The sequence below is a fragment of the Mauremys mutica genome, unplaced genomic scaffold (genome assembly GCF_020497125.1).
Source record: "Mauremys mutica isolate MM-2020 ecotype Southern unplaced genomic scaffold, ASM2049712v1 Super-Scaffold_100201, whole genome shotgun sequence".
NCBI classification, from domain to species: domain Eukaryota; kingdom Metazoa; phylum Chordata; order Testudines; family Geoemydidae; genus Mauremys; species Mauremys mutica.
The window spans coordinates 23,605-157,719 of record NW_025423287.1 but is presented as its reverse complement, the minus strand read 5'-3'; the positions used below and the strand labels follow the sequence as shown (position 1 = coordinate 157,719).

The 134,115-nt window shown below is 51.8% G+C and overlaps 20 non-coding genes and 1 pseudogene across 20 annotated transcripts; 10 read left to right on the top strand and 11 right to left on the bottom strand.

Moving 5' to 3' along the window:
• The first annotated feature begins 1,470 nt into the window (after positions 1-1,470).
• Positions 1,471-1,552, top strand: TRNAS-GCU. The gene has a single exon. It is a non-coding gene; the product is annotated as a tRNA-Ser (tRNA).
• A 1,227-nt stretch (positions 1,553-2,779) lies between these two features.
• TRNAT-UGU lies at positions 2,780-2,853 on the top strand. The gene has a single exon. It is a non-coding gene; the product is annotated as a tRNA-Thr (tRNA).
• Positions 2,854-4,935: 2,082 nt separating this feature from the next.
• On the bottom strand, positions 4,936-5,008 carry TRNAK-UUU. The gene has a single exon. It is a non-coding gene; the product is annotated as a tRNA-Lys (tRNA).
• Positions 5,009-7,298: 2,290 nt separating this feature from the next.
• Positions 7,299-7,370, top strand: TRNAG-UCC. The gene has a single exon. It is a non-coding gene; the product is annotated as a tRNA-Gly (tRNA).
• Positions 7,371-14,563: 7,193 nt separating this feature from the next.
• Positions 14,564-14,636, bottom strand: TRNAM-CAU. Its single transcript has one exon. It is a non-coding gene; the product is annotated as a tRNA-Met (tRNA).
• Positions 14,637-18,514: 3,878 nt separating this feature from the next.
• On the bottom strand, positions 18,515-18,586 carry TRNAE-UUC. The gene has a single exon. It is a non-coding gene; the product is annotated as a tRNA-Glu (tRNA).
• A 6,726-nt stretch (positions 18,587-25,312) lies between these two features.
• Positions 25,313-25,385, bottom strand: TRNAK-UUU. Its single transcript has one exon. It is a non-coding gene; the product is annotated as a tRNA-Lys (tRNA).
• A 2,896-nt stretch (positions 25,386-28,281) lies between these two features.
• On the bottom strand, positions 28,282-28,354 carry TRNAT-CGU. Its single transcript has one exon. It is a non-coding gene; the product is annotated as a tRNA-Thr (tRNA).
• Positions 28,355-30,697: 2,343 nt separating this feature from the next.
• TRNAS-UGA lies at positions 30,698-30,779 on the top strand. The gene has a single exon. It is a non-coding gene; the product is annotated as a tRNA-Ser (tRNA).
• A 5,385-nt stretch (positions 30,780-36,164) lies between these two features.
• Positions 36,165-36,237, top strand: TRNAK-CUU. The gene has a single exon. It is a non-coding gene; the product is annotated as a tRNA-Lys (tRNA).
• A 7,138-nt stretch (positions 36,238-43,375) lies between these two features.
• Positions 43,376-43,474, top strand: LOC123360001 (annotated as a pseudogene).
• A 2,550-nt stretch (positions 43,475-46,024) lies between these two features.
• LOC123359999 lies at positions 46,025-46,209 on the top strand. Its single transcript, XR_006575947.1, has one exon. It is a non-coding gene; the product is annotated as a U2 spliceosomal RNA (small nuclear RNA).
• A 13,070-nt stretch (positions 46,210-59,279) lies between these two features.
• TRNAK-CUU lies at positions 59,280-59,352 on the bottom strand. Its single transcript has one exon. It is a non-coding gene; the product is annotated as a tRNA-Lys (tRNA).
• Positions 59,353-60,774: 1,422 nt separating this feature from the next.
• On the bottom strand, positions 60,775-60,847 carry TRNAF-GAA. The gene has a single exon. It is a non-coding gene; the product is annotated as a tRNA-Phe (tRNA).
• A 1,218-nt stretch (positions 60,848-62,065) lies between these two features.
• On the bottom strand, positions 62,066-62,147 carry TRNAS-UGA. The gene has a single exon. It is a non-coding gene; the product is annotated as a tRNA-Ser (tRNA).
• Positions 62,148-68,732: 6,585 nt separating this feature from the next.
• TRNAK-UUU lies at positions 68,733-68,805 on the bottom strand. Its single transcript has one exon. It is a non-coding gene; the product is annotated as a tRNA-Lys (tRNA).
• A 2,692-nt stretch (positions 68,806-71,497) lies between these two features.
• Positions 71,498-71,569, top strand: TRNAG-UCC. Its single transcript has one exon. It is a non-coding gene; the product is annotated as a tRNA-Gly (tRNA).
• Positions 71,570-89,848: 18,279 nt separating this feature from the next.
• On the bottom strand, positions 89,849-89,921 carry TRNAK-CUU. Its single transcript has one exon. It is a non-coding gene; the product is annotated as a tRNA-Lys (tRNA).
• A 1,074-nt stretch (positions 89,922-90,995) lies between these two features.
• On the bottom strand, positions 90,996-91,067 carry TRNAQ-CUG. Its single transcript has one exon. It is a non-coding gene; the product is annotated as a tRNA-Gln (tRNA).
• A 1,235-nt stretch (positions 91,068-92,302) lies between these two features.
• On the top strand, positions 92,303-92,373 carry TRNAS-CGA. The gene has a single exon. It is a non-coding gene; the product is annotated as a tRNA-Ser (tRNA).
• A 6,538-nt stretch (positions 92,374-98,911) lies between these two features.
• TRNAM-CAU lies at positions 98,912-98,983 on the top strand. Its single transcript has one exon. It is a non-coding gene; the product is annotated as a tRNA-Met (tRNA).
• Positions 98,984-134,115: the final 35,132 nt, after the last annotated feature.

The window sequence follows — 134,115 nt, the reverse complement described above, 5'->3', positions numbered from 1 at the left end:
GTCACCAGGGCTGGCATTAGACTTGTTGGTCCCTGGGGCTGAAGCCAAAAGTCTGAGCCCCACCACCCAGGGCTGAATCCCTCAAGCTCTGGTTTTGCCCTCCCCCAACTGGGGCAGGGCTCAGGCTTTGTCTCCCCTGCCTCTGCTCAGTGTGGAGGGGCTTGGTCCTTCTTTCCAGGGCCATGTAGTAAGGTTTTTTTTGGCAGAAGGGGGTTGCAGTGAAAGGAAGTTTGAGAAACTCTGGCATAGAGCCTCTGAGTATGTCTAGACTTGGCTCCCTGTGGGTGATCAGAGACGTAAAGTACAGCCATGGAGACACCACACACCAGCCTAGCCTAGCAGGCAAGAATCAAACCTCCACAAAAAGACACCTATTGCTGTTGCTTTCTAACCCATCTCCCTAAGCCCTCAGCCTCCACCACTTAACAAAGGGGCTTTTCTACACGATGGTTCTGGTCTCACTGAAGGGTCATTTCCAGTTGTTTGCTCAGACCAGCATTAGGGAAAATGGAGCCCTGGGCAAAGCTTGTACTTTGGCACTTCCCCGTTGCCCCTGGATGATCCCCACTCCCCCTTTACTGCTAGCTCCTGCACTCCCAACCCTTGCGCCTCCTTCACCCCTAACTCCTGCCCCCTCCTGTGCCACCAGCCATTGCCCCTCTCCTGCAGCCCCTTCACATGGCTCCAGTGCTGGGGGCCCCGCACTTGTTCTCCCTTTCCCTGGGCTTTGGCATCACTAGCCACTGATTAGTGAGTAGGGTTCAGTGGTCCCCAAAATGTGGGGCATGACTCCTAGGGGGACACAGAGGAACATTCATGGGGGCACCTTAGGGCCTCAGCCAGCCCCCATGGAGGGAGCAGCACTCAGCCCCACTCTGCCCCAGCTCTTCCCCAACCCCACCCTCAGCCTGGGGCTCTGACTCCCTGCTCGGCCTCGACCCCCTTACCCCTGTCTGCACCCCTCTTCCCAGCAAGCAACAGCCCCACTCCCAGCCTCGGTTCTTGACTGCAGCTTCCGAGGGGCCACAGCCATGGCTAAGAGGGCACAGAGTGAAATGTTTGGGGACCACTGGTTTAGGGTGATGTTCTCAATCACTTCTACGAAGTCCAATAAAAGCTATTCCTCACCCACCCACCCCTCCATCAGGACGGACTAGGTATGTTTTGCTGCCCTTCACTCATGCAGGAAGGATAATAACATTTCATTCCACTCAATCCTAAAGTGATTTGTAACCCGCCACCAGCCAAAACTGGTCATTTTGGGAAAGCGGCCCCATCATGCTGCATAGCTAGGCAGAGTAGGTGTCTATGGAAAAACGGTCTGTTCCTGAAGTCTTTCCCCCAGTTCCTCACTAGATGTGAGGGGGGAGCTCATTCAGCCCCTGCTTCCACTTTGTATTTAAAAACTCCTTATTGTCCCTAGCTCTGCTGGCCTTAGATTTCTCCTCCTGTCCTTTTTCTAACAGCTCAGATGAGGTGGCCGAGTGGTTAAGGTGATGGACTGCTAATCCATTGTGCTCTGCATGCATGGGTTTGAATCCCATCCTTATCGGATGCATTTAGTTTTCACCCCTCCTTTGTAGACAACCATCTCTCCCTTTGGTACAATGACAGATCAAACAATGTTGCTTCTTGCAAAAAAAACCTTCTCAGAAACTCAGAACTCCCTTGCTTTAAATAAAATGTCTAAATCCCAGTTTTCTTAAAAAAAGAAATTCTCTAGTGCTGTATTTCTTAGTTTTTATCTCAAAAGGGAACATCCTCATCATCTCCCCCAAACACCCTGGGACCTGCCCAAATTATTAAAATACTCCCATCCTTATATGAGAGTGGTGAATATGGGGCTTCCAGGTGCTGCTCTGAGCACAGCGTGCCACACCTGGGCTTACATTGCAATGGAGACGTACCCTTAGAGTCCATCTCTCCTGGGATAAAGATGGCCCACACCTGACTCTCTGCCAATCCCCACTGGGCCCTGACAAGTGTTGTTCGTGTTTGTATTCTATAAAGCAGAGGAGCAGATGAAGTTTTGCTCCCAAGGTGTGTGTGTGATTCTTTGGACAGGTCTACACTACAAAATTAGGTTGGTGTAATTACATTACTTAGGCTGGCAATGCAGTTCTATCAAGCTAATCCCGGTATAGATAGTGGCTCAGCTGTCAGAACTTTCTGGAGCTATGAAAGGGGAGGGGCCTAGCCTCTGTAGCAGGAATGCAGGGCAGGCGAGTTCACGACAGGCATGGTGGGATACTGGTGGAGGCCAGTTATGGTGATATAATGACCAGCAGCATTTACACTGACATTTGTCACTTTAAGTTTGCTGCAAAAAGCTCTAGGCCTCTCGTCGAGGTGGTTTTATTTTGTCACCAAAACAGGGCAATTTTGTCGCCAGATGTGGTATTGCAGTGTGTGCACCAGCCAAAAACTGCTGACCGAGGGAGCGTTGTGTGTTTTTCACACATCTGAGCAATATAATGATGCTGAAGTAACCTTGTAGTGCAGACCTGGCCAAAGATTCTCTCTCTCTCTCTCTCTCCCTCTCTCTCTCACACACACACACACACACACACACACACACACACACACACACACACACACACACACACACACACACACACACACACACACACACACACACACACACCCACACACCCCTTGCAAGGAAAACCTCACCTGCTCTTCTGCTTTGCAGAATCCAAACACAAGCAAAGCTTTTCAGGCCCCAGTGGGGATGGCAGGGAGTCAGGTGTGGGCAGACACAGTGTTGTTGCCAGAGGCAGGCACCATGGCTTAGCTGGCTAAAGCACCTGTCTTGTAAATAGGAGATCTTGGGTTCAATTCCCAGTGGTGCCTTATTGACTAACTCTTGGACAACCTGGTATTGGCTACTGTGGGAGGACAAAACACAGAGCTCTTTGGTCCAGCCCAGTATAGTTGTTTAAATTATACTCACAGGCACTGATAACAGACTTACTGAAAGTTTGGGAGTTAAGAGCTGATAGGTCAGTGGTCCAGCCTGTCACAGATGATCCTGCTTCCTCTGGGACAGGGGCAGATCTGGGCTCTCACACTGAATGGCTCATTGTGGCTGCCAGAACCTGTGGGCAGCTCATTTAGTTTACATGGACGGTTGAGTCCTGCTTTGTGCACCGTGTGTGAGAATGAAAATCCTAAACCGCCCTTTGAAATAACGAATGCAGCAGGACGTGTTATTGTCCCTGCCCCAGAGCAGACAGACCAATGGAGAAATGCCGTTGAGTCCAGGGTAATACTCCACTGCCAATTTACCTTGTTTGCTTGCTAAACTCCCTCCCAACCTTGAGGGCTCCCAGAGCCCGGTATTGAGCCTGAGCCGAGATGTCTACGCTGCAAATTTACCACCCCATGGCCCCAGCCTGGGAGCCTGCACTGGCACGGGACAGCGCTGGGTGTTTCATTGCAGTGTGGACATAGCCTAGCATTATGTCTACACTGCCATTAACACACCCAAGTCACTATTCTCAAACCCTGGGTCAGTTGATTCAGGCTTGTGAGGCTTGTGCTGCAGGGTTATAAAATAACAGCGTAGACACTTGGGCTTGAGCCCAGCCTCCGAGACCCCACGAGGGGTGAGGGTCTCTGAGCCTGGGCTCCAGTCTGAGCCCAGATGTCTACGCTGTAGTTTTTAGCTCCACAACCTGAACCCCAGGAGCCCAAATCAGACCATCCAGGCCAGCGGGATTTTGTCACAGTATAGATGCCCTCTCAGGATATGTCTACACTGCAATGTAAGCCTAGGGTTAGTAGAAGTCAGGTCAGCAGACCCAACACATAAACATAAACCATGAGGGAAAGACCCACCCCCAGATAAGCTGGACAGTGTCCTTCTCCCTACGGTTCATAAGTCCAGCAACCAAAAGTCCTTTAACATGAGCCATCCCCTCTCTGCACCCCACTCACAGCTGTTGTCCTTAGTCAGTGCAAGCCCAGAGGTGCCTCTGTAGAGTTCACCTGCCATCCTGGGTGGAAAAGGGGGGAAAATAAGAAGGCCCCGTACTCACTATGGTGTTTAGGGACTCACTCATCCCTCCACAGCCACCCTGTCCTAACGTTGGTCTAACACCTAAATTTTAGCATTGGGACCCAGACCCCAGCCCCCTTGGCTTTGGAACCCCTGTCCCCTGCCTAGCAAGTGCTATTGAATTGAGGGTGAGTCCCTCAATCGGGGTCTGCCAAGCACAGTTGTGCTGCCCTCGATTCACACAAGAAGGATAACAACCCTTTATTTCTTCTGCCCCAATAACATGGAGACTGGGAATCCAACACCAGCCCCAAGTGATCATTTCGGCCAGCAACCCAACCTATTTCCAACACACTGTAAAATCCACATGCAGACTCCTACACGAAACCTTGCAAGAAAATCTTCCTGAGGGGGTCTGAAGCACCTGCTGCTGGAGGGAAGGAGGGAGCCGTGGATTGGGATTGAGGAGCAGCGTGAGGAGGAGGGGCCTGTGGGTTGGGACAGAGGAGAAGGGTGAAGAGGAGCAGGCTCTGGTTGGGAGTGGGGAGCAGTGAGCACAGGAGGGACTGAGGGTTGGGTCTGACGGGCACTGGGAACAGAGGGGACATGGGTTTAGGCTGAAGAGCATCTTCATTTGGGGATCCAGCAGGACTGGGGAAGGCAGCAGGTGATTCTAATTCCTTAGGGATATTCTGTGTGTGTGTGTGTGTGTGTGTGTGTGTGTGTGTGCGTGCGCGTGTGCAGGGGAGGAACATGCTCTATGCCCAGAGGCCTTTATTCCTCCAGGCTGCAAGGACAGAGGGGCTGTCAGGAAGTTGCCCCTTCAAACCCACACACAAAAAGGCCCTTCTGAGGAAAGGGAAAATCCTGAAGAGAAAAAGTAACATCAAAGAGGACATGGGAAAGACAGTGTAAGATCTTGGGGAGTAGTTTATCACCTGACCAGGGACTTGAACCCTGGACCCTCAGATTAAAAGTCTGATGCTCTGCCCACTGAGCTAGCCAGGCTCGCAAAGGAAAACAACAAGATGGTGCAGAGGAGAAACTAGTCAAGAAAACAAGAGCGGGAAACAATATGGGAAACCTGCTGCTCTCTCTGGCCTGGTAAACTCTACGGGTTTATATCAAATTTAGCAGCGTTAAATCGCATTAACCCTGCACCCATCCACACAACGAAGCCCTTTATATCGATATAAAGGGCTCTTAATACCGGTATCTGTACTCCTCCTCGACGAGGGGAGTAGCGCTGAAATCGGCATTGCCATGTCGGATTAGGGTTAATGTGGCCACAATTCGACGGTATTGGCCTCCGGGTGCTATCCCACAGTGCACCATTGTGACCGCTCTGGACAGCAATCTGAACTCGGATGCACTGGCCAGGTAAACAGAAAAAGCCCCATGAACTTTTGAATTTCATTTCCTGTTTGCCCAGCGTGGAGCGCCGATCAACACAGGTGACCATGCAGTCCCAGAATCAAAAAAGAGCTCCAGCACTGACTGTAGGGGAGATACTGAAGCTGATCTCTGTATGGGGAGATGAATCTGTTCTATCAGAACTCCGTTCCAAAAGACGAAATGCCAAAACATTTGAAAAAAATCTCCCAGGCTATGATGGACAGAGGCCACAACAGGGACTCAACACAGTGCTGAAACTTAAGGAGCTGAGACAAGCGTACCAGAAAGCCAAAGAACGAAATGGACACTCACGGAGGGAGGGGCGGCTGATGACTGTAGCTATCCCACAGTTCCCGCACTCTCCGAAAACCTTTTGAATTCTTGGCTGAGTTCCCAAAGCCTGAAGGGTCAAAAACATTGTCACGGGTGGTTCAGGGTATATGTCATTGCCCCCCCTCCCCCGTGAAAGCAAAGGGAAAAAAATCATTTCTCGCCTTTTTTCAATGTCACCGTATGTCTACTGGATGCTGCTGGCACATGTTGTGCTGCAGCGCTACACAGCAGCATCCCCTTCCCTTCCAGACGGCAGACGGTACAGTAGGACTGGTATGCGTCATCGTCGTCCCGTGAGTGCTCCTGGCTGGCCTTGGTGAGGTCGCCCAGGGGCGCCTCGGCAAAAATGTGAATGACTCCCAGGTCATTCTCTTCTTTAAGCTTTGTCTAATGGAGATTCAGTCCTGCCTGGAATATCATACAAGCTGGAGGCTGCCCTCCCCTCCTGCCTTTGAGCTCTACTTGCAGAGGCAATAAAGTCAGTGTTGTTTCAAATTCCTGCATTCCTTATTACTTCATCACACAAATGGGGGGATAACTGCCACGGTAGCCCAGGAGGAGTGGGGGAGGAGGGAAGCAATGGGTGTGGTTGTTGCAGGGGCACCCCCTAGAATGGCATACAGCCCATCATTTCTGCGGGATGTCTGGGGCTCTGACCTGGAACGACTGTTTGTCTCTCTGGTTCTTTACTAGGCTTGCCTGATAGTCTAGACAGGACTGACTCTCCCTTTAGACAAAACGTAAAGAAGGGAATGACCGGGGAAGTCATTCCCATTTTTGTCCATGCGTCCCTGGCCGACCTCACCGAGGCCGGCCAGGAGCACCCATGACAGCAGCAGACAGTACATTATGACTGGTCACTGTCATTGTCAACTTGCAAAGCAGCAGACAGGATGGTATGGCTAGTAACTATTTTGCTAACTTGCAAAAGGCAAGGGGATGCTGCTGTGTAGCGCTGCAGTACCGCGTCTGTCAGCACCATCCAGTAGACATACGGTGACAGTGAAAAAAGGCTGAACGGGCTCCATGGTTGCCGTGCTATGGCGTCTGCCCGGTCAATCCAGGGAAAAGGGCGCGAAATGATTGTCTGCCGTTTCTTTCACGGAGGGAGGATTGAGTGACGACATTTACCCAGAATCACCCATGACACTGTTTTTGCCCCATCAGGCATTGGGATCTCAACCCGGAATTCCAATGGGCGGGGGAGACTGCGGAAACTATGGGATAGCTATGGGATAGCTACCCACAATGCAACGCTCTGGAAATCGACGCTAGCCTCGTACATGGACGCACACCACTTTATTAATGTGCTTAGTGTGGCCGTGTGCACTTGACTTTATACAATCTGTTTCCAAAAAACAGTTTCAGTAAAATCGGAATAATCCCGTAGTGTAGACATACCCTGTGATTAACAACTTTGGTGGCTAATTGAAAGGCTGATGTTTCAAACCCAAGTAAAGATGGAGGTGTTTTTTTAGTGATGAGAATCCAGTACATTTTAACAGGCAGGAAAGTGCCTCAATGCTGCTCTAGCCTCATTGGGCAAGCATAAGTAGCACTTTTGCCAGACGCATTGGTGGTATAGTGGTGAGCATAGCTGCCTTCCAAGCAGTTGACCTGGGTTCGATTCCCAGCCAATGCAGGGATGTGACATTTTCTCTACTGGGAATTGGTTTTATTTCAGTCACGTTGTATCAGTTTATCAATGAAATGAGAGAATCGATGTCCTGCAGGTCATTCAACACACAATGGAGGAAGAAAGGGGTGGGACTGTACAATGAGCTGTTGGAGTTATCTGGTATTACAATGTTTGGTTTATTTAAAAAAAAAAATCTTTACTTCCCTCTCCCTTTTAGACTCAGAGCCCTTACGGTCAGAAGGGACCAATGTGATCATCTAGTCCGACCTGCTGCACCTTGCAGGCCAAAAGACCCCACCCACCCACTCCTGTAATAGACCCGGGAGGGGAGGCAGCTCTGTGCTCTGCCCCTACCCCAGGCAGCACATGGAGGCCCTCTGCTCCCCTCCCCCCATGGGTGTGCAGAGATGTGCCAGCAGCACTAAGGTGGCTCCCTGCCCACTCTGCCTCCGTCCCTCCGTGCCGCTCCCAGAAGTGGTTGGCACGTCCCAGCATCCCCTGGGGAAGGGGGACTGTCTCCATTCACTGCCTCTGCCCCGAGTACCAACTCCGCAGTGCCCATTGGCCAGGAACTGCAGCCAATGGGAGCTCTGGGGGCGGCGCCTGCAGGCAGCGGCACACGGAGACCCCCTGGCCCCGCCCACCTAGGACCTGCTGCCGGAGGGTTGTGTGTACCAGTCACTTTGGGAGCTGCAGTGCCCAGGGTAAGCGCCACCCCGCCTGTACCCCAACCCCCTCCCCCAGCACAGAGCCTGCACCCCGCACCCAAATTTCCTCCCAGAGCTTTGCTTGTCTTCCTTTCACCCAGAACTGTCCTTCTTCTCCTGGGCTGCAAGTAGCCATCCCTGGGAAGCCAAGAGGCAGGCACAGGATTCTACCTCCCAGCAGCCAACCGCACCTCCCCAGGCTTTGCAGAACGACTGGTGGTGCTCTACTAACCCCACTTAGCCGCATTGAGGCGCTTAGCTTCTGCCCTGCCTTCCTCAGCTCGACTTTCCTCTTTTGCCCCATTGCTGCCTCACTTCCTCCTTTGGCAAGTCACACAGAGGAGGCCAGCAGGAAGAGCCGGCCACCATAGGCCAACCTCCCAGGGCAGAGGAGACCAAGCCACAAGGCTTCAAAAGGTGACTGGCCAAGGTCCTCTAGCTTTCCCCTGCTGATGCCAAGGCTTTTTCCCAGCTCATTTCACCACCCGTTATCTTGCAGGGGTTGAGTTTATCGCAGGTGTTACCCAAAATTGGGCCAGCTAATAAGCTAATGACCCACCAGAGTTTGGCAGAAAGCAGCACGTTTATTATACTGACAGCTAAGCTCAAAAGAAGAAGCGGGGGGCGGCGCGGGTGTCACACTCACACTTGCATACTCACGCTCCCAGGACAGGCACAGCACTGGAGATGTCAGGATTCTCCAAGGTAAGTGTCCCACAGCGCAGCTATGGACAGTGTGATGAAGGTAAGTCTTCCTGAGGCACAATGAAATACAATGCAGAGAACCACTGGCCAGGCAGTCCGGGCAAAGGGCATTCACTGGAGGTACAAGCTTGTGAGTGCTCTCCTGAGCACAGGGCCCCTTCCCTTTTTAAGGACCTGCTCCTCATGGCCTGCGACTAGAGATGACTTGGCTGCATCTGGTTGGTCACACTCCACCTTGGGCAGTGTCCATGCTCTGGGTGTGTGAGAGCTGCCTAATTAGCGTCCCAGACACCTTGTCTACCTGGGAGCTCTTCTGCTCTTCAACCAGCCCCTTCACCCCACGAGCATTCCAGGGGGGAGCGGGAGGGGAAAAGCCACTTCACAGGCATTCAGAGAGGGAGAGGAGACAAAAGTGGGAGCAGGGGAAGTATAACAGACCTTCTGAGCATAGAAATCACTGCTGCTCCTACAACAGCAGGGACAGGCCAGTAGCAGCTCGGAAAATGAAGCCATTGTGTTTCTGCCTGGTTTCGAACCAGGGACCTTTTGTGCGTTAGTCAAACGTGATAACCACTATGCTACAGAAACTCTGTCAGAAGCCTTTGCCCCTCCCTTCATAAGACCATAAGAACGGCCATACTGGGTCAGACCAAAGGTCCATCCAACCCCGCATCCTATCTGCCAACAGTGGCCAATGCCAGGTGCCCCAGAGGGACTGAACAGGTAATGATCAAATGATTTCTCTCCTACCATCCATCTCCACCCTCTAACAAACAGAGGCTAGGGACACCATTCCTTACCCATCCTGGCTAATAGCCATTCATGGACTTAACCTCCATTCATTTATCTGCAAAAAGAAAGAGGAGTACTTGTGGCACCTTAGAGACTAACAAATTTATTTGAGCATAAGCTTTGCTGGGCTAAAACCCACTTCATCGGATGCATGCAGTGGAAATACAGCAGGAAGATATATATATATATATATATATACAGAGAACATGAAAAAAAATGGGTGTTGCCATACAAACTATAACGAGAGTGAGCAGTTAAGGTGAGCTATTATCAGCAGGAGAAAAAAACCTTTTGTAGTGATAATCAGGACGGCACATTTCCAACAGTTGACAAGAAGGTGTGAGTAACAGTAGGGGGACAAATAAACATGAGGAAATAGTTTGACTTTGTGTAATGACCCATCCACTCCCAGTCTTTATTCAAGCCTAATTTAATGGTGTCCACTTTGCAAATTAATTCCACTTCAGCAGTCTCTCATGAGAGTCTGTTTTTGAAGGTTATTTGTTGTAATATTGCGACTTTTAGGTCTGTAAATGCGTGACCAGGAGATTGAAGTGTTCTCCGACTGGTTTTTGAATGTTATAATTCTTGACATGTGATTTGTGTCCATTTATTGTTTTACATAGAGACTGTCTGGTTTGGCCAATATACATGGTGGAGGGGCATTGCTGGCACATAATAACATATATCACATTGGTAGATGTGCAGGTGAATGAGCCTCTGATAGTGTGGCTGATGTGATTAGGTCCTATGATGGTGTCCCCTGAATAGATATGTGGACAGAGTTGGCAATGGGCTTTGTTGCAAGGATAGGTTCCTGGGTTAGTGTTTCTGTTGTTTGGTTGCTGGTAAGTATTTGCTTCAGGTTGGGGGGCTGTCTGTAAGCAAGGACAGGCCTGTGTCCCAAGATCTGTGAGAGTGAGGCATTGTCCTTCAGGATAGGTTGTAGATGCGCTGGAGAGGTTTTTGTTGGGGGGCTGAAGGTGACGGCTAGTGGGGTTCTGTTACTTTCTTTGTTGGGCCTGTCCTGTAGTAGGTGACTTCTGGGTACTCTTCTGGCTCTGTCAATCTGTTTCTTCACTTCAGCAGGTGGGTAGTGTACTTGTAAGAATGCTCGATAGAGATCTTGTAGGTGTTTGTCTCTTTCTGAGGGGTTGGAGCATATGTAGTTGTATTTTAGAGCTTGACTGTAGACAATGGATTGTGTGATGTGGTCTGGATGAAAGCTGGAGGCATGTAGGTAAGCATAGCAGTCAATATGTTTCTGGTATAGGGTGGTGTTTATGTGACCATCGCTTATTAGCACAGTAGTGTCCAGGAAGTGGATCTCTTGTGTGGAGTGGTCCAGGTTTATGTTGATGGTGGGATGGAAATTGTTGAAATCATGGTGGAATTCCTCAAGGGTTTTCTTTTCCATGGGTCCAGATGATGAAGATGTCATCAGTGTAGCGCAAGTAGAGTAGGGGCATTAGAGGATGAAAGCTGAGGAAGCATTGTTCTAAGTCAGCCATAAAAATGTGGGCATACTGTGGGGCCATGCGGGTACCCATAGCAGTGCCGCTGACATGAAGGTATACATTGTCCCCAAATGTGAAATAGTTGTGGGTGAGGACAAAGTCACAAAGTTCAGCCACCAAGTTTGCCGTGACATTATTGGGGATACTGTTCCTGACGGCTTGTAGTCCATCTTTGTGTGGAACATTGGTGTAGAGGCCTTCCACATCCATAGTGGCCAGGATGGTGTTTTCTGGAAGATCACCAATGGATTGTAGTTTCCTCAGGAAGTCAGTGGTGTCTCGAAGATAGCTGGGAGTGCTGGTAGTGTAGGGCCTGAGGAGGGAGTCTACACAGCCAGACAATCCTGCTGTCAGTGTGCCATTGCCTGAAATGATGGGACATCCAGGATTTCTACGTTTATGGATCTTGGATAGCAGATAGAATACCCCTGCTGCTTTTTTGGCCTGCTGCTTCTCTGTCTGGGAGGTTTTTGTCAGCCCTGGCACACAAAAAGGGCATCATTGCGAGCGCCCATGAAGGCGAGATGAATTTTTGCCTGCCTTGCTCAGCTTGACTTGCTTCCTCTCCCCATTCCTGCCTTAGATCCTGGGTCGCCTGGTGGCTGAAGATGGTCCATTGTCTCGAGCGGTGCCAGAGCCTGACACAGTGCCCCGGGCAGCCTTTGCTCTGCACATGCCGGCCGTGCACATTTGCAAATACTTTAAAGCTCCTGTCAGTAAGTTCTGGGGACAGTTGCTCACCTTCAGAGGAAGCTCCCTAAAATTGGCCTGTCTCACCCAGTGGTACATTGACCTCTGTTCAGACTGAGCCGAAGGGGGGGCCTCGCTGCTGTGGCTGCCACTGCTGTGAGGGTGGCCACTGTTGCGGATGAAGCCATCCTGGAAGCACCTTCCACCTAGCCACCCACTGAAAATCCTGTAGGATGTAAGGTGGGAATAGAAGAACACGGGGGGGCGGGGCCTTCCTAATCTCCTCCCCCTTCCGCCACTATCGGCCATCCCATACCCGGTGCTGCACCCAGTGGGGTAAAAAAAATACGGCCATATCGGAAGAGTCAGTTGGGTTCTTTATGGTTGTCCCGTCATTCCCCTCGGGCCTGACCTGCCCTCCAGCTCAGCCACCCACTGAAAATTGAAAAACAAAAAAGTAGAGCCGTACAAGGCTTCAAAGCCCACCAGGCCCAACCACCATTTCTAATACAGCAGAAAAGCCGCACTTCTCCTGACTAGGTAGGGACATCCTATGGCCCCACAAGAAGTGGAAGGCCATCGTGTTCGGTCTCAGCAGCATTCGTGGAGCAGGGGGAAACACATGGCTGAGGTTAATGACAAGGTCCCCTTATGCCACCGGCTGAGCCATTCCTCACAGGCCAGCAACCATTTCTCCCGGTTCGCGTTCCCCACCTCGTCCCCAACCGAAGGCTAGAAGGCCCAGCCATCAACCTGCAAACTCTTGTAGCCCTCCTCTTCCGCCCTGACTGATAGGGGGGAGCATTGAGCCTCCCTCCCTTAGGCCCTTCAGCATCCCTGGGGAAAGACAACACCGCCCAAGTGACTTTGGGCCAGTAGGTCAACCAATAGGGCTGCCTCCTAGGCCAGGCTGCAGCCCAGCTTCAGGACTCAGAGGAAATGGAGCTCGCATCCCTCCCTACAGGACTCCAGGCACGGCCAGGCTTCTGGATCAAACATCCCCTCTTGTGCTCAAGTCACAACAGCTAGCGGGTAAAAGACAGGCTTTCATGGCCTTTGAGAGAGCAAGACAGAGCCTTGGAAGACCCAGCAGGGTTTGTGGCACAGGAATTGTCCTCAGATCCCACCGAGACTTCAGCTCAGATTGCAGGATTCAAAGTCCCGAGTGCTGCCCTTACACCATGGGACCAATAGGGAACCCCGAGACCTCTGCTGAGCTCTGGTGTGGATGACCCTGTGCGGGCAGCCCTGCCTTTCCTCACCAAGTTGGCCTGCAGCAGTTTGCTGCAGCTCCCAGAGGCCTTTCTTAAACCAGACTGAGAGGCCAGTGGGCATGTGAGGAAGTTGCCCCTTCAGTCCCAGGCAGTACATGGCCCTTCCTAGTGAAAAGCCAAGTCCTGGGGAAAAAGGTCATGTCAAATAACATCTTGGAGAGATGCCTTTTTTCCTTTTGTGGGGAACTGTTCCCTTTTTACCTGACCAGGAACTTGAACCCTGGACCTTCAGATTAAAAGTCTGATGTTCTACCACCTGAGCTAGCCAGGCTTACACATAAATGAAGCAAATTTCATGCAGAAGAGAAACTAGTCATGAAAATGAGGGCAGGAAACAATACAGAAAACCTGCTATTCTCGCTCTCTTAGCAGTCCTAGCCCCAGCCTGCTCCTCCATCCGGCGCCCTGAGGCCTTATTCTTTTTTCAGTTAAATATCAAATCCCTGAGAAAACACAGTTCTACAAAGCAAAACGAAATCACAAACAGAAATGTCATTGGATATACAGAAATAAAAAAGGGAAATGCAGTTCCCATCACTTTATCGTGTCGGGGCCATTCCTGTATCGAGAGCACCCGCTAAGGTCCCTGTGTGCTTACGAGAAACCTGGAGGAACTCAAACCACAGCCTGAACATGAAACTCAACTGCTCCCAGGTGCTGCAGTAAAACCCTTTCCCAGCTGTGACGTTGCACTCCATAGGATTTTATGAAAATATGCTAATGAGTGTGAATATAAAGTGACTGGACTATGCTTCAAGCAAAAGGTCTCTTGTAAGGTATCATTACAAAGCTTATAATCTACTGTGTGTGTTCATCCTATTTGTATGAACCGATCATTCCTGTATCTGAAACTAGAAATATGAACTATAACTCTGAGGTCCTGTTGTAATGATGCAAAGTGTGGGCCATTAATAGTGGTTTGGACTCTTGATGGCTCCTATTAACCAGGACAATTGACTGGAGATGGCTCTGTCCTGCACCATCTGTGAGTCAGGCCAGGAAGCATGAAGGCTTGGGGGTCTCACAGGACATGTGACCATGTCACCTGGTACAGGAATCCATCTTAAACCTGGGGCTCTTCCCCAGGAGAGAGACAAAAGATTCCTGCCTTGTACCAAAGCTGTATAAGGGGGTGGAACAGAAGAAAGGTGGCTGCAGTCATGAGACATCCCCTAGCTACCACCTGAGCTGGAACACAGACTATACGAGGTGAAAAGATTGGGCCCAGACATAAAATAAGTCTAGTCTGCAAAAGAAGTTTATTGAAAGATCTCTGAGGGTGAGATTTGATCTGTATTGGGTTTCATACTGTATTAGGCTTGGACTTGCATGTTTTTGTTTTATTTTGCTCTGTGAAAAATACAAGGTCCATAGAGAAGGAAAAGAAAATGCCCTAGAAAAGTCTGTGTGTGTGTGTGTGAGATGGGTGGGAGGGTGTCTAGAAACCACTCTCCTCTAGTTTCTTTTCTCTGATTTCCTGTAGAAAATCTGAAGCAGGGAGCAAAAACCATTGCCTTCTCTGAGGCTTGAACTCAGGACCTTCAGATTATGAGACTGACACGCTGCCAACTGTGCTAAGAAGGCTTGGAAAAGTTTTAGGCTCAGTGTATATAGGACCCTCCTACAGCAGTGATTGGGGCAGGGAAGGAGCCAGAGATGTGCTGGAAGAAGCAGGGAGCTCTGGTGACCAGAGACTTTTCATGGCAACTTTCACAGCAGCAAAGAAATCAATTCATGCTGCCAGTGAACAATCTACTGGAACTAATGGCAGCACAGGGGGGATGTTTCCAAGCTATTCACCTACTTCCACATTTTAGAACTTACTCTCCTTTTCCTAGTAGGGCACTTTCCATGCAAATTAAGCAAAGCAAGTTGGGGAAACTACACAGGTAATAAAAACCAGGGCGCCAGATAAGGGTTGAACTCATAATCCCAGCAGTAGCCCCCTCTGCGCTAACCAGTTGCACCAGTGCAGGTGCTTCTCAGGCCTTGGCTACACTTGCAAATTTGCAGTGCTGCAGCAGGGTGTGAAAACACACCCTCTCCAGCACTGCAAATTACGGCGCTGCAAAGCGCCAGTGTGGTCAAAGCCCCAGCACTGGGAGCATGGCTCCCAGTGCTGTACGTTATTCCCCACAGGGAGGTGGAGTACGGACAGCGATGGGAGAGCTTTCTCCCAGCGCTGGCGCTTTGACTACACTTAGCGCTTCAAAGCGCTGCCGCGGCAGCGCTTTGAAGTGCAAGTGTAGCCAAAGCCTTAGGCAAAGCTGGGAAGCAGGAAGTTATCAGTCTCTGTGATTCACACCTTTGCCTGGTAATTGAAAGGCTGATGCATCAAACCTAACTCAAGATGCGGCTTTTCAGCCATGAGACTCCAGGACATTTTGACAGAAAGAAAATCTCCTCTGTTTTGGTTTAGCCCCATTTGACTCCTTCTGCCCGTCTTCTCCCCCTCCCTCCAGTCTCTTTCCTTCCCCACTGGGGCCGTGCAGAGAGGAGCCCCAGTCAGTCTCTGTCACAGAGTCTGTATCCCATCAAGGGAGGAAGGGGTTGCTCCAAAACATTGATAATGGGAGGGGTGGGCATGGTTAGGGGGAGAAATGATGGAGAATTAACAGTGGGGCCCAGAGAGATTCCCCCAGATTGGGGAGATCCCCTGCTGCCCCCATCAGCCAGCTGTGGGAAGAACAATTTGGGATTGCTTGGGGAAGCAACCTTTAAAATCACAAGTGTAACATGCTAGTTACATTTTAATAAGACCAAAGCCTCCTCAATCCCAGGGTCACAATCACTGGAATGATTTTGCCTTGATATTTTACCAGCCACAGACACAAAGCAAGTCAAATTACAGTTTCCGTTCGGAGTCAGTGCACACACAAGAATCCGGAGGCTTGTAATTCCTTAGGTTCTGCTGCCATTTCATTTCTGTCCTGTTCCAAGATTTATCATTGTGCAAAGCAACGTTAGGCCCTTGGGAGTGTCCCCCTCAGTGCTGCCTGCCACCCTTGGGCAATTTAAAAGGGCCCGGGGACCCCCGCCACCACCACCAGCAGCACAAGGGGACTAAGGCAGTTTCCTGCCCACCCTCACTCCATGTGGCACACCACTCCCGGAAACGGCTGGCACGTCCCTGGTGTGGGGGAGGTCTCCGTGCGCTGCCCCGCCCTGAGTGCCAACTCTGCCAACTGCGGCAATGGGAGCTGTAAGGGTGAAGTCTGCGGGCAGCCATGCACAGAGACACCCCTGGCCCTCCCGCTTAGGGGCTGCTGCCAGAGGAGGGTGCAGGTTGCTTTTGGGAGATTCCCGAGGTAAATGCTGCACCCCTCACCCTCCCCTGCACCCCCAACCCCAACCCAGACCCCACACCTGCACCCAAACTCCCTCCAAGAGCTTGCCCCCTGCACACCCTCCTGCAGCACAATCTCCTGACTGAGCCCAGACCCTGCACCCAAACTCTTTCCCAGACTCCAAACCCTCTCCCTCCCACACCCAAACTCCCTCCCAGAGCCTTAGGCAGGTGTGTGTGGGGGGGTGGGGCAGGACTTGGTCCCATTCTGGGCACCACCAAAAATTATCCAAACCTGCCGCCCCTGTCCAGCCCAACCTTCTGCTGATGCACCTCAGCCCACACCCCTGCAGGGTTTGAAGCTTCCATTGCTTAAATTCCAGGACACTGAGGGATTTCAGCTCCCCTTTGCCCAGAGGGAACCTTCACCCCACTCCCAACCAGGTTCTTGTCCATGGGATCACTGTAGGGAGGCTGGGTCCCTCGGTGTCTTTTCTCTCTCTGTGACAGGCCAGGGTTCAATAACTGGGGCATCTGAGCACCCAGGACCTTCTGTGGGGCTGCCATTCCCCTTCCCCTTCTGTGGTCTCGTCTGTCATTGACTCCAGCCTCTTTTCTATCCATCGTCAGCACCATCCCAAGCCAGCTGCACTCGCCTCAAAAAGACAGTGTCCCCTGGTGGGTGTAAATCACTGACCTCTCTCCTCTCTGAGCACTGACTGCCCCTCTGTTTCCTGGCCTCTCAGTCTGTGCAGATGGGACCTTTCCCTCCAGTGCTGGAGGATTCACCCTTCTCATCTACCCTTGTCCCAAGCAGCACAGCGGGTGGGAATCTTAAATGTACCAAGGTGACTTAGGAGCAGAACACCCACCCACCTACCCACCTTCCATGCAATTGGCACTTGCCCCTTACTGAGCAGGATTGAAACTGGTGCAGGGAGACTGGTGGGCCACATCCCAGCTGGACATGAGCAAAGCACCAGGGTGAAAAAGTGGACTTGGTGATGCTGGGGATTGAACCTAGGACCTCATACATGCAAAGCATGTGTTCTACCACTGAGCTACATGCCCACATGGGTTAGTTGAACTATGGATTACACTCAGAGCCCTCCTGTTTCCACTGCATCCAGTGACCTATAAGCCACACGAGAAGCCCATTCCCCTCTCTGAGGGCCAGTCCTGCTCTCCTGCAGGTTAATTGTTCATAGGGGTCACTTTGCAGCAAGGCCAGATTCTATGTGTGGGGCAGAGAGAGTTTGTGCCCTGGTCTCAGGGTGCAGAGATACACATTCACTGCGGTGCAATTGGGTCACTGTTTCCATGGCTGAAGAGCAAAGAATCACTCCCAGTTTCCCTTCTATCGGCAGCAGGATTAGCCTGTGTCATTGATTAATGAGGTGGATCTTGTGGTAGATTGTTATTCATTCCCCACCTTGACAATTCACACAGTCCCTTTCCTACTCAAATCCCCAGCACCTCGGTGATCCTGGTAGCAGGGGTTGGGTCCTGAGACTTTCAGGGTCCTTTTTCCCCTCCACCTGGAGTGAACTCAGCTTTCCCCGCATCCCAGACAATCCATGAAATAACAACAGGGGCATAAATGAAGCGGGGAGGGAACATCTCACGGCCAGGGCTGGATGTGCCCAGGGCCCCCTGCTTGTCCATTGTTTCCATGGAATTTGGCCCCCAGCTTTGCACAAGGGACAGAGAAAGATCTTGCTGTTCCTGTGTCTGTGCAAGGAAAATTGTGCTTCCCTAGGAAAGAGAGGCGGGAAATGGACCCATGAGGGGACAATATCCTCAGGATTAAGACCTAAGGACTCAGGCTGAGAACTGATAGAACTGCACTAATCTGGGATTTACAAATTGTCTTCCATGGCTCAGGGCCAGATCCAGCGTTTTTGCCACCCCAAGCAGAAAAAAAATAAAAAAGCTGAAATCAGCAGCAGCTCTACCTCTGCCGCTTTTGGTGGCAAGTCCTTCCCTCTGACAGGGACTGAGAGGGCCGAATTGCTGCTGAAGCCTCCCCTTTCCATTGGCTGCCCCAGGCACCTGCTTGCTGCACTGGTGCCTGGAGCCAGCCCTGCCATGGAGACACTGGGAAGATGGGGGAATCAGGAAAATAACATGGATTTATTTACATTGCAACTGAAGATTTTTTGGTTTAGAATCACTTTTCCCTGACTGGGGATTGAACCCAGGCCTTGGCAGTGAAAGTGCCAAATCCTAACCACTAGACCACCAGGGAGCTGATGATAGTGGTTTTCTTCTCACTTATGCTACACGTTCTTAGGCTACTTTCTAGCCACTTTCTGAAACTGTTCCATTGTCCACTCCCTGAGGGGCTAGGAGCAGAGTGCAGGAACCCCTGTGCTCAGGGTCACAACCTCAGCCCAGCCCAAGTCACTGAAACAAACTCAAATGATGCTTCCTCCAGCAGGATCACAGAGACACACAAAGAAAACCCACCAGGAACAATCCTCCTCTGCCTTCATTTACCCCATTGCAACCCTCTCAGCAGCCGACTCTTGCAGGAAGGACACTGAGCTGATAGGAGCTCTGGCATAGAGACCATGGGAGGGGTGTTGCTCCCCCTGGGTGTGAGCTGATCACATTCTGACTCCGTGTAACGGGGCTCTGAGCTTTGCCATCTTGTGAGTTCTGAGTGCTGAGCCCCCAGACCCTTCTGCTGGGAGCATGGGGATTGCACAACAGCTGCAAGCCCTTTTCCCGTCTCCTTGTCCTCCTCGGCGTCCCCAGACCTTCCCCACAAATGGTTCTATCAGGCGCTGGAGGGATCTAAGGACCTGCAGGTTTCCCTCACCCACCTCTTAAGGCAAACAGTGATTCCCTTCTCTGACACTCCTGGGCCTGGGCTTCTTTTGAGTTTTTCCCCAGGGGGCCTGATTCCCTGTGAAAATGTGTGTGGGGCGTGTGGGGAACTCAGACTCAGACTCTCCCCCACTAGATGAGTCCAACAGCACCTCCCCTTGGTGGGAGAATCCTAAATTACACCCTCTCACCCTGGTTACTCTGACCAGCTGATGGCAACAGCATGCTAAATCAACCCCAGCTTTCTGGTCTAAAAAGCAGCATCTAACCAGCCTTGTGACAGCTCTGGTTTGCTCACTGGAGACATAACAAACCAGGAAAGAAGGCAAATGTCAGACAGGGAACCTCAGCTCACAAATAAACACCCTCAGGCTCCTTCTACACTGCGACTATTCGAATCTCCACCATATCATTCCAATAGCAGGGGTCAGGATTTTTCTGGGGCACTGAAATGTTTCAGGGGATTGGTGTGTGAGCTCAGCCTTGCATTCCATCCCTGATGTTTCATGGACTAGCAGCAGAAAGAAAGAGCTGAGCCAATATCTCCTTGGCAGGGATGCAGGTGGCTACGTCCCCTCTGTCTGACCATTGCCATTGCAGGAGAGAAGGGTTCACTAGAATCGAATACCCTGGCTCAGACAAGAGACTCAGGGAGGTTTTGCTGTTCATGGATCTGTGCAAAGGAAATTGTGTCTCTGTGTGAAATTGAGGCGGGAAATGAAACGTCCACATGGTGGCCCAATGCCCTAAGCAATGTGGGTGATGGACTCTGGCTGAGAAATGATTTAACAGGAATTTGTATCAATGTATTGCCCTGATTAAAATCTATGGCTGTAAGGTGCCTTAGTACTTGAACCTGCATGGAGACACCCGAGTGGGTGTCAAGTCCATTACCTTAACGAGGGGTAGTTGAATATTTTGTCAAGATCCAAATTTCTTGGTCAAGGTCTAGTCAATGTCTAGATGCCAGAGAAAATAATACACTGATGATAATAAGAAGAATATAGAAAGATTTTGCCGTCACTATAGGCATAACTATGATGATTGTTTCATGTTTCACTCTTTATATCTGACACCACCACCTTTCCCTTTAGTCTTGTAGTTTACCAAGGGTAAAACTAAACATCTCTTCATATACAAGGGAGTGTTTGTGTTCATTCCTGTGAGCTACACAGGGGCTTGATGTAGCTGCTTTCAATCCTCCAGCTCCGCCGGGATAAGTAGCATTTCAGGCTGCCACTGAACAGAAGAAGGGAGATCATTTTTTGATAGATTATGCCTCCTCTTAAAGGTGTTTGTCTGGCTGGCAGCCCTGGTGCCCAGGTCTCTCCTGCGGGAAGAAAGTTTCTGTGCAAAATACTAAAACTTTTAACAGAGAGGAGGGAAAGGCGATGGCCACATGATGGGGCCAGTATGTACCACTATATGGTTCTTTTATGTGGGATGGCTCTGAACACTGACTGATCTCCACTCCCTTGTGTTTGAAGAGCTGTTTAGTTTTGCACTTGGGAACCTGTAAGGCTGAAGCAATGTTATGGATGGTGACACTACGATTGAAGGGTTATTTAATGTTGTAGAAATTGTTAAAAACACTGAGCTTAAACTGGAACTGCCTGTTGTTAAAGGCTGGTTTCCCCACGTCAGTTCCATAAGCTCTGCTAGAAACACCCTGGGTTCTCTCCTGCCTCGGTGGGAACTGGAGGGAATCGTCCCCTGCTGCCCTTGGCTCCAGGCTGGTTTTTCTGGGGAGGGGGTGTGGAATTGATTTGTTTGCTGTTGAGAAGGGAGCCAGGCCAGTTCTCAGGGAACGAGAACTCCCAGCATCTTCCCAGCCCAGCCCAGGCTGCTGCCCTGTCCCAGCCTCTGTTCCCCTGGGGGCCCTGCATGTTTGACTCGAGAGCAGGCCGGGAGCAGCAGCTGAGGCAGAGGACAGCCTGGGCCGGGCAGATGCTAGGAGCAGAGCACCAGAGGCCTCTACTGGCTCCCTCCTCATCAGCAAACAATCAGTCCCCACCCGCACCCCGGGAAAGCAGCCTGGAGCCAAGGGCAGTGCCCAGTGGGGGTTTCTCATTTTCCTCCTCCTGGGGTGAGCAGGGACCTGGGGGTGTTTCTAGCAGGGCAGTTGGAACAGAATTGGGGAACCAGCTTTTAATAACAGGCAGCTCAAATTCAGACTAATTTTGTTACAATTTTCTTTATAATGTAAAATAATTCAAAAGTAAACAGGCAGGAATTAGTGTAACTCTTTTCTCCTGCTCATAGAAAGAAATGGCTTTTTGGCTTTTCATGATACAGGAGTCAGGTTTGTTCACTGTTCAGAAGCCTGTTGTGTTTCATTTCTTAGGCTCCGCTGCCATTGTGTGGCCATTTCCTTCCCCTCCTTTCTGTCCAAAGCCCAGAGCCCAGTTCCTCCAGGGATAGAAGGACATCTTTCTTCTTTCCTTCCTCAACAGCCCCCTTCCTTGGAGAGCCCATTGCTTGGATCTGGGTGGGGAACAGCCGTTTCTGAGGATTAATTTCACACCATATTTAGTATTGATATATAGATTTTACAGCCAGACTAGATCGCTAGGTACCTCTGCTCTGGCCTGAGTTATAACGGAGTCCAGTGAATTTTACCCAGTGACTCCTACATCCACCCCAAGATATTCTGGCTGAAAGAGGAGGGTTCATTCAGAAAGTCATCGTGTTTGGATGTAAAGGTGTGAAATGATGGGGAAATTGGCCCCTCTTTCAAGTTTAAATGTTGTAACTTCTACATCTAGACTGTGGGGGCCAACGTGAGCCAATGTAACTGCCAAACGTGCACCTTTGTATGCAACTGCTGAGTCAGTTGTGAACCTTCCCATCATTATCATTATCCCTTTGAAAGAATGATGGTGATGGACACTTGGATCTGTATCCCAGTGTGCCCTGGACGTCTACAGGCTGCATTAGCCAATCCAACCATTCGGCACTTGCAGATGGGCACCTCTGTATTGTGCCTGAGTCTTGTACAGCTGTGAAAGGCTGGCATATGCTGATATTTTCCCATCTTTTTAACCAGCACTAATACCAGGCCAGGCCAGGACTGGGAAGAGAGAGAGAGCAGCAGGTTTCCCCTATTGTTTCCTGCTCACTTTTTCTTGACTAGCTTCACCTCTGCACCAATTGGCACTTTTCCTATGTGAGCCTGGCTAGCTCAGTTGGCAGAGCATCAGACTTTTAACCTGAGGATCTAGGGTTCAAGTCTCTGGTCAGGTGATAAACTTCTGGCTATAATTGTAAAAATCTCACTTTCTGGAGTCTTCTTTGGTGTTACTCTTTCTCTTCAGGTTTTTGCCTTTCCTAAGAAGGGCCCTTGTGTGGGGGGATTGAAGGAACAACTCCTTGACATCCCCTCTCCTTGCAGCCTGGAGGAATAAAGGCCTGTGGGCATATAGCATGTTCCTTCCCTGCACACACACACACAGAATATCCCTAAGGAATTAGAATCACCTGCTGCCTTCCCCTGTCCTGCTGGATCCTCAAATGAAGATGCTTTTCAGCCCGAACCCATGTCCCCTCTTTTCCCAGTGCCCCTCAATCCCAACCCTCAGTCCCTCCTATGCTCACTGCTCCTCACTCTCAACCAGAGCCTGCTCCTCTTCACCCTTCTCCTCTGTCCCAACCCACAGCACCCTCCTATTCCCAGTGCCCCTCAATCCCCACCCACAGGCCCCTCCTATTCCCAGTGCCCCTCAATCCCAACCCACAGGCCCCTCCTCCTCATGCTGCTCCTCAATCCCAACCCACAGCTCCCTCCTTCCCTCCAGCAGCAGGTGCTTCAGACCCCCCCAGGAAGATTTTCTTGCAAGGTTTCATGTGTGAGTCTGGATTTTACAGTATGTTGGAAATAGGTTGGGTTGTTTGCCGAAATGATCACGTTTGGCTGGAGTTGGATTCCCAGTCTCCTTGTTATTGGGGCAGGAGAAACAAAGGGTTGTTATCCTTGATGTGTGAATCAAGGACTCAACCCTGGGTGTAAACTAAATGAGCTGCCCACAGATTCTGGAAGCCACAATGAGCATTTGGTGCGATAGCTCAGACCTGTCCCTGTCCCAGAGGGAGGGGGTCACCTGCAAGGGGCTTGGACCACTGACCTATCAGCTCTTAACTCCCAAACTTTCAGTAACTCTATTATCAGTGCCAGTGAGTGTCATTTAAACCATAAGAAAAACCACACTGGGCTAGACTAAAGGTCCATCTAGCTCTGTATTTTATCTTCTGACACTAGCTAATACCAGGTGCTCTAAAAGCATCTCAACAAGGCATCACTGGGAGTTGAACCCAGCATCTCCTGTTTACAAAACAGGTACTTTAACCAGCTAAACCATGGTGCCTGCCTGTGGCTAAACTACAGTGTCTGCTCACACCTGATTCCCTGCATCCCCACCTGGGCCCCACAAAGCAGAGCAGCAGGTGAGGTTTTTCTTGCAAGCTGTGTGTGTGTGTGAATCTTTGGCCAGGTCTGCACTACAAAGTTATTTCAGCAGAATTATATTGCTCAGGTGTGTGAAAAACACACAACACTCCCTCGGTTGGCACTGCAATGCCACATCTGGTGACAAAACTGCCCTGTTTTGGTGACCAAATAAAACCACTTCAATGAGCTTTTTGCAGCAAACTTAAAGTGACAGAGTGTCAGTGTAGACGCTGCTGTTCAGTATATCACCATAACTGGCCTCCACCAGTATCCCACTATACCCTCTGTGAACTCGCCTGCCCTGCATTCCTGCTACAGAGCCATGGGCCCCTCCCCTTTCATCACTCTGGGAAGTTCTGAGCCTGCTGCTCTGCTCCAGCAGCCAGGAGCAAATCACTGCCATGGATGCTGCTCTCTCCCGCACTGCGAACACACAGCAGGGTAGCGGGAACTTCCTTACATTGGGGGAGGCACCGGCATCCAAACTGTGACACGCCCAGGACACCCCTTCCCTCGAGGAGGCTCTTACCGTCTAAACAGGGACTTCTGTTTTCTAGTAAAATCATTAAAGGGAAGGAGAAAACTCGAAAGAGGTTCCTCCTGGCACTCACGTGCCTGAACCCGAATACTCTCTCAGTCCTCAAAGAGAGACCTGGAGAAGGAGACTTGCTGAAGCAAAGCCACAGGGGTCTCTGAGGTTTCCCTGGCCCCTCGCCCCTGTCCTGCCTGCCTGATGTCAGCATCTCTCTGTGAGGTCACCACCTCCCCACCACCTTTGACCAATAGTCTGAGGTCCTGTAAAAGCCTTTGTGATGTCACTGCCACACCCCTCCCTTGCTGTGCTAATGTCCTGCCCCTGCCCAGGCACTTTGCAGGTTTGAGCTACTCCCTGTGGATCACCCCACTCAAGGAGCGTTCGTTCTAGGCAGCAAGCTGGCTAGACAGGAAAACATCAGACGCTGCTCCCAATGCTACACTCAGTTTTTCAGAAATTAGTCGCCTTTATGTCCAGAAGAGACCATTAGAGCATCTAATCTGACCCCCTGCATATCACAGGCCTCCTGTATGACACAAGAGCTACTTTTGGGGGAAAACACATTCGAGAAAGGCATCTAGTCTTCATTAAATGACATCAAGAGATGGAGAATCCACCACTTTCCCTAGAAGACATTTTTCTCCAGCCCTCAGAACATTTGTTGGCTCTTTGCAATTGAACAAGCTCAACCTGTTTAGCTTATCAAAAGAAGATTGAAAGGTGATTTCACTGAAGTGTTGAAGGGCCTTAATGGAGAGAAAAGACTGGGTATGAAAGGGCTCTTTAATCAAGCAGAGAAAGGCATAACAAGACCCAATGGCTGGAAGGTGAAAAGAGACAAATTCATATTACAACTAAGGCACAAATATTCAACAGTGAGGATGATTCACGACAGGAACAAGCTCCCAAGGAAAGTGGTGGATTCTAATTCTAATTCCTTATGAATATTCTGTGTGTTTGTGTGTGCAGGGGAGGAACATGCTATATGCCCAGAGGACTTTAATCCTCCAGCCTGCAAGGACAGAGGGGATGTCAAGGAGTTGCTCCTTCAATCCCCCCCACAGAAAGGCCCTTCTTAGGAAAGGCAAAATCTTGGAGAAAAAGAGCAACACTGAACAAGACGCCAGAGAGACAGATAATTATGATCAGAGTGAGAAGTTTTTTACCTGGCCAGGGATTTGAACCCTGGACCCTCAGATTAAAAGTCTGATGCTCTGCCAACTGAGCTAGTCAGGCTCACATGTGAAAAGTACAAGTTGGTGCAGAGGTGAAGCTAGTCAAGAAAAAGTGAGACGGCCACAATAGGGGAAACCTGCTGCTCTCTCTCTCTTCCCAGCCCTGGCCTGGCTGGGTATTAGTGCTGGTTAAAAAGACGGGAAAATATCGGCATCTACCAGCCTTTCATAGCTGTACAAGACTCAGGCACAATACAGAGGTGCCCATCTGCAAGTGCCAAATGGTTGGATTGGCTAATGCAGCCTGCAGACGTCTAGGGCACTCTGGGATATAGAGCCAAGTGTCCATCACCATCATTCTTTCAAAGGGATAATGATAATGGTAGCAAGGTTCACAACTGACTCAGCAGTTGCATACAACTGCCAAAGGTGCACGTAACTGCCAAAGGTGCACGTTTGGCAGTTACGTTGGCTCAAGTTGGCCACCCCGGTCTAGATGTAGAAGTTACAACATTTAAACTTGAAAGAGGGGCCAATTTCCCCATCATTTCCCACCTTTACATCCAAACACGATGAAGGTAGCAGATAGAGCCAGAGCAGGTTGTCTATGGGACCAAGTATATGCAGAGTATCCTCGACAGAGGTTTGTTCAACCTGTTCTTAAAAACCTCTGAGGACAGAGACACCACAGACGCCTTTGGGAGCCTATTCCAGAGCTTAACTGCACTCAGAGTCTGACATTGGTGAAGTAGGAGGCTGAGAAAAACAACACTGGCTGTCAGAAAAAAACAGCCCTCCCTGGTGCTTTAAGCAGTGGGTTCTGGTGTTTTAACAGCCATGGTCTGGGTTCAATTCCCCCTAAAAACCAGAAGTTTTTCAATGAAAATCTCCATTCATTTTGCATTTGAAATGGAAAGGAAAAGAGGGCTTCTTGTCCTTATCAACAAGGCAAAGAATGGCTTTTTTCTCAGTAAATATTTTTAAAAGGCGCTGACTCGACCTGAAGATCTCATTTCATTTGTATTTACAATGGAATGATTCTCTCCAGGACAGACAGAAATTCTTCAGCTTGACTCGGATTCCACGGGAATACGAGAAGCGATTGTGTCTAACACCTGCCTTTTTTCGGACAACAGTGATGTCTAGGTTTTCCATGGACATTTCCCTTCCAGCACCTCAGGCTCCATCCAGCAATACAAGAAACTGAAATGCACAGAAAGTTTCTCACCATAGGATTCACTGACCAGGCCGGGGGAAAAGTTTTGCCAGAACACTTGGTTATAATATCCCTCCCTGACCTTAAATGGAAAGCAAGGGGCTAACTCTCAGAGCACATAACCACAGCTTATGAGTCTCACATTCTACACTGTCAATGTACCCTTCTCCCTCCCCCTCTATATTGACCAGCCAAGCCTGCCCTCCTCAAGCCAGGCCAAGACTCTTCTGGGTCAGGAGCTTGGAATTTACCCAGCGAGGGGCTCTACATGCACCACTTTTGAAGATGTTTGAATTCCCTCCAACTTCTCTCATACAAATGCTAAACAGTTGGTGGTGTAAGGTTACAGGAGAGGTTGAAATTAGGCTATTTCGTCAGATAGAAGACAGTGATTGTGTCAGGAGTGGGATGTGAATGGAGCCTAGAGCAACAAATGACAGGGTTAGGGGGCTTATTCCTTCACCCTCTTACTTCCCTGGTCCTTCTCGCATGAAAAGAGAGCAACAGTACCAGAAGTCCAAAGGCGCAAACAATTCGATGTTTATTGGAGTGAACGTCCAGCAAGCAATGATTCCAGTTTCCTTCCTTAGTGTCCGCCTTCTCAGCTCTGACACCACAGAGCCTTGTCTGTGTCCCTGTTTCTGTTCCCATCCCCTGTTCCCATTTCCCCCTGTAGCAAAACATGATCCCAATTCCCCCATCCCCAGTCCCTGTTCCCATTTCCTCCCCCCCGCCTTCCTAATTGACTGCAGACCTGAGTTTTGTTTAGCTATTCCTTAACCAATCATTTTGCTGAAATTTAACCAATCCTAATATACTGTAACATGGTTATTTAACCAATTATATTCCACCACCTTCATTGGTTTATGCCCAACAAAATGAATTATACAGCAGACAGAAACAATCACAGAACCAGACAGAGACCATGCAAATAAACATACAAAACAATACCGAAGGGAGGATTTCACAACTACATCTATACAGACATAAGGGGTTTCCAGCTGTGTCTATTGATAAGTGAGTTCTTGCCAGACAGGATGCTACCAAACTAAGTTTCCCTTTCTCTGGAGGTGATAGGAATATCAGGACAGGATTGTATTCCTAACAGCCCAATACCACCTTATTTCAATGTGACTAGTTGGGAATGTGAGGATGTGACCATACACTTCCCAGCTTATGGCTGCCTTTGCTGCTTAGCCGAAGAACCAGGCCTCAGACTGTCACAGTGAGAGAAGGCCATTACACAGACAGACTGATTTTTTATTCTTTCTTTTATATCTTTATAACTAGCTAAGTGATAAAAATACACCTAAATTCTTAAAGTACAGGCCTGAATCTCTGTATCCTAACAGTCCTCGGGGTCAGGCAGCCTCTGGGTAAGGGGGTGGGGACTCAGATCCTTCCACTGGCCAATTCCACCAGGGTCGTGTATAATGCAGGGAAGTTCCCTACAATAGCCAGACCAGATGCACCCTTTACACTTGTGCTCTGTTCTCATTGCTTCTCTGTCTCTCTTCCCCTCATCTCTGCTGCTCCCCCTCTGGGCTTTCTCAGCACCTGGCCCCACAGCACTTCCTGGCAGCCAGAGACTGCGTGTTCTAGGCCTGCTCTGTGGATGTGGTCTCTCTCCTGATTGCTAAGGAAAGGAACCTTTCCAGGAAATGGCCACAGCTTCTGGGAATCCCTGTGTGGCTGTGAACAGAGTTTGGCTCCTGGCACACAAGGCAACTTAAAAGCTGGGTGACTAGACAGGGGCTTGAACCCTGGGCCCTCAGATTACGAGCCTGATGCTCTACCCACTGAGCTACCTGGGCTTGTCAGGAAACATATTCACCACAAGAGTGAGCAGGCAGGCAAACGAGAGGCAAAAAAAGTCCCTGGAACCCCTCCTCTTTTTCTGCACAGCCACTGCCTGGCAGCAGGATTCCTCCTCCTCCTCAGGGAGACTAAATCTCTGCACCTAGACAGCCAGTCCGTCCGCTGCACCCCAATCCCCCATGCCTGAGCCTCCCTGCCAAAGCCCTGCACCTGGCTCCAGAGAATTAAGTCTCACGTCTCGCTGAGAACTCGACTTCTTGTGCCCAGAGAGTCTCAGCCCCCCTCAGTAGATGACCTGAGAAACACAGTGTCCGGCTTTTCCAAAGAAGAGCTTAGACCCCCTCATCATGTGGCCTAAAGGATAAGGCATCTCCCTGTGGATCAGATGATTCAGGATTTGAGTCCCCTCATGGTTGTGCTCACTTCGTGCTGCAAGTCCTGCTCCCTTCACAGCTGGAACCTCTTCTTGGCCACTCAGGCCAATGCCCTGGCTTCAGCTAGAGCCCCAGGAAGGAGTTGGGCATCACAAATGCTGGGGCATGAGCCCCAGGTGCTTCCAGTGTCACCTTTGCCATTCCTGACTTGCCAAAGAACATTGGCAGCTGCCCAGGCTAGCGTGTGGAGCAGTTTCCCTCTTCCAAATGTGCCCCTGTCTCTGGCTCTAGGAGGTGTGAGTCACCCAGCAGGAGGGGAAAGATTTGCTCTTGCACAGCTGGAGACAGGGAAGTTGAGCGCTGTGAGCTCCAGGACTTTACCACAAGCCAACACAAGGTCACACTGAGATTTGAACTCAGATTGCAGGATTCAGAGTCCTGAGTGCTGCCCGTTACACCATGGGACAAGCTCGTGCTGCTTTTTCTGCACATTGGTGACCCCCATGGGACTGGCTCATGTAAGGGACTGTTGACCCCTTACTAAAACTTAGTGGGGTTTTTGGTTGGCTAGTTCCCAGTCCCAATAGAAGGGGGAAGGGCCAATGGGAAATCAGGACCCTGAGACTGACAGTCCCCAGGGGCAATAGGGAGAGGCCAAAGCTCCAAGTTAGCCGCACTGACAGGCCAGGCAGTGTAATGAGGGAGTCACCAGGCCAGGGGATCCCATCCTTCGTGGGAGCTGGAACTGCCTGGGCCAGAGTGGGGCGGAGCTACGGAGACACCAGGAGCCCGAGAAGAGCCGGGGAGCAGAGCTGCACAGGTGTAGTGCCAGAAACTGCTCCCTGTAGGACTTTGCTACCTGCAGCAGTTACTGAGACCTGAGGTTGTTCTTATTTGCTGCCTTGTCCTAATTGGCTAAAACTTGACAGTGGTTTCTCTAGCAAAGGCCAGTCCCTGGCCCCTTGGTCCAGACATCCTCATTCACACCAGGCTGGGGTGACCAGATGTCAAAGATGAAATATCGGGACGTGGAAGGCGGAGTCAAAAAAAAAAGCCGGAGGCTCCCTCCCACCGCCAGGCGGCAGTGGCACAGCCCCATCTCCACCCAACTCTCAGCTCTGACCCCCGATACACTCCCACCTCCCCCATCCCCTCGCTCCTGGGCCCAGCCTGGGCTCCGAGCTCTGCAGCCGAGCCGCGCTCCAGGTCCCTCCTGCAGCTCCCGGGCAAGGGGCGAACCAGGCAGCCGGGCCCAGGCCCTCCCGGCAGGAGCGTGTCTGCCCCACGTGTGTCTCCGCCCCCCACCCACATGGGTCCTGCCCGCTCTGCACTGCCCCCAGCCCCACTGCGCTGCCCCCAGGCTCCAGGGCTGGAGCAGCCTCCGCGCTGCGCTCCCGGCCATGGCCATGGCCCGTGTGCACACCTGGGAGGGAGGAGGATGCCGCCTGCTTGGGGAAGAGGCAGGGCCAGGGCGGGGATTTGGGGAGGGATCCAATCGGGCAGTGAGGGGGTGGGGCTGGGGGCAGGGCCAGGGCGGGGATTTCGGGAGGGATCCAATGGGGGAAGGAGGGGGCGGAGTCAGGGGGGCGAGTGTCCCTACGGGCTCTGCCTGTGTGCTGGAGCAGAGGGCAAAATTGTTTGTTTGTCCAGTGTCCCGACCAAACATCGGTCGGGATGCGGGACAAACAAGCAAATATTGAGACAGTCCTGATAAAATCGGGACGTCTGGTCACCCTACATCAGGCTTCAAGTCTCATTTCCCCTTCCCGCTCTGTGGGAGGGGAGACTTTTAAACGCGCTCTCTGTGCGACTGCACATGGCTAAGCAAAGAGAACAAACCCCCAATCCCCCCTGTGCTTTGGGAGCCAGGTTTGCAGTGGGAATTCTGTAGTTCAGATGACTTCACGCCTGGGCATTGGGATTCTTTACCAGTTTCTCTGGCATTGGGGCAATTTTGTGCTCACAGCTGTGATGGCCGAGTGGTTAAGGGGTTGGAGTTGAAATCCAATAGGGTTCCCCTGCGCAGGTTCAAATCCTACTCACAGCGAGGCCTGTGTTTTAGCCAGTTCCTCACCCGGGCAATACCTCTGTACAACCCCCCGAGACACTCTCAATTCTCTCCCCACCAAAAGTAAATTCTCTTCTGCTCCTTTCATAGAGATGCCTGGGACACCACCTCACACTGTGTCCCTGAGGGGTCAGGCAAACTCTCAGCGCCTGAAGCCTCTGCCACTCACCTAGTGCCCCATGGATCAGCCATAGCCCTGGTTCTGCTCCTCTCTCTAGAGTGTGAAAGGATCTGAGTCAGCGACTCCATGGGAGCTACGGGGCTGCAGAACCAAGAGAGAAAAAATAGGTGCTCAGCACCCACTGGCAGCCAGCTCCCCCCGCCCCACAACAGGCCTTGCTGACAAGCTCCTCCTCTTCCCCTTCAGCCCCTCCCACTTGCCAGTGATCAGCTGTTCAGTGGGGTGCAGAAGGCACTGGGCGGGGGAGGGGGAGGAGCAGAGATGGAAAGAGGTGGGGGAGGGAGAGGAATGGGGCAGGAAGGTGCAGGGCGGGAAGAGATGGGACAGGGGTGGAGTGGAGGCAGGGCCTGGGGAGGAAAGGGGGGGAGTTGTTCGGGGATGGCCCTGAAGGGAAGCACCGACTATCACAGTGACAATACAACTGACCAGCCTTGCGGGGGAGACTGAGGGAGATCTGCACTCACCAGGTCTCTTCTCTCCCCCACGGTGAGCCAGACACTGCTCTCTCCTGGCTCTCCAAGGAGCCATTTCCTCACAGGAAGTGCATTGAGTGCCCCTGTGGTGCTGGGGGGGTGGTGCTGCTGCTGCCTGTGGGGCTGGCAGGGGGGCTGATGTCTGCACAGACTCTCAGCTGCCAGGCCGGAGGGGGCACTTGGGACCTTACCAGACCGGCTCAGTGAAGACGGGGGGTTGACAGAGCAATACAGACGCTCTCCAGAGCACGGAGCAGCATCCGCCCATGCAGCCAGGCAATGAGCATTTCCCACAGCCTGGAGTCAAGGGGGAGGCGGCAGCTGCTGTTCCAGCTCCTCGGGGACAGGCCCTGTCAGCCAACAGCCACTTCTTACTCCCCACAGCTAAGTGTGCCGGGTTCCTCCGGTGGGGGTGTGGAGCAGCCATTCATTTTCCTGTCCTTTTTCTGTGCAACTGCTGACAAAAACATCCCAGACAGAGAACCAACAGGCCAAAATATTACCATGTATCTGCCAAAGTATTTCAGTTGGGCGAGTGTTAGACTGAAGATCTAAAGGTCCCTGGTTCAATCCCGGGCTTTGGCAGGGCCTGTCATCTCTCTTTGTGCAGGGGTGGCTTGTTCTCTGGGAACACAGCAGTATCTGCACCCAAGGAGAGTCCCTGAGCTTGGGCTCTGCAAGAGGAAAACATAGAAGGGGCTTCTGCTCCTAGTTGGCCCACCTGACCTTTAACAAGGAGAGATGGGAGCTGTCTTTCCCAACATGGCAGGGAGAGAGCAAGGCAGGGTGACTGTCAGGAATGGTGCCAGAGGGCTGCTGGGCGGCAGTGACAGGCAGGGACTGGGGATGGAAGCTCCTCTGTGCAGCTGAGCAAGGGCAGTACCAGGGAAGGGGCATCTGTAAAAGTGACCCAGCAACACCTCTCCTCCTCTGGGCACCTAGAGCAGAGGTGGCTGGTGCTGACAGCTCCAAGGGAAGGCCTAAAAGCCACAGAGCAACTGAGGTCAGGACTAGAGGAGGCAGGACCATGCCTATGTGTGGCCTTCAGACAGGCACAAAAACACCCAGCCAGGCTGCTCCCTGCCATGCCAACCACCCACTGAAGGTCACCAGCATGTGGGGTGGCTGCTGATGCTCTGTGGCCAACATCAGAAGATGGTAGGAAAGCAGGGCCAGCCCCCATGGTGGGGCCTCTGACCGTTCCCATTCACGGTGCTCACTTTTGCAATGGGGCAGGAGATTTTACCCCAAGAAGCTTTTCCCCAGCTGGCGAGAAGCAGAGAAACACCCAGGCTCCCAAGGTGCTATGTAGCAACCCCCTCAAGCACAGGGACAGGTGCACACTTGGAAGAGGGAAACTGCTCCACACGCTAGCCCGGGCAGCCGTCCACTTTCTTTGGCAAGTCAGGAAGGGCAAAGGCGAGACTAGAAGCACCTGGGGCTCATGTCCCAGCCTTTGTGACGCCCACCCCCCAACTCCTTCCCAGGGCTCTAGCTGAAGCCAGAGCATTGGCCGGAGCCGCCAAGAAGAGGTTCCAGACCTGAAGGGAGCAGGACTTTAAGCACAACAGTAAAACTGCAGAAACACAACCACGAAGGGACTCAAACCCTCAGTTTTTTGATCCACACTCAGACACCTTATCCATTAGGCCACCTGGTAACATGATAAAAGCTCCTCCAAGAACTTCTTTGGAAAAGGCGGACATTGTGTTTCTCAGGTCATCTGCTGAGGGGGCCGAGACTCTCTGGGCACAAGAAGTCGAGTTCCCAGTGACACGTGAGAATCATAGAATCATAGAATCTCAGGGTTGGAAGGGACCTCAGGAGGTTATCTAGTCCAACCCCCTGCTCAAAGCAGGACCAAACCCAACTAAATCATCCCAGCCAGGGCTTTGTCAAGCCTGACCTTAAAAACCTCTAAGGAAGGAGATTCCACTACCTCCCTAGGTAACCCATTCCAGTTCTTCACCACCCTACTAGTGAAAAAGTTTTTCCTAATATCCAGCCTAAACCTCCCCCTCTGAAACTTGAGACCATTACTCCTTGTTCTGTCATCTTCTACCACTGAGAACAGTCTAGGTCCATCCTCTTTGGAACCCCCTTTCAGGTAGTTGAAAGCAGCTATCAAATCCCCCCTCATTCTCCTCTTCTGCAGGCTAAACAATCCCAGTTCCCTCAGCCTCTCCTCATAAATCATGTATCAGAGGGGTAGCCGTGTTAGTCTGGTTCTGTAGAAGCAGCAAAGAATCCTGTGGCACCTTATAGACTAACAGACGTTTTGCAGCATGAGCTTTCGTGGGTGAATACCCACTTCTTCAGATGCAAGTGGTGGAAATTTCCTGGGGCAGGTATATATAAGCAAGCAAGAAGCAAGCTAGAGATAACGAGGTTAGATCAATCAGGGTGGATGAGGCCCTGTTCTAGCAGTTGAGGTGTGAAAACCAAGGGAGGAGAAACTGGTTCTGTAATTGGCAAGCCATTCACAGTCTTTGTTTAATCCTGAGCTGATGGTGTCAAATTTGCAGATGAACTGGAGCTCAGCAGTTTCTCTTTGAAGTCTGGTCCTAAAGTTTTTTTGCTGTAGGATGGCCACCTTAAGATCTGCTATTGTGTGGCCAGGGAGGTTGAAGTGTTCTCCTACAGGTTTTTGTATATTGCCATTCCTAATGTCTGATTTGTGTCCATTTATCCTTTTCCTTAGAGATTGTCCAGTTTGGCCGATGTACATAGCAGAGGGGCATTGCTGGCATATGATGGCATATATTACATTGGTGGAAGTGCAGGTGAATGAACCGGTGATGTTGTGGCTGATCTGGTTTGGTCCTGTGATGGTGTTGCTGGTGTAGATATGTGGGCAGAGTTGGCATCGAGGTTTGTTGCATGGATTGGTTCCTGAGCTAGAGTTACTATGGTGCGGTGTGCAGTTGCTGGTGAGAATATGCTTCAGGTTGGCAGGTTGTCTGTGGGCGAGAACTGGTCTGCCACCCAAGGCCTGTGAAAGTGTGGGATCATTGTCCAGGATGGGTTGTAGATCCCTGATGATGCGTTGTAGGGGTTTTAGCTGGGGACTGTATGTGATGGCCAGTGGAGTCCTGTTGGTTTCTTTCTTGGGTTTGTCTTCCAGTAGGAGGCTTCTGGGTACACGTCTGGCTCTGTTGATCTGTTTCCTTATTTCCTCGTGTGGGTACTGTAGTCTTGAGAATGCTTGGTGGAGATTTTCTAGGTGTTGGTCTCTGTCTGCAGGGTTAGAGCAGATACGGTTGTACCTCAGTGCTTGGCTGTAGACAATGGATCTTGTGGTGTGTCCGGGATGGAAGCTGGAGGCATGAAGGTAGGCATAGCGGTCAGTAGGTTTTCGGTATAGGGTGGTGTTGATGTGACCATCACTTATTTGCACCGTGGTGTCTAGGAAGTGGACCTCCCGTGTAGATTGGTCCAGGCTGAGGTTGATGGAGGGGTGGAAGCTGTTGAAATCGTGGTGGAATTTTTCCAGAGTCTCCTTCCCATGGGTCCAGATGATGAAGATGTCATCGATGTAGCGTAGGTAGAGAAGGGGCGTGAGTGGACGGGAGCTGAGGAAGCGTTGTTCCAGGTCGGCCATAAAAATATTGGCATATTGTGGGGCCATACGGGTGCCCATAGCGGTGCCACTGATCTGGAGATATATATTGTCAGCAAATTTGAAATAGTTGTGTGTGAGGATAAAGCCACAGAGCTCAGCAACCAGGTGTGCTGTGGCATCATCAGGGATACTGTTCCTGACAGCTTGTATTCCATCAGTATGTGGGATGTTTGTGTAGAGAGCCTCTACATCCATGGTGGCCAGGATGGTGTTTTCTGGAAGGTCACCAATGCATTGTAGTTTCCTCAGGAAATCAGTGGTGTCACGGAGATAGCTGGGAGTGCTGGTAGCATAGGGTCTGAGTAGAGAGTCTACATATCCAGACAGTCCTTCAGTGAGAGTTCCAATGCCCAAGATGATGGGGCGTTCAGGATTTCCGGGTTTGTGGATCTTGGGTAGTAGATAGAATAACCCTGGTCGGGGTTCTAAGGGTATGTTGATTAGTTCTGGTGTTAGTGTAGGGAGTGTCCTGAGTAGATGGTGCAGTTTCTTAGTGTATTCCTCAGTGGGATCTGAGGGAAGTAGCCTGTAAAATTTAGTATTGGAGAGTTGTCTGGCGGCCTCCTTTTGGTAGTCAGACCTGTTCATGATGACAACAGCACCTCCTTTATCAGCCTCTTTGATTATAATGTCAGGATGGTTTCTGAGGCTGTGGATGGCATTGCGTTCTGCACGACTTAGGTTGTGAGGCAAACGATGTTGTTTTTCCACAATTTCTGCCTGTGCACGTCGGCGGAAGCATTCAATGTATAGGTCCAGACTGTCATTTCGACCCTCAGGAGGAGTCCATAAATCATGTGCTCCAGCCCCCTAATCATTTTTGTTGCCCTAACAGACTTAACTCTATGGGGCCAGGTGCAGGGTTTTGGCAGGGAGGCTCAGGCATGGGGGACTGGGGTGCAGCGGACGGACCGGCTGTCTAGCTGTGGAGATTTAGTCGCACTGAGGCACAGGAGGGAGGAGGAGGAGGAATCCTGCTGACAGGCAGTGGCTGTGCAGAAAAAGAGGAGGGGTTCTGGGGACTTTTTGTGCCTCACTTTTGCCTGCCTGCTCGCTCGTGTGGTGAACGGTGAAGAGAGTCACACCAAGCCCAGGTAGCTCAGTTGATAGAGCATCAGGCTCTTAATCTGAGGGTCCAGGGTTCAAGCCCCTGTCTAGGTGCTCAGCTTTTAAGTTGCCTTGTGTGCCAGGAGCCAAATGATTCCTGGTGCTGCCCACCAGCCACATGTGGATTCCCAGAAACTGTGGCCATTGCCTGGAAAGGTTCCTTTCCTCAGCAATCAGGAGAGAGGCCACAACTGCAGGAGCAGGCCTAGAACACACAGTCTCTGGCTGGCAGGAAGCGCTGTGGGGCCAGGTGCTGAGAAAGCCCAGAGGGGGAGCAGCAGAGATGAGGGGAAGAGAGACAGAGAAGCAATGAGGACAGAGCACAAGTGTACAGGGGGTTCAGGTCTGGCTATTGTGGGGAACTTCCCTGGTTTATACACGACCCTGGTGCAATTGGCCGGTGGAAGGATCTGAGTCCCCACCCCCTTACCCAGAGGCTGCCTGACCCCAAGGACGCTCTTTCTACTCTCCTGTGTGGCAGAGTCCTCGTAACCCCGACAAGGCTGGGCCCAGGAATCCTGGGGGGTTTGATGACCCCCAATCTTGTCATGATCACTTGAACAGGGCTACAGTGTCCCCACTCTGGGCACTTCCCTGACCCACTCCTCATTGCATGTGCTTCAAGCAAACACCATTTATTACCCAGCAATCAATGTAAAACATAAGGAAAGATGGGAAAGGAAAACACGTCACCCTGTTCTGTGGCGCAGGGAGATCACAACCAGCGTCTCTGGAGGGTCAGGGCAGGTCACAGTCTCTCCCTCACATGTCCCAGGCCTCCTCCCCAGGCCCTGGCTGTGCTGCAGGGACACCGCGGGCTGGACACTTGCTCTGGCAGTGGCCACGTGCTCTAGGTGACAGGCCCCTTGTTCCCAGTATCAGCCCCCATGTAGCGGATATGATCCCCCCACCCCCAAAAGTCTGGCCTGCAAGATCTCTTGACGGGTGGCATCTCCTTGCACTGGGCCTTCTGCCCAGGGTCCCCCTCGCTCTCCCACGCTGCTCACTGCACCCACCTCCAGCCCCAGTGCTGCTGCGGCTCTGCCTCCAGCTCCCTGGGCTGCTCCTCTGGCCTCTCTGGCTCCACTTGCTGCAGCTCTTCTCCCAGCACAGATCTGCTCCCTGGGCAGCTGCTGCGGCTCGGCTCCCAACACGGATCTGCTCTGGTTCTCCCCGGCTGGTGCAGCTCTGCTCCCCGGCTCTTCTCGGGCTCCTGCTCTCTCCTTAGCTCCGCCCCACTCTGGCCCAGGCAGTTCCAGCTCCCACGGAGGATGGGACCCCCTGGCCTGGTGACTCCCTCATTGCACTGCCTGGCCTGTCAGTGCTGCTAACTTGGAGCTTGGAGAACTGTCAGTCTCAGGGGCCTGATTTCCCATTGGCCCTTCCCCCTTCTATTGGTGCTGGGAACTAGCCAACCAAACCCCCCACTAAGTTTTAGTAAGGGGCCACCAGTCCCTTACATAAGCCAGCCCCGTAAGGGTCACCGATGTGCAGAGAAGGCAGCACGAGCTAGTCCCATGGTGTAACGGGCAGCACTCAGGACTCTGAATCCTGCAATCTGAGTTCAAATGTCAGTGGGACATGAGGTAAAGCCCTGGAGCTTCCAGTGCTCAACTTCCCTGTCTCCAGCTGTGCAAAAGCAAATCTTTCCCCTCCTGCTGGGTGACTTGCCCACTGGAGCCGGGTTGTGACAGCTGTGGGTGTTGTGTTTGTGGCTGTGCAAGTGTGTGTGTGTTCATGTGGCTGGATTTGTGCATGTGTTTGCATCTGTTAGCGGTTGTGTTGATGTTGGCTGGATTTGTGCGGGTGTTTGTGTATGTTTGCAAGTGTGTATGTGTGTGTGTGTGTGTGTGCTCTGCTGCCCTCTTCTGGCGCAACAACGGTTTCTCTGTATGTCATCGACCCCGGTGGTGATTTCCCCATGTTACAAGGACTGGCTGCCTTGACACACCTCCCGTCTGCGGAGTGTGGCAGGGGCTGCAGCTCACCCCCTGTGGGGCAGGAGGGCCCAGGTGCAGGCACTGGGCTCCGATGCACCTGGAGAGCAGCTCAGGTGAGGTGGGGCAGGGCACGTGGTGTCCATTCTGCATTGCCTGGTGCTGGGCCTTGCACAATCCCCAGCCACGCAGCACAGCGCACCCCGAGAGGGGGCAGGGGGCCAAGCAGACGATCCAGCACGAGGAGGGAGAGGATGTGTGGTTGTGGGGAGGAAAAGCCTTGGGCTGCACTGGGGGAGTGCAGAGCAGGGGTGACACCCCAGAAACCTGCAGCAAAGGGATGGACAGGTGGGGTGGGTGGATAGAAGAGGCAGCAGGACTAAAATCGGCATGTGGGGTCTAATGGTCAGAGCCATGGGGGTGGGGGCTGGTGGTCAGAATTCCTGAGTTCTATCTCCAGCCCTGGGAGGGGAGTGGGAGCCAGTGGTTAAGGTGTGTGTCGGGGGCAGGGCCAGGACTCCTGGGTTCTCTCCCTGGCTCTGACTCTCTCTTGTGCAATCCCTCGGCAGTTACTCAACTCACCAGCGTGTGGGAGCGAGGGGCTTGGGCCGGGTTGTGACACAGCCCAGTCCGGTACTGCCCCTTTGTTACCCAACCCGGGGCAGGGTGGGGGATGGCCTGGGAGACCCGCTAAGAAAGGCGCTTCTGGTGGGTTTGTGTGTGGGTCACGCTGCCCCCTGCTGGATAGACCCCTCTAGGTCAGAACCAGTCTCAGCTCGGGTCAGACCCTGGGAGCCCAGCCCCCTCTGTCACCACGGCCATGTCTATTGGTCTCCTGGAAAGGTCCATTCTCATTGGTAGCTGTCCAGTGGCAGTGAGTTCCACAGGCCACGGCACACGCTGTGTGGGGCAGGAGGTCCTTGTGTTGGGAGGAGTGGGAGTGAACTGTGTGCGGTTGTGCCTCAGCACAATTGCAAATATTCTGGTGTGTGTGTGTAATTGTGAGTGTGGCTGGGGGTATGATTGTTTCTCTCATTGGGGGTTGGGCTAGCATGCCCCTCTGGGTGTGTTGTGTGTGCGTGTTCTTGGGACTGAGAGTCCCTTTGTGCGTCAGTGTGTGTGCGTGTGTGTGTGTCACTTGCTGCAGGATACAAAATCCTGCAAAGCCACCACACACACACACACAGAGTCGGGCTCAGCCCCACCAGCAGGGGGCAGGACGGACACACAGGTCTCTCCTGGGCCAGCTTGGACAATTTCCCATCACGACCTGGCACAGTGCTGGTGCCCCCACACGGGGGTGGGCAGTGACCGGGCGGGGGGGGGCAGATGTGCTGGATTCAGAAGGAAGCACTTTGGGAAAATCAGTCACGGCCCTTAGCAGAGCTGGGACACAGACCCAGTGACCCTGCACCACCCTGGGAGGGGAGTGGGGTCGAGTGGTCAGAGCAGGAGGGGGCTGGGCACCAGGACCCCTGGGTTCTATCCCTGGCCCAAGGAGTGGAGGGGGTCTAGAGCAGGGGGACTGGGAGCCAGGACTCCTGGGTTCCATAGGGGAGACTGGTTTTTTTTTTTTTTCTTCTTCCCTGTGCTTCCCTCCCTAGAGATCCCAGCCCAGCCCCCTAGTGGAGAGTGAGTGGGAGCGGAGGAAGTTGCTCTCCCACTTCAGAAACATGATTCAACCTCCCTTCCACCATGGGCTGTGACATCATGAACCTCCCCCAGGGAGACAGTAGAAGCCCCATCCTCCCCCAGAGAAGGGGGGGGGTCCAGTTGCACCCACAACAATCCCACTCATGGTTGCAAAGAAACTCCACCCCCACAAACCACCGCTAGGACAGGATCTGCTGCTTTCTTTTCACCATGAGCTGCTCCCCGCCAGGCACCACACCCCATTCACACGCCTTTGGTCACTATGCAGCTCAGTAGCAATCACTGCCCCGAAGTGACTCCGGTGCAGGCACCCACAGCACGAACTCCCCACACCGGATTCTGTCCACACGCAGAGAATTCTCTCCGCCGGGCTCCTTCGGTTCCTCTCGCTGCTCTCAGCACTGCTGCCAGACACTGCTCATCTGCATAGCCCCGCCCATGGACACGTGACACCTTCTGTCGTTTTGGTCTCCAGTGAATGAGTCGCCTGCAGAGAGTGAACACGTCAGCGTACGTCACAGCCCCAGTGCACGTCACAGCCGCCGAGCGGGGATTGTCTGTGAGCCCCGCGCTGGGGGCGGGGCTTCAGGGAGAGACCCAGCCCCATAGACAGCCTGGGGCAGGGAGACATTGGGGGAAGGGATGAGGGGATGGGGGGAGGGAGAGACCCACCCCCATAGACCTGCAGGTGCAGGGAGACATTGGGGTCAGGAGGGGAGAAGGGGGATTGGCAGAGACCCAGCCTGGGGTGCAGGAGAACTGGGGTGGGGTGGAGGGAGACATGTTGGGTGGGGGTGGGGTGTGTGAAATGTTGGTCCAGGGAAACTGAGTCACTCCCAGGACATCATGTGCAGGGGAGAGCACAGGGGCAGGGAGAGAGCCCCAGCCCCACAAAGCCCCAGAGGGATATTGGGGGCAGGGGAGGGGATGGAGGGGGGAGAGACCCAGCCCCATAGACCCCTAGAGGCAGCGGGATATGGGGGGGGGTAGGAGAGGGGATGGCAGAGGAAAGGCCCATCTCCATTGACCCCCCCAGAGGCAGGAAATGAGGGGAGAAGGGGGGAGGGAGGGATCCAGCCCTATAGACCTGTAGGAGCAGGGAGATATTGGGGGCAGGAGGGGAGAAGGGGGGTTGGCAGAGACCCAGCCTGGGGTGCAGGGAAATGGGCTGGTTTGGAAGGAGCTGGGGAGGAGAAGAGACACAGAACAGGACACATGTTGGGACAGGGAAACTGACTCACTCTGAATACATGCGGAGCAGGGCAGGGCGGAGGCAGATCATGCTGGTCCCAGGGTAATTTCGGGGGGTTCTGATGCCCCACTCAGCCGGGGGGGGGCTCCCCTCTGGGCTGAGGAGCCCTGGGGTGGGGCGGGTGCAGGGGCTGGGTGTGTGTGTCAGGCTGGGGGAGCTGCCTGGGCAGAGGGGCTGGAACTGGGGGGGCTGCAGCAGCCCCTGGCTTGACGTGGTTTCCATCACACCCAGGGGTTACAGTTGGTTGGGTGGCTCAGCCCCCCCGCCCCCACTATACAGATTGTTCTGGCACCACTGGCCTAGGGTCACCGTCTAGTGCTCAGGGCCTGCCTGGCTCTCCTAGAGCAGGGCGAGCGCCCAGCTCTCCTGGGGCAGGGCTGGCGAGAGCTCTGGACAGATACTAACAGCGCCGGGGAGCCTGGATGAATATTAGTGGGACAGAGAAGCCTGGAGCAGTTTTATCAGAGAGCAGAAATGAATCCCGAACACAGCACTGGAGCTGCAGTGCTCAGTGCGTGGGCCTAGGTCTCCTGCACAGTCTCCCTGCCCCCCCTCGTGGCATAACAAGTTCCCTGCAGAGAAGCAGAGGTGTGGGACCGAGGGCTGCGGCGGGTGCTGCAGCACCCCCATGTCTCACTGTGAAAAGCTCCAGGTGCTGTGGGAACAAAGCCAGCATTATTGTGTGATTCCAGAGAACCCCTGAGCTGTGCTGCCCCTGTGCAGTGTGAGCGGGAATTGCACGTTTTCACATTGCTTGTGAACACACCTGGGTACAGTTCACAGGCTTTCAGCACCCCTGACAGGCTGATTAGAACACCTGCAGCCAATCAAGGCAGAGCTAATCAGGATAAAAAGGAGCTCATTCCAGTTTGTGGTGTGCGTGTGAGGAGCTGGGAGCAAGAGGTGCAAGGAGCTGACAGTGACAGTGACAGGGTGAGGGTGTAGCTGCTGGAGGACTGAGGAGTACAAGCGTTATCAGACACCAGGAGGAAGGTCCTGTGGTGAGGATAAAGAAGGTGTTTGGAGGAGGCCATGGGGAAGTAGCCCAGAGAGTTGTAGCTGTCATAGGAGGCGCTATAGACAGCTGCGATCCACAGGGCCCTGGGCTGGAACCCGGAGTAGAGGGCAGGCCCGGGTTCCCCCCAAACCTCCCAACTCCTGATCAGACACAGGAGGAGTTGACCCAGACTGTGGGTTCCACCAGAGGGGAAGATCACTGAGGTGAGCAAATCTGCCAATAAGCGCAGGACCCACCAAGGTAGAGGAGGAACTTTGTCGCAGCCTCTAATTGCAGCATTTTTAAACGATCTGCATGCTGCTTGCGGGCTCCTAACACTTGCCACAGCAGCTCCTTTTAACTTCCATTCAACCACCTGTACTTATGCCGATAGGTCGACTTTAGGTCTTTAACTTTGATTGGTAGCTGAGAACATGGTAAATTGGAGAGAAATCCGTTCTTCATTTGCTTGTTATTTCCTGACTTCTTTATTCATCGCCTTTTCCTTATTTCCCTACAGATTGACTAGATCTGGGTGCTAGCAGGGGGCCCTGACGGGCTCCTTATTTTCTGATTTCTTTCGGAAGCATTGAACTTGGCAGGGCACACTCAGATTCTGGATGCTCATGGAAATGTAACACCTCAGGCTCAGCTTTAGTTCTGTTTCTCAGCTCTTTTGGAAAATGGATCTTTAGTCTGACATGTAGCATCCTTGCATTAGGAGATGGCTAATTAATAAGACCATAAACCTTGGCAATCAAATGGAACCTGAAGTCCACAGAAGAGCCCGAAAGGCCCTTGCGGAGTGGAGTGCAAGTTGAGGAAGACTTCCCTGCACATCTTCTCTCTCAATTCTCGTTTTCCTGGATTGAGCGCAAAAGTCGGGAATCAGCTCAGGGTAGGGTTATACCATGCGTGTGCAGTGGTTAGACAAGAAACTGGACTGGTATGGAGCAAAACACTTGTGTGTACATTTGAGAAGGAGCAGAAAAGAGCATTGGGGCTGCGGTATAGCGCTTGCATAGGCTTTCTTTGGCCTGTTTTGCGTAAGAGTTAACAGTGAGAGATTGTTAGTCACAGGTCAGTGGGTGGGTTTATGCAAATTCGGAGCATATAGGGAAACCAGCAAGAGGAAGGAGGCTGAAAGACTTCTCTGTCTTTGAACAGAATTGTGTGTTAAGGGCTCTTGCTTTGAATTCTTCCAGTGGAGTCACTTCGGGGAAGTGATCATCACTTCGAGTTACCTAGTTATCAAGTGTCGTGAATGGTGTTTGGTGCGTGTCTGGGAGCTCCTCGTGCTGAAGTAGAAAGCAGTGGGGGAAGAGCGGCTGCCTAGCATCCGAAACTCTCAGCATTGCTTCTCTGCTCCTTGGAGCTAAGATCAAAAGCGTAGTGTCTGTTCTTATCAGTTTAATCTCTTTTAATATGAGATACATACTGAGGGGACCTTATAATGTCTCATAAGATAGACCCTGTGGCTCCTGCACCACAGCTCAGGGAACCAACCCCTGTCCAGGAGCACTCTGCTGCCCTGCCCAGGCTCCCGGCTATAGTAGCCCTTAGGGTCCCAGGGACATGCCGAGCCAGGAAGCCTGGAGACCGAGGTGCTACAGCAAGCAGCTCCCGCATCCCAAGACCAACGGAGCGAGACCCCACCACGCGGGGGAGCAGGCGTCACGCTCCCCAGCTACCAGTGGACCGCCCTGCTATCCGCCTGCCGCCAGACAAACTCCCGGATACTCACGCTACGGGAGTTCGGGATGCCGGAGACCTTCCTTCGCCTGATCCGGGAACTCTATGAGGGCTGCAGCACCACCATCCGCTCGGTGGAAGGAGAGACCGCCGAGATTCCTATCCGCAGCGGCGTGAAGCAGGGCTGCCCCCTCAGCCCCATCGTCTTCAACCTCGCCATGGAGCCGCTCCTGCGGGCGATCTCCGACGGCACTGACGGCTTCGACCTACATGGCGAGAGAGTGAGCGTCTTGGCCTACGCGGACGACCTGGTCCTGATCGCGGACGACCCCGAGAGACTCCAGGGCATGCTCGACACCATTGGGAGAGCCGCAGACTGGACGGGACTCCGCTTCAACGCCAAGAAGTGCGCGTCCCTCCATGTTGACGGGAACAAGAGGGACTCAGTGCTGACGACGGAGTTCCTTATCCAGGGCGAGTCCGTTGTCCCCATGGCGGAGGGGCAGGCGTACCAGCACCTCGGCACGCCGACGGGCTTCCGCGTCCGGCAGACCCCCGAGGACACCATCCGGGAGATCCTGCAGGATGCCGCCAAGATCGACGCATCCCTGCTGGCGCCATGGCAGAAAATCAATGCCCTCAACACCTTCCTGATCCCCCGCATCGCCTTCGTCCTGAGAGGATCCGCCGTAGCAAAGGTGCCCCTCAACAAGGCGGACAACAACATCCGGCAGCTGGTGAAGAAGTGGCTGTCCCTACCCCAGAACGCCAGCAATGAGCTCGTATACATCGCTCACCGTCACGGGGGCGCCAACGTCCCCCGCATGGGAGACCTCTGCGACATCGCGGTAATCACGCATGCCTTCCGCCTCCTGACGTGCCCGGACGCCACAGTTAAGAACATCGCGACGACCGCCCTGCGCGCCGCCACCGCGAGGCGAATCGGCAGACCCCCCTCCGACCAAGACGTGGCCACCTTCCTGAGCGGCTCCCTGGATGGAGAATTCGGCCCGTTCAGGGGCGACGTCGCCTCGCTGTGGACCCGCGCCCGCAACGCCACCCGCCGACTGGGAAAGCGACTGGGCTGCCGCTGGGTATGGAGCGAAGATCGGCGGGAGCTAGGAGTCCTGATACCGCAGATCGGGACGGAGGACAACACCATCGTCAGCCCTGGAGCCAGAGGCATGCTGGAGAGGTCGCTGAAGGCCGCCACCCGCGCGCTCTACGTGGACACCCTGAAGAAAAAGCCGGACCAGGGCAAGGCTTTTGAGGTCACCAGCAGGTGGGACTCCAGCAACCACTTCCTCCCCTCAGGCAGCTTCATCCGTTTCGCCGACTGGCGGTTCATACACCGCGCCCGACTGAACTGTGTCCCCCTCAATGGAGCCATCCGCCATGGGAACCCGGACGAACGCTGCCGGAGGTGCGGGTACGCCATGGAGACCTTGCCCCACGTCCTGTGCAGCTGCAGACCCCACGGCAGAGCCTGGCAGCTGCGCCACAACGCCGTCCAGGACCGCCTGGTGAAGGCCATCGCCCCGCACCTGGGAGAGATCGCTGTCAATCGTGCCATCCCCGGCACCGACAGCCCGCTGCGCCCGGACATCATCGTCACGGATGAGGACCGGAAAAAGATCATCCTCGTCGACGTGACGATCCCGTTCGAGAATAGGACCACGGCCTTCCGCCAAGCCCGAGCCCGCAAACTCGAAAAGTACGCTCCCCTGGCTGACACCCTGCGAGCAAAGGGCTACGAGGTCTACACCGACGCTCTGATCGTTGGGGCCTTGGGCGCCTGGGACCCCGTTAATGAGCGCGTGCTGCGGACCTCTGGGGTGGGCCGTCGCTACGCGCGGCTCATGAGATGCCTAATGGTCTCGGACGCTATTCGGTGGTCCAGAGACATTTACACAGAGCACGTCACCGGCCACCGTCAATACCAAGAGTGAGCCGGCGTGACTCCACACACCCGCAAGGGGGAAGAGACCTGTAAACTTCCCCTGTTGGACTTTATCCCCTGAGCCCTGAACCAACCAAACTGAACTCTGCCCTGTGAGGGGCACCCTATCACCATTACCCAGTCCGCTCATTTACTCACGCCCACGACTATCCATAACCTGTTTGTATGAGTGATGTGCCCTCACTGCTTGCTGGCTGTACCTTGAACTCTCCCACCGTATACCCCGCATTGGGGACATGACAGACTGTGTATATGTATATGCTGCCTAACACCAAAATGCTAACATCCCCCCACAACCTGTATGTTACCCCCAATGACACAATAACTGATGCTTCAAACACTTTGTATCGTTTATTTTAAATATTCTCTAATAAAATTTAAATCTGTTCTTATCAGTTTAATATCTGATAGGTCCTTTATTTGAGGACTGTATATTAAATTGATTTTTGAAACAAGGAGATGGAATAAGAGCTTGCTCTATCCACCCCATGCATTGACCTGGTATTGCAGTGTTTCCAGGACCAGTGCCTCTTCCTCTAGGGAGAATTGTTTGGTTAAAAAGGTAGAAAAAGTTTGACTCTAAAGATGCTGATTTGAGAAGATTTTTCTGAAAGTAGCTGAAAAATCAGGTATTTTTAGCACTTTGGTTTTTTCATGACAACATATTGTTAAAAATTTTTGGGGGTGTTTTCTGAGTTTACACATGTGAGTTTCTTTGTCTTGCTGGAGGATTGTTTTAAAAGCTGGGATTCTTATGTTTGTTATGACTCTCTTCAACAACATGAGGGATGAATGCTTTTTGGACTGAGGGTCTGTTTGGGAGATGGTTGGTTGGGGTGGTTTGTGTGTGTGTGTGTGGGAGGGACACACAGATTGGTAATATTCGAGTCACATGTATATCAATAACTGCATGAGTTACACAGACTTCTCCCCACCCAGCCTACGTTCCATGTATCTTGACTGAGCCTGCCGCCCACCATCCCGGAGCAGAAGCCTGAAGCCTGAGCCCCACCGCACGTGGGGAGGAGGGGAACTCCCGCTGGTTGCCTGCTCCTACAGTGTTTATGACTCCGGAAGGGGGTAGGGACCAGCCCCTGCAGGCAGCCCGGGGAAAGAGCTGCTGCTTTGCTGCCCCCGACTCCCCCTCAGTTACAGCCTGGGAGGCTGTGGCCACAATAAAAGTCCCTGGTGGCCACACGAGAAATGCTGGAGCTTCACAGTAAACAAATCCCAGCAGGTTTGTCACACCCTGTCCCCCACCCTGTCCCCCACCCTGGGGATTTCCTGCCCTCTCCCACACAGCCCAACCTTCCTGGAAGTTCCCACCCCCTGTGTATTTACTGCCCTTTCTCCCCGCCAAGGGAACCCGCCAGCAACTCCCTGCTAATCCCTCCCTCAACTGGCTCCACTGCAGCCATTTCCCTTCCCCGGCCCCTGGAAGGATGGAATGAGCTGGAGCAAAACATGGATGTTGCGCTGCAGCCTGTTAGGGCAAAAAGGGCAATTGGGGACATGTGCTGTGAAATTATTTCCTGTTCTGACAATTCCCCCCAGGCTCTTTCCCTGCACACGGATATTCCAGCTTGTCCTGCATGTGACAGAAAAATTCAAATCTAGGGCTGTCAATTAATTGCCGTTAACGTACGCAATTAACTTTAAAAAAATCATGATTAATCTGTTTTAATCACACCATTAAACAATAGAATACTAATTTAATTTTTTTGTTTTTCTACATTTTCAAATATATTGATTTCAATTACAACACAGAATATGAAGTGTACAGTGCTCACTATATATAGTTTTATTACAAATATTTACACTGTAAAATATAAAGTACTGTAGTGCAATCTCTTTATCGTTAAAGTGCAACTTGCATATGTAGATTTTTTTTTGCTGTTGCAGAAGTGCACTCAAAAAGAAAACAATATAAAACTTTAGAGTCCAGTCAGTCCTACTTCTTGTTCAGCCAATCGCTAAGACAAACAAGTTTGTTTACATTTACTGGAGATAATGCTGCCCGTGTCTTATATACGTCACCTAAAAGTGAGAACAGGCTCTCTCATGGCACTTTTGTAGCCAGCGTTGCAAGGTATTAACGTGCCAGATATGCTAACATCCATATGCCTTCATACTTCAACCACCATTCCAGAGGACGTGCTTCCATGCTGAAAACGCTCGTTAAAAAAAATTGCATTAATTTGTGACTGAAGACCTTGATGAAGAACTGTATGTCTCCTGCTCCATGGTTTTATCCGCATTCTGCCATATATTTCGTTTTATGGCAGTCTTGGGTGATGACCCAGCACATGTTGTTCACTTTAAGAACACTTTCACTGCAAATTTGACAACACACAAAGAAGGTATAATGTGAGATTTCTAGAGATAGCTACAGCGCTCGACCCAAGGTTTAAGAATGTGAAGAGCCTTCCAAAATCCAAGAGGGACGAGGTGTGAAACGTGTTGTCAGAAGTCCTCAAAGAGGAACACTCTGATGCAGACACTACAGAACCTGAACCACTAGACAGGAAAATCAATCTTCGGTGGGTGGCATCTGACTCAGATGAGGAATATGAAGGTACTTTGGCTTGTTATGGAGCAGTACCTGTCATCAGCATGGAAGCATGTCCCTGGCCTCTGATTGCTAGAAGCTGGGAGGGGAGAACAGGGGCTGGAGCTCTCCATGGCCACCTGGTCTGGTCATTCCCTCTGAAGCCCGTAGCCAGGGCCAGCCTTAGGGGTGGGTGACACCAGGGAATGACCCAGGGGTACCATGGTCAAGGGCGGTGCTGTACGGTAGCAGAGAGGTGTGTGCTGCTGGTGTAAAGTCAGAAACTGCTCCCGGCTGGCAGGGGAGAGCTGCTTGGGGTGGTGCCCAGATTTCTCCCTGCTCCCTCCCGGCATAGGAGCATGGGGGGAGGGAGGGGAAGAGAAGGGGGAGAGAGCGGTGATGAGCGGATACTGCTCCCCCCAATGTTCCTCCGTGCCCCCCTAGGGGGCTGTGAGGGGGGAGCAAGGAGCGACATCAGGGCTCCCTGCCTCCAGGTCACCTTCCCCACCTGGGCTGCATAAGGGGAGGACAGAGAGCAGCAGCCCAGGTGGGGAAGGTGACCTGGAGGCAGGGAGCCCCCATGTCGCTCCTTGCTCCCCCCCTCACAGCCCCCTAGCGATGTGCGGAGGAGCAGTGTTCAGGGGCGGCGGGGGGAGCGAGTAGCAATGCCAGCTACTCCGTGCATCCAGGTCAGTTTCCCCAAGTGGGCACAGGAGAGGGTGCAGGGGTTAGGGGAAAAGGGGGCACAGTGCAGGGATTACGGGTGCAGGAGGAGGCAGGGGTTAAGGGCACTGGAGGAGGGCACAGGGTTAGGGGGGCACAGGGTTAAGGGTGCAGAGCTTGGGGTGCAGAGCTTGGGGGCACCAGAGGGGGTTCAGGGGTTTGGTGCCAGAGGGGGGGTGCAGGGATTAGGGGGACAGGAGGGGGCACAGGGGTTAGGGGGCAGGGTGAGGGGTGCAGGAGGGGGGTGCAGGGTTGGGGTGTAGGGGTGCCAGAGGTCACAGGTTTAGGATTCAGGGGGGCACAGGGTTAGGGGTGAGGGACGTAGGGGTGCTGGAGGAGGTGCAGGGTTTGGGGTGCCAGAGGTTAGGGGTGCCAGAGGGGGGCACAGGGTTGGGGCGTGGGGGAGGACGCAGGGTGAACAGTGCAGGGTTAGAAGCACAGGAAGGGGCATGGGGCTCTCCTGTGGCCCAACCCCACAGGAGATTGACCCCATGTTTAAAGAACAAACCTCTATACTAAGGGCTGCAATATCCACTGGGGTGAGAAAAACTGCATCAGGGCACTGCCCCACCTGACGAGCAGGGGTCACTGCCCCAATTGGGGGATATACAGAGGGTATTGCCCCACGGGGATGCCAGGGATCAGTGCCTGCCATACCTGGCTCAGGGGTAGAGGGGATAGGATGACCAGATGTCCCGATTTTATAGGGACAGTCCCAATATTCGGGGCTTTTTCTTATGTAGGTGCCTATTACCCTCCACCCCGTCCCGATTCTTCACACTTTCTATCTGGTCACCCTGGGGGGTGGGGGCAGGGAGAGAGGGGGCTACACACAGGGCACTGCCCCACTTGGCCACCAGTGCACATCCCTAGTGGGGGAGTGACACACACCAGGAGCAGGGCTCACTGCCACAAAGGGGTAGGAAGATACCCAGGGCACTGCCTGACACGGCCACCCTGGCACCCTGACACCTTGGGGGAGGTGAAGAACACACCTCAGGCACTGACTCCTCTGGCTACCAGTGCTCACTGGCCCAATGCAGGGGTTGGGGGGAGTAAATACACACAGGGGACTGCCCCACCTGGGCAACACGAGTCACCGAGATGAGAGTGGGATACGCAGAGGGCACTGCCCCAATGGCTGATATACATACAGGGCCCTGCCTCACCTACCCACCAGCGCTCAGAGGCGCAATGGCAGTGGTGGGGTCACACAGGGAACTGCCCTCAGTGGCCACCAGGGGGCGCTGCAGCAATGCTAGGTGGATACGTGCCAGGCATTGCTGCCCCTCGCCACCAGGAGTCACTGCTCCTACAAGAAGGCACCTACAGGACACTCCCGTGCCTGGCCAGCAGGGGTCACTATCAGTGGGGAGGGGCTATGGGGAAGCAGAGAAAGAGCAACTAACTGCAGTGGGGAAAATCGTCATCTACAGGGGAGAAAGAATAGACTCCGCTAGAACATCGCAGCAACTCCAGCCATGGATGGAGGAGTTTGGTGGGCTGTAGGGGCCCCTGAAGAACTAGCTCAGTGTGTGAATGAGTGACTGGGATGTATGTGGGGGCCAGACTGTGGGTTGGGGTGTCCAGGGGGACCCAAGGGAAGGGACTAGGGGGATTAGGGATAGAGGAGGGTGGGGTTACCAAGGTGCATTGTGGGAATGTGGGATTTAGAGAGCCCAGAGTGGATGGGTGGGGGCGGGTTGGAGGACCCCACAGTGGCTGAAAAGGGGAACCTGGCAGGTTTGGGTGTAGCAGAGATTGGAGATGAGGAACCTCACACCCTGGGGATGGACTGGGGCAGTGGGGGGATGGGGAAGTGGGGCCCAGCAATGGATTAATGGGCTGGAGGCAATTAGGGGCTGAGGGAGGAGGGGGGCGAAGGGAAAGGCCGGGCAGAGCGGACAGGATGGGGGAAGGGGACGCCGGGGGCTGAGGGATCTCCACAGATGGGGGAGGGGCTGGCGAGAAGGTCACAACAGACGGGGAGACACTGGGGGGCCTGAAGGGGCTGTCAGGGCCCTACAGAGGGAGAGGAGGGGGAGGGGCTGATGGCGCCTGGAACTGGGGGTCTGAGCCCCCGGCCCCCCCGTGCGGAGCCACCACTCGCCGCCCCGCCCCCAGCGCCCCTCGGACCAGCCCTGCCCTGCCGGCTGCCCCCGAGCCGCGTCCCCCCACTCCGGGACCCCCAGCAGCGCCCGGGTGGGTCCCACTGGTGCCCCCGCGGGGACTGAGCCGCGCAGCCCCCCCGGCCACCAGCGGGATTCGAATCCCAACGGCCGCAGCGCGCGCCCAGGGGGGGTGGGGGGGGCGGGGAGCAATGAAGCCTCGGGGCGAGGGAACCGGGGCCTCCCCCCCCCCCGCCGAGTCCCGGTCCCGCGCTCTCTCCGCCAATCAGGGAGCGGGGAGGGGCGCGGCGAAGTGACGAAAAACGGCCCCTCCTCCAATAGAGGCCGCGTGTGAGAGAGAGACAGAGAACTACGCTTCCCAGAGTGCACCGGGAGGTGGCGCGTTGTCTGAGCAACAGTTGCGTCACTTCCGCTCTGAGACGAGCCAGGAACTACAACTCATCCCCACCCCGCCTCCCAGAGAGCCCCGGCCCCGCCCCCCTCCGGCTCCTGAGGCGAACTCACATCCCGGTCTCGGCCCCCCCACCCCGCCTGCTTCTCCCTTGGCCTCGTCTCTCCCCACTCGCGGGGGCGGGGCTGTTGGATGGAGCCATATGGAAATACGGGAGAGGGGCAGGGCTGGGAGCCAGGACTCCTGGGTTCTCCCCCAGCTCTAGGAGGGGAGTGGGGCTAGGGGGGTAGAGTGGGGGAGGGGCTGAGTTGCCTGCTGCCCTCATTGCGACCAGCAGGGCGCCCCCTGCAGCTTGCCGCCGGCAGCTGCGCCTGGTTCCAGCCCCTCTGCCCAGGCAGCTCCCCCAGCCTGACACACACACCCAGCCCCTGCACCCGCCCCACCCCAGGGCTCCTCAGCCCAGAGGGGAGCCCCCCCCCGGCTGAGTGGGGAATCAGAACCCCCCGAAATTACCCTGGGACCAGCATGATCTGCCTCCGCCCTGCCCTGCTCCGCATGTATTCGGAGTGAGTCAGTTTCCCTGTCCCAACGTGTGTCCTGCCCTGTGTCTCTTCTCCTCCCCAGTTCCTTCCAAACCAGCCCATTTCCCTGCACCCCGGGCTGGGTCTCTGCCAACCCCCCTTCTCCCCTCCTGCCCCCAATATCTCCCTGCCCCTACAGGTCTATAGGGCTGGATCCCTCCCTCCCCCCTTCTCCCCTCATTTCCTGCCTCTGGGGGTCTATGGAGATGGGTGTCTCCTCTGCCATCCCCTCTCCTGCCCCCCCATATCCCGCTGCCTCTAGGGGTCTATGGGGCTGGGTCTCTCCCCCGTCCATCCCCTCCCCTGCCCCCAATATCCCTCTGGGGCTCTGTGGGGCTGGGGCTCTCTCCCTGCCCCTGTGCTCTCCCCTGCACACGATGTCCTGGGAGTGACTCAGTTTCCCTGGACCAACATTTCACCCCCCCCAACATGTCTCCCTCCACCCCAGGCTGGGTCTCTGCCAAGCTCCCTTCTCCCCTCCTGACTCCAAGATCCTCTGCCCCTACAGGTCTATGGGGCTGGGTCTCTCCCTTTCCCGCCCCCCCATTCCCCCATCCCTTCCCCCGATATCTCCCTGCCCCAGGCTGTCTATGGGGCTGGGTCTCTCCCTGAAGCCCCGCCCCCAGCGCGGGGCTCACAGACAATCCCCGCCCGGCGGCTGTGACGTACGCTGGGTCTGTGACGTGTGGTGACGTGCTCACTCCCCGCAGGCAACTCCTTCACTTGAGACCAAAACGACAGAAGGTGTCATGTGTCCATGGGCGGGGCTATGCAGATGAGCAGTGTCTGGCGGCAGGACGGAGAGCAGCGAGAGGAACCGAAGGAGCCCGGCGGAGAGAATTCTCTGCGTGTGGACAGAATCCGGTGTGGGGAGTTCGTGCTGTGGGTGCCTGCTCCGGAGTCACTTCGGGGCAGTGATTGCCACTGAGCCTGGCGGGGAGCAGCTCATGGTGACCAAGGAAAGCAGCAGATCCTGTCCTAGCAGTGGTTTGTGGGGCTGTGGGGGTTTTTTTGCAACCATGAGTGGGTTTGTTGTGGGTGCAACTAGACCCTCCCCCTTCTCTGGTGGGCGGGGCTTCTACTGTCTGCCTGGGGGAGGGGAGGTTCCATGATGTCACAGCCCATGGGTGGAGGGGAGGTTGAATCATGTTTCTGAAGTGGGAGAGCAACTTCCCCCACTCACTCTCCACTAGGGGGCTGGGCTGGGATCTCTAGGGAGGGAAGCACAAGAAAAAACAGTCTCCCCTATGGAACCCCGGAGTCCTGGCTCCCAGTCCCCCTGCTCTAGACCCCCTCCACTCCCAGGGCCAGGGGTAGAACCCAGGGGTCCTGGTGCCCAGCCCCCTCCTGCTCTGACCACTCGACCCCACTCCCCTCCCAGGGTGGTGCAGGGGTCACTGGGTCTGTGTCCCAGCTCTGCTAAGGGCCGTGACTGATTTTTCCAAAGTGCTTCCTTCTGAATCCAGCACATCTGCCCCCCCCCCGCCCGGTCGCTGCCCACCCCCGTGTGGGGGCACCAGCACTGTGCCGGGTCGTGATGGGAAATTGTCCAAGCTGGCCCAGGAGAGTCGTGTGTGTCTCTGCTGCCCCCTGCTGGTGGGGCTGAGCCCTGCTCTGTGTGTGAGTGTGTGTGTGTGTGTGTGTGTGTGGTGGCTTTGCAGGATTTTGTATCCTGCAGCAAGTGACACACACACACACACACACACACACATTGATGCACAAAGGGACTCACACAATCCCAAGAACACTCACACACAACACACCCAGAGGGGCATGCTAGCCCAACCCTCCAAAGAGAGAAACAATCACATCTCCAGCCATACTCACAATCACACACAGACACACACACACCAGAATATCCACAATTGTGCTCAGAGACACAACCGCACACAGTTCACTCCCACTGCTCCCAACACAAGGACCTCCTGCCCCACACAGCCTGTGCCGAGTCCTGTGGAACTCACTGCCACTGGACAGCTACCAATAAGAATGGACCTTTCCAGGAGACCAATAGACATCGCCGTGGCGACAGAGGGGGCTGGGCTCCCAGGGTCTGACCCAGGCTGAGACTGGTTCTGACCTAGAGGGGGCAGCGTGACCCACACATAAACCCACCAGAAATGCCTTTCTTAGCGGGTCTCCCAGGCCATCCCCCACCCTGCCCCGGTTGGGTAACAAAGGGGCAGTACAGGACTCTGGGCCGTGTCACAACCCAGCCCCAGCCCCTCGCTCCCACAAGCTGGCGAGTTGGGTAACTGCCGAGGGATTGCACAAGAGAGCGTCAGAGCCAGGGAGAGAACCCAGGAGTCCTGGCTCTCCCCCCGACACACTGTAACCACTGGACCCCGCTCCCCTCCCAGGGCTGGAGATAGAACCCAGGAATTCTGACCACCAACCCCCCGCTCTGACCACTAGACCCCACACTCCCCTTTTAGATTTTAGTCCCGCTACCTCTTCTATCCACCCACCCCACCTGTCCATCCCTTTGCTGCAGGTTTCTGGGGTGTCACCCCTGCTCTGCATTCCCCCAGTGCAGCCCAAGGCTTTTCCTCCTCCCAACCACACGTCCTCACCCCCCTCGTGCTGGATCGTCTGCTCGGCCCCCTGCCCCCTCTCGGGGGGCGCTGTGCGGCGTGGCTGGGGATTGTGCAATGGCCCAGCACCAGGCAACACAGAACGGACACCACAGGCCCTGCCCCACCTCACCTGAGCTGCTCTCCAGGTGCATCGCAGCCCAGTGCCTGCACCTGGGCCCTCCTGCCCCACAGGGGGTGAGCTGCAGCCCCCGTCACACTCCGCAGAGGGGAGAAGGGTCAGGCCAGCCAGCCCTTGTAAGACGGGGAAATCACCACCGGGGTCGACGGTATGGGGGCTGTGACATACAGAGAAATGGTTGTTGCGCAGAAAGAGAGCAGCAGAGCATGCGCGCGCGTGCGCGCGCACACACACACACACTTGCAAACATACACAAACACCTGCACAAATCCAGTCAACATCAACACAACTCCTAACAGATGCAAACACATGCACAAATCCAGCCACAAACACAACACCCACAGCTGTAATAACACACACACACACACACACACACACACACACACACACACACACACACACACACCTCTTACAGAAAACCACACAAGCACATGCAGAAATCAATCCATCCATCTCCCACCCACCCATACTCCATCCCCATTCTGTGCACACACCTTGGGTCACTGCGACACTGAATACTTCAATTGGATGGGGGGCCCAGCACCATGGCTATTCCCTGCCCCCCAGGGCTCACAGGGGGTGGATTGGGGGTGCACTGGGGGCATGATCCAGTGCCAGCCAAGGGGGGGTTAGAGGTGGGGGCCGTGGTTTCTGTACCGCCCGGTTCCTGGCACAGGCTCCTTCCAGGATTTGCATTTCTTGGTAGTTTTCACCCCATCACCGCTTCCTGCCCAGCCCCCCTCCTGCTGTGCAAGGTGGTTCAGGGGGGGATGGGAAGAACCCAGGAGTCCTGGCTCCCAGCCCCACCTGTGCTAACGTACGAAACTCCACTCTAACCCCAGCGCTGGGACTGGAACCTAGGAGTCCTGACACCCATCTTCCTTTCCTCTAACCACTAGACCCCACTCCCCACCTTTTGGGGAGCCAGGACTCCTGGGTTCTGTCCCCAACTCTGGGAGCAGAGGGGGGTCTAGTGGTTAGAGCAGGAGGAGCCAGGACTCCTGGGTTCTACTCTCAGTGCTGCTGTGTGACACTGGGTCTGTTTCTCCTCCCACTTTTTGGGTGTGGAGCCTGTAAACTCTCTGGGGCATGGCCTGTCTCTCGCTGTGTCTGGGCAGCGCCTGGCACAACGGGGCCTGATCTCAGCTGGGCTAGGGACTGTCTCTGTGTCTGTGCAGCCCCCGGCACAAGCAGGGTGTGATTCTGCGCCGGTCTCTGTAGGTGCTGCTGTTGTACAGATAAGTAGTTGTGATACTAGATGGCGTGGCAGTGCGTGAGTGCACCACCATTGCCGTGCAAGGGCTAAATGTGATTCTTATCCTGGTGACACACACACCCCCCGTGCACCCTTCCCCCTCCCCCAGCTCCCCGATTCTCCGCCCTGAGCCCCTTGTGCCACTGCTGAAAGCCACCCAGCCCTAGCGCCAAAAGAAGATGTGTGTGTGTGTGGGGGGGAGAGCTTTGCAAAAATCAGTCACACCAATAGGAAACCCAGCAGTTTGTGACATCACTTACCAAAATTAGATGTGTGCAGACACACACGCGCACACACACACACACACGCACACACACGCTCAAACAGCCCCCTTTGCCAATGCACCACCTCATCCCGTCCAGGGAGGTCTAGGTGGGAAGCTCCATGTGGGAGCGGTGATGGACGGCACCATCAAGGTAGGTTCTGGAGATGGTCCTCCAGATGCAGGCGTCTCGGCTCCAACTGGCACTGGGCTCATGCTGGACTGCATTCAGTTCCTCTCTCTGGTGTGCGCACCGGCTCCACAAATGCCCCCGCCCCCTGCTCTTTCCTTCTGGTACAAAAAAAAATCCTTTTCCTTCGCCCCAGAGAGAGACTCCCACAGTGCTGCTCAGCACACGCCTTCCCTCCACCTTCCCCCCATTCCCAGGAGCGTGCGGGAAGGGAGTCATGATTGGGGAGAGTCCGTGTCCCGAGGGGAGGGTATGGGGGGGCTTGTCCCCTCCTCGGAGCATGGGGGTGCCAATAGGCACCTATGGATGGTCAACCCAAGCAGGGCCAGGATGGAAATGGGGGGCCTGTGCCCCCAACATGGAGAATCTGGGGTGCAACCTTACTTAACGGGTCATTCTGTCCTTTCTCTGACTGTCCCATTCCATCTTCAACTAGCGCTTGTGGCTCATTCGTTCTTTTTCATTCCTTTCCTTCTCTAGCTTGTATGTTCTTGCTTTCTTTTTTCCCCTCTACCTTTCACGCTCTTCCTTTCTTTCCTTCTTTTTCTAATGTTTTTTTCTCTCCCTTTATTTCTTTCTCTGCCTTTCACGTTCTTTTCGCTCTCTCTCTTGCTGATTATTTTTTTCACTCGCTCTTTTTCCTCGCTCCTTCCAAGCCAAGCAGGTTCTCCTCGCACACAGATTTTGACAGGTTTTCCTCCAAATCAGCAAGTGGATTAAGCATGTCTTCAGTGGGGGTTCGGCATAGCAGGGAGCAGGCTGGCCGGGTGTCTTTGTGGCTGTCTGCTGGCCACACATAGGCATGGTCCTCTCCTCCTCTTGCCTCACCCTCAGTTGCTCTGTAGCTTTTAAGCCTTCCCTTGTAGCTGTCAGCACCAGCCGCCTCTGCTCTAGGTGCCCAGAGGAGGAGAGGTGCTGGGCTCCAGCCTGGGACTCTGCCTCCCTCCTGCCTAGCCCTGACTATCAAGCCTGGCCCTGGCCCTCCTTCCTTCAAGTGCCAGGTGGACAAGAGGTAACATGTGGCTGCAAGCAAAATGGCCAAACTTGTGGGCCTCATGTGAAGCAGCAAGAATCCCAGCCACTTGGTCACACCACAGGCATCAGCGTAACAAGTTCTAGAGCCCCAAGCAATTTTGGCCATTCACCACCCAAGACCTGGCTCCAGTGGGCGAGTCACCCAGCAGGAGGGAAAAGATTTGCTCGTGCACAGCTGGAGACAGGGAAGTTGAGCACTGGGAGCTCCAGGGCTTTACCACAAGGTCCCATTGAGATTTGAACTCAGATTGCAGGATTCAGAGTCCTGAGTGCTGCCCGTTACATCATGGGACCAGCTTGTGCTGCTTTCTCTGCACATCGGTGACCCGCATGGGGCTGGCTCATGTAAGGGACTGTTGGCCCCTTACTAAAACTTAGTGGGGGGTTGGTTGGCTAGTTCCCAGTCCCAATAGAAGGGAAAAGGGCCAATGGGAAATCAGGCCCCTGAGACTGACAGTCCCCAGGGGCAATGGGGAGAGGCCAAAGCTCCAAGTTAGCTGCACTGACAGGCCAGGCAGTGTAATGAGGGAGTCACCAGGCCAGGGGGTCCCATCCTCCGTGGGAGCTGGAACTGCCTGGGCCAGAGTGGGGCGGAGCTAAGGAGAGAGCAGGAGCCCGAGAAGAGCCGGGGAGCAGAGCTGCACCAGCCAGGGAGAACCAGAGCAGATCTGTGCTGGGAGCCGAGCCGCAGCAGCACGAGCCGTAGAAGCTGCCCAGGGAGCAGATCTGTGCTGGGAGAAGAGCTGCAGCAAGCGGAGCCAGAGGAGCAGCCCAGGGAGCTGGAGGCAGAGCCGCAGCAGCACTGGGGCTGGAGGTGGGTGCAGTGAGCAGCGTGGGAGGGCGAGGGGGACCCTGGGCAGAAGGCCCAGTGCAAGGAGATGCCACCCGTCAAGAGATCTTGCAGGCCAGACTTTTGGGGGTGGGGGGATCATATTCCCTACATGGGGGCTGACACTGGGAACAAGGGGCCTGTCACCTAGAGCGTGTGGCCACTGCCAGAGCAAGTGTCCAGCCCATGGTGTCCCTGCAGCACAGCCAGGGCCGGGGGAGGAGGCCTGGGACATGTGAGGGAGAGACTGTGACCTGCCCTGACCCTCCAGAGACGCGGGTTGTGATCTCCCTGCGCCACAGAACAGGGTGACGTGTTTTCCTTTCCCATCTTTCCTTGTGTTTTACATGGATTGCTGGGTAATAAATGGTGTTTGCTTGAAGCACATGCAATGAGGAGTGGGTCAGGGAACTGCCCAGAGTGGGGACACTGTAGCCCTGTTCAAGTGATCATGACAAGATTGGGGGTCATCAAACCCCCCAGGATTCCTGGGCCCAGCCTTGTCGGGGTTACGAGATCTCTGCCACACAGGAGAGTAGAAAGAGCCTCCTTGGGGTCAGGCAGCCTCTGGGTAAGGGGGTGGGGACTCAGATTCTTTTTCTGGCCAATTGCACCAGGGTTGTGTATAAACCAGGGAAGTTCCCCACAATAGCCAGACCTGAACCCCCTGTACACTTGTACTCTGTCCTCATTGCTTCTCTGTCTCTCTTCCCCTCATCTCTGCTGCTCCCCCTCTGGGCTTTCTCAGCACCTGGCCCCACAGCGCTTCCTGCCAGCCAGAGACTGCCTGTTCTAGGCCTGCTCCTGTGGATGTGGCCTGTCTCCTGATTCCTGAGGAAAGGAACCTTTGCAGGAGATGGCCACGGCTTCTGGGAATCGGCATGTGGCTGGTGGACAGCACCAGGAATCATTTGGCTCCTGGCACACAAGGCAACTTAAAAGCTGAGCGCCCAAACAGGGGCTTGAACCCTGGACCCTCAGATTAAGAGCCTGATGCTCTATCAACTGAGCTATCTGGTCTGGGTGAGACCATCTTCACCGTTCACCACAAGAGCGAGCAGGCAGGCAAAAGGGATGCAAAAAAAGTCCCCAGAACCCCTCCTCTTTCTGCACAGCCACTGCCTGTCAGCAGGATTCCTCCTCCTCCTCCCTCCTGTGCCTCAGTGTGACTAAATCTCTACACCTAGACAGCCGGTCCGTCCGCTGCACCCCAATCCCCCATGCCTGAGCCTCCCTGCCAAAGCCCTGCACCTGGCTCCATAGAATTAAGTCTCACGCGTCGCTGGGAACTCAACTTCTCGTGCCCAGAGAGTCTCGGCCCCCCTCAGCAGATGACCTGAGAAACACAATGTCCGCCTTTTCCAAAGCAGTGCTTGGAGGATCCTTTTCTCATGTTACCATGTGGCCTAATGGATAAGGCATCTGAGAGTGCGTCAGAAGACTGAGGGTTTAAGTCCTTTGGTGGTTGTGTTTCTGCAGTTTTACTGTTGTGCTGAACGTCCTGCTCCCTTCAAGGCTGGAACCTCTTCTTGGCGGCTCAGGCCAATGCTCTGGCTTCAGCTAGAGCCCCGGGAAGGAGTTGGGGGTGGCTGTCACAAAGGCTGGGGCATGAGCCCCAGATGCTTCCAGTCTCGCCTTTGCCCTTCCTGACTTGCCAAAGAAAATGGGCGGCTGCCCGGGCTAGCGTGTGCGCCTGTCCCTGTGCTGGAGGGTATTTGCTACATAGCATCTTCGGAGCCTGGGTGTTTCTCTGCTTCTCGCCAGCTCGGGAAAAGCCTCTTGAGTAAAATCTCCTGCCCCACTGCAAAAGTGATCATGGAGAGTGGGAACGGTAAGAGGCCTCACCATGGGGGCTGGCCCTGCTTTCCTACCATCTTCTGATGTTGGCCACAGAGCATCAGCAGCCGCCCCACATGCTGGTGACCTTCAGTGGGTGTTTGGCATGGCAGGGAGCAGCCTGGCTGGGTGTTTTTGTGCCTGTCTGAAGGCCACACATAGGCCTGGTCCTGCCCTCCTCTAGCCCTGACCTCAGTTGCTCTGTGGCTTTTAAGCCTTCACTTGGAGCTCTCAGCACCAGCCGCCTCTGCTCTAGGTGCCCAGAGGAGGAGAGGTGTTGCTGGGTCACTTTTACAGATGCCCCTTCCCTGCCACTGCCCTTGCTCAGCTGCACAGAGGAGCTTCCATCCCCAATCCCTGCCTGTCACTGCCCAGCAGCCCTCTGGCACCATCCCTGAGGGTCACCCTGCCTCACTCTCTTCCTGCTACATTGGGAAAGACAGCTCCCATCTCTCCTTGGTAAAGGTCAAGTGGGCCAACTAGGGGCAGAAGCCCATTTTATGTTTTCCTACTGCAGAGCCCAAGTTCAGGGACTCACCTTGGGTGCAGGCACTGCTGTGCTCCCAGAAAACAAGCCACCTCTGCACAAAGAGAGATGAAAGGACCTGCCAAAGCCCGGGATTGAACCAAGGACCTTCAGATCTTCAGTCTAACGCTCTCCCAACTGAGCTACTTTGGCAGCTACATACTAGTAGTTTGGCCTGTTGCTTCTCTGTCTGGGATGTTTTTGTCAGCAGTTGCACACACAAAGGACAGGAAAATGAACGGCTGCTCCACACCCCCACCGGAGGAACCCGGCGCCCTTAGGTGTGGGGAGTAAGAAGTGGCCGTTGGCTGACAGGGCCTGTCCCCGAGGAGCTGGAACAGCAGCTGCCACCTCCCCCTTGGCTCCAGGCTGTGGGAAATGCTCATTGCCTGGCTGCATGGGTGGCTGCTGCTCTGTGCTCTGGAGAGCGTCTGTATTGCTCTGTCCACCCCCCGTCTTCACTGAGCCAGTCTGGTAAGGTCCCAAGTGCCCCCTCCGGCCTGGCAGCTGAGAGTCTGTGCAGACATGGGCCCCCTGCCAGCCCCACAGGCAGCAGCGGCGCCAGCACCACAGGGGCACTCGATGCACTTCCTGTGGGGAAATGGCTCCTTGGCGTCCAGCTGCTAGAGTGAGAGCCAGGAGAGAGCAGTGTCTGGCTCAACGTGGGGGAGAGAAGAGACCTGGTGAGTGCGAATCTCCCTCAGCCTCCCCTGCAAGGCTGGTCAGTTGTATTGTCACTGTGATAGTCTGTGCTTCCCTTCAGGGCCGGCCCGGAACAACTCTTCCCCTTCCTTCCAAGGCCCTGCCCCCACTCCACCCCTTCCCCCAAACCCCCACCCCTGTCCCATCTCTTCCCGGCTTGCACCTTCCTGCCCCATTCCTCTCCCTCCCCCACCTCCTGCTGTCCCTGCTCCTCCCCTTCCCTGCCCAGCTCCTCCTGCACCCCACTGAACAGCTGATCACTGGCAGGTGGGAGGTGCTGAAGGGGAAGAGGAGGAGCTTGTCGGCAAGGCCTGTAGTGGGGGGGAGGAGGGGAGCTGGATGCCAGTGGGCGCTGAGCACCTATTTTTCCTCTGTTGGTTCTGCAGCCCCGTAGCTCCCATGGAGTCACTGACTCGGCTCCTTTCGCACTCTAGAGAGAGGAGCAGAACCAGGACTATGGCTGATCTATGGGGCACCAGGTGGGTGGCAGAGGCTTCAGGTGCTGAGAGTTTGCCTGACCCCTCAGGGACACAGTGTGAGGGGGTGCCCCAGGCATCTCTATGAAAGGAGCAGAACAGGATTTACTTGGGGTGGGGAGAGAATTGAGAGTGTCTCAGGGGGTTGTACAGAGATATTGCCAGGGTCAGAGACTGGCTAAAACACAGGCCTCGCTGTGAGCAGGATTCGAACCTGCGCAGGGGAACCCTATTGGATTTCAGCTCCAACGCCTTAACCACTCGGCCATCACAGTCGTGAGCACAAAACTGCCCCAATGCCAGAGAAACTGGTAAAGAATCACAATGCCCAGGCGTGAAGTCATCTGAACTACAGAATTCCCACCGCAAACCTGGCTCCCAAAGCACAGGGGGGACTTGGGGTTTGTTCTCTTTGCTTAGCCATGTGCAGTAGCTCATGCTCCAATACATCTGTTAGTCTATAAGGTGCCACAGGTCTCTTTGCTGCTTTTACAGATCCAGACTAACACGGCTACCCCTCTGATACTGCTAGTGACACTCTCCAGTGGATCCCCATCCTCCACCCGCCGTGAGGTAGGTAGGAGAGGATCATTATTATCCCTACTTGAAAGAGGGAGAAGCTAAGGCTGAGAAAGGAGAATTGACTTGTCTTAGGTCACACAGCCAGCCAGTGGCAGAGTTGGGAATAGGACCCAAGAGCCCTGATTTTCAAACTAACCATCCGATCTTGAATTTCACACATTGAATGACCTGAATAAAGTGCTCTCAGATGAGCTCCACACCAACAACAGTGCACAGTAATTATTCAGCAAGTATTTGAGGAGAACTGCAATGTTAGAGAGAATCATGAACTGCTCAGAGACCATTAATGCAGCAAAGCAGCAAAATTTGTCAAACCTATAACAGGTTCTGACTTATTTACTCGATGTTAAAAGAGAACAACAAGGACCTGAGTCTCCTCCCTGTCAATAACCCCCTGCTCAGCCAATCAGGGTAGAGACTGAGGACGGGAGGCTGAGGGTTCTCACCAGAGAGCCCAAAGGGTGGCCCAGGTCACCGGTGGGGATCACTGCCCGAGCACTATTTCAGCCCCACATTTTTGGGTGGACCTCCCACAGTGGGAGCTGCCGAGCACTCCCCCGCAACACACACACACAAACACACACACACACACACCTCTCTCTCCTGGTGTTGGGAGGGGAACAGGAGAAAGAACAAAAGAAGCAAGAGACAAAGAGAAAGGAGGGAGGAAGGGATGGATGGAGGAAAAGGTGAAACAAAAAGGACAAACCCTAATGTCCCCACTGATTCTATGGGACAAAATCCCAGGTGCGGAATAAAATTTTGCCTCCTTAAGTTCGTGTTTTCCATGCCTAGAATTCAACAGTCACCAGATGGATCAGACTGAACAGGTTTCAAACCTAGAGGAGGCTCTTACCTTCTAAACAGGGACGGCTGTTTTCTAGTAAAATCAGGAAAAGGGAAGGAGAAAAGTCGAAAGAGGTTCCTCCTGGCGCTCACGTCTGTGAACCCGAATACTCTCTCTGTCCTCAAAGAGAGACCTGGAGAAGGAGACTTGCTGAAGCAAAGCCACAGGGGTCTCTGAGGTTTCCCTGGCCCCTCGCCCATGTCCTGCCTCACTGATGTCAGCATCTCTCTGTGAGGTCACCACCTCCCCACCACCTTTGACCAATAGTATGAGGTCCTGCAAAAAGCCTTTGTGATGTCACTGCCACACCCCTCCCTTGCTGTGCTAATGTCCTGCCCCTGGCCAGGCACTTTGGAGGTTTGAGCTACTCCCTGTGGATCACCCCACTCAAGGAGCGTTCGTTCTAGGCAGCAAGCCGGCTAGACAGGAAAACATCAGACGCTGCTCCCAGTGCTACACTCAGTTTTTCAGATTTTAGTCGACTTTATGGCCAGAAGAGACCATTAGAGCATCTAATCTGACCCCCTGCATATCACAGGCCTCCTATATGACACAATAGCTACTTCTGGGGCAAACACGTTCCAGAAAGGCATCTAGTTTTCATTACATGACATCAGGAGATGGCAAATCCATCACTTTCCTTGGTAGCTTGTTCCTGTGGTGAATCATCCTCGCTGTTGAATATTTGCATCTTATTTGTAATATGAATTTGTCTCTTTTCACCTTCCAGCCATTGGGTCTTGTTATGCCTTTCTCTGCTAGATTAAACAGCCCTTTAATACCCAATCTTTTCTCTCCATTAAGGCCCTTCAACACTTCAATGAAGTCACCTTTCAATCTTCTTTTGATAAGCTAAACAGGTTGAGCTCCTTCAATAGCTCCCTAGAAGGCATTTTTCTCCAGCCCTCAGAACATTTGGTGGCTCTTTGGTCATCAGACTCCTGAATTGTAGCTTGTTCTTCTGCATAGCATAGCTCCTGGAGAAGAGTGTACATATGTACATTCGTACGATACCTTTGTTTAATTGATGAAAACATAAACTAGACACTTAGAGGATTGGAACTGATTTCAGCTGATGGACAGCTTTGCTAAGTTTTTATGCATTTGGACAGCAAAATGTTGAGTGTTTACATTCATATCAAACACCCCCGTATAGTGGAGCTCCTGAACAGAATGGAGAATGGAAATGAAAAAGTTTTCCTTTTTTAAAAGAAAAAATGTTATAAGAGGACACTGGGGTTTGAACCAAAGAGCACTTGAGCTGCAGTTAAGCACTCTACCACTGAGCTCTACCCTCATAACAAAAGGAGTATGGAATCATGATCTCCAGGACTTTGAAGGACAAACCCTGCTTCATTGAGATCCTTTGCCATTCCCACTCCACAAGTGGTTTAAAAAATGGGGTTTGATTAAACTTCTTAAACGTGGCAAACACCACAGCTTGCGCACCCACCGATATAGCTTCTCCCACTGACATCGCTGCCACCTCTTGGGAAGTGGATTAACTGCACCCCCAGGAAAACTCTCTCCTCTCAGCATAGAGCAGGGGTTCTCAAACTGTGAGTCAGGACCCCAAAGTGGGTCGTGACCCTGTTTTAATGGGGTCCCCAGGGCTGGCATTAGACTTGTTGGTGCCTGGGGCTGAAGCCAAAAGTCAGAGCCCCACCACCCAGGGCTGAATCCCTCAAGCTCTGGTTTTGCCCTCCCCCAACTGGGGCAGGGCTCAGGCTTTGTCTCCCCTGCCTCTGCTCAGTGTGGAGGGGCTTGGTCCCTCTTTCCAGGGCCATGTAGTGGGTTTTTTTTTTTTTGGCAGAAGGGGGTTGCGGTGAAAGGAAGTTTGAGAAACCCTGGCATAGAGCCTCTGAATATGTCTAGACTTGGCTCCCTGGGGCACTGTGGGTGATCAGACACTGAAAGTGCAGCCATGGAGACACCACACACCAGCCTTACCCAGCAGGCAAGAATCAAACCTCCAGAGAAAGACACCCGTTGTTTTCTAACCCATTTCCCTAAGCCCTCAGCCACCACCACTTAACAAAGGGGCTTTTCTACGCTATGGTTCTGGTCTCACTGAAGGGTCATTTCCAATTGTTTGCTCAGACCAGCATTAGGGAAAATGGTGCCCTGGGCAAAGCTTGTACTTTGGCACTTCCCCATTGCCCCTGGATAATCCCCACTCCCCCTTTACCGCTAGCTCCTGCACTCCCAACCCTTGCACCTCCTTCACCCCTAACTCCTGCCCCTCCTGTGACCCCTTTGCCCTTAACTCCCTGTGCCACCAGCCGTTGCCCCTCTCCTGCAACCCCTTCACATGGCTCCGGTGCTGGGAGCCCCGCACTTGTTCTCCCTTTCCCTGGGCTTTGGCATCACTAGCCTCTGATTAGCGAGTAGGGTTCAGTGGTCCTCAAAATGTGGGGCATGACTCCTAGGGGGACACAGAAGAACATTCATGGGGGCACCTCAGGGCCTGAGCCAGCCCCATGGAGGGCAGGGTGGTAGCAGCACTCAGCCCCACTCTGTCCCAGCTCTTCCCCAACCCCACCCTCAGCCTGGGCCCCTGACTCCCAGCTTGGACTCGACCCCCCTAACCCCTGTCTGCACCCCTCTTCCCAGCAAGCAACTGACCCACTCACAGCCTCGGTTCTTGACCGCGGCTTCTGAGGGGCCACAGCCAGGGCTAAGAGGGCACAGTGTGAAATGTTTGAGGACCACTGAGTTAGGGTGATGTTCTCAATCACTTCTACAAAGTCCAATAAAAGCTATTCCTCACCCACCCACCCACACCTCCATCAGGACGGACTAGGTATGTTCTGCTGCCCTTCACTCATGCAGGAAGGATAATAACATTTCATTCCATTCAATCCTAAAGTGATTTGTAACCCACCACCAGCCAAAACTGGTCATTTTGGGACAGTGGCCCCATCATGCTGCATAGCTAGGCAGAGTAGGTGTGTCTAAGCAAACGGTAAGTTCCTGAAGTCTTTCCCCCAGCTCCTCACTAGATGTGAGGGGGGAGCTCATTCAGCCCCTGCTTCCGCTTAATGTTTAGAAACTCCTTATTGTCCCTATCTCTGCTGGCCTTAGATTTCTCCTCCTGTCTCTCTTGTTTACAAAACAGGTGTTTTAAACCAGCTAAGCCATGGTACTGGCTGTTACTTAAAGCAGTGTGTTTGCCCATATCTGACTCTCTGCCAATCCCCACTGGGCCCTGACAAGTATTGCTCATGTTTGGCTTCTGTAAAGCAGAGGAGCAGGTGAAGTTTTGCTCCCAAGGTGTGCGTATGATTCTTTGGACAGGTCTACACTATGAAATTAGGTTGGTGTAATTAGATTACTTAGGCTGGCAATGCAGTTCTATCAACCTAATCCCGGTGTAGATAACAGCTCAGCAGTCAGAACTTTATGGAGCTATGAAACAGGAAGGACCCAGCCTCTGTAGCAGGAATGCAGGGCAGGCGAGGTCACAGCAGGCATTGTGGGATACTGGTGGAGGCCAGTTATGGTGATATAATGACCAGCAGCATTTACACTGACAATTTGTCACTTCAAGTTTGCTGCACAAAGCTCTAGGCCTCTCGTCAAGGTGGTTTTATATTGTCACCAAAACAGGGCAATTTTGTCGCCAGACGTGGTATTGCAGTGTATGCACCAGCCAAAATCTGCCGACCGAGGAAGCGTTGTGTATTTTTCACACACCTGAACAATATAATGATGCTGAAATAACTTTGTCATGCAGACTTGGCCAAAGATTTACACACACACACACACACACACACACACACAGAGAGCTTGCAAGGAAAACCTCACCTGCTCCTCTGCTTTGCAGAATCCAAGACAAGCAAAACTTCTCAGGCCCCAGTGGGGATGGCAGGGAGTCAGGTGTGGGCAGACAGTGTGCTTTAGCCACAGGCAGGCACCATGGCTTAGCTGGCTAAAGCACCTGCCTTGTAAACAGGAGATCCTGGGTTCAACTCCCCGTGGTGCCTTGTTGATTAATTTTGGGGCACCTGGTATTTGTAACTGTCAGAGGATAAAACACAGAGCTACATGGGCCTTTGGTCCAGCCCAGTGTGGCTGATTAAATTACACTCACTGGCACTGATAATAGAGTTACTGAAAGTCTGAGAGTTAAGAGCTGATAGGTCAGTGTTCCAGCCCATGACAGATGACCCCCCTCCCTCTGGGACAGGGACAGGGGCAGGTCTGGGATCTCACACCAAATGGCTCATTGTGGCTGCCAGAATCTGTGAGCAACTTGTTTAGTTTACACCGAGGGTTTGAGTCCTGCTTTGTGCACCGTGTGTGAGAATGAAAATCCTAAACCGCCCTTTGAAATAACGAATACAGCAGGACGTGTTATTGTCCCTGCCCCAAAGCAGACAGAACAATGGAGAAATGCCGTTGAGTCCAGGGTAATACTCCACTGCCATTTTACCTTGTTTGCTTGCTAAACTCCCTCCCAACCTTGAGGGCTCCCAGAACCCGATACTGAGCTTGAGCTTGAGCTGAAATGTCTACAGTGCATATTTACCACCCCAGGGCCCCAGCCTGGGAGCCTGCACTGGCACGGAACAGCTGTGGGTGTTTCATTGCAGTGTGATCATAGCCCCAGCCACTCAGCTTTGGAACCCATGTCCCCTGCCTAGCAAGTGCTATTGAATTGAGGGTGAGTCCCTCAATCGGGGTCTGCCAAGCACAGTTGTGCTGCCCTCGATTCACACAACAAGGATAACAACCCTTTATTTCTCCTGCCCCTGTAACATGGAGACTGGGAATCCAACACCAGCCACAAGTGACCATTTCGGCAAGCAACCCAACCTATTTCCAACATACTGTAAAATCCACATGCAGACTCATACACGAAACCTTGCAAGAAAATCTTCCTGAGGGGGTCTGAAGCACCTGCTGCTGGAGGGAAGGAGGGGGCTGTGGGTTGGGATTGAGGAGCAGCGTGTGGAGAAGGGGCCTGTGGGTTGGGATTGAGGGGCACTGGGAATAGGAGGGGGCTGTGGGTTGGGACAGAGGAGAAGGGTGAAGAGGAGCAGGCTCTGGTTGGGAGTGAGGAGCAGTGAGCATAGCAGGGACTGAGGGTTGGGTCTGAGGGGCACTGGGAAAAGAGGGGACATGGGTTTAGGCTGAAGAGCATCTTCATTTGAGGATCCAGCAGGACAGGGGAAGGCAGCAGGTGATTCTAATTCCTTAGGGATATTCTGTGTGTTTGTCTGTGTGTGTGTGTGCAGGGGAGGAACATGCTCTATGCCCAGAGGCCTTTATTCCTCCAGGCTGCAAGGACAGAGGGGCTGTCAGGAAGTTGCTCCTTCAAACCCACACACAAAAAGGCCCTTCTGAGGAAAGGGAAAATCCTGAAGAGAAAAAGTAACATCAAAGAGGATGTGAGAAAGACAGTTTAAGATCTTGGTGAGTAGTTTATCACCTGACCAGGGACTTGAACCCTGGACCCTCAGATTAAAAGCCTGATGCTCTGCCAACTGAGCTAGCCAGGCTCACAGAACAAAAAGAACAAGTTGGTGCAGAGGAGAAACTAGTCAAGAAAACAAGAGTGGGAAACAATAGAGGAAACCTGCTGCTCTCTCTGGCCTGGTCAACACTATGAGTTTATATTGAATTTAGCAGCATTAAATCACATTAATCCTGCACCCGTCCACACAATGAAGCCCTTTATATCGATATAAAGGGCTCTTAACACTGGAATCTCTAATCCTCCCCGACGAGGGGAGTAGCGCTGAAATCGGTATTGCTATTTCGGATTAGGGTTAGTGTGGCCACAATTCAATGGTATTGGCCTCCAGGTGCCATCCCACAGTGCACCATTGTGACCACTCTGGACAGCAATCTGAACTTGGATGCACTGGCCAGGTTGACAGGAAAAGCCCCGCGAACTTTTGAATTTCATTTCCTGTTTGCCCAGCGTGGAGCGCCGATCAGCACAGGTGACCATGCAGTCCCAGAATCAAAAAAGAGCTCCAGCATGGACCATACGGGAGATAGTGCAGCTGATCTCTGTATGGGGAGATGAATCTGTTCTATCAGAACTCCGTTCCAATAGACGAAATGCCAAAGCATTTGAAAAAATCTCCAAGGCCATGATAGACAAGACCACAGCAGGGACTCACAGTGCTGAAATTTAAGGAGCTGAGACAAGCGTACCAGAAAGCCAAAGCATGAAATGGACATTCATGGAGGGAGGGGTGACTGACGTCTGTAGCTATCCCACAGTTCCCGCACTCTCCGAAAACCATTTGAATTCTTGGCTGAGTTCCCAAAGCCTGAAGGGTCAAAAACATTGTCGCGGGTGGTTCAGGGTATATGTCATCGCCAGGGGCGGCTCTAAAAATTTGGCCGCCCCAAGCAGTCATGCCCGGGAGGCGCCCCCGAGCCGCGGGAGCAGCGGACCTCCCGCGGGCATGACTGCGGAGGATCCGCTGGTCGCGCGGTTCGGCTGGACCTCCCGCAGCTGCGGGCGGTTCGCTGTTCCGGCGGCTCCGGTTGAGCTGCAGCAGGCATGCCTGCGGGAGGTCCAGCCGAGCCGCGGGACTAGCGAACCATCCGCAGTCATGCCTGCGGGAGGTCCACTGCTCCCGGGGCTCCGGTGGACCTCCCGCAGGCATGACTGCGGCAGGTCCGCCGGCCCAGCCTGCCGCCCCCCTGGGAAAGGGTCGCCCCATGTGGGTGCTTGCCCCGCTGGGCTCTGGAGCCGGCCCTGGTCATCGTCCCCTCTTCCCCCATGAAAACAATGTCACCGTATGTCTACTGGATGCTGCTGGCAAACATGGTGCTGCAGCGCTACACAGCAGCATCTCCTTCACTTCCCTTCCCTTGCGGACGGCACATGGTACAGTAGGACTGGTATCCGTCATTGTCATCCTGTGAGTGCTTCTGGCTGGCCTCGGTGAGGTCGCCCGGGGGTTGCCTGGGCAAAAATGGGAATGACTCCCATGTCATTCTCTTCTTTAAGCGTCTGTCAGCACCATCCAGTAGACATAGTGACAGTGAAAAAAGACTGAATGGAGATTCAGTCCTGCCTGGAATATCATAGCAGCTGGAGGCTGCCTGCCCCTCCCACTTTGAGCTCTACTTGCAGAGGCGATAAAGTCAGTGTTGTTTCAAATTCATGCATTCTTTATTACTTCATCACACAAATGGGGGATAACTGCCACGGTAGCCCAGGAGGGGTGGAGGAGGAGGGAAGCAACGGGTGTGGTTGTTGCAGGGGCACCCCCTAGAATGGCATGCAGCTCATCATTACTGTGGGATGTCTGGGGATCTGACCCGGAGCGGCCGTTTGCCTCTTTGGTTCTTTAGTAGGCTTGTCTGATAGTCTAGACAGGACTGACTCTCCCTTTAGACAAAACATAAAGAAGGGAATGACCTGGGGAGTCATTCCCATTTTTGCCCATGCGCCCCCAGCTGACCTCACCAAGGCCGGCCAGGAGCACCCATGACAGCAGCAGATGGTACAGTATAACTGGCAACTGTCATTGTCAACTTGCAAAGCAGCAGACGGGACAGTATGGCTGGTAACCATCTTTGCTAACTTGCAAAAGGCAAGGGGATGCTGCTGTGTAGCGCTGCAGTACCGTTTCTGTCAGCACCATCCACTAGAGATACGGTGACAGTGCAAAAAGGCTGAACGGGCTCCATGGTTGCCGTGCTATGGCGCCTGCACGGGCAATCCAGGGAAAAGGGCGCGAAATGATTTTCTGCCGTTGCTTTCACGGAGGGAGGATTGACTGACGACATTTGCCCAGAATCACCCATGACACTGTTTTTGCCCCATCAGTCATTCGGATCTCAACCCAGAATTCCAATGGGCGGGAGAGACTGCGGGAACTATGGGATAGCTACCCACAGTGCAACGCTCTGAAAATCAAAACTAGCCTCAGTACATGGACGCACACCACCGAATTAATGTGCTTAGTGGGGCTGCGTGCACTCGACTTTATACAATCTGTTTCCAAAAACCGGTTTCTGTAAAATCGGAATAATCCCGTAGTGTAGACATACCCTGTGGTTAACAACTTTGGTGGCTAATTGAAAGGCTGATTGTTCAAACCCAAGTGAAGATGAAGGTGTTTTTTTTTAGTGATGAGAATCCAGTACATTTTAACAGGCAGAAAATCTCCTCAATGCTACTCTAGCCTCATTGGACAAGCATAAGTGGCACTTTTGTCAGAGGCATTGGTGGTATAGTGGTGAGCATAGCTGCCTTCCAAGCAGTTGACCTGGGTTCGATTCCCAGCCAATGCAGGGATGTGATGTTTTCTCGCCTGGGAATTGGTTTTATTTCAGTCACATTGTATCAGTTTACCAAGGGAATGAAAGAATCAATGTCCTGCAGGTCATTCAACACACGATGAAGGAAGAAAGGGGCAGGACTATACAATGAGCTGTTGGAGTTATCCTGGTATTACAATGTTTGGTTTATTTTTTAAAAAAATTTCCTCTATTTCCCTCTCCCTTTTAGACTCAGAGCCTTTAAGGTCAGAAGGGACCAGTGTGATCATCTAGTCCGACCTGCTGCACCTTGCAGGCCAAAAGACCCCACCCACCCACTCCTGTAATAGACCCAGGAGGGGAGGCAGCTCTGTGCACTGCCCCTATCCCAGGCAGCACATGGAGACCCTCTGCTCCCCTCCCCAATGGGTGTGCAGAGATGTTCCAGCAGCACTAAGGTGGCTCCCTGCCCACTCTGCCTCCATCCCTCTGTGCCAGTCCCAGAAGTGGCCAGCATGTCCCAGCATCCCCTGGGATGGGGGGAGTGTCTCCATTCATTGTCCCTGCCCCGAGTACCAACTCTGCAGCCCTCATTGGCCAGGAACTGCAGCCAATGGGAGCTCTGGGAGCGGCGCCTGCAGGCAGCGGCACACAGAGACCCCCTGGCATGGCCCACCTAGGAGCTGCTGCCGCAGGGTTGTGTGTACTGGTCACTTTGGGAGCTGCACTGCCCGGGGTAAGCGCCACCCCTCCTGCACCCCAACCCCCTCCCCCAGCACAGAGCCAGCATCCTGCACCCAAAGTTCCTCCCAGAGCTTTGCTTGTCTTCCTTTCACCCAGAACCATCCTTCTTCTCCTGGGCTGCAAGTAGCCATCCCTGGGAAGCCAAGAGGCAGGCACAGGATTCTACCTCCCAGTAGCCAACCGCACCTCCCCAGGCTTTGCAGAACGAATGGTGATGCTCTACTAACCCCACTTAGCCGCACTGAGGTGCTTAGCTTCTGCCCTGCCTTCCTCAGCTCGACTTTCCTCTTTTGCCCCATTCCTGCCTCACTTCCTCCTTTGGCAACTCACACAAAGGAGGCCAGCAGGAAGTGCCGGCCGCCATAGGCCAACCTCCAAGGGCAGAGGAGACCAAGCCACAAGGCTTCAAAAGGTGACTGGCCAAGGTCCTCTAGCTTTCCCCTGCTGATGCCAAGGCTTTTTCCTCAGCTCATTTCACCACCTTCTGCCATGCAGGGGTTGGGGTTACCGCAGGTGTTACCCAAAATTGGGCCAGTTAGTAAGCGTAGGGAGGACTAATGACCCACCAGAGATAGGCAGAAAGCAGCACATTTATTATACTGACAGCTTATCTCAAAATAAGCGGGGGGGGGGGGTGTCACACTCGCATACTCACGCTCCCAGGACAGGCACAGCACTGGAGATGTCAGGATTCTGCAAGGTAAGTGTCCCACAGCGCAGCTATGGACGGTGCGATGAAGGTAAGTCTCCTTGAGGCACAATGAAATACAACGCAGAGAACCACTGGCCAGGCGGTCTGGGCAACAGGCATTCACTGGAGGTACAAGCTTGTGAGTGCTCTCCTGAGCACAGGGCCCCTTCCCCTTTTAAGGGCCTGCACCTCATGGCCTGCGACTAGAGATGACTTGGCTGCATCTGGTGGGTCACACTCCACCTTGGGCAGTGTCCATGCTCTGGGTGTGTGAGTGCTGCCTAATTAGAGTCCCAGACACCTTGTCTACCTGGGAGCTCTTCTGCTCTTCAACCAGCCCATTCATCCCACGAGCATTCCAGGAGGGAGCGGGAGGGGAAAAGCCACTTCACAGGCATTCAGAGAGGGAGAGGAGACAAAAGCGGGAGCAGGGGAAGTATAACAGACCTTTTGAGCACAGAAATCACTGCTGCCCCTACAACAGCAGGGACAGGCCAGGAGGAGCTGGGAAAATTAAGCCATCATGTTTCTGCCTGGCTTTGAACCAGGGACCTTTTGTGTGTTAGGCAAACGTGATAACCACTACACTACAGAAACTCTGTTAGAGGACTTTGCCCCTCCCTTCATAAGAACGTAAGAATGGCCATACTGGGTCAGACCAAAGGTCCATCCAACTCTGCATCCTGTCTGCCAACAGTGGCCAATGCCAGGTGCCCCAGAGGGACTGAACCTAACAGGTAATGAGCAAGTAATCTCTCTCCTGCCATCTATCTCCACCCTCTGACAAACAGAGGCTAGGGGCACCATTCCTTACCCAGCCTGGCTAATAGCCATTCATGGACTTAACCTCCATTAATTTATCTGCAAAAAGAAAGAGGAGTACTTGTGGCACCTTAGAAACTAACAAATTTATTTGAGCATAAGCTTTTGTGGGCTAAAACCCACTTCATCGGATGCATGCAGTGGAAAATGCAGCAGGAAGATATATATATATATATATACATAAGTATCAGAGGGGTAGCCGTGTTAGTCTGGATCTGTAATGTACGCCATCATTACCATTACACCAGTGTAATGTATGCCATCGTGTGCCGGCGATGCCCCTCTGCTGTGTGCATCGGCCGGGCTGGACAATCTCTAAGGAGGGGGATGAATGGACACAAATCAGATGTTGGGAATGGCGGTGTGCGGGGGCCTCTGGGAGAGCACTTCGGCCTCCCTGGCTGCGCGGTGGCGGGTCTTGGGGTGGCCATCCTGTGGCAGGGGGGCTTCGGGACCGGACTTTGGGGGGGGGGGGGCTGCTGGGCTTCGGTTCATCTGCGGGTTTGGCACCATCACCTGAGGATTAAACAAAGACTGTGAAGGGCTTGCCAACTACAGAACCAGTTTCTCCTCCCTTGGTTTTCACACCTCAACTGCTAGAACAGGTCCTCATCCCCCCTGATTGAACTAACCTCGTTATCTCTAGCTTGCTTCTTGCTTGCATATATATACCTGCCCCTAGAAATTTCCACTACTTGCATCCGACGAAGTGGGTATTCACCCATGAAAGCTCATACTGGAAAACGTCTGTTAGTCTATAAGGTGCCACAGGATTCTTTGTTGCTTATATATACACAGAGAACATGAAAAAATGGGTGTTGCCATACACACTATAACGAGAGTGAACAGTTAAGGTGAGCTATTATCATCAGGAGGAAAAAGCTTTTGTAGTGATAATTGGGATGGCCCATTTCCAACAGTTGACAGGAAGGTGTGAGTAATGGTAGGGGGACAAATAAACATGGGGAAATAGTTTGACTTTGTTTAATGACCCATCCACTCCCAGTCTTTATTCAAGCCTAATTTAATGGTGTCCAGTTTGCAAATTAATTCCACTTCAGCAGTCTCTTGTGGGAGTCTGTTTTTGAAGGTTATTTGTTGTAATATTACAACTTTTAGGACTGTAAATGAGTGACCAGAGAAACTGAAGTGTTCTCCAACTGGTTTTTGAATATTATAATTCTTGACATGTGATTTGTGTCCATTTATTGTTTTACGTAGAGACTGTCTGGTTTGGCCAATGTACATGGCAGAGGGGCATTGCTGGCACATAATAGCATATATCACATTGGTAGATGTGCAGGTGAATGAGCCTCTGATAGTGTGGCTGATGTGATTAGGTCCTATGATAGTGTCCCCTGAATAGATATGTGGACAGAGTTGGCAATGGGCTTTGTTGCAAGGATGGGTTCCTGGGTTAGTGTTTTTGTTGTGTGGTTGCTGGTAAGTATTTGCTTCAGGTTGTGGGGCTGTCTGTAAGCAAGGACTGGCCTGTCTCCCAAGGTCTGTGAGAGTGAGGGATCATCCTTCAGGATAGGTTGTAGATCCTTGACGATGTGCTGGAGAGGTTTTAGTTGGGGGCTGAAGGTGACGGCTAGTGGGTTCTGTTACTTTCTTTGTTGGGCCTGTCCTGTAGTAGGTGGCTTCTGGGTACTCTTCTGGCTCTGTCAATCTGTTTCTTCACTTCAGCACGTGGGTATTGTAGTTGTAAGAACACTTGATAGAGATCTTGTAGGTGTTTGTCTCTGTGTGAGGGGTTGGAGCAAATGCGGTTGTATTTTAGAGCTTGGCTGTAGACAATGGATTGTGTGGTGTGCTCTGGTGAAAGCTGGACGCCTGTAGGTAAGTATAACGGTCAGTAGGTTTCCGGTATAGGGTGGTGTTTATGTGACCATCGCTTATTAGCACCGTAGTGTCCAGGAAGTGGATCTCTGGTGTGGACTGGTGCAGGCTGAGGTTGATGGTGGGATGGAAATTGTTGAACTCATGGTGGAATTCCTCAAGGGTTTTCTTTTCCATGGGTCCAGATGATGAAGATGTCATCAGTGTAGCGCAAGTAGAGTAGGGGCGTTAGGGGACCGGAGCTGAGGAAGCGTTGTTCTAAGTCAGCCATAAAAATGTTGGCATAGTGTGGAGCTATGCGTGTACCCATAGCAGTGCAGCTGACTTGAAGGTATACATTGTCCCCAAATCTGAAATAGTTATGGGCCAGACAATCCTGCTGTCAGGGTGCCATTGCCTGAGATGATGGGGCATCCAGGATTTCCAGGTTTATGGATCTTGGGTAGCAGATAGAATAACCCTGCTGCTTTTTTGGCCTGCTGCTTCTATGTCTGGGAGGTTTTTGTCAGCCCTGGCACACAAAAAGGGTATCATTGCGAGTGCCCACGAAGGCGAGATGAATTTTTGCCTGCCTTGCTCAGCTTGACTTGCTTCCTCACCCCATTCCTGCCTTAGATCCTGGGTTACCTGGTGGCTGAAGATGGTCCATTGTCTCAAGCGGTGCCAGAGCCTGACACAGTGGCCCCAGCAGCCTTTGCTCTGCACATGCCGGCCGTGCACATTTGCAAATACGTTAAAGCTCCTGTCAGTAAGTTCTGGGGACAGGTGCTCACCTTCAGAGGAAGCTCCCTAAAATTGGCCTGTCTCACCCAGTGGTACATTGACCTCTGTTCAGACTGAGCCTAAGGAGGCCCCCGGACCTCTGCTGAGGATGACCCTGTGCAGGTCAGCCCTGCACTTGCTCACCAAGTTGTCATGCAGCAGTTTGCTGCAGCTCCCAGAGGCCTTTCTTAATCCAGACTGAGAGGCCAGTGGGCATGTGAGGAAGTTTCCTCTTCAGTCCCAGGCAGTACATGGCCCTTCCTAGTGAAAAGAAGGTAATGTCAAACAACATCCTGGAGAGATGCCTTCTTTAATTTTGATGGGAATGGTTCTCTTTTCACCTGATCAGGGACTCAAACCTTGGACCCTCAGACTAAAAGTCTGATGCTTTACCAACTGAGCTAGCCAGGCTCACGCTTACAAGAAGCAAATTTCATGCATCAGAGAAACTAGTCATGAAAACGGGGGCCGGAAACAATACAGAAAACCTGCTACTCTCGCTCTCTTAGCAGTCCTAGCCCCAGCCTGCTCCTCCATCCGGCGCCCTGAGGCCTTATTCTTTTTTTAGTTAAATATCAAATCCAGGAGAAAACACAGTTATACAAAGCAAAACGAAATCACAAACAGAAATATCATTGGAAATACAAAAATTAAAAAGGAAAATGCAATTCCCATCACTTTATCGTGTCGGGGCCATTCCTGTATCAAGAGCACCCGCTAAGGTCCCTGTGTGCTTACGAGAAACCTGGACGAACTCATACCACAGCCTGAACATGAAACTCAACGCAGTAAAACCCTTTCCCTGCTGTGACCTTGCACTCCATAAGATTTTATGAAAATATGCTAATGAGTGTGAATATAATAGGAGTACTTCTGCCATCCGAAGAAGTGAGCTGTAGCCCACGAAAGCTTATGCTGAAATAAATTTGTTAGTCTCTAAGGTGCCACAAGTACTCCTGTTCTTTTTGCGGAAACAGACTAACATGGCTGCTACTCTGAAACCTGTGAATATAATGTAACTGGAACATGCTTCCTGCAAAAGGTCTCTTGTACAGTATCATTACAAAGCTTATTATCTATTGTGTGTGTTCATCCTATTTGTATGAACCGATCATTCTTGTATCTGAAACTAGAAATATGAATTATAACTCTGAGGTCCTGTTGTAATGATGCAAAGTGTGGGCCATTAATAGTGGTTTGGATTCTTGATGGCTCCCATTAACCAGGACAATTGACTGGAGATGGCTCTGTCCTGCACCATCTGTGAGTCAGGCCAGGAAGAATGAAGGCTTGGGGGTCTCACAGGACATGTGACCATGTCACCTGGTACAGGAATCCATCTTAAACCTGGGGCTTTTCCCCAGGAGAGAGACAAAAGATTCCTGCCTTGTACCAAAGCTATATAAGGGGGTGGAACAGAAGAAAGGTGGCTGCAGTCATGAGAAATTCCCTAGCTACCACCTGAGCTGGAACAAGGACTGTACCAGGCGAAAAGATTGGGCCCAGACAAGAAATAAGTCTAGTCTGCAAAAGAAGTTTATTGGAAGATCTCTGAGGGTGAGATTTGATCTGTATTGAGTTTTGTACTGTAATAGGCTTAGACTTGCATGTTTTTGGTTTATTTTGCTCTATGGAGACTACAAACTGCACAGAGAAGGAAAAGTTAATGCCTTGGAAAAGTCTCTGTGTGTTAGATGGGTGGGAGGGTGTCTAAAAACCACTTTCCTTTCTCTGAATTCCTTTAGAAAATCCAAAGCAAGAAACAGAACCATTGTCTTCTCTGAGGCTTGAGACCTTCAAATTATGAGACTGACATGCTGCCAACTGTGCTAAGAAGGCCCAGTGAAATGTTTAGGCTCAGTACATATAGGATCCTCCTACAGCAGTGACTGGGGCAGGGAAGGAGCCAGGGATGTGCTGGAAAAAGCAGGGAGATCTGGTGCCCACAGACCTGTCCTGGCGGCTTTCACAGGAGCAAAGAAATCAATTCTCCCTGCCAGTGAATAATGTACTGGAGCTAATGGCAGCACAGGGGGGATGTTTCCAAGCTGTGCACCTACCGCCACATGTTAAAACTCAATCTCTTTTCCCTATGCATTGGACAAATCACATTGGGGAAACTACAGAGGTAACAAACACCAATGCTTCAGACAAGGCTTGAACTCATAACCCCAGCAGTATCCCTTTTTATACCAATCAGTTGAACCACTGCAGGTGCTTCTCTAAGAAAGTGGGGAAGCAGGCAGTTATCAGTCTCTGGGGTTCACACCTTTGCCTGGTAATTGAAAGGCTGATGCATCAAACCTAACTCAAGATGCGGCTTTTCAGTTATGAGACTCCAGGACATTTTAACAGGAAGAAAATCTCCTCTATTCTGGTTTAGTCCCATTTGACTCCTGCCCCATCTTCTCCCCTTCGCCTCCCCGCCCCGCCTCACCCTGTCTCTTTCCTTCCCCACGGGGGCCGTGCAGAGAGGAGCCCCAGTCAGTCTCTGTCACAGAGTCTGTATCCCATCAAGGGAGGGAGGGGTCGCTCCAAAACACTGATAATGGGGAGGGGAGGGGAGGGGAGGAGTGACTGTGATTAGGGGGAGAAAGGATGGAGAACTAACAGTGGGGCCCAGAGAGATTCCCCCAGATTGGGGAGATCCCCTGTTAACCCCCATCAGCCAGCTGTGGGAAGAACAACTTGGGATTGCTTGGGGAAGCCACCTTTAAAAACACAAGTGTAACATGCTAGTTACATTTTAATAAGACCAAAGCCTCCTCAAACCCACGGTCACAATCACTGCAATGATTTTGCCTTGATATTTTACCGGCCGCAGACACAAAGCGAGTCAAATTACAGTTTCCGTCCGGAGTCAGTGCACACACAAGAATCTGGAGGCTTTTAATTCCTTAGGTTCTGCTGCCATTTCATTTCTGTCCTGTTCCAAGATTTATTGTTGTGCAAAGTAACGTTAGGCCCTTGGGAGTGTCTCCCCTGGTCTCGCCTGCTGCCCCTGGGCAATTTAAAAGAGCCCAAGGACCCCTGCCACCACCACCCCCAGCACAAGGGGGCTAAGGCGGTGTCCTGCCCACCCTCGCTCCATGTGGCATGCCACTCCCGGGAGCGGCTGGCACGTCCCTGCGGCCCCTGGGGTGGGGGGGTCTCCACGTGCTGCCCCCGCCCCGAGAGCCAACTCTGAGAACTGTGGCAATGGAAGCTGCAGGGGTGGAGTCTGCGGGCAGCCGTGCTCAGAGACACCCCCTGCCCTCCCACTTAGGGGCTGCTGCCAGAGGGGGGTGCGGGTTGCTTTTGGGAGATGCCCGAGGTAAATGCTGCACCCCTCACCCTCTCCTGCACCCCCAACCCAGACCCCCACACCTGCACCCAAACTCTCTCCAAGACCCTGCTCCCCACACACGCTCCTGCAGCACAACCCCCTGACTGAGCCCAGACCTTGCACCCAAACTCTCTCCCAGAGCCCAGCCCCTCTCCCTCCCTCACCCAAACTCCCCCCCAGAGCCTTACACAGCTGTGGGGTGGGGCAGGACTTGGTCCCATTCTGGGAATGACCAAAAATTATACAAACCTGCCGCCCCTGTCCAGCCCAACCTTCTGCTGACGCACCTCAGCCAACACCCCTGCAGGGTTTGAAGCTTCCATTGCTTAAATTCCAGGACACTGAGGGATTTCCCCATGTTTATTTGTTTATTTGTTCCCCTACTGTTACTCACACCTTCCTGTCAACTCTTGGAAATGGGCCATCCTGATTATCACTACACAAGGTTTTTTTCTCCAGCTCATAATAGCTCCCCTTTGCCCACAGGGAACCTTCACCCCACTCCCAGCCAGGTTCTTGTCCATGGGATCAGTGTAGGGGGGCTGGGTCCCACTGGGTCTTTTCTCTCTCTGTGACAGGCCAGGGTGCAATAACTGGGGCATCTGAGCACCCAGGACCTTCTGTGGGGCTGCCATTCCCCTTCCCCTTCTGTGGTCTCGTCTGTCATTGACTCCAGACTTTTTTCTATCCATCGTCAGCACCATCCAAGCAAGCTGCACTCGCCTCAAAAAGACAAAGAGTCCTGTGGCACCTTACAGACTAACAGACATATTGGAGCATGAGCTTTCGTGGGTGAATCCCCACTTCGTCAGATGAATGTCGTGGAAATTTCCAGGGGTAGGTATCAATATGCAGGCAAGAATCAGTCTAGAGATAAGGAGGTTAGTTCAATCAGGGAGGATGAGGCCCTCTTCTAGCAGTTGAGGTGTGAGCATCAAGGGAGGAGAAACTGCTTTTGTAGTTGGCTAGCCAGGCACAGAATTCCCACTCCATTCATCTGACCAAGTGGGGATTCACCCACGAAAGCTTATGCTCCTGTACGTCTATTAGTCTATAAGGTGCCACAGGACTCTGTCGCTTTTTACAGATCCAGGGCTTGGCTACACTTACAAGTTGCAGCGCTGGTGGAGGCTTTCCAGCGCTGCAACAACACCCCGTCCACACTTGCAGGGCACAACCAGCGCTGCAACTCCCTGGTTGCAGCGCTGGCTGAAAACCCATCCCGGCAGGGGTATAAGTAGTGCAGCGCTGGTGATCCAGCGCTGCTCAGCAGGTGTGGACACTCACCAGCGCTTTAATTGTCCTCCAGGGAATAAGGAGTTATCCCAGAATTCCTGTTCAGCCACTCTGCACATCAGTTTGCACTCTACTGCTCTTGCCTCAGGTGACCCGCCCTTTAAATGCCCCGGGAATTTTAAAAATCTCCTTCCTGTTTGCTGCAGCCAGGTGTGTCATCCCAGACTTCCATGACGATGTGATCCCACCACTCAGTGCTTGTTTCCCGAGCCCAAAAGCGGCGTTCAACGGTGCTGAGCATTTCCGTGAATGCCACAAGCACTTTAGTGTCACACACGGCAGGAGAATGGATATCGATATCATCATCAGACTCCTCACTGTCACTTTGGAGCTGAAGGAATAGCTCGACTACCAAACGTGTTGTGCTGGCGACACTCATCAGCACAGTCCTCAGCAGCTCGGGCTCCATTTGCCACAGAAATCGCGATTCACACAGAGAGTAAAACAGAAAGACACTCACAATGGCGCCAAACATTGCCGGAAAGAGTGAATGCTGGGATGTGAAGCGATGCACCACGGGGCGTTGGCACACACAGGAAGCGGAATGACCTGCACACTTCCTTCCCCTTCCCACAATACTCAGCGCCAAAATGGGACGAGGTGCTCTGTGGGATAGCTGCCCACAATGCACCTCTCAATACAGCGCTGGAAAGTGCTGCAAGTGTGGCCACACTGCAGCGCTGGTAGCTGTCAGTGTGGCCACACTGCAGCGCTGGCCCTACACAGCTGCATGACCAGCGCTGTAACTCCCAGCGCTGCAACTTGTAAGTGTAGCCAAGCCCCCAGACTAACACAGCTACCCCTGTGATACTCAAAAAGACAGTGTCCCCTGTTGGGTGTAAATCACCGACCTCTCTCCTCTCTGAGCACTGACTGCCCCTGTGTTTCCTTGCCTCTCAGTCTGTGCAGATGGGACCTTTCCCTCCAGTGCTGGAGGATTCGCCCTTCTCATCTACTCTTGTCCCAAGCAGCACAGCGGGTGGGAATCTTACATGTACAGAGGTGACTTAGGAGCAGAACCACCCCCCCCCCCAAACGACCTTCCATGCAATTGACACTTGCCCCTGACTCAGCAGGATTGAAATTCCTGCAGGGAGATTGCTGGGCCACATCCCAGCTGGGCATGAGCAAAGCAGCAGGGTGAAAAAAAGAACTTGGAAATGTTGGGGATTGAACCCAGCACCTCATACACGCAAATCATGTGCTCTACCAATAAGCTACAACCCCAGATGGGCTGCAGGTTACACTCAGAGCTGTCCTATTCCCAGAACATCCAGTGGTCTAAAAGCAGCATGAGGGACACATTCCCTGCTCTGAGAGCCAAACCTGCGGTCCTGGAGGCTGCTGGTTCTTAGGGGTCACTTTGCAGCAGGGCCAGATTCGATGTGTGGGGCAGAGAGAGTGGGTGTCCTGGACTCAGGGTGCAGAGATACACTCAGCCCTCTCCCCTGCATTGGGTGGGGGGTGCTGCCACCTTCTGCTGGAAGGTAATGGGAGGGGGAGGGGGCACTGTGAGTCGCTAAACATCTGACCCTGGTGGTAAAAGTGCTGTGGGGAGCTCCAGGTATTTCTAGGATCTGCTATTGCCACCTGCTTGTGAAGTCCAGCTTTCCCCAGCACATTCACTGTGGTGCAATTGGGTCACTGTTTCCATGGCTGAACAGCAAAGAATCACTCCAGTTTCCCTTCTAGCTGCAGCAGGATTAGCCTGTGTCAGTGATTAATGAGGTGGCTCTTGTTGTAAATTGTTATTCATTCCCCACCTTGACAATTCACACAGTCCCTTTCCCATGCAGATTCCCAGCACCTCAGTGATCTTGGTAGCAGGGGTTGGGGCCTGAGATTTTCAGGGTTCTTTTCCCCTCCACCTGGAGTGAACTCAGCTTTTCCCCCATCCCAGACAATCCATGAAATAACAACAGGGGCATAAAGAAAGAGGGGAGGGAACATCTCACGGCCAGGGCTGGATGTGCCCAGGGCCCCCTGCTTGTCCATTGTTTCCGTGGAATTTGGCCCCCTGCTTTGCACAAGGGACAGAGAAAGATCTTGCTGTTCCTGTGTCTGTGCAAGGAAAATTGTGCTTCCCTAGGAAAGAGAGGTGGGAAATGGCCCCATGGTGGGACAATATCCTCAGGATTAAGACCTAAGGACTCAGGCTGAGAACTGATAGAACTGCACTCATCTGGGATTTAACAAATTGTCTTCCATGGAGCAGGGCCAGTTCCAGTGTTTTTGCCGCCCCAAGTGGAAAAAAAAAATAAAAAAGCTGCAATCAACGGCAGCTCTACCTCTGCTGCTTTTGGCCTAAAGTCCTTCCCTCTGAGAGGGGCGAATTGCTGCTGAAGCCTCCCCTTTCCATTGACCACCCCAGGGACCTGCTTGCTGTGCTGGTGCCTGGAGCCAACCCTGCCATGGAGACACTGGGAAGATGGGGGAATCAGGAAAATACCATAGATTTGTTTATGTTGTAAGTGAAGAATAACAGAAGCAGTTTTAGTTTAAAGTCACTTTTCCCTAACAGGGAATTGAACCCAGACCTTGACAGGGAAATGGCCAGGGAGCTGACAATGTTGTGTCTCCTTCTCACTTATGCTACACTTTCTTAGGCTACTTTCTATCCACTTTCTGAAGCTGCTCCATTGTCCATTCCCTGAGGGGCTAGGAGCAGAGAGTGCAGGAACCCCTGTGCTCAGGGTCACAACCTCAGCCCAACCCAAGCCACTGAAACAAACTCAAATCATGCTTCCTCCAGCAGGATCACAGAGACACACAAAGAAAACCCACCAGGAACAATCCTCCTCTGCCTTCATTTACCCCATCGCAACCCTCTCAGCAGCCAACTCTTGTGGGAAGGACACTGAGCTGATAGCAGCTCTAGCATAGAGACCAAGGGAGGGGTGTTGCACCCTCTCAGTGTGAGCTGATCACATTCTTACTCTGGAGGAGGAGGGAAAGGCAATGGGGCCACTATGTACCACAACATGGTTCTTTTATGTGGGATGACTCTGAACATTGACTGATCTCCACTCCCTTGGATTTGAAAAGATTTTTAGTTGGGCACTTAGGAGGCTGAAGCAATTTTATGGATGGTGACACTATGATTAAAGGGTTATTTAATGTTGTAGAAATTGTTAAAAACACTGAGCTTAAACTGGAACTGCCTGTTATTAAAGGCTGGTTTCCCCACCTCAGTTCCATAAGCTCTGCTAGAAATGCCCTGGCTTCTCTCCTGCCTCGGTGGGAACTGGCGGGAATCGTCCCCTGCTGCCCTTGGCTCCAGGCTGGTTTTTCTGGGGAGGGGACGTGGAATTGATTTGTTTGCTGTTGAGAAGGGAGCCGGGCCAGTTCTCAGGGAACGAGAACTCCCAGCATCTTCCCAGCCCAGCCCAGGCTGCTGCCCTGTCCCAGCCTCTGTTCCTTTGGGGGCCCTGCGCGTTTGACTCTAGAGCAGGCCGGGAGCAGCAGCTGAGGCAGAGGACAGCCTGGGCCAGGCAGATAAGAAGGAGTTTAGCCAGCAAAAAAGGTGAAATGCCAGTGGAGTGTTACCTTGGACTCGACGGCATTTCTCCATTGGTCTGTCTGCTCTGGGGCAGGGACAATAACACGTCCTGCTGCATTCGATATTTCAAAGGTCGGTTTAGGATTTTCATTCTCACACACGGTGCACAAAGCAGGACTCAACCTTTGCTGTAAACTAAACAAGCTGCTCACAGATTCTGGCAGCCACAATGAGCATTTGGGGGAGAGCTCAGACCTGCCCCTGTCCCAGACGGAGGGGGTCATCTGTGTGGGGACTGGACCACTGACCTACCCGCTCCTAACTCCCAAACCTTCAGTAATTCTGTTATCAATGCCTGTGAGTGTTATTTAAAACATAATGAAAACTGTACTGGGCTAGACCAAAGGGCCACCTAGCTCTGAATCTTGTCTTCTGACAGTACCCAATACCAGGTGCCCCAACAACCAGTCAACAAGGCACCACTGGGCGTTGAACCTAGGATCTCCTGTTTACAAAACAGAAGCTTTAGCCAGCTAAGCCATGGTGCCCGGGAGCACCTATAACCTACTGTCTGCCCACACCTGACTCTCCGCCATTGCTACCAGGGCCTAACATGCTTTGCTTGTGTTTGGATTCTGCAAAGCAGAGGAGCAGGTGAGGTTTTCCTTGCAAGCAGTGTGTGAGTGAATCTTTGGCCAGGTCTGCACTACAAAGTTGTTTCAGCAGAATTATATTGCTCAGGTGTGTGAAAAACACACAACGCTCTCTCGGTCGGTAGCTTGTGGCTGGTGTACACACTGCAATGCCACGTCTGGCGACAAAAGTGCCCTGTTTTGCTGACGAAATAAAACAACTTCAATGAGAGGGCTAGAGCTTTTTGCAGCAAACTTAAAGTAACTGAGTAAACGCTGCTGTTCATTATATCACCATAACTGGCCTTCCCCAGTATCCCACAATGCCTGCCGTGAACTCGCCTGCCCTGCATTCCTGCTACAGAGCCAGGGGCCCTTCCCCTTTCATCGCTCTGGGAAGTTCTGACAGCTGAACCTGCTGCTCTGCTCCACTAGCCAGGAGCAAATCACTGCCGTGGATGCTGCTCTCTCCCGCCCTGTGAACACAGAGCAGGGTGGTGGGAACTTCCTGACAGTGTAGGGGGGCCACTGGCATCTGAACTGTGACACACCCATGACACCCCTTCCCTTGAGGAGGCTCTTACCTTCTAAACAGGGACTTCTGTTTTCTAGTAAAATCACTAAAAGGGAAGGAGAAAACTCAAAAGAGGTTCCTCCTGGCACTCACGTGCCTGAACCCGAATACTCTCTCAGTCCTCAAAGAGAGACCTGGAGAAGGAGACTTGCTGAAGCAAAGCCACAGGGGTCTCTGAGGTTTCCCTGGCCCCTCGCCCCTGTCCTGCCTGCTTGATGTCAGCATCTCTCTGTAAGGTCACCACCTCCCCACCACTTTTGACCAATAGTCTGAGGTCCTGAAAAAGGCCTTTGTGATGTCACTGCCACACCCCTCCCTTGCTGTGCTAATATCCTGCCCCTGCCCAGGCACTTTGGAGGTTTGAGCTACTCCTTGTGGATCACCCCACTCAAGGAGTGTTCGTTCTAGGAAGTAAGCCGGCTAGACAGGAAAACATCAGATGCTGCTCCCAATGCTACACTCAGTTTTTCAGAAATTAGTTGACTTTATGGCCAGAAGAGACCATTAGAGCATCTAATCTGACCCCCTGCATATCACAGGCCTCCTGTATAACACAATAGCTACTTTTGGGACAAACACATTCCAGAAAGGGATCTAGTCTTCATTAAATGACATCAGGAGATGGAGAATCCACCACTTTCCCTAGAAGACATTTTTCTCCAGCCCTCAGAACATTTGGTTGCTCTTTGCTATTGAACGAGCTCAACCTGTTTAGCTTATCAAAAGAAGATTGAAAGGTGATTTCACTGAAGTGTTGAAGGGCCTTAATGGAGAGAAAAGATTGGGTATTAAAGGGCTCTTTAATCGAGCAGAGAAAGGCATAACAAGACCCAATGGCTGGAAGGTGAAAAGAGACAAATTCATATTACAACTAAGGCACAAATATTCAACAGCGAGGATGATTCACGACAGGAACAAGCTCCCAAGGAAAGTGGTGGATTCTAATTCTAATTCCTTATGAATATTCTGTGTGTTTGTGTCTGCAGGGGAGGAACATGCTATATGCCCAGAGGACTTTATTCCTCCAGCCTGCAAGGACAGAGGGGATGTCAAGGAGTTGCTCTTTCAATCCCCCCCACAGGAAGGCCCTTCTTAGGAAAGGCAAAATCCTGGAGAGAAAGAGTAACACTGAACAAGACTCCAGAAAGACAGATTTTTATAATCACAGTAAGAAGTTTTTCACCTGAACAGGGACTTGAACCCTGGACCCTCAGATTAAAAATCTGATGCTCTGCCAACTGAGCTAGCCAGGCTCACATGTGGGGAGTACAAGTTGGTGCAGAGGTGAAGCTAGTCAAGAAAAAGCGAGATGGCCACAATAGGGGAAACCTGCTGCTCTCTCTCTCTTCCCAGCCCTGGCCTGGCTGGGTATTAGTGCTGGTTAAAAAGAGGGGAAAATATTGGCATCTACCAGCCATTCATAGCTGTACAAGACTCAGGCACAATACAGAGGTGCCCATCTGTAAGTGCCAAATGGTTGGATTGGCTAATGCAGCCTGCAGACGTCCAGGGCACTCTGGGATATAGAGCCAAGTGTCCATCACCATCATCATTTCAAAGGGATAATGATAATGGTAGCAAGGTTCACAACTGACTCAGCAGTTGCATACAAAGGTGCACGTTTGGCAGTTACGTTGGCTCAGGTTGGCCACCCCAGTCTAGATGTAAAAGTTACAACATTTAAACTTGAAAGAGGGGCCAATTTCCCACCTTTACATCCAAAAACGATGAAGGTAGCAGATAGAGCCAGAGCAGGTTGTCTATGGGACCAAGTATATGCAGAGTATCCTCGACAGAGGTTTGTTCAACCTGTTCTTAAAAACCTCTGAGGACAGAGACACCACAGACGCCTTTGGGAGCCTATTCCAGAGCTTAACTGCACTCAGAGTCTGACATTGGTGAAGTAGGAGGCTGAGAAAAACAACACTGGCTGTCAGAAAAAAACAGCCCTCCCTGGTGCTTTAAGCAGTGGGTTCTGGTGTTTTAACAGCCATGGCCTGGGTTCAATTCCCCCTAAAAACCAGAAGTTTTTCAATGAAAATCTCCATTCATTTTGCATGTTAAATGGAAAGGCAAAGAGTGTTTCTTGTCCTTATCAACAAGGCAAAGAATGGCTTTTTGCTCACTAAATATTTTTAAAAGGCGCTGACTCGACCTGAAGATCTCATTTCATTTGTATTTACAATGGAATGATTCTCTCTAGGATAGACAGAAATTCTTCAGCTAGACTCGAATTCCACGGGAATACGAGAAGCGATTGTGTCTAACACCTGCCTTTTTTCGGACAAGAGTGATGTCCAAGTTTTCCATGGACATTTCCCTTCCAGCACCTCAGGCCCCATCCAACAATACAAGAAACTGAAATGCACAGAAAGTTTCTCACCGTAGGATTCACTGACCAGGCCGGGGGAAAAGTTTTGCCAGAACACTTGGTTATAATATCCCTCCCTGACCTTAAATGTAAAGCAAGGGGCTAACTCTCAGAGCACATAACCACAGCTTATGAGTCTCACATTCTACACTGTCAATGTACCCTTCTCCCTCCCCCTCTATATTGACCAGCCAAGCCTGCCCCCCTCAAGCCACGCCAAGACTCTTCTGGGTAAGGAGCTTGGAATTTACCCAGCTAGGGGCTCTACATGCACCACTTTTGAAGATGTTTGGATTCCTTACAACTTCTCTCATACAAATGCTAAATAGTTGGTGGTGTAATGTTACAGGAGAGGTTGAAATTAGGCTATTTTGTCAGATAGAAGACAGTGATTGTGTCAGGAGTGGGATGTGAATGTGCTCGTACATATGGAGCCTAGAGCAACAAATGACAGGGTTAGAGGGCTTATTCCTTCACCCTCTCACTTCCCTGGTCCTTCTTGCATGAACAGAGAGCAACAATACCCGAAATCCAAAGGCGCAAACAATTCGATGTTTATTGGGGTGAGCGTCCATCAAGCATGATTCCAGTTTCCTTCCTTAGTGTCCCCTTCTCAGCTCTGACACCACAGAGCCTTGCCTTTGTCCCTGTTTCTGTTCCCATCCCCTGTTTCCATTTCCCCCTGTAGCAAAACAGGATCCCAATTCCCCCATCCCCAGTCCCTGTTCCCATTTCCCCCCCGCCTTCCTCACTGACTGCAGACTATATAGTAAAACCTGAGTTCTGCTTAGCTATGCCTTAACCAATCATTTTACTGAAATGTAACTAACCAATCCTAATATACTGTAACGTGATTATCTAACCAATTATATTCCACCACCTTCATTGGTTTACACCCAACAAAATTAATTATACAGCAGACAGAAACAATCACAGAACCAGACAGAGACCATGCAAATAAACATACAAAACAATACAGAAGGGAGGATTTCACAACTACATCTATACAGACATAAGGGTTTTCCAGCTGTGTCTATTGATAAGTGAGTTCTTGCCAGACAGGATGCTACCAAACTAAGTTTCCCTTTCTCTGGAGGTGATGGAATATCAGGGCAGGATTGTATTCCTCACAGCCCAATAGCACCTTATTTCAATGTGACTAGTTGGGAATGTGTGAATGTGACCATACACTTCCCACCTTATGGCTGCCTTTGCTGCTTAGCCGAAGAACCAGGCCTCAGACTGTCACAGTAAGAGAAGGCCATTACACAGACAGACAGTGATTTTTTATTCTGTCTTTTATACCTTTATAACTAGCTAAGTGATAAAAATACACCTAAATTCTTAAAGTACAGGCCTTTGCAGACTGGCCTGAATATCTGTATCCTAACAGTCCTCGAGGTCAGGCAGCCTCTGGGTAAGGGGGTGGGGACTCCAATCCTTCCACTGGCCAATTCCACCACTGTTGTGTATAAACCAGGGAAGTTCCCCACAAGAGCCAGACCAGATGCCCCCTGTACACTTGTGCTCTGTCCTCATTGCTTCTCCCCCTCTGGGCTTTCTCAGCACCTGGTCCCACAGCACTTCCTGGCAGCCAGAGACTGTGCTTTCTACAAATGCTCCTGCAGATGTGGCCTCTCTCCTGATTGCTAAGGAAAGGAACCTTTCCAGGAAATGGCCACAGCTTCTGGGAATCCCTGTGTGGCTGTGAACAGAGTTTGGCTCCTGGCACACAAGGCAACTTTAAAGCTGAGCACCCAGACAGGGGCTTGAACCCTGGACCCTCAAATCAAGAGCCTGATGCTCTACCAACTGAGCTACCTGGGCTTGTTAAGAAACATCTTCACCATTCACCACAAGAGTGAGCAGGCAGGCAAACGAGAGGCAAAAAAAGTCCCAGGAACCCCTCCTCTTTTTCTACACAGCCACTGCCTGTCAGCAGGATTCCTCCTCCTCCTCAGGGAGACTAAATCTCTGTGCCTAGACAGCCGGTCCATCCGCTGCACGTCAATCCCCCATGCCTGAGCCTCCCTGCCAAAGCCCTGCACCTGGCCCCATACAATTAAGTCTCACGTCTCGCTGGGAACTCGACTTCTTGTGCCCAGAGTGTCTCGGCCCCCCCTCAGCAGATGACCTGAGAAACACAGTGTCCGGCTTTTCCAGAGAAGAGCTTAGACCCCCTCATCATGTGGCCTAAAGGATAAGGCATCTCCCTGTTGATCGGATGATTCAGGATTTGAGTCCCCTCATGGTTGTGCTCACTTTGTGCTGCAAGTCCTGCTCCCTTCAGGGCTGGAACATCTTCTTGGCCGCTCAGGCCAATGCTCTGGCTTCAGCTAGAGCCCCAGGAAGGAGTTGGGGGTTGGGCGTCACAAAGGCTGGGGCATGAGCCCCACAGGCTTCCAGTCTTGCCTTTGCCCTTCCTGACTTGCCAAAGAAACTGGGCGGCTCCACTGCCAAAGTGAGCACCCTCAGAGGCCCAGCCCTGCTTTCCTACCTTCTTCTGATGTTGGCCACAGAGCATCAGCAGCTGCCCTGCAGGGGTTTGGCATGGTAGGGAGTCTCTGTGGCTGTCTGCTGGCCACACATAGGCATGGTCCTCCCCTCCTCTTGCCCTCCCCTCAATTGCTTTTAAGCCTTCCCTTGGAGCTGTCAGCACCAGCTGCCTCTGCTCTAGGTGCTGGGCTCCCACTTGCCCAGCCCTGCTTCCTTCAAGCACAGTGGCAAGTGCCAGACTTGTGGGCACCAGGTGAAGCCATGAGAATCCCAACCCTAAGACACCAGTACTCAGCTCTAGAGCCCTGACCCACCACAGCTAGAAGGGAAAGACTTGTTCTCCTACAACTGGAGACAGGAAAGTTGAGCACTGTGAGCTCCAGGGTTTCACCACAAAGCAACACAAGGTCCCACTGAGATTTGAACTCAGATTGCAGGATTCAGAGTCCTGAGTGCTGCCCGTTACACCATGGGACCAGACCCTGCTGCTTTTTCTGCACATTGGTGACCCTCACGGGACTGGCTCATGTAAGGGACTGTTGGCCCCTTACTAAAACTTAGTGGGGGTTTTGGTTGGCTAGTTCCCAGTCCCAATAGAAGGGGGAAGGGCCAATGGGAAATCAGGACCCAGGGACTGACAGTCCCCTGGGCAATGGGGAGAGGCCAAAGCTCCAAGTTAGCCGCACTGACAGGCCAGGCAGTGTAATGAGGGAGTCACCAGGCCAGGGGGTCCCATCCTCTGTGGGAGCTGGAACTGCCTGGGCCAGAGTGGGGCGGAGCTAAGGAGAGAGCAGGAGCCCGAGAAGAGCCGGGGAGCAGAGCTGCACTGGTGTAGTGCCAGAAACTGCTCCCTGTAGGACTTTGCTACCTCCAGCAGTTACTGAGACCTGAGGTTGTTCTTATTTGCTGACTTGTCCTAATTGGCTCAAACTTGACAGTGGTTTCTCTAGCAAAGGCCAGTCCCTGGCCCCTTGGTCCAGACATCCTCATTCACACCAGGCTGGGGTGACCAGATGTCAAAGATGAAATATTGGGACACGGAGGGCGGAGCAAAAAAAAAAAAGCCAGAGGCTCCCCCCACACCGCCAGGTGGCAGTGGCACAGCCCCGTCTCCACCCAAGCCTCCGTGCTGCGCTCCTGGCCATGGTCATGGCCTGTGTGCAAACCTGGGAGGCAGGAGGATGCCGCGTGCTTGGGGATGAGGCAGGGCCAGGGCGAGGATTTGGGGAGGGATCCAATGGGGCAGTGAGGGGGTGGGGCTGGGGGCAGGGCCAGGGTGGGGATTTGGGGAGGGATCCAATGGGGGAAAGAGGGGGTGGAGTTGGGGGGGCGAGTGTCCCTCCAGGCTCTGCCTGTGTGCCGGAGCAGAGGGCAAAATTGTTTGTTTGTCCAGTGTCCCGACCAAACATTGGTCAGGACGTGGGACAAACAGGGAAATATCGGGACAATCCCGATAAAATCGGGACGTCTGGTCACCCTACATCAGGCTTCAAGTTGAGAATCATTTCCCCTTCCCGCTCTGTGGGAAGGGAGACTTTTAAACGCGCTCTCTGTGCGACTGCACATGGCTAAGCAAAGAGAACAAACCCCCAATACCCCCTGTGCTTTGGGAGCCAGGTTTGCGGTGGGAATTCTGTAGTTCAGATGACTTCACGCCTGGGCATTGTGATTCTTTACCAGTTTCTCTGGCATTGGGCAATTTTGTGCTAACAGCTGTGATGGCCGAGTGGTTAAGGTGTTGGAGTCGAAATCCAGTAGGCGGGTTTGAATCCTGCTCACAGCGAAGCCTGTGTTTTAGCAGGTGTCTCACTGGGGCAATACCTCTGTACAACCCCCGAGACACTCTCAATTCTCTCCCCACCCCAAGTAAATCCTGTTCTGCTCCTTTCATAGAGATCCCTGGGACACCACCTCACACTGTGTCCCTGAGGGGTCGGGCAAACTCTCAGCATCTGAAGCCTCTGCCACTCACCTGGTGCCCCATAGATCAGCCATAGCCCTGGTTCTTCTCCTCTCTCTAGAGTGTGACAGGAGCCAAGTCAGCGACTCCATGGGAGCTACGGGGCTGCAGAACCAACAGAGGAAAAATAGGTGCTCAGCGCCCACTGGCAGCCAGCTCCCCCCGCCCCGCCACTACAGGCCTTGCTGACAAGCTCCTCCTCTTCCCCTTCAGTGACTTCCACTTGCCAGTGATCAGCTGTTCAGTGGGGTGCAGGAGGCGCTGGGCAGGGAGGGGGAGGAGCAGGGACTGGAGGAGGTGGGGGAGGGAGAGGAATGGGGCAGGAAGGTGCAAGCTGGGAAGAGATGGGACAGAGGTGGGGGCTTGGGGGAAGGGGTGGGGTGGGGGCAGGGCCTGGGGAGGAAAGGGGGGATTTGTCACAGACCCCTCTAGGGCCGGCCCTGAAGGAAAGCACCGACTATCACAGTGACAATAAAACTGACCAGCATTGCGGGGGAGGCTGAGGGAGATCCGCACTCACCAGCAGGGCCATCCTTAGGATTTATGGTGCCCTAGGTGAGATTATTAAACTGGTGCCCCTGTGCCTGTTCTGCTCTTAGCAACACAAACATAAGCATACAGTATTGGAAAACTTGCCACATTCACGTTATTAAAACCAGTTTTACTTAACTAAGCACACTGTAATGCTGATGGTCTAGCACTAAAGAAGTAGCACTATAGAAAAAATTCTGATTTGACAGAATGATGCAAATAATATAATTTTTTTAATTTGTCAAAATGTTATTGGAAATTTTATATGAAGAGGTATTGAAACAAAGATTTGTTTTTAATTAAAAGCAATCTTTCTGGCTTTTTTGGCTGCAAAATCAGTTTAATAAGCTGGGTCTCCAAACAGTGGGAAAATATAACCCTAGTTTTACTGCTAGGTAAAGCACAAAGTGACCAAAATGAAGTCAGCACAGAATCATCTCATCTAGATTAAGGTAGCACAGAAATGTTACAGAAGTCCTATTGTGCCTTATTTTTGTTTGGAAAGACATTAGCAATAGCAGCACATTCACATGATAAAATACATGATAAATCACTGCCTCTAAAGTTCCATCAAAAACTGACATTTTCACAGCTCTAGCATGATCTGCTGTACAGATTCTTCACAAGGAAGTGTCCCTGGCCTTTTAAACTCATATTAACTATGTATTTACTTTATGAAAGTTGGAGAAAATATTGTGAAAACGTAAAACATTGGCTGCCCAACTTCTGGGCTGGCAAAAGCTATACTGACTCACAGGAAAAAAAAAAGCAGGAGAATCTTAGTACAACATATGGTCAGTCTATACCAGCGGTCGGCAACCTTTCAGAAGTGGTGTGCCAAGTTCACTGTAATTTAAGGTTTCTCGTGCCAGTAATACATTTTAACGTTTGTAGAAGGTCTCTCTCTATGTCTAGATTATATAATAAACTATTGTTATTATCTGAGGTCCTGGCCACCGGTCCTGCTCAGGCCACTGCCAGCTGAGTAAATGAAACCCCAGACTGGGTGCGGGCTGAGCGGGACTGGTGGCTGGAACCCTAGACAAGGATCCCAGGCCCTGCTCAGCCCGCTGCTTGTCTGGGGTTCTGACCACCAACTCCTGCCAGCCAGGATCCCGGCCACCAACCCCCCTCAGCCCGCTACCAGCCTGGGATTCTGCTCACCCAGGCTGGCAGGAGGCAGAGTGGGGCCGGTGGCTGGGCTCCTGACTGGCAAGGGGCCGGCAGCCGGAACCCCAGAGTAGCAGTAGGCTGAGTGCTGCCGGCACCCCAGACTGGCAGCAGACTGAGCCACTCAACCCCCCACCGGCCCTGCTCAGCCCGCCACCAGCCCACTCAGCCCGCTGCCGGCTGAATGAATGGAATCTCAGGCTGACAGCAGGTTGAGTGGTTCAGCCGGCCTGCTCAGCCCGCTGCCAGCCAGGGGTTCCCTGGGGGTCCCCATGCCAGCAGCAGGTGCTGAGAGGGGCCGACGGCTGGTATCCCAGCTGGCAATAGGGCAGCAGCCGGAAACCCAGAGCAGTGATGGGCTGAGCCGCTCAGCCTGCCGCTGCATACCACCAAAAACCAGCTCACCTGCCACCTTTGGCACGTGTGCCATAGGTTGCCGACCCCTGCTTTATATGTTAGTAAGGAGATGAGCATATTACAGTTGTTGGAGGGCTCTTATCAGGAGTAACAGGCTATAGGAAAGTCAGTCAACATTTTTTGTTTCTCTGATGAAAACTGGCCCACTCCCTGCCCCAAACCAAACCTGTCACTAATAATTGTCAACAACAACTTAATTTTCTGTTTTTGGCTAAGATATTGAAATTGGATTCAGGATTGTTAGCAAGAATTTTTGGCAAACAAAGTTGTTAAATGACAACCTAAATGACAACACAGTACTGCTTTCATGCTTGGCTCACCCCCAGCCTGCTGGTCCAACAGCTGCAGTAGACCCCAAAATCCACCTCTTGGGGTGCAGAGTGGCAACAGCAGCAGCAAACCCTCAGGTCCAATCACACGCCAATGGGCACCACCACCAGCCTTACGGACCATGGTGAAGTTAGCACAGCATCTGATCTCAGGGACAGGTCACCCATGGAGCCACAGCAGCTCATCCTGCCCTGTGCAGCTCCCCCCGGATGAGGTGGATCGCTGGCAGCTGCCAGCCCGGGGGAGACGCGCTCCCCAGCTAGGTTGACCAGATCCAGATGTCCTGATTTAATAGGGCCAGTCCCGATATTTGGGGCTTTGTCTTATATAGGCACCAATTACCCCCACCTAGAGTGACCAGACAGCAAGTGTGAAAAATCAGGACAGGGGGTGGGGGGTAAAAGGAGCCTATATAAGAAAAAGACCCCAAAATTGGGACTGGCCCTATAAAATAGGGATATCTGCTCACCCTACCCCAACCCCCTGTCCTGAGTTTTCACACATCTGGCTAACCCCAGCCCAGCCCTGTGTGACATTCTAGTCCTGGTTCACTGCCGAGGAAGTGAGTTACTTTCACTTTCATTCCTCAGCAGGCAGCCAGCCTCCCCCCACCTACCCCCCAGCACCTCACCCAACCCAGCCCTGATGGAGGGGAGGGAGGAGAGAGAGAGGGATGCTCCTGGGGAGGAGGGAGAAAGGAGGGGGTGCTCCATGGGGCAGGGTGGGAGAAGAATGGATGTTATGGGGGACAACAGAGGATACTGGTTCCAGAGCCGCAGAGCCTGCCTCACCTCACCTCAGCTGGGGGGAAAGAGTCACACTCACAGGTGAGCTCCTTCCCCAACCCCTCCCCACTCCCCTTCCCAGAGACCCCAGCAGCCAATCCCCTCCCTCATACTGTGCTGTATTCAGCTCTCTCTAGGACCCAGCAGCCCTGCTCTTACATGCTCCACTGCTTCCCATCTGTCTAGACTCCCAGCAGAACAGTTCCCCCAGACCTAGTGGAGCCCTAGATGGCTGCCTATAGCTAAGGACGGCTCTGGAGACATGAGAGAGAGATCAGACTAGAGCAGAAAGTTGTGGGGGAGAGTTTGAAATGCAAGGAGAAGAAAAATTTTCCACCTGCTCCTTCTCATTAGAGCATCTAAAAATCAGGTGAGAAATATCTCTCCCACACTGCAACATCAACTCTGGTGGGTTTGAACTGAGAAAGGAACTTCTCTCCCCAGCAACTCCAGCTCATCTGGGTTGGGCCATGGACATCTGCCCCCACAGACCTGATACACCTGGCCTGGGACAGGGGAGGTGCTCTTCTCCTCTCCATTGGGGACATGGTGGGATGAGAGATGTGACAGGGCTTTACGGGAAATCATTATTTGCCTGATTCATGTGCCAGTCCTAGTCCTTGCTGACCAAACAAACAGTATCCTGCATGCTGATGCCAGTTTGGAGGGTCTGGGAGCACTCTCCTACCAGGAAGTGGAAGGTAAATGTAAATCTGTGGCCTTTGCCAGCTGAGGACTGTCTGATAGGGAAATTCGCTATCCCATCCACCAGCTGCAGTTCTTGGCCTTGAAATGGGCCATCATTGAGAAATTTCGAGACTACTTGTCTGGTGCTCAGTTTCAGGTATGGACAGAGAACAATCCACTGACTTATGTGTTAACAAGGGCTAAGCTGGATGCTACAGGGCAGAGATGGGTGGCTACTTTTGCTAGCCATAACTTCAGCATTCAATACCAATGAGCTGGTATAATAGGGAGTGTGATTTATCAGGACCACCAATTCTTGGCTGTGGGGAGGACATAAGCAGGGTCAGAATGAACTCTACCCTGCCATCTGTTTGTGATGTGTTGTAAAGGCCTTTGGTTGCTGATGTGCATGGTCACACTCACTCCACATTGCATGATGGGGGTGCTTGTCCAAATGGTGATTTTGGCTGCTGTGGGATCCCCAAACACTTTCTTATTAGGGCAGGAAAAATAAAGTGTAGTAATCCTGGATATATGAATCAAGGACAGCAGAACGGTACTTAGCAGTTCATGATTTCGGGACTCACCCGAACCTACATAAAAATCGTTAGACAAGGGACATGGGTTCCAAAGAATAGCAAATTAAGAGAGATTGAAAATAGCTATTTGTGTTAAGCACCATGGGATTCTTTTGAATTCTCTAAATGCACATTTTATGGTTTTCATCTCTCTTGAGTTTAAAAATAGAATAAAATTATTATCCCATTACAAATAAGGTGTTATAACATACACCTAAAATATTTGACAGAGCGGTAAGAATTTCAGTTATACTAAAGCAGGTGGTTTCTGATGGCACTTAAAAGCTGAAATTGGTAGGTATATAGTGCTGAATGAGAACCTGGCAGAAATGTTTTTATGGAAGAGTTAGCCAAGCAACAAGGAAGTGGACTGCTATGGAGCGAAAGTTCTGTGGGAAGGAACCGAAAGGAGCAACGGGGCTGTGGTACAGCGCTCGCATACACTTCTTTTGGCCTGTTTTGCTGGAAGAGTTAGCAGAGCGAGATTGTTAGTCACAGGTCAGTGGGTGGGTTTATGCAAATACTGGACTCTTGGACCAGAGCAGGCGGGGGGGGCACACGACTTCTGTGGCACACGCAGCACCTCTGCAACTAACCTTTGCTACCTCGCTCCCTAACAACACACCTTTTACCTCTCAGGACCAAAATACACCCTGAAAGAGATCTAACGGCATAAGCTTAGGGCGAGCAACTGCAGCACTAACAACACTTTTAAGAGATTCAAAACGGCCTCTGTCTTTCCACACCAGGGACAGCAGAAAGGACATCAGCGGCACCTGCAAGAGACCAACAAACATCCATTTCTACCTCCTACCACGTGCTGCCGTTAGGAACCCATATCCCTTAATGGTGAGTGCTTTTCAGGCGAGGGTGACGCTCTCAGGCCTCAAATGCCAGGTACAGTTACTCTGTCCTTGATCCAAAATCAACAGGAAAATACACTGGATTACTCCTGCCCCAATAACAAAGAGACTGGGGATCCCGCAGCAGCTGAAATGACCGTTTGGACAAGCACTCCCATCATGCAATCCGGGGTGGGTGTAACCATGCAAATGACATCAGCCCCAAAAGGCCTTGACGACAGATCACCAACAGATGGCAGGGTAGACTTCATTACTGACCCTGCTTCAACTAGATTGTGGCAAAGATTCCACAACACCGAACGTTAAAACTCACCAAACGCGGGTCAATCCATCCTCATCGTCGTATCCGCTCGTTATACTCCACACCCGAATGTAGCCCTCATATGGACAACATACCCTCCTAACTCAGTGTCTGTACGTTAACCTTTTACCCCCAGTCAGAGCTATTGCAGATTATGTATTCCTTACGCCACCCGATCTTAAACCGAACTTCGCACCCCTTGGGTAAGCTGTACATTGTTCCCTGAGCACCAGAAACTTCTAGGCCGAAACTCTGTACCGTACACTTTTTTTTTCTTTGAACGTCATCTTAATAAAATGCTGACTTTTGTTCGCGATCCCGGCTCCTGTTCCTTTGCAAGGCGTGTGCGTTCGCTCCGCGTTTTAGTCTGCTAATACAGCGGGGCGGGGGGGCGGGAGGGATTGAGCCAGAGGTGCTTGCCTGCTGCAGACACGGATCCAAGGCTGAACCTCGTCCCTCACAAGCTTGAAAGCTTAACTGAAAACAGTTTAAGAAGTGCTCCCGTCTCCGGCACTCAGCTACCCAGCTCCCAATGGGGTCCAAACCCCAAATAGATCCTTTTTACCCTGTAGAATCTGTAAAATCCTGTGACCAGGGCAGCTGCCTAGCAGCCTGCGCATCTGCCTGCCAGCGCGAGAGCGTGTAAGGCACTAATCCGGATAGTGGTGGCTAGGTGGCAGGGGGAGGGTGTGAAGCGCCAGCAGAGTGGCGCAGCGGGAGCGTGCTGGGCCCATAACCCAGAGGTCGATGGATCGAAACCATCCTCTGCTACACATGCGCTTGTTTCTTTTCCCTCTGGGCCTTCCAGCGAGCCGGTGACCAGCAGAGCCCCAAGAGCCTAGGCCATGAGGCAAGAGGTGGCTGAGGCGAAGCGGCGGCCTGCCAGGGAGCTCCCCGGCACCTCTGGCTGCCTGGGCTGAAGGCAAGAGGCAGGCCTGGGCGTGGCAAGGGCCTCCTGTCCTGGAATGAGGCTGCAGTGCTTCCTGGTCCCCTTTTCCCACCACCCCGGCAGGCGGCTGCTGCGGGAGAACACGAGGGAGGCTCTGGGGGCGCTAGGCAGCGCTGTGTGTGTGACTGTCAGGGGAAAGAGCCGAGGCTCCCGACTCGACCTGCCATTGACTCGCGTGGCTCTGCGCGCTGTCAGCCGGGGCGGGGCGGGCCAGGCCGCGGACGTGACTCAGGCTTGGGCCGCATGGCTGTGCTTTCCTGACGAGGCATGAGGCAGGCCAAGAGCTTTGCACAGCGTACAGGGAAGTGGGAGGGAGGTGTCTTTGAGCCGGCCTGTCTCCTCCGCTTCTCCCTTGCCGCTTGGGCGGAGGCGGGAAGGGAGCGAAACGTTCCCAGCTGAAGGTTTTGCGCTCGGCCTTCAGGATTAAACCTGAGACTCTGGTATGGCTGCTTGGAGATGCGCTTTTGCAGCGCAGCCCCCCACACTCTTGTAGGCAGCAGGTGAACCCAGTGTGTCCAAGGCCTGGTCTACACTAGGACTTTAATTCGAATTTTACAGCATTAATTTGAATTAACCGTGCACCCGTCCACACCAGGAAGCCATTTAATTCGACATAGAGGGCTCTTTAGTTCGAATTATGTACTCCTCCCCGACGAGGGGAGTAGCGCTAAATTTGACATGGCTATGTCGAATTAGGCTAGGTGTGGATGCAAATCGAACTTATTAGCTCCGGGAGCTATCCCACACTGCACCACTCTGTTGACGCTCTGGACAGCAGTCCGAGCTTGGATGCTCTGACCAGCCACACAGGAAACGACCCGGGAAAATTTGAATTCCTTTTCCTGTCTGGGCACTTTGACTCCCATGTCCTGATTGGATATCGGGGTGAGCTCAGCAGCACCGGCAACGAAGCAGAGCTCTCCAGCAGAGGAGTCCAGGCAATCCCAGAATAGAAAGAGGTCCCCAGCATGGACTGACCGGGAAGTCTTGGATCTGATCGGTGTGTGGGGCGATGAGTCTGTGCTTTCGGAGCTGCGCTCCAACAAACGGAATGCGAAGGCCTACGAGAAGGTCTCCAAAGCCATGACAGACAGAGGATACAGCCGGGATGCAATGCAGTGCCGTGTGAAAGTCAAGGAGCTGAGACAAGGCTACCATAAAATCAAAGCGGCAAACGGACGCTCTGGAGCCCAGCCCCAGACATGCCGCTTCTACGAGGCACTGCATGCCATTCTCGGTGGGTCTGCCACCACTGCCCCACCAGTGTGCGTGGACTCTGACGAAGGGATAGTGTCGACGGCCAGTTCCTCGTCGACGTTCGCAGATGGGGAAGATGAGGAAGGAGATGAGGAGGGGGAGGCAGTCGACAGCGCTTACAACGCTGATTTCCCCGACAGCCAGGATCTCTTCATCACCCTCACTGAGATCCCCTACCAACCCTCCGCAGCCGTTACCACGGACCCTGAATCAGGAGAAGGATCAGTCGGTAAGTGCTTTAAACATGTTAACATTTATTTCTTAAAAGAACAGGAAAATAGACTAGGCGAACAGAAGGTCTATATGCAGGGGAATGGAACAGGCATCTTCCGCGGAGATCTCCACGAAGCTCTCCTGGAGGTAGTCGAAAAGCCTATGGAGGAGGTTCCTGGGGAGAGCTGGCTTATTGGGTGCTCCGAGGTAGCACACTTTTCCGCGCCACGCTCTCAGCTGGTACTCCGGGACCAGTGCCTTGACGAGCATCGCAGCATAGGGCCCTGGCTTGTGCTGGCTTTCATTCAGCATGCGCTCTCTCTCCCTCCATGACACCCTCCTCAGGGTGATCTCGCGCACAGACTCCTGCATGTAAGTAGAGTGATTTGTGTACTATTACTATTGGTAGTGCTTCACTGTTCCTTAGAACAACAAGAAGCGTCACTTTAGAGCCACGTGCTGGAGGCTACAGAGTGGCAGCATACAGGGATCTTTTCCAAGGGAAAACCGCGAGGGGGTGGAACAGGGGCAGAGTTTATGCTTTCAGGATTGCCTGCAGCAAGAGGACAGAGCTGGACATTGACTTTTAAGCAGCCAAAAGCCTTTGGCTTACCATGCCTGGCTGCTCCACGGATTCAGCTTTCCTGCCCCGCTTGTCTGGTCTGCAGTGCAATATCCCAGGCAATGAAAGCGAATGCAGAGAAATCGAACTTTCCCTGAGTGAGTGCTCAGGAGATAGGTGCCGTCCATGGTCTGGTTCACAGGCAATGAGTGAACCAGACCATGGTCTGGTTCACAGGCAATGAGTGAACCAGACGCTTCTCAGCCTTTTGGCTAAGATAAGTGTAGTGTCTGTTTCATTTTTAAGAAAATGCATCTTTGTAAGCAATTCACTCCCTTTTCCCCCTCACACAGCTACAACAGTATCCCGACCTGCTCCACCATGCCCCTCACAGAGGCTGGTGCAGATTAGGCGTCGTAAGAAAAGGACATGGGACAAGATGTTTGTTGAACTTATGGGCTGCTCCAGAGCAGAGGCGGACCAGCAGAGCCAGTGGAGGGAGAACCTCACACAGCAGCAGCGCTCACACAGCGAACGGGAGGACAGATGGCATCAGGAGGACCAGGAGGCGACTCAAACGCTGCTTGGACTACTGAGGGAGCAAACGGACACGCTCAGGCGCCTTGTCGATGTCCTGCAGGACCGCAGGCAGGAGGACAGAGCCCCCCTGCACTGTGTCTGCAACCGCCCTCCCCCGCCACACTCTCCAATACCCACCTCACCCAGAATAACAAGAAGGAGGGGCACCAAGGGCCGTGAAAACTGTCACTGCACCACAGCAGAGTGCTCAAGTACCCAAAAGTTCTCAGTCCCTAGATTTTGAAAAGTTCTCACCTTTACAGTGTTGTCGAGTATTAAAAGTAGTTTGCTGTTAATTACTGTTTCTGTCATGTTTGTTTGCTGAAGACTTTCTGTGAAGGGGGAAGAGGGGTTTGGTAATTGCATAGGACATTCACCATGAACAGGGTACAGACATGGGGGCAGGATCAACAGCAGGTTACTCACTGAGTGCAGTCACTAGGCACCCTGGTCAGTCTGTGAGGTGTTTTTAATGTTCTGTTCATAGGCGGCAGGTGCCCTGCTCCAGGTATACTTGGAGGTGGGTCTCTCCCCCGGCCCAGCCTGGATCGGGCCCTGGCCCACACGGGTCTCCCCATCAATTCCCTGCCTGGAGCAGGTCCCAGCGCCCACCTGCCACCCCTCCCCCGGCGTGTTGTCTCCCCCCACTCCCCGCGCTGCGTCCCTACCTGACAGTAGAGCGGCTACTGGCACAAATGCTGTCTGCTGCCCCAGGGTCCTAGCGCCTGCCATCCACAAATGGCAAGGCAGGTTGCCATCACCCTGCCCTTCTACCGTTGCCCTGAGCCTCCACAATGCCCCAAACCCTCAGCCCCAGCCCCAGCCCGCAACCCCCTACGCCTCCTTCCCCTTCCCACACACCCCTCACCCCTTCCTACGCCCCCACCCCCAGCCCAGAGGCTGCACCCAAACTCCATCCCAAAGCCTACACCCCTCACCCCTTCCTGCACACCCACCTGTAACCGTCCTCCCCCCAGAGACCGCTGTAGGAGCAGTACCCTATCATTCCTAGAGTCTAGAAGTGGTCTCTATATCACTGCACACCCTACCCACCACAGTCCACGTCCCTGTTTCAACCCTTTGACGCGAAATCATTATTAAAGAAAAGGTTTTTAAATAACAATGCTCCATTACCTTTATTTTTACACATGTGTTGGAAGGGGGCAAACGGGGTGAACGGGGTATGAGACTGCAGAGGAGAGTCAACAGTAAATGGGTAAAGAAACAGGGGCAGGTTCAGCCTCTCTGTAAAGCAACTGGACAGTCATAGGTTACCCTGCTCTCTGAGGAACCTAGCTTTCAAAGCTTCCCGGATGCACAGCGCTTCCCGCTGGGATCTTCTAATGGCACGGGTGTCTGGCTGAGCGTAATCTGCAGCCAGGCGATTTGCCTCAACCTCCCATCCCGCCATAAAGGTCTCCCCCTTGCTCTCACAGGGATTGTGGAGCACACAGCAAGCTGCAATAACAATGGGGATATTGTTTTCGCTGAGATCCGAGTGAGTCAGTAAGCTCCGCCATCTCCCCTTGAGACATCTGAAAGCACACTCCACCACCATTCTGCACTTGCTCAGCCGGTAGTTGAAGAGTTCCTTCTCACTGTCCAAGGCGCCTATATAGGGCTTCATGAGCCAGGGCATTAGCGGGTAGGCTGGGTCCCCGAGGATCACTGTAGGCATCTGCACATCCCCAACAGTTATTTTGTGGTCCGGGAAGAAACTACCTGCCTGGAGGCGTTTAAACAGACCAGAGTTCCTGAACACACGCGCGTCATGAACCTTGCCCGGCCACCCGACGTTGATGTTGGTAAAGCGTCCCCTATGGTCCACCAGTGCTTGCAGCACCATTGAAAAGTAGCCCTTTCGGTTAATGTACTGGCTGGGCTGGTGGTCTGGTCCCAGGATAGGGATGTGAGTCCCATCTATAGCCCCACCGCAGTTTGGGAATCCCATCGCGGTGAAGCCAGCTATGATGACCTGGACGTTTCCCAGGGTCACTACCTTCGAGAGCAGGAGTTCAACGATTGCGTTGGCTACTTGCATCACAGCAACCCCCATGGTAGATTTGCCCACGCCAAAGTGGTTCGCTACTGACCGTTAGCTGTCTGGCGTGGCAAGTTTCCAGAGGGCTATGGCCACTCGCTTCTGCACTGTCAGGGCTGCTCGCATCCTGGTGTCCTTGCGCTTCAGGGCAGGGGACAGCAAGTCACACAGTTCAAGAAAAGTGCCCTTACGCATCCTGAAGTTTAGCAGCCACTGTGATTCATCCCAGACCTGGAGCACTATGCGGTCCCACCAGTCCGTGCTTGTTTCCCGGGCCCAGAATCGCTGTCCCATAGCATGAACATGACCCAGTGCCACCATGATCTCCACGGCGCAGCGTCCCGTGCTTTCTGACAGGTCTGTGCCAGTCTGAGACTTCATGTCCTCACCGCGCTGCCATTGCCTCCTTGCCCGATTTCTCAGCATCTGACTGTTGAAGAGGTGTACGATAAGGTGCGAGGAGTTGACAACAGCCGTAAGTGCAGCGATGATCGCAGCGGGCTCCATGATCACAGTGGAGTGCTGTGGCGTCCGCGCTGTCACTTATAACAGGAAAAGTGCGCGAACTGATTTCCCGCCGGTGGGAGTGATGGTTCAATGCTGACAGTTACCAAGGACCACCCTCGATACAGTTTACCCCCCCCAGCATGCATTGGGGGGAAATCCCAGAATTCCAATGGGCAGTGGGGAGTGCGGGAACTGTGGGATAGCTTCCCACAGTGCACCGCTTCCAAAGTCGACGTTTGCCCCGTTACTGTGGACTCACACAGTCGAATTAGTGTATTTAGTGTGGATACACAAATTCAACTTCGTAAGGTCGATTCCACAAATTCAACTTAAGTTGATTTGAAATAGTCTTGTAGTGTAGACATACCCTAAGTAAGTGCAGAGTTATTTCAATGGCTCCTACATTGACATCTGCTGCCCCTTCTGGCTGGTTAATCGCACTATTTGGAACCTGCTCCTAAAATTACACCCCTCAACTGCTAGAACAGGGCCTCATCCTCCCTGCTTGATCTAACCTTGTTATCTCTAGCTTGCTTCTTGCTTGCTTATATATACCTGCCCCTGGAAATTTCCACTCTTGCATCCGACGAAGTGGGTATTCACCCACGAAAGCTCATGCTGCAAAACGTCTGTTAGTCTATAAGGTGCCACAGGATTCTTTACTGCTTTTACAGAACCAGACTAACACGGCTACCCCTCTGATACCCTTCCTGGGAGTGTCAAAACTGCCCAAGGAAACTTCACTGAGTTTCAAGTGCAGCACAAGCAGGGAGGTGAGGGGCCAGCCCAAGGGTCTCAGAGCTTCTCCTTTGTCACAAGGAGCAGGGTCGGGGGCTAGTAGTCATGACTGTGGGGTTCTAGTCCTGGCTGTGGGAGGAAAGGGGTGTCTAGTGGATTAGAGTTGGGGGCCTAGACATCAAAGAGAAAACATCTCCCTTTTCAGCTTCAATGCTCATTGAACAAGAACATGGCTTCTCATCTCTTTGGTTTCAGAGGAGCAGCCATGTTAGTCTGTATCCTCAAAAAGAACAGGAGTACATGTGGCACCATAGAGACTAACACATTTCTTAGGTTCTGTTGCCATCATGTGGCCATTTCATTTCACTTCTTATTGTTAAAAGGTTTGGGTACTTTGCACAGAAACATCATTTCCTTGGGAGAGATGGAGAAGTGGAAGCTGCATTGATTTAATCCTCTGAAAATTAGATAAGGATTAAAATATTCCCCAGACAGCTCAGTCCCAACCGTCCTCCCTCGCTGCTGCCAGTGAAGCTCAGTTCTGTCCCACGGCCCCAAGAACTGCTGGGTGCAAGTCCTGGGTCTGATGTGAAGTAAGAAAAAAAAGATAATGGAGGTACCTTATCCCCTAGAACTGGAAAGGACCATTGAGTCCAGCCCCCTGCCTTCACTAGCAGGACCAAGTACTGATTTTGCCCCAGATTCCTAAGGGGCCTCTCAATAATTGAACTCACAACCCTGCATTTAGTAAGTAAATGCACAAACCACTGAGCTATCCCACCCCTAAACAGCATAGGAGTGACTCTGCCTGCCTAGACTTTTCTATAGATAAATTGAGACACACCCTGCTTGAGGAAGGAGATACAGATGTGTCGTTTGATTGTTTTTCTCATGTTAAATGTACTTGATCATTTCCATGGCAAAAATATTTGTACGAGTCCATGAAAAAAGGAAGAAACTGTGAAACTACCCATGGGAGAAAGGGGGTTTCTGAGAGCTGGGGTAGATATGGAGATTTTTATGAAAGGGGGAGAGGCCAAAGTAGGGCCTTTAGCTGGAGCAAAGGGGGAGGGTTTTTTGGACAGTTTCATTTTAGCCAGCCTCACATCCTGTAGTCCCTACTTCCCCATCCCACCAACATGTGACCTAGCACCTCCCCACTGGTAAAGCCACCTCTGACAGCCCCACTGGACTGGCCTCCAGAGCCCCCAGCATGCCCTCTCCTAGCTGGATCCCCTGGCAGCCAGAGCTCTCCCCAGAACTGCCGTGGTTGCTCCCCTGGAATGGTAAAAATGCATTGAGGGGACTGGACCACTGACCTATCAGCTCTTAGGTTTCAGAGTAGCAGCCGTGTTAGTCTGTATCCGCAAAAAGAACAGGAGTACTTGTGGCACCTTAAAGACTAACAAATTTATTGAAGCATGAGCTTTCGTGAGCTACAGCTCACTTCTTCGGATGCATAGAATGGAACACACAGACAGGAGATATTTATACATACAGAGAACATGAAATGGTGGAAGTATGCATACCAACAGGAAGAGTCTAATCAATTGAGATGAGCTATCGTCAGCAGGAGGAAAAAAACTGTTTGAAGTGATAATTAAGATGGCCCATAGAAGGTGTGAGGAGAACTTAACATAGGGAAATAGATTCAATTAATGTAATGACCCAACCATTCCCAGTCTTTGTTTAGACCACAGGTAATTGTGTCTAGTTTGCATATTAATTCGAGTTCAGCAGTTTCTCTTTGGAGTCTGTTTTTGAAGTTTTTTTGTTGCAAAATTGCCACCTTCAAGTCTGTCACTGAGTGGTTAGAGAGGTTGAAGTGTTCTCCCACTGGTTTTTGAATGTTATGATTCCTGATGTCAGATTTGTGTCCATTTATTCTTTTGCGTAGAGACTGTCCAGTTTGGCCAATGTACATGGCAGAGGGGCATTGCTGGCACATGATGCCATATATCACGTTGGTAGATGTGCAGGTGTACGAGCCCCTGATGGCGTGCCTGATGTGATTAGGTCCTATGATGGTGTCACTGGTGAAACTGCTGAACTCGAATTAATATGCAAACTAGACACAATTACCTGCCGAGTCTTCAGTGGCAGCGGGTCCTTCACTCGCTCCGCGTCTTCGGCAGCATTGAAAGACCCGCCGCTGAAGTGCCACCAAAGACCAGGACCGCTGCCGGGTGAGTAAAAATTAAAAAGGTGCCTCTAGCCAGGGAAGGGATTCTCGGCCAGGGTTTGTGGGGCCCCTGTGGGGCCCGGGGCCTGGGGCAAATTGCCCCACTTGCCCCCCCCCGGTGGCCCTGCCTGAAAGTAGTGGCCACCAGAGCCCGAACACTAGCCCCACCCTTTCCACTCAAGGCCACGTCCCTGCCCCACCACTTCTCCCCAAGGCCCCGCTCCTACACTGCCTCTTCCCCCAAGACTCCTCCCCCCCTCAATCGCCCTTACGGTCATTACAAAGTGGCAAGGCAGAGCCCTCCCATTTTTTAAAGCCCTGGGGTGTTGTTCCCCCCTGTTCAGGCACCCCTGGGGCCCTGCACTTCACACAGCTCTCCCTGATTTCAGCTGTTAGTGAGGGAGCCTCACTGCTAGCGCAGACTGGGCAGTTTCTTGCATGAGAGACACTGTCCCAAAGCAGGATTAATGCTTAGAGCTGGTTATCAGTGATTTCAGATCTGTTGGTCTGCAGCCAGACTCTACATTGAGTCTTAACCAGCTCTGTTATTACACAGGGAAGAACAAAAGGGTCAAATGGTGCCTGGAACCCTTAAGAAGAATCCACCCCACCAAGTACAACACTTGTCGCTACCTGCTCCCAGCTCCACTGAGAATGTTTTGGGGTCACTCCTTGGCTTTATCAACCTAGGGAACTGGGAAAGGTGCAATTGGTTAGCGCACAGTACTTATAGGACAGTGCTGAGAGGAGCTATGCTGAGGTTGTGAGTTCAAGCCTCACCTAAAGCACTGGTTTTCATTAACCAAGTGATGTCACCCCCTCATTTGGCCCTGTGGAATGTAGAATTCCAGCCCAGGGGAGCCTGAGAAGAGAAATCAAAAATGCCCCTTCAATTATTACCTCCTCTCCAGAGCACAGGTCAGAATCTACAATCCTTTCTCCCCCACCAGCCCCTGTGCCAGGATCCCTCAAGCAGAGCCTGGAGTCCTGCCTATGGCGTCTGTACTATTGACACAGACTAAGTGACAGGGACAAAACACTCAAATCCCGCCTGGTGCGGGGAGCCAGGTTTGCTCTTACAAATTCTGTCGTTCGTACATTTCCAGGTCTGGGAATGTCCCACAACAGCATTGAATGGGAAGCTGCCTGCAGAACAGTTACACTGCACAGAGCTCCTGTGGAGGAGGGGTGGGAATTAGTAACATTTTGAGAATTGTTTGGGAAATGAGCCTTTGCTGACAAGGTTTGTCTCTGTCCATATTTCACCTTCAGGTGTTATGTTGAGGGATCTTTAGTATATTTTTGTGAGGTTAATAACTATCTCCTCAACTTTATTTACTCAACTTAAAAATTCATGTCACTTGATTTTTGCATCTCCCTGTGAAAATACAACTGACACGTGTGGCTTTCTACAGGGGGTCATGGTGTTAAAGTTGGGGAATTCAGTCTCTGTACTTCTGGGGGGGGGGTTGCTTTTTTACAGCTGACTCACTGCCAGGCACACCGGGCTGTTAGCTGCACCCACTGTCCTTGCCAGGGGCCCCTGCTGAACCCTGGGCGGCTGCACTGCCATGCTGGGGTGACTGCAGGGGGAGAAGCTGCTGTGGAGCAATGTAGAGCAGGTGCAGGAAGGAGACGAGGTCACTATTCACATTCTGAACTGCACAGTTTTCACTCCCAGCCCTACTGGTGCCCCTCAGTCCCGACCCGCAGCCCCCTGGTTCCCCCCAGCTCTACCAGTGCCCCTCACTCCCAACCCGCAGCCCCCTGGGCTCCCCACTGAGCTCCTCAGTCACTGCACGGCCGGTGCTCCTCACTCCCGACCCGCAGCCCCTGCTATCCCAGCCCTGACCTCCAGACTCACAGCTCTGCTGGTGCCCCTCACTCCCAACCTGCAGCCCCCTGGGTTCTCCCCAGCTATAGCAGTGCCCCTCACTCCCGACCCGCAGCCCCCTTGGCTCCCCGCTTTGCTCCCCAGTCACTGTGCTGCCGGTGCCCTTCACTCCTGACCTGCAGCCCCTGTTATCCCAGTCCTGACCTCCAGACTTATACCTCTGCTGGTGCCCCTCACTCCCAACCTGCAGCCCCCTGGTTTTCCCCCAGCTCTACCGGTAGCCCTCACTCCTGACCCGCAGCCCCCTAGGCTCCCTGCTGAGCTCCCCAGTCACTGCACTGCCAGTGCCCCTCACTCCCGACCTGCAGCCCTTGCTATCCCAGCCCTAACCTCCAGACTCACAGCTCTGCTGGTGCCCCTCACTCCCGACCCGCAGCCCCTGCTATCCCAGTCCTGACCTCCAGACTCACAGCTCTGCTGGTGCCCCTCACTCCTGACCTGCAGCCCCCTGGGCTCCCTCCAGCTCTGACAGTTCCCCTCACTCCCAACCCGCAGCCCCCTGGGCTCCCTCCAGCTCTACTGGTGCCCCTCACTCCTGACCCGCAGCCCCCTGGGCTCCCTCCAGCTCTGATGGTACCCCCCCCTCCTGACCCACAGCCTTTGCTATCCCAGTCCTGACCTCCAGACTCACAGCTGATTGCTTTGAGAGACTGGTAGTGAGTTGGGTGTGGTGGCTGGAGAACAGACAAAGTGGTTAGTGGTTTATGATTTTCTGTTTGCTTCTTTCGTGTAAGGGAAATAGGGAAAGAAAAATAAGCAAAATAATGAAGAGTGAAGAGCAGAAGAAGCTAGAACTGCACAGGTTGCAAGTTGCTGCCCAGAAAGGCTGAACACTGGGCGCTGGGAAAGTCTCTGTTAACTAAGAAGCCCCTGAGCTGAGGGCATCCCAGTTTCAGTGAACTGCAGAGGGGGTGTCTCAGCACAAGAAAGCAGGAAAATGACTACCAGTGAGGCAGCTACTTAACTAGAGCTGGCCAGACTGGAAGCAGAAGAGAAGGCAAAGGACCAGAAGTTTCAATGGAAGCTCAGAGAAGCAGAGGCACCTGTGCACAGAAGCGCTATGGAAGCAGAGGCAGCCAGGGAGGGAGCTGCTCACAAAAGAGCCCTGGAGTTAAGAGACAGAGAAATAGATGCCCAAATTGAGGCCCAGAAGCATGGACTGGCTGTTATGAAGTGGAAGAGACAAAACCCTCCAGCAGCTGGCTGCACATCCCCAAAAATCCACAAATGGGTGTGACTATGTCCACAGTATGATGAATCCAGTGATATTGCTGAATATTTCATCACCTTTGAGAGACTCTGCACCTCTGTGAAATCCCTGGTGATCAAAAAATGGTCACATTGGTAGCCAAATTGACTGGAAGAGCTATGGACATATTGAATGAGATGCCTATTGATGATGCTACAAACTATGGTAAATGTAAGGAACTAGTTTTAAAACAGTTTCAGATGACACCTGAAACCTACAGGGTTAAATTCAGGAGTCTTAAGAGGGGATCTGGATTCAGTAATGTGGCTTATGTAAATGAAATGAGAGATTTGTTAGCTACGTGGGTGAGGGGAAAAGACATTACAAGCTTTGAAGGAATGTGTGGTTTGGGCCAAGGGCAGGCATGGTTGCAGCCCTTGCCAACACCTCAAACACATGCCTGAATTTAAAGCCTTCTCCAAAGAGGCAGAACAATCTGCATCAGAGCACTTACGAGGGTACACAAAGGAATTGGGAAATGTAATAGACACTAAACAAGCTAAATTGTGTGAACAAAACCTGTCCGAAGTAGATTTGCTGTTAATCTGGGGGTCTTTTGCTACGTCATCAAGCCCAAGGAGTTAATACTAGTGGTAAACCCTTTAAAGATGTGGGACATACCTGATTTGTGGGGAAAAAAAACTTTTATACATGCTAGGGATGGTGACAAGACAGTCCCACAAGAATTGTTTCTTTTCATCTCATACCTGTAAACAGGCTGGAAGCTTGGCAGAGCAGCAAAAGCATAACAGGCCTACGCTGCTGTGTGGGAGGGGAAACCGAGGCACATTGGTGGCAAAATGCCAAGACACCTACACGTTAACAGATATTGCTGTCTGCACTCTCTTAGCAATACCACACCCCAACATGTTTTCAGGCAGCTGGGGACCAGGAACCCCATACCTTGCTAGAACACCCATGTAGGACATCATACAGTTTAAAGGTACTGAAAGGGGGTGTGACCAGAGACAAGCAGGGATTTTAGGTGTACCGCCTCCACCATGGACAGTGTCCAAGCCTCTGGCAGTAAGTTCAGGAGGAGGGTGTGACATTGCGCGCACACCCCCACCCAGGCCCGCCCTTCAGCATTCCTGGGGAAAGACCAACATGGCCAACATGACTTTGGGCCAGTAGGTCAACCAAGGGGGCTGTCTTCTGGGTTTACTCGGAGTTCTTCAGCTGGGCTGTAGCCAGGCACGGGAGGCCGCCCTCTTGGTTGACCTACTGGCCCAAAGTCACTTTGGCGGCGTTGGTCTTTCCCCAGGACTGCTGAAGCACAGGCCTGAGGGAGGGAGACTCAATCCTCCTCCCTCTTGGTCAGGGCGGAAGAGGCGGCTGTAAGAGCGGCCAGGTTCCTGAGCTGGGCCTGCCAGCACTTGGGGAGGGTGGAGCTGACTGGGGCATGGTGCTGGCAAAATGCCTCAGGGCGCTGGCGGGAGGAGCAGGCCAGGGCTAAGGCTGGGAAGAGAGAGAGAGAGACCAGCAGGTTTTCCCTATTGTTTCCTGTGCCCTTTTTCTTCCATAGTTTCTCCTCTGCACGAACTGACTTACTCTCTTTGTGAGCCTGGCTAGCAACACATCAGACTTTTAATCTGAGGGTCCAGGGTTCAAGTCCCTGGTCAGGCACTCAACTATTCCCCAAGGTCTTAAAAAGCTCTGTCTCTGGAGTCCTTCTCAATGTTACTTTTTCTCTTCAGGATTTTGCCTTTCCTAAGAAGGGGTTTTGTGTGTGGGATTGAAGGGGCAACTTCCTGACAGCCTCTCTGTCCTCGCAGGCTGGAGGAATAAAGGCCTCTGGGCAGGGGCAGCCCTGGACTAGCTGCCAGCACCTGGCGCCCTAGGCAAACCCCGCAATTGTCACCCCCCACCCCCAAACCCCAAGGGCAGAGCTAGGCTGAGGTATTTTGGTAAACGGGGAAACATTTTGCCCCTTTTTTCCTGATAATGTTTTTAAGCATTTTTGTGGATTTTTTAAAACAGAGGCTTAATTATTCGGTTTGTCCATCCGTCCGTCTGGCCAACCAATGTTTCTTTCTCCATTCTTCTGGTTCTGGCTGCCCCTTACTACAGCCATAACTTTGGCCTTGAACTTTATAGAGTAGTGAGGTGCCTTAAGGGTTAAATGCTAAATCCCAAACCCAAACAACACTAGTTACCTGTGTCTGGCAAAAGGTGTCTGGCAGTTTTGCCACTTTGAATGATTCAAATGGATTTTCAGTGGCATTATAAAAAAAACCCAACAAAGCAGAACCAAACCAATTCATCTTAAACCTACAAAACAAGAGTTTTACAAACCACGAGTGTCAGTTTAGGTCCTTAAAACCTTACATCATCACACACAAAGTTCTCTTTTGCCTAACATCCCTTGCACTGCGATTACTCTTTTTTACACAACTGTACCCCGATTACACATCCATCTTGTACAACCAGAAACAGCCAGGGGCAGGCAAGTTAAGTGCCAATAGAAACCCTGGACATTCCTTTAGAGATTTTGCTTACATTACCCAGGAGTCAAATCATTTTGATGAGATTCTCTCTCTGCCTGCTGCCTGCAGCTGTCCATTATAGACCATTTCTGTGGGCAAAGGGCCCATTTCCCCTCAGAATGGCTGTAAAGGCTTCTCGGGACAAAACATAGTGGTGGTAGTAGCCACTTTACCTGACCCTCTTGTATAATTTAATTACCAAACTTCTATCAAATGTGACTGCACAGAGCTGCACATACAGTTACATTCACTGAAAGTGAGCAACTATCCCCAGAACTCACTGCCAGTGGCATAGGTACTTTTAAAGTACCGAGACGTGCAGTGGCACATCTTTCATGGGAACCGGCCGGTGTGTGCATGGCTGGCATGTGCAGAGCAATGGTTGCCCACGGGCGCTGTGTCAGGCTCTGGCACCGAGTGAGACAATGGACCACTTTCTGGTGGCTGGTTTGTTTCCATGTCAGGTGTGGAGACTTCTGGCTACATGATGGCGGCTGCCAGACTCGGTTGGACAGGATTCTTTTCAGCTCACCTGAGGCTTGTTCCTGGCCGAACGAGGGCAACCACAGGGCGCCAGCAGAACCAGCTGCAGCTGCAGCAAGGGCGCCCTCAGCAGGGGGTGCCGTATAGCGGGCGGGTGTCACGGGACACACTGCGCCTGCTCAATGTCAGAAAATCCCCTTCAGACTAAACCAGTTTGTTTCTCAAAATCAAAACAAGTGGGATGAAAGTTCTTTGCAAAAATATTTTGTTGCAAAACAAAAGCATCTTCTGTTTGTCAGAGTGTGTTAAATTGTCTCGTCGCACACAAAGAGGAGACACTTAGACCAAAAATATTAGATAAGATGCTTCAGTCTAAGCTAAGTAGTTGCTGCTCTTAACAATTTCAAAATAAAAAAATACAAATCAAATAGACTATTTCAGCTATTCTATTATGTCATAATCTGATCGGAGTAAACATGATAGGACACCTCATATTATGCACTACTCCTAGTGACACTCTCCAATGGATCCCCGTCCTCCACCCACTGTGAGGTAGGTAGGAGCGGATCATTATTATCCCTACGTGAAACACAGAGAAGCTAAGGCTGAGAAAGGAGAATTGACTTGTCTTAGGTCACACAGTCAGCCAGTGGCAGAGTTGAGAATAGGACCCAAGAGCCCTGACTTTGAAACTAACCATCGGATCTTGAATTTCATACATTGAATGACCTGAATAAAGTGCTCTCAGATGAGCTCCAGACCAACAACAGTGCACAGTAATTATTCAGCAAGTATTTTAGGAGAACTGCAATGTTAGATATCAGAGGGGTAGCCGTGTTAGTCTGGTTCTGTAAAAGCAGCAAAGAATGCTGTGGCACCTTATAGACTAACAGACGTTTTGCAGCATGAGCTTTCGTGGGTGAATACCCACTTCTTCGGATGCAAGCAGTCAAAGAAGTGGGTATTCACCCACGAAAGCTCATGCTGCAAAATGTCTGTTAGTCTATAAGGTGCCACAGGATTCTTTGCTGCAATGTTAGAGAGAATCATGAACTGCTCAGAGACCATTAATGCAGAGAAGCAGCAAAATATGTCAAACATATGACTGGTTATGACTTATTTACTTGGTCTTAAAAGAGAACAACAAGGACCTGAGTCTCCACCCTGTCAATAACCCCCTGCTCAGCCAATCAGGGTAGAGAATGAGGACGGGAGGCTGAGGGTTCTCATTAAAGAGCCCAAAGGATGGCCCAGGTCACTGGTGGGGATCACTGCCCGAGCACTGTTTCAGCCCCACATTTTTGGGTGGACCTCCCACAGTGGGAGCTGCAGAGCACTCCCCTGCAACACACACACACACACACCCTGCTTCTGCTGTTGGGAGGGGAACAGGTGAAAGGACAAAAGAAGCAAGAGATGAAGAGAAAGGAGGGAAGGATGGATGGAGGAAAAGGTGAAACAAAAAGGACAAACCCTAATGTCCCCACTGATTGTATGGGACAAAATCCGAAGTGTGAAATAAAATTCTGCCTCCTTAAGCTCGTGTTTTCCATGCCTAGAATTCAACTGTCACCAGATGGATCAGATCGAACAGGTTTCAAACCTCGAGGAGGCTCTTACCTTCTAAACAGGTACGGCTGTTTTCTAGTAAAATCACTAAAAGGGAAGGAGAAAACTCGAAAGAGGTTCCTCCTGGCGCTCACGTACCTGAACCCGAATACTCTCTCAGTCCTCAAAGAGAGACCTGGAGAAGGAGACTTGCTGAAAAAAAGCCACAGGGGTCTCTGAGGTTTCCCTGGCCCCTCGCCCCGGTCCTGCCTGGCTGATGTCAGCATCTCTCTGTGAGGTCACCACCTCCCCACCACCTTTGACCAATAGTCTGAGGTCCTGCAAAAGCCTTTGTGATGTCACTGCCACACCCCTCCCTTGCTGTGCTAATGTCCTGCCCCTGGCCAGGCACTTTGGAGGTTTGAGCTACTCCCTGTGGATCACCCCTCTCAAGGAGCGTTCGTTCTAGGAAGCAAGCCGGCTAGACAGGGAAACAACAGACGCTGCTCCCATAGCTACACTCTGTTTTTCAGAAATTAGTCAACTTTATGGCCAGAAGAGACCATTAGAGCATCTAATCTGACCCCCTGCATATCACAGGCCTCCTGTATGACACAAGAGCTATTTTTGGAGCAAACACAGTCCAGAAAGGCATCTAGTCTTCATTAAGTGACATCAGGAGACGGTGAATCCACCACTTTCCTTGGTAGCTTGTTCCTGTGGTGAATCATCCTTGCTGTTGAATATTTGTGTCTTATTTGTAATATGAATTTGTCTATTTTCACCTTCCAGCCACTGGGTCTTGTTATGCCTTTCTCTGCTAGATTAAAGAGCCCTTTCATACCCAGTCTTTTCTCTCCATTAAGGCCCTTCAACACTTCAATGAATTCACCTTTCAATCTTCTTTTGATAAGCTAAACAGGTTGAGCTCATTCAATAGCTCCCTAGAAGGCATTTTTCTCCAGCCCTCAGAACATTTGGTGGCTCTTTGGTCATCAGACTCCTGAATTGTAGCTTGTTCTTCTGCACAGCATAGCTCCTGGAGAAGAGGGATCTGCAAATGTACATTCATATGATACCTTTGTTTAATTGATGAAAATATAAACTAGACGCTTAGAGGATTGGAACTGATTTCAGCTGATGGACAGGTTGGCTAGGTTTTTACGCATTTGAACAGCGAAATGTTGAGTGTTTACATTCATATCAAGCACCCCTGTATAGTGGAGCTCCTGAACATAATGGAGAATGGAAATGAAAATGTTTTCCTTTTTTTAAAAAAAAAAGAAAAAAGGTTATAAGAGAACCCAGGGGTTTGAACCAAAGACTACGTCATTGGTAGTTAAGCACTCTACCACTGAACTATACCCCCATGACAACAAGAGTATGGAATCGTGATTTCCAGGACTATGAAGGACAAACCCTGCTTCATCTAGCTCCTTTGCCATTCCCAGACCACAGGTGGTTTTAAAAATGGGGTTTGACTAAACTTCTTAAATGTGGCAAACACCACAGCTTGCACACCCACCGATATAGCTTCTCCCACTGACATAGCTGCCATTTCTTGGGAAGTGGATTAACTACACCCACAGGAAAACTCTCTCCCATCAGCATAGAGCAGTGGTTCTCAAACTGTGAGTCAGGACCCCAAAGTGCAAGTGGGTCATAATCCTGTTTTAATGGGGTCACCAGGGCTGGCATTAGACTTGTTGGGGCCTGGGGCTGAAGTCAAAAGTCTGAGCCCCACCACCCAGGGCTGAATCCCTCAAGCTCTGGTTTTGCCCTCCCCTAACTGGGGCAGGGCTCAGGCTTTGTCTCCTCTGCCTCTGCTCAGTGTGGAGGGGCTTGGTCCCTCTTTCGAGGGCCATGTAGTAAGTTTTTTTTTTTTTGCAGAAGGGGGTTACAGTGAAAGGAAGTTTGAGAAACCCTGGCATAGAGCCTCTGAATATGTCTAGACTTGGCTCCCAGTGGCACTGTGGATGATCAGACACTGAAAGTACAGCCATGGAGACACCACACACCTGCTTTGCCTAGCAGGCAAGAATCAAACCTCCACAAAAAGATGTCCATTGCTTTCTAATCCATCTCCCTAAGCCCTCAGCCACCACCACTTAACAAAGGGGCTTTTCTACACTATGGTTCTGGTCTCACTGAAGGGTCATTTCCAATTGTTTGCTCAGACCAGCATTAGGGAAAATGGTGCCCTGGGCAAAGCTTGTACTTTGGCACTTCCCCATTGCCCCTGGACGATCCCCACTCCCCCTTTACCGCTAGCTCCTGCACTCCCAACCCTTGCGCCTCCTTCACCCCTAACTCCTGCCCCCTCCTGTGCCCCCTTTGTCCTTAACTCCCTGGGCCACCAGCCATTGCCCCTCTCCTGCAGCCCCTTCACATGGCTCCAGTGCTGGGGGCCCCGCACTTGTTCTCCCTTTCCCTGGGCTTTGGCATCACTAGCCCCTGCTTAGTGAGTAGGGTTCAGTGGTCCCCACAATGTGGGGCATGACTCCTAGGGGGACACAGAGGAACATTCATGGGGGCACCTCAGGGCCTGAGCCAGCCCCCATGGAGGGAGCAGCACTCAGCCCCACCCTGCCCCAGCTCTTCCCCAACCCCACCCTCAGCCTGGGGCTCTGGCTCCCAGCTCGGCCTCGACCCCCTTACCCCTGTCTGCACCCCTCTCCCCAGCAAGCAACAGCTCCATTCCCAGCCCCGGTTCTCGACCGTGGCTTTCGAGGGGCCACAGCCATGGCTAAGAGGGCACAGTGTGAAATGTTTGGGGACCACTCGTTTAGGGTGATGTTCTCAATCACTTCTACAAAGTCCTATAAAAGCTATTCCTCACCCATCCATCAATACGGACTAGGTATGTTCTGCTGCCCTTCACTCATGCAGGAAGGATAATAACATTTCATTCCATTCAATCCTAAAGTGATTTGTAACCCACCACCAGCCAAAACTGGTCATTTTGGGGAAGTGGCCTTATCATGCTGCATATCTAGGCAGAGTAGGTGTGTCTGTGCAAACACGGTCTGTTCCTGAAGTCTTTCCCCCAGCTCCTCACTAGATGTGAGAGGGGAGCTGATTCAGCCTCTGCTTCTGCTTAGTATTTAAAAACTCCTTAGTGTCCCTAGCTCTGCTGGCCTTAGATTTCTCCTCCTGTCTCCTGTTTGACAGCTCAGATGAGGTGGCTGAGTGGTTAAGGTGATGGGCTGCTGACCCATTGTGCTCTGTGTGCATGGGTTCAAATCCCATTCTCATTGGATGCATTTAGTCTTCACCCTTCATTTGTAGGCAACCATATCCCCCTTTGGTACAGTGATAGATCAAACAATGTTGCTTCTTGCAAACAGAAACCTTCTCAGGGTACGTCTACACTACGGGACTATTCCGAATTTGCATAAACCGGTTTTGTAAAACAGATTTTATAAAATCGAGTGCGCGCGGCCACACTAAACACATTAAATCGGTGGTGTGCGTCCATGGTCCGAGGCTAGCGTCGATTTCTGGAGCGTTGCACTGTGGGTAGCTATTCCCTAGCTATCCCATAGTTCCCGCAGCCTCCCCCGCCCCTTGGAACTTCCGGGTTGAGATCCCAGTGCCTGATGGGGCAAAAATCATTGTCGCAGGTGGTTCTGGGTAAATGTCGTCAGTCACTCCTTCGTCTGGGAAAGCAACGGCAGACAAGCATTTCGCGCCTTTTTCCCCTGGATTGCCCTGGCAGATGCCATAGCATGGCAATCATGGAGCTTTTTTTGCCGTTTGTGACTCTCACCGTATGTGTACTAGATGCCGCTCACACAGGCGATTCAGCAGCGCTACACAGAAGCATGCTTTTGCTTTTGCATGACAGCAGAGATGGTTACTAGCCATATTGCACCATCCAAACCCTTCCATAAATTGGAACTGAGGATGATCATGGCTACCAGTCCTTTTGTACCATTTGCTGCTAGTGCCCCTGGTCAATCAGCCAGGGGCGCAAAAGCCAAGAGTGGTTACTAGCCATATTGTACCTTCCATCGTTTTGTACCATTGGCTGCTGTCATAAGTGCCCCTGGCCGATCAGCCAGGGGCGCAAAAGCAAAAATTGGGAATGACTCCCTGAGTCAATCCCTCCTTTTTGGTATCTAAAAATAGAATCAGTGCTGCCTAATATAGGCAAGTGTGCTAGAGAACCACCTGCTCTGTGTCAGAGCCCGCAGAAATTATTATCTGTATGCTATTCACAGGGGGTGCTCCTGTAACAACCCCACCTGTTGATTCCGTTCTTCCCCCAGCCTTTCTTGGCTACCGTAGCATTGTCCCCCCACTTGTGTGATGAATTAATAAAGAATGCAGGAATAAGACACACTGACTTGTTAGTGAGAAATGAGTGGAAGGCAGCCTCCAGCTGCTATGATAGTCCAGACAGGACATTAAGCAGTGTGTAGGAGAGAAGCCCAGCATCCCACTGCTAGTCCAGGGGCAACTGAATCTTTTCTTTACACATGAAGGGTGGGGGCTGATGGAGCTCAGCCCCCTGTTGCTATGATGAGGATGGTTACCAGCCATATTGCACCATCCATCCACCAGAAAAAATTAGGGCCAATAGGCTGATGACGAGGATGGTTACCAGTCCTTTTGTACCATCAGCTGAGGCTGATGATGAGGATGGATTTCCATCTTTTTGCACGATCAGCTTATGCTGATGATGAGGATGGATTTCCATCATTTTGTACCATCAGCCGCCCATGACGCGGGGGGAGCAAGGATGTTGGTGTTGAGTGCTGCACTATTGCGTCTATCTGCAGCATTCAGTAAAGATAGGGTGACATGTAAAAGAGTCAGAGGATTGTTTTACCTTTCGCTTCTGGGGGTGGGTGGGGGGTGGGTGAGTAGATTGCCAAGCTATGCCCTGACCCGCGGGCACTGTGTTTGACCCTAGAAGCATTTGGAGCTCAGCCAAGAATGCAAATAATTTTAGGAGGCTGCAGGAACTGTGGGATAGCTTCAGTCCTCCAGTCCATGCGCATCCATTTGATTCTTTGGCTTTCCGTTACGCTTGTCACGCTGCAGTGCGCTGAGTCCCTGCTATGGCGTCTGTCTGGAGATTTTTAAAAAAGGATTCTGAATTTCATCTTCTGTAATGGAGCGCTGATAGAACGGATAGAACGGATTTGCCTGCCCTTACAGCGATCACATCCGCATGGTCCATGCGGGAGCTCTTTTTTTTATTTTGATTTCGGACTGCATCGCCACCCGTGCTGATCGGAGCTCCACGCTGGGCAAACAGGAAATATTCAAAAGTTCGCGGGGCTTTTCCTGTTTACCTGGCCAGTGCATCCGAGTTGAGAATGCTGTCCAGAGCGGTCAGTGGTGCACTGTGGGATAGCTCCCGGAGGCCAATACCGTCGATTGTGGCCACACTAACCCTATTCCGATATGTTAATACCGATATTAGCGCTACTCCTCTCGTCGGGCAGGAGTACAGAAACCGATTTAAAGAGCCATTAAAATCGATATAAGGTGCCTCCTAGTGTGGACGGTTGTGGCGTTAAATCGGTTTTAGGCTCCTAAAACCGATTTAAACGCCTAGTGTAGACCAGGCCTCAGAAACTCAGAACTCCCTTGCTTTAAATAAAAGGTGTAAATCCCAGATTTCTTTAAAAAAAAATTTTCTAGTACTGTATTTCTTAGTTTTTATCTCAAAAGGGAACATCCTCATCCTCTCCCCCAAACACCCTGGGACCTGCCTAAATTATTAAAATACCCTCAACCCGAGCAAGGCCAAAGCAGTGAACCAGAGCTAGTGTCTAGGCCAAGCTGTTCTGAAGGAGGCAACTCAAACATTTTCTCCCTGCTTCCCTTGGCAAGGTCTGACTGAGAAAACAAAATTCCCCAAGCTGAAAATTTTCTGCTGAAAAACCAATACTAGTCTTGTTGGGGACTTCGGTTTGAAAGTATTATTGTTATTATTCTCTTCTGATTTCTGAGTCAGTTCAGTTCAGTCTTTGTCCTCCAGATGTGTTTCAAGCTGCTGAGTTGTTGGGGAGAGAGGCCAATTCATAATGTCTCTTCCCCTCTTTCATAGTTTCTTCCAACTTGCTAGGAAGCTCCTTTGCTACGATGTGAGTCAAGCAGTGTCCATTGTCGCTGTGCTATCTCGGAGAAGTCTGCATTATACACGGTTCCTGGGATAGTCCTTGGGAGTGTGGATCCCTTCAATGGGCCAGCAGCGAGTCTGGCGCCTCCATTGTCATATCTGAAAGGCTGGTGGGGGCATTTCCTAACCTCGTAACATATCTCAGTAACACACACAGAGCAAAACTTCATAACTTCCCAACCAATGTGAGCACACACAATCCAACACGATATTAATGTTCAACAGATCAAGACTTTTGAAATGATACTTCACCAGGCAGACGTTGTACAAACCATGTCATCATTATATGAGAGTGGTGAATATGGGGCTTCCAGGTGCTGCTTTGAGCACAGTGTGCCACACCTGGGCTTCCATTGCAATGGAGACGTACCCTTAGAGTCCATCTCTCCTGGGATAAAGATGGCAGCAGGGCTGGCCTGGGTCATCTGACTTGGGCTCCTGGACGTAAAGCTGAGGGGCTAAAAACTGTGGTGCAGATATTTGTGTTCACACTGAAGCCTGGGTTCAGAAACCCTCACCCCTCATGGGGCCTCAGAGGCTGGGCTCAAGCCCATATGTCTGCACTGTAATTTTATAGAGGTTGGGAGGGAGTTTAGCAAGTGGAACTGGTAAAACCACATTGCAGGGACTGGACCACTGACCTATCAGCTCTAAACACCCAAACTTTCAGTAACTCTATTATCAGTGCCTGCAAGTGTAATTTAAACCATAGGTCCATCTAGCTCTGAATCTTCTTTTTTGACAGTAGCCAATACCAGGTGCCCCAAAAGCCACTCCCCAAGGTACCACTGGGAGTTGAACCCACAATCTCTTGTTTACCAAGCAGGTGCTTTAATCAGCTAAGCCATGGCACCTGCTGTTGTTTAAAGCACCCTGTTTGTCCACACCTGACTCTCTGCCAATCCCCACTGGACCCTGACAAGTGTTGCTCCTGATTGGCTTCTGTAAAGCAGAGGAGCAGGTGAAGTTTTGCTCCCAAGGTGTGTGTGTGATTCTTTGGACAGGTCTACACTATGAAATTAGGTTGGTGTAATTACATTACTTAGGCTGACAATGCAGTTATATCAACCTAATCCCGGTGTAGATAACAGCTCAGCTGTCAGAACTTTCTGGAGCTATGAAAGGGGAGGGACCCCGCCTTTGTAGCAGGAATGCAGGGCAGGCGAGTTCACAGCAGGCATGGTGGGATAGTGGTGGAGACCAGTTATGGTGATATAATGACCAGCAGCATTTACACTGACAATTTGTCACTTTAAGTTTGCTGCACAAAGCTCTAGGCCTCTCGTCGAGGTGGTTTTATTTTGTCACCAAAACAGGGCAATTTTGTCGCCAGACGTGGTATTGCAGTGTGTGCACCAGCCAAAAGCTGCCGACCGAGGGAGTGTTGTGTGTTTTTCACACACCTGAGCAATATAATGATGCTGAAATAACTTTGTAGTGCCGACCTGGCCAAAGATTCATACACACACACATAGCTTGCAAGGAAAACGTCACCTGCTCCTCTGCTTTGCAGAATCCAAACACATGCAAAGCTTGTCAGGCCCCCATGGGGATGGCAGGGAGTCAGGTGTGGGCAGATGCTATGTTTTAGCCACAGGCAGGCACCATGGCTTAATTGACTAAAGCACCTGTCTTGTAAGCAGGAGATTCTGGGTTCAACTCCTAGTGGTGCCTTCTTGATTAACTTTTGGGGCACCTGGTATTTGCAACTGTCAGAGGATAAAACACAGAGCTAGGTGGGCCTTTGGTCCAGCCCAGTATGGCTTTTTAAATTATACTCACAGGCACTGATAACAGAGTTACTGAAAGTTTCAGAGTTAAGAGCTGATAGGTCAGTGGTCCAGCCTGTCACAGATGACCCCCCTCTGATACCAGACACCTCTGTGTTTTTGGGGAACCAGGGTGCAATATCCAGCCTGACTCATGAAAGACTCCCCCCAACCCCCAGCCTCTGCTTAAACCAAAACCCATCAGAGAAAAAAAAACTTGCAGAGAGCAGTGAAGGGCATTGGGAGACACACCTAGACCCCTCCTGACAAGGGTGACAAGATTAAGACATCCCCATTAGCATACAGAATGGAGAGCAGAGACAACTCCCTAGCCTCATCTGCATGAAAGATGGGACAGGAAGACATCTCAATTTGCATACAGAATGGAGAACCAAGAACCACACTGAATTCTGGGACCAGAAAAAGCAGGGAAGCACTGCATCATGGGAATCTCTGCTCCAGATGCTAATGAACCTATGTCTGCACACACCCAGCTCAGCAATTACCAGACCAATTCTAGTAATGAATCCCTAACTGATATCCAAATAGTGAAGCCGCCTAGTGGCATTGTGAGCTCCCTGGAAGAAAACAACAAAGAATCCTGTGGCACCTTATAGACTAACAGACGTTTTGCAGCATGAGCTTTCGTGGGTGAATACCCACTTCTTCAGATGCAAGTGGTGGAAATTTCCAGGGGCAGGTTTATATATGCAAGCAAGAAGCAAGCTAGAGATAACGAGGTTAGATCAATCAGGGAGGATGGGGCCCTGTTCTAGCAGTTGAGGTGTGAAAACCAAGGGAGGAGAAACTGGTTCTGTAATTGGCAAGCCATTCACAGTCTTTGTTTAATCCTGAGCTGATGGTGTCAAATTTGCAGATGAACTGGAGCTCAGCAGTTTCTCTTTGAAGTCTGGTCCTGAAGTTTTTTTGCTGCAGGATGGCCACCTTAAGATCTGAAGAAAACACCACCCATAGCCAAGAGTGATCAGCTACTTTTGTCTATTCTAAAGAAAACCCTTGAGTCATCAGCTTACCTATAAACAAATCTAGTCTTCTCCCTTGAACCACTGTATTTTCTCTACAAAAATCCCTACTCACCTTCCAGTCAGGCCTTGGCTACACTTGCAAATTTGCAGCGCTGCAGCAGGGTGTGAAAACACACCCTCTCCAGCGCTGCAAATTGCGGCGCTGCAAAAAGCGCCAGTGTGGTCAAAGCCCCAGCGCGGGCTCCCAGCACTGTACGTTATTCCCCACAGGGAGGTGGAGTACGGACAGCGCTGGGAGAGCTCTCTCCCAGCACTGGCACTTTGACTACACTTAGCGCTTCAAAGCGCTGCCGCGGCAGCGCTTTGAAGTGCAAGTGTAACCAAAGCCTCAGGGTTCTGATGCTTAGATCCAAACTAGGCATCAGTTCCACTGGAATTCCATCTTCTCCTGGATGATCGTGCTGGGGACTCTGCCTGTCTCCTCCCTCAGGCCCCTCAGCTACCACCATCACCTGGGAACCCCGACCAGTTCAAGCCTCATGGAGTGGTGAGATCCCCTTCTCTCTCTCTCTCTTTTCAATTTTCCTGTCTACCTTAGGTATTAACCTTTAATAATGTATGTTATGCTGGTTTAGCCTCCTTGTGTAGTTATCACCAGTATTCAATAAATAATTTGTATGGTTAAGCTGGTTGCTTCTCTCTCTCTTGCTGAACCTCACTCTTTTGTGTTTTTAGCTTCCCCCAGTCACTCTGCAGCAATGCTGCTTTTACCTAAGCTAAAGATCCCTGCAGCGCCCAGAATACTGTGGGGTTTGCTCATCAAGTAAGTTACTGCCAGTACAATGGTGATGTGAGAGTGGGGATAGGGACGTGCTGAATCTGGGACACATAAGGGTAACAGCATGAAAGTGCTGCTTGACCCAGTCCATGGAGCCCAGGGGCATGTAAGGAGAGTCAGCTTGAAAGTGCTGCTTCATCCAGCCCAGTGAGTCCAGGGACATATAAGGGGTCAGCTTGACAGTGCTGACTGACCCGGTCCGCTCAAACTTGCTCTGTTAATTTATGTGGGGGGGGGTGTGTGTTCATCCGGTTCTTGGGCTGGAGAAACCCAGCCCTAGGGAACCTAGGTCCTGCAGGATAGCTCCATTGGGGGGGGACTTGTAGAAGGGAGGAGTAGAGCTCCATATGAACACACAAAGTGACACAAGCAGCACATTGACAGAATTACAGAACCCCTTCCCCAGAAAAGTAACCCGAATAAATGAGCATTCCCCAAAGTAAGGGGCAAATCTGGTAACACTGTTACTTCTCTGTCTGGGAGGTTTTTGCAGCAGTTGCACACAAAAAGGACGTCATTGTGAGCGGCCCATGAAGACAAGACTCGCTTTTGCCTGCCTTGCTCGGCTTGACTTGCTGCCTCACCCCGTTCCTGCCCTAGTGCCCGGGTTGACCTGGTGGTGGAAGGGGACTGGGGGCCAGTGGCGCGGGGAGGAAGTTGAGCTGGACCCTGAGCTAGGCTAGACACTGGCGGTGAGAGTCTGGCCACCACCTGCCGCCCCACCCTGTTGTCCTGGCTTCCCCCACTGGGTGTCATTTCGGGAGGGAAGTGGGGCTTCCGCCTCCCTTCCCCGATTTTCACACCGCAGAGGAGTGCGAACAGGAAAACGAACGGCTGCTCCACACCCCCACCGGAGGAACCCGACGCCCTTAGCTGCTCCCCTGCTCCCCCCCAGCTGTGCTACTGAGTGGAAGCGTCCTGTGCCCATAACACAGAGCTCGATTAATCAAAACCCTCTTCTGCCAGCACCACGCCTCCTTCTTCTTACGCTGGGCCTGCAAGCGAGGGGGTGGCTGGCACAGCACCAAGAGTCTAACCTGCGTGGCAGGAGGCGGCTGACGCCCGCAGCCTGCTGGGAAGCTCTCAGAAGTTATTAAGGGACAGAGGCTCCTCAATGCCTTTAGTAATGTGGAGGCCAAGAATTAATTAATAAAGGTTTGAAGGGATATTAATGTATGTTAGCTAATTTAGCAGAGGTTAGGATGTGACCCTGCATGCTGTAAGATAATATGGTACAGAGTGAATTGTGTGAAAAGTCATTACGACCTTGTGAAACTGCAGTCTTGTTTTTGTTCTAGTATTGCAGACAAATAAGATAGCGAATAGGCTTATGTATAAACAAATGCAAATGTTTATCTTCAATGTCTCCAAGATTACTAACCATTGTCTGTTACAAAGGTATAAATGATTGCTATGATTGTTTACTAATTGAGAGAGATCCGTCCGGGACTAGGGGCAACCCAGTTCCTATGACACTCTCTCCCTCTTGTGTTCACTAGAGAAATTAATAAAGTATTTGATTTTGCTGCACCCAAACAAAAAGCGAGAACTTAGTTTTTCTTCGACAATTTGGGGGCTCGTCCGGGATGGCAACGCCCAGGGACACACAGACAGCTGCTACGGATCGTTCCCCTTCGAACCCCATGGCGCCACAATAGAGGTAAGAGACCTTTTGAAATCTCTATTGGGGTGTCGGAGGAGGACTGTCTGTGGGGGACGTCTGTTTCTGCTGGGCTCACGCCATCTGAACTTATTGACTGTGCAGCAGGATCAAATGCAGAGTGGTATTGGGGAGAGGCCCCAATAAGGTTAGTTTATAGCAGTACTGGGAACTGCTGAGTTGGCCAACAGGTAATGCATAAGGTAATGCATAAGGTAATGCATAAGGTAAATGCATTAGAATGCACCGGTGCTGAGGGGTTTTTACCGCCTCAAGAGGGGTTGTCATACCGCCTCATGGTATTGGTCCGGACCAGGTAACGATGCATCTTGGTTAAAAAAAAAAAATTTTAAAAAGAGATAAAAAGGTTAAAAAAGGGTTAAAAAAAGAGGAAAGGAGGCCTTGGTGTGTGTGTGTGTGTGTACACCAGTGTGAGTGATCGTTATCGGAAGACGCCCAGAGTACCCTGTGAAGCGGAAGCTAATGATCAGGACTGCTCTAACGCAAGCCCGGTAACTAGTGGATCTTTAGGAGATCCGACCCACGGTGGGCTGACTCAGCTTGGCATAGTCCGGCGAGGAAGCTGCCTGGGTCTAGGAGTGTGTGAACCCATCTTCCCTCCCCTTTCCCTTCTGTGTGGGCTACTGACAATCTGATCATCTCATTGGATGCAATTAGAGTATGCGGCTTCATCTCCCAGAGACTAGCCGACGCTCTTTGCTGAAAGGAGGTGTAAGAGGGTCGTAGTCTTTCTTGTGAGTCTCTCCTGTATGTGAGTACCCTGTAGGGAGGGATTCTTAGATTCTGATCCGTTAGCGCGGACAGGGACCCCCTCAGTTGGTGTGACTGGAAAATGGGGGGGGAACAGTCTAAACTTTCCACCTTACCCCCTAAAGGTACCCCAGCATATTACATGTACGTGCATTATGGTCCTCAAACCTGCAGGTATTTAAATGATTGGAATCTGTACACGCGTGAAAATTCATTTAAACAATGCCCATTAGAAGGTACCTTTGAGTTAGAGAAACTTACATACCTCAGAGAAACCCTTAAATCACACGTCTCTGCTGCGCAGTGCGAGCAGTTTCTGTCTTGGTGGGAGGAAGCAACAAAGAGACTCCATGAGTCTCGGGTGCGGAGTCTGAAGGACTCCCAAGAAAAATTAAAAACTGAAGTACAGGATTTAAAACTTAAATGTAAGACATCCAAATGTCTTCCTGCTCCGGTGCAGCCCTCTGCTTCTCTTTATCCCCAGTTAGTTAAGCCTGAAAGTGAGGAGGAGACTGCTGAAGACATAGTGGATTTTTTTAGCAGCATTCCACAGCCGCAGCCAGTTCCTCCCCCTGCCCCCCCTTCTCGGAATATACAGGCAGTGGTAGTATCGCCGCCGCAAGTGTCAACAGCACAAGTTGTTCATTCTCCTTCTTCGGAAGAATTATCTTCTTCCTTACTGACTGACTCCAGTAGTCCGGTTAACCCTGCTTCTGCTGATAACCATGCCGGCTACTTTCTTAGAAGCACGGCACAGACATTCCAGGCTCCTTTAAGAGACTTGCCTGGAGCTGGAGCTGTAGGGGGGTTGGTTAAGGTACATGCCCCTTGGACGCCTGGAGATCTTAGAAACTTGGTAAAAGAATTTCCTAAAATCAGGGAGGAGCCAGTAAAGTTTAAAGATGAGCTCCAGACAGTGATTCAGTGCTATAATCCATCTTGGGCAGATATTAATCAACTTTTACGAGCGGTACTGCCAGCTGAAGTTCAGCAACGGCTTAACAGACAGGCAGCTTGGCCTGATGCCGACCCTGGTATTGAGAATGCTTTGACGGAAGCTAGGAACCGTCTCTTGACCTCTATTTCAGAAGTTTGTCCTAAGAAAACTGATTGGACTAAAATTGCAAACTATAAACAGAATAAGGGTGAATCCCCTGCTGATTATCTTGATAGACTAACAAAGGTCTTTGAACAGCATTCGGGAATTACTGATCCGGCTAATAATGCCAGGGAAGCAGTAGGAGCTGCTTTTGTTCAGGGACTCTTGCCAAAAGTTCAGCAACCACTAAGAACTATTTGTATTGGCTGGCAAATTAAACCCCTTTCTGAATTGGTGACAGTTGCCAATCATTGTACAGCTTGCATAGAACAGAAGAAAGACAATAGTGAAACAAAACTTATGGCTTTACAGTTACAAACTTATCAAAACAGGGGTTGTGGGGGAATGAGAAGAGGACGGGGACGAGGTCGTGGGCGAGGTATGGGAAGGGGTTCCTCATATCCTGCCCAGAATCCTGCCCCGACTGGGAGCACTGTATGCCACTTTTGTGGTCAGGAGGGACATTGGAGAAATGAGTGTTCAAATCGATTAGCTCAAAATCCTACTCGGTTCCCAAATCCTGAAGCGCCTGTTTTTTCCCCACAAGGAACCCCTTACTAAAACAGCCTGAGGGAACGTAACTGCATCATGAATCCTTTAATTCCTATTCATCAAGAAGGCCCATATGTTGATTGTAAAATTGCTGGAATATCTGTTACTTGTCTTGTGGACAAGGGGGCCAGCAGGTCTGCTCTGAGATCCTCAGAGTTTCCCTCTGTTCCTTTGTCCACTTTGTCTGTTAATGCTGTGGGCATTTCAAACTGTCCTGTTTCGCATCCTGTCACAGTACCCCTTGAGGTTTTTCTTGGCCCTTTGGAAGATAAGCATTCCTTTTTGCTTAGTTCTTCTTCTCCTGTGAATCTGCTGGGAAGGGATCTGTTGTTTAAATTAGGTTGTACCATTTATTGTACACCAGATGGCGTATTCTTACAAGTTCCTGATGAGAATACTAACCTGGTGTTGGCCACACTCCATATACCAGAGCCAGCTACCTCGAAGGCACCTCTCAGCCCTGACCTTGTGCATTTATTGTCACAAGTGCCCCCCCATCTCTGGTCTCGTCATGCGAATGAAGTGGGACAGATTAGAACTGCCGAACTGGTTAAAATTCTTATTGACCCTGCTAAGATTTTGCCAAGGATTCCACAATACCCACTGCGTCCTGAAGCAGTGGAAGGAATAGCTCCAGTTATAGAATCTTTATTACAACAAGGTATTATTGTTCCCACGATTAGTTCTTGTAATACTCCTATCTTTCCTGTAAAGAAGCCAGGAAAGAACACATATCGGTTTGTCCAAGACCTCCGCGCAATTAATGCTGTGGTTTTGCCTTCTTTTCCTGTGGTTCCAAATCCAGCTACAATTCTTTCTTGTATTCCACCATCAGCCACTTATTTTACTGTTGTGTATTTGTGTTCAGCTTTTTTTTCTATTCCCATTCACCCAGATAGTCAGTATTTGTTTGCCTTTACTTATAAAGGATGTCAGTATACCTGGACCAGGTTACCCCAAGGGTATACTGAGTCTCCATCCCTGTTTTCTCAGATCCTGAAGAAGGATCTGGATGATGTGGTTTTCCCTGGAAAATCAGTGCTTATACAGTATGTGGATGACCTTTTGCTGGCGTCTTTTTCTTTTGAATCTTGTAAAACTGATACTCTGACACTTTTAACTGCTTTAGCTGCCAAAGGTCACAAAGCATCCCAGGAAAAACTCCAACTGCGTCAACCCAAGGTTCATTATCTTGGTCATGATATTTCTCATGGCAAGCGTCATTTATCAAATTCTCGTATTTCAGCTATTTTGAATATGCCTAGGCCTGGTACTGTATCTCAAATGCGTACTTTTCTGGGCATGACTGGATACTGCAGACAGTGGATTTTAGGTTATGCAACAGTGATTAAACCCTTGCAGGATCTGACTAAGTCTGGTACCCCTGAGCCACTTCCTTGGCCCCCAGAGGCTGAGAGCGCTTTTGTTGCTATTAAACAGAGACTATCTACTGCTCCAGCCCTGGGACTTCCTGACTATGCTAAACCATTTACTCTTTTCTGTCATGAGCATAATGGGTTTGCTTTGGCTGTACTAACGCAAAAGCACGGAGACAAACACCGTCCAATTGCTTACTACAGCACTGCCCTGGACGCTGTGGCGGTAGGATTTCCCCCTTGTTTACGGGCTGTGGCGGCAGCGGCCCTTTCTGTTCAGGTATCTGAATCTATTGTATTAAGCTCCCCTTTGATTGTGGCAGTTCCACATGCTGTAGCAGCGCTGTTGTTAAAATCTAAGACACAGCATTTATCCACTTCTCGTCTTACCAAATATGAGCTAATTTTGCTTTCTTCATCTCATATTACTTTGGCTCGTTGCCCTGTTCTTAATCCAGCCTCTTTGTTGCCTGGGCCTGAAGATGGAGTACCACATGATTGTGTATTTGTAACATCTGTTCTTACTCGTCCTAGGGATGATTTACTGGATGTGCCTCTGCAAAATCCTGATCTCCTTTACTTTGTGGATGGCTCGTGTTTACGAGATTCTAAGGGTAAATTAGTTGCTGGTTATGCTGTCTGCACTACCTGTGCTGTTGTTGAAAGTGCTTTCCTTTCTTCAGTGTTTTCCTCTCAAGTAGCTGAACTTGTGGCTTTGACTCGAGCTTGTGTTCTGGCTCGAGATCAAACGGTCACTATCTATACGGATTCTCGTTATGCTTTTGGAGTAGTACATGATTTTGGATTGCTTTGGAAATATAGAGGCTTCCTTACATCCACTGGTTCTCCTATTAAGAATGGTTTTTATGTATCTGCTCTTTTGGATGCTCTTTTGTTGCCTAAAGCTATTGCTGTTGTTAAGTGTACTGCTCACAAGACCCCTCATGATGAAGTTACCCGTGGAAATGCTCTGGCTGACTCTGCAGCCAAAGCAGCGGCCCTTTCTGCACCTCAGGCTGCACATTCCTGTGTACTGATAGAGCAGCTTTCACTGGCCTCCCTTGAGGATCTGGCTAAGATCCAGGAGGCAGCATCGAGAACTGAGAAGCACTCTTGGAGTGCTGCTGGCTGCATTTTACATTCTGATCATCTTTGGCGTGCCCCGGATGGTCGCCTGGTGGCACCGAAGATGTTATTGCCCTATCTTGCTCGCATATACCATGGAATGGCACACGTGAGCAAAGGGGGGATGGTTGCTGCAGTTACTCGAGATTGGTTTGCACCCATTTTCCCTTCTGTAGCACATTCCTACTGTCAACACTGTGTGATTTGTCAACAACACAACATTGGTAAAGCTGTTAAAGCTAAGCAGGCAGCCCATCCTCCTCCTTGGGGACCTTTTGTGAATATTCAGATTGATTTTATTCAAATGTCTAAATGTTGTGGTTATGAATATGTATTAGTTTTAGTTGATGTATTTACCAATAGGGTTGAAGCTTTTCCCTGCAGGAAAGCAGATGCCAGGACTGTTGTGAAACTTCTGCTTAAGGATTTTGTACCACGTTTTGGCATCCCTGTGAGTATCAACAGTGATTGTGGAACTCACTTTACTGGACAGATTGTAAAGGAGTTATGTGCAGCTTTGCAGATCCAACACAACCTTCACTGCCCTCATCACCCACAATCTGCTGGGACAGTGGAACGCCAGAACGGGATTTTAAAAAATAAACTGGCCAAGATTTGTGCTGAAACAAACTTAAAGTGGCCAGATGCCCTTCCTTTGGCACTGATGAGTATGAGAGCCATTCCCAATCGAAAGACTGGACTCAGCCCTCATGAGATTTTGACAGGACGCCCAATGCGACTACCAACTGCACCCCCACTGACCTTAGCTCAGATGGACATTCATTTGATGGATGACATAATGCTTAAGTATTGTCAGGCACTAATGAAATGTGTTAAGTCTTTTTATACACAGGTGAAGGAAGCCTTACCGAAGGATCCTGTGCAACCTTGCCACTCGTTGGAACCGGGAGACTGGGTCTACATAAAGGTCCATCAACGAAAGACTGCCCTGGCTCCAAGCTGGAAAGGCCCTTTCCAAGTCCTGTTGACTACCAACACTGCTGTGAAGTGTCAAGGACTACCTGCCTGGACCCATGCATCGCACTGCAAAAGGACCCCTCCACCTCGGGAGGCCACACCTACTGATGATCAACGTGCTCCTTCTTCTAGCCCTGCTGTACCTGCTGGACAGCGGAAGAAGAGGGCAAGGTGACGTACTGGTGACCTCTCCCTTGTCCTCTGACAGACCTACTGTGCCTTTGGATTTTTCTAAAGGAATTCCCACATTACAACCCTCTTCCCTTTATCATGCTAGACCACAATTGTTTTTAGGGAAGAAAAGAAGAGACATTCATTCTGCAAACTCCTCCAGAGTCCAGGGATTCCTGACTAAAAGAGACATTATGAACTGGCCCTGGTGGAAGAAATGGAGCATCGTTTATTGGCAAGGAGGGAACTGTGGGGAACGTGCTTGGGAATGTGGGGTTGAATGGTGGCTTGGATTTCTTCCAGGGGCAGGGCTCTGTGCTTATGGACAAGTACCCTGGGGATGTACTGCCCTCCCTAATTGGCTTTCAGATGATGACTACCGAAAGCGCCTTGCTACCACAACGGTTACCCCCACTAGCCCCTCAACCCTGGCCATTACTTCTGTAATTTATCCAGATGTAAACGTAATTGTATATTCTAATGAAATTCATTGGCCCAGACCTTCCCATCTTAGTGATTTATTGGAATATTGCTCGGAAACCCTATTTTTTAAGGTTCATCAGAATTCATATGAGAGAACCATTGAGTGGAAAACAAATGGATCAGTGGAAATAGAGATCCATAATATTACTGCAAATCAGCCCCTAGAATTTAAAAATGAACTTGATGGGTTCCATGGTGACGTAGATATGATGGTTATTCCTGGAATTTGTGCTATGTTACCTGAAAGAGGCCCTTATTGTTATTTGGTTACCCAATTAGTGAATAATCAAATGACTACCCAAAGAGTTTGTTCTGCTACTGGAAATTTTACCTGTATTGAGACCATTCCAGTGACTGATAATGTGACCTGTACTTTATTGCAATACACTCCCTCTTATGCTATTAATATTAATGCCTCTCGTAAATATATGAAGGTCTACAACCAACAGATGTGGTATAGACCTACGCTGAGGGGAAATGTGCCAGAATATTGGTGGACTGTACTTAACACTACACTAGGGACTGTGAAGTTTACATTGCCTTTATCTAGTTTTCAGATCACCTCTACATATCCAAATTGTTCACAAGGGGCTGCCATTAGATTAGCACAACAGAGGGCCTGGGTTATTTCCTCTAGAAAGAAGAGGGATCTGGCCGGATCCTTGTGGGATGGGGCCAATTCTGCAGCTGCTGTTTGGAATATTTTTAAGACCCAGGAACATGATGAGCAATTGGGCCAATTAGAGAAGGCCACTGGCCTAATTTCTGGGGCACAGCTAACCCAGGTGCAAACCGGAGTGGGTGAGTTACATGTCATTTCCGCCCTTAGTTCTATGACCCAGAATTTATTGAGAGAGATGGTACTGAATATCACTGAGGCTGGGAAGGCATTGCAGTGGGATCTCGCATGTTCGGAAATTCAGGATTTCCTGAATGACCAGCTGATGGCCATTCGGAATGATCTAGTGCACCAAGCTTGGCCCACTGCCCTTACAGACACGTCAGGAGTACCATCTGATCTGTGGCCCTGGAGACATACTTGGAGACTTTCTGGATGGAAGTGTGGACGTTCACAGTGCTCCTTCCAAGCTTATGGACCGGTTAAGGGGGTGTGGGCTCCCACATACCGAATCCTACCGGGTCCATGGGGAGGATGCATGTGGGATTGGGTGCTTCACCGAGATATCTGGGAAGTGAGACCACCTGATTCTCCTAATCGATTTTTAGTTAGTGCTCCTGGGATTACAGCTGATATTTGGATAGGGTTGGGA